The sequence below is a fragment of the Melanotaenia boesemani genome, chromosome 10, assembly GCF_017639745.1.
Source record: "Melanotaenia boesemani isolate fMelBoe1 chromosome 10, fMelBoe1.pri, whole genome shotgun sequence".
NCBI lineage: Eukaryota > Metazoa > Chordata > Actinopteri > Atheriniformes > Melanotaeniidae > Melanotaenia > Melanotaenia boesemani.
Window position 1 is genome coordinate 23,516,013 of NC_055691.1, and position 121,896 is coordinate 23,637,908.

Consider the following 121,896-nt stretch of genomic DNA (forward strand, 5'->3'; position numbering starts at 1 on the left):
AAAAACAAAGTGAGCTGCGCTGAGAAGTAGAAGTTGATCCCTCATTCCTTGATGCACTTCTTCTTTAAAATGGTTGCAGTGATAATGTGCATGCCCTTGCTGGGGCACAGTGCCTGGAGAATTTGAATATACTAGGAAATTGGAAATCCATGGCATGAAAGTGGACAGGTTGATTAAAAGCAATCCTAAATTTGAAAGAACTAGAGAAAAATAGTTCCTAAAAATACCAAAATATCCAAAACTGTATATATTGTTTACCACCACACCAAGACAAAGTCCTTTTATGTGCAAACTTTCTTGGCAATAAAGTCCTTTTCTGATATATATTTTCTTCTTCTTTTCATAGCTTTGGGTGACATTTAAAGGGATAATACATTATTTTGACACCACGGATAAGTGAGACACCATGACCCAAAAAAGAAGCCATGGGCCCTCTAAAATGTAAATGTAGATGTCAGTGACCGATCATTGTAAAATAAATTGTGATATACTCTACTCTACAGTTCTGTGTGGATGTGGCTTAATCAGATTTATTTGGTCTTTGGTGCTGAAAGCATGTGACATTTTTTTACACCTGGATCAAACGTCATCCATAAAAGAAAGAGGACTGCAAAGAAAAATTCTAGCTGTGACTGAAATAAGTCTGATCATGTAAAGTTCCATAGGTTGCAAACTGAGGAAGGACCATTAAAGACAAAAATGTCTGCGATCTTTCAGTCACTGGAAATCCATTTATTTCAATATTGACTCAAAACCACCATAGACAGAAACAACAAGTTAATTTTGTACAAAATATAGCACCGGAGGAGACCTCAGTGATGCTGTTTGTGGTACTTAAAATGGACGTGCTTAAAAAAACATTTCTTGAATGCTGTGACTAAAAGTGATGTACCCTCAGACTTCAGAAAAAACTCTCCAAGTACATATAAAAAAACACAAGTGCAATAACTTATTGCTTAATTTGGCACAATCAATAGCAGAAATACTTGATTAATAAACAAAATGCTGTTTAAAGCCATAAAAAAAAAGAAACATTTGAAAGCAATTTCCTTGGTAAAAGTCAAGGGCTATTTTTCAGAACAGCACACAGAGCTTTACAATTATTTATGTAATACTTAATTGGTTTATCACTGGAGGTCCAATATTTGACAGAAAAGCAAAACAAATGTACAAGCAGAAGAACAATATCCTTTGAATTGTTCACATTAATACAATATGACATCATAAACGTGGATTTATTGCTTTATTATTTGCTTTATTTCAGTAGTATCAACGTAAATGGAGCTGCAATGGAGAAGAGCACTGAGGAAGGACCAGAGAGACACAGTCGACATGACAGAGGAGATTTGAGTTGAACTCAGGCATATATTTAATTCACCTACATCCTGTTTATCTGTTTAATGGTAATGTTTTGGATCTTCACTCATTTTAACTGGCTTTTTTTTCTTTTCATTTTCTGACATTTGTTTGAGTTCTTTCAATAAATCCATTGTGTAGAACGTAAGGGTTAAATTAATCATGTCATTGCATACTGGTACTCAGTGAAAGATCTTCATTTAAACATTCAGTTGTCCCAACTGTGAGAACTTTCAAGCCTAGTAAACTGCAGAAACGGCTAGACAAATAATTAATATGCAACTAACCTTTAACTTGCTTTTTTTTTGTAAGAAACTGAATATCTTTTCTTTGCGTTTTTTTGCATTTCCTGCCTTTATCCACACATGAAAAGGAAAACAGATATCTAGTCCAGCAGATGTCATAGCAAGATCAGCTAAAAGACTAATGAAGTCTGTCTCAAGCTCCAGCCCGGAGCCCAGCTCTGGTGACAAACTTCTGCAGTGGGGTAACATGCACAAATACCCCTGCAATCACTGGGCACGCTCACTACATTCCTGCAATTGAGTTTAAATGTCCTCAAATCACTCAAATATTACAGGATGCTTTTCAGGGGGGGCCAATGACTTGGCCAGCAGTCATCGGCAGGTACTTTAAACAAATGATAAATCAAAAACTGATCCCTGCTGAACCAATTTCTAATGATGAATTGATTATTTAGGTATGTGTGCGGAATGTTCTCACCATGTACCTTGTGATTTACTGTGTTGTTCACAAGGAGAGGAGGCTCATGTTGATGCTAATTAAGTTTGTCTATTTCTGTTGGCTGCTGATTGAAGCTGGCATGGTTAGTTGCTGTTGAAGGTTGCTGCTGTGTAGCGCTGGACCATGTCTGCCAGTGGAGACACCGTTTCCTGTAACCTGAAGCCACAGCCTAGCAGGAGGAACCTGTGGAGGCTGCCCTGGGAGGGCACATGACAAGTTGGTTTGAAATTGCTGCCAATCAAGTACCTGCCGCTACCCAGACTAAATAGGCAAAGCAAATGTGTTCTTGCTTGATTAGGTTCACTTATTGCAATAAACTTTTGTCCATGTTTACAGAGACATAAACTACCTTCAACATGTTGAGATAAAATGGTTGTTTCTTGTCATGATTGTAGTTTGCAATAGAAACTGACAGAGAGTAAACTCGGAGCCCTTTGTTTGCATCTGGGATTGCTCACAGTGAGTGGACTTGTTTAAGACAAATTACAAAATGAGGATACTTTATGATATGACTGGTGTTGGGACAGAAGGTATAAATTGTTATGAAGATATTTTGCTACCAATGTTGGTGCTTTTTAGTTATTTTAAACCTTTCTAATCACAAATGTTACCCAATTTATTGGAGTCTAAACCCATTTTGCGGTGAGACTTGGAAGATCAAGGAATCAATGATGAACTCATCTAAGCCGGATCTCTGTATTTTTCTCACTTTTAGCATCTGTTGATTGTCATAGTCACGTCTATCTTGCTCACATTGGCCGCTGTTATGGCCTCTCTTATCTCCACACTCTCTCCCTGATCATTTGACCTGTGTTATCGTTAGTGCTCTCAGGAAAACCCCCTCCACCCCCTCAGTGCTTGCTGATGGCTGCTCCGGAGATGGGGCCATTTGGGGGCAGGGTGGAACTGTGTTGGGACATCATGTAGCCCAGGAGATGGCTGCACTGTGTTCCTTGGCTTTCATTCGCAGCGCAGCTATGCTGGAGGACTTGCGGTCTGGATCAACATTGAGATCATAGCCATTGATTCCCCCACTGATCCCAGCACCCCCAAACAGGCTGCCCATATGTGTCTGTCCCATGTGGCTGCTCCCTGGACTGGGCACACCTAGGAAATCAGAGACGCCTCCAGGACCATGAGGGTGAGGGGGCATGCAGGACGGAACGGAATCACAAGGTACAACGCAGCCTGGCACCGGAGATGCTCCGCTGCTGCTCCCAATCCACGATGGATTCTGGATCTGGAGGAGAAGAACAGGGATATGGTCTAAATTATTGCAATTTATGATGTGATAGTGTGTTTACATTTTGTGATTATTATTACCTATCCTTTCCTTGACTAAAGACACACACAAAAAAATTTTTTTCCCTCTTCTGTGTTACTGCAGACACTTATGTTCCTGTACCTGTGCATAGTTCTCAGGCCGAGTGAGTAGAGGCAATTCGTAAGCAGTCGAGAAGTGCGTGCGGACCTGTTGCATCTGGCCAAAACGTTCTCGCTTCCTCCACTTGGCTCTGCGATTCTGGAACCACACCTGCAACAAAAACAATCCATCAGGAAGATACTTCATAACACCAAGCAGCCTCTACGAAACAAAACTTTTACATCATTTTTAAACACAGCTATAAAAGCATATGTATTGCAACCCCAAGCGCTTTTGCAGAATGCTGTGCCATCTTTTTGCACAGCACGTGAAGGTCAGAAACTGGACCATATAAAATGAAGATAGTGAAGCAAATAAATTCTGCAGCACATGAAAGTCCAGGCCTGAGTTTTAAGACTTGACGTGTCTTTAAAGTGCCGTCCACACTGAGCTATTGATGTGAAAATGGTGAGTCTCCCCGGGTGCAGCTTGCTTCAGCTCCTCCCTTTGATACACAGGCATCTGCCTCCCCTCAGGCTGCCAGCGTCGACAGATCCACATCTGGGCCTGCAGCCGTTCATAAATCACTCTGAGAAAGGTGTGCTCTCTTCCACATGTCCGCACTGTGGGATACAATGGGGAATCCCTCTTTATAATCCGTGAAACAAATGTTGAACTTTTGGCCAAAACAACATGTGTGTGTATATATTTTCATTTTGGATTTTTTTCAGTTTTGTTAGTGCTGCTTCAAGCTTGTTTTTTCTGAATCAAGAGATGGACAGACAGACTATTTTACAGAGAGGGTGATTTCAGAAACCTGCTGACAGAGCAAGTGCAGGCTACTTAGCACAGTCCTCTTTAACTGCAGGAGAGCATGACTAAAGGGTGTAAAAGAGTTGGGGCTATGAACCTAAATTTATACAGCCTGTGGGAATTCCCTTAAGACTACTCTGAAATGCTGATGTTCATGGCAGTGATATGCACTCTAGAAATCTGTCATTTTCTTCATAATTTTATTTCTTCCTCACATCTGCTGTATCTTCTCTGACGTTCTTCTTGAAATTTCTCTGAATCTTTTTCCACATGACAACTGTATGAGGGTTAATTACAATGTGACTCATCCAAATAAATTGTAAATTTGAATGAGTGGTGAATGTTTTGGCTGTGACCCAGTGAGATTAAAGGCTGCCTACTGGTTATCAGTCCAAACGATCCCTGACATATTGTTTGTGGCTCCAAAACCTTAAAGTATCAAAGGCCAATCAATGTTGGTGTTTAAAATCAGAAGTCCACAAACCAATGGGTGATACGTGACAGGAAAGTATTGTGGCAGAAATGCAGGAATGCAGGACTAAAAAACATGGGAACATAGATTTTTTTTTTTTTTTTTTTTTTTTTAATAGAATTGCTTCTGTATTCTTTTAAATTTATTTTTATTTTTTTTATGTTACTTACACATTCAGTTACTGTTTGGGAAGTTTAAGTGTATACTACTTAAAAAGGCTTAAGCATTTAAGAAGTTTCAGTGTTTAGGCATCATCTGACAAACAAGGATAGATCTCCTGTAACTACGTAAGTAAAAGAAAAACAAAAAATTTTGTGTTGCTGGCACAATGTCATTTTAACATGCCTTTATCAATTAATATAATAATGTCATAGCTAGTTTATGTATTTCTGTATGGCCTTGCTGTGTAGGGGTGTGTCTTCTGAAAATTTATAGATAAAAATGGTTTAATTAATCAAGAATAAAAATGCCAGAGTGAATAATAGAAATAAATGTAGCTGCAGTACTGGGATGTTGTGCCTGTCCAGCAATCACTGAATGTGTGTTAAAGTTAAATTAAAATAAAATTTGTCAGTTAAAAAGAAACAGATTATTATATAACAATGAGATGTAATACAGCCTACTTTTAGAACAAGGCAGTAGTTTGAAATCTTTTCATTTCACTTTGTCCTGAGACATTTCTCACATCTCCAATCAAGAGAATAGAGAAGTAGATGGGGGGCTAGTGTGAGTCTCCACATGTTTATTTGTATCTATTTGTTGGTTGTCTGAATCTTATCCTCCCAAGAGAGAGGGGGGAAACTTCTTCAAAGAGACTAGAGAGAGCAATCCTGCTTCGACACAGGGATTTGAACTTGGATTGTGGGTTGATTCCCAGCTCAATCAGCCTGTGGTTTTTACAGTCCCTGACATGCAATTTCCCTTTTGTCATTCCCTCCAGATGCCCCCCCACCCCCATGTCTTACCCTCACCAATTCTCTCCATGAAGACAAACATAGCAAAGTTTAGTGACAGCAGTCAGCAGTGTCGCACAAATATATCAGTCTGTAAGATATGTACAAAAGAATAGCTCTGTGGTGTTTTCTTATCAGCTAGAACTGAATTTTGACCAAATGAGATTAGAGCAGCAATGATGATTATAATCTGTAAACAAATTAACTATTTCTATATATGTTTTAAATTACTAGCTGCTTCATTATCAAAGAGATGGCCATATATGGTTCATGAATAGTGGTTTTTCAAATGTTTATGACAAGCTCACGTTAAGAGACGTCATCTAAGTTGGACATGCTTCGGGTCAGCTGGTGAGATTAGAGGACAGTTTATCCTTGCAAAGTGGTAATCTGATATGTGAGGTTGTTGCTGGACCCCAATGTCAAGGTGAAGGGTTATTGCCCTTTGAATTATATCATATATTTGGAAGGGGACTATGTGTCTATGTTATGCTCCCTCTAAGGATTTGAGGGTCTATTATTGTTTAAGGTTTTCCATGTCTTTCCTTTGGTGGGTCTTTGGTTGCATGAGCTCATAACATCATAGGTTTCCAAATATAACCCCTAAAACAAAAAGGCCGTAATTGGATTAATACGGCCTGCTTATAGTTACATTTGGATTTATTAATTTATCAGTAACTTTTTTCCACAGAGACTAAGAAGTGAGGAACAGCACTCAAGCAGATATCCTGGTGTGATCTTTAGGTCCTGACTATTTCAAATATAAAGAATTAGTTTGTTATAGGTTGGAGCACATTTTAATTTGATAGAGCTCGTGCCTCGAATGTGAGCAGATAAGGATCTAACCACGAGTTTTAAAAAAAAAAAAAAGTTAACACCTGTACCACTCACATTACCCCAAGATTTAAAATTCATTAAGTCATTTTTAAAGACAAAAGTCTATATTTCTGACTAAATGACGTTGCATTTGTGATTACCTGGAGTAGAAAATGTCTCTCAAAACTTTATTTAAATGTTTATTAAAAAAAAAAAAAAGATGCTTTTAAAACTAGCAGTACGTGTTGTTGGATGATGTTTTAGTTTCAGGGCTCAGGTGTCAGAAATATTTCAAAGCTTTCGGCTTTCCTTTTAAGATATCAACTTTTATCAGTTACTGTGCAGTCACCATAATCGTGACGAATCAAGATAACTTTCCTCCTCTTCTCATCTTAATCTCATTGTCATACTCCCACTCCTCTGGTGGAGCTCAACTTTTTCTGTCCCTCAACACCCCCACCCACATACGCCGACCCCTCTCTCTGTCCCTCTCCTCCCACCTCTCTTTTATGTCGGTGAAGGGAAGTGGGGATATTGGAAAGTGAGATGGGAGAATGTTCAAACTGGAGCTTGTTTTCATTTCATGTTTAATTTCCTGACGCCTAAGCCCTCGGCTTTCCGCAGCTAACCCCTCTGACCTTTTGGAGGCGTGCAGACGAGAGCAGTGGACCAGGCGTCCACATACACACACAGAGGATACACACAGAAAACACACACACTTACCATATTATATACAGATTTTAAAATCACTCTAACAAATGCAGCATTTTAAACTGGTCCCTCAAAAACACTTACTGGAACCATTTTTTAAATAAGCACGCACTGCTTCAGCACATATATTCCCCTTGTCTTGCTTTCTGACTCTAGAGTGTGTGGTGTTTCATAGAGGGCTTGTTCTTCCTTTGAACAGCAGTAGGAACAAGACCCAAGCCAAATAGTTTGGCGGAGAGATAGTTTGGGGGACTTTATGAAGTCAGACGTGTCCTTTGCTGCTCCCCGCCTCATATTCCCTAATTTATAAACTTCAAGTATAAACTATAAGGATCACTGGTGGATGTAAAAGGCAGATCTCCTATTCACAAGAGTTACATTTATTATTTGTCATAATGAACAACAGTGGTTAATCTTCCACATGAAACCCTGGAGAATGAAATTTACAGACTGAAAACATTTTGTACTCTTTTTATTATTTAACAGGCATCTGTTCTTGCAGCTCAAAGTGTTTGGCGGTGATACAGTAATTGCTGAAGATGCTGACAGCAAAATGCAGCTTACAGAGCCATTATAGAGCTTTATTTATGCTTCAGAGCCAGCAGGCAGAGGGAAAGAAGGAGGGCAGAGTCCACTGCTCCAAAAGCAGCTTTGAAGTCCAGCCATCTCACCTCATCTCTGTCATCCAGGTCCACTGCGATTGATAGACTGCCTCACTTGCACACAACCCCCACCTCCATAAAAAGCAAGCAGCGTGGTGAAGTTCAAGTCTGAAGCTAAGAGCTGATTGTGCTAAATAAACTAGTGGCAGCAGAAGTCACAGACAAGATTATGGACAGCTGCAGCCAGATTTTATGAAGACATTCATCACCAAACTGAGGATGAAACTGTAGGACCCTAATGTTGGCATTTTAGCTGAAAACATCTGTAGTCTGGATTTCAATTGCTGTTGTTTGGAAGATGAAAAGGCTTCTACGATGGCTTGCCAAGCTTCAAGTGCCCCTCGGTATTCAACTATTGGATATCCCTGGACTTTGTCTTGATGGACCTTCAAATGAAATTGTGAGGTTTAGTCTTGATTGCGTGCATATTTTGGGTCTGATTTTTAGAAGTTTAGGTCAAACCTCACAGTGACTTTGCTGTGAGCTTGTCAGATGAAAAAGTTAATTATGTTCATCTGGGGAATAGATGGGCCTGTGTGAACTCTACATGAATGTACTTATTTTACTGTACCACCACAAGGACCAGGCCAGGTTCTCTGTCCCTGACTATGTCTCAGACTGTGCGTGGAAATTGAAACTGGCATCTCAGAGTGTCTTTTATATCCGTGCCAAATAGCTTTGATGGCTCTCCATGTGTTTTCCTTCCGTGCCTCCAGAGTTGTGCAATGAAGTAGTTTAAACATGGTAGTGCTGAGGAGAAACCCTTGGCCTCTGACCTTCTTGCAGAATCTACACCACACAAGCATTAAGAGCTGAGTATTCCCTTAGTCCCACCCATCCCACTCTGATCTGAAACTGGCAAGAAGAAAGAGAGATTTAGAACAATGGTTCTTGCTGTCTGCTGTTCAGAACAATCTTTGTCAATGTGCCATTGTTAACTCTCCCAGCACTTTCTGTCAAGTCCCTGAGTGATTATTAACATGCAAACATGAACAACTATGCTCATACAACAAAGAGCATGGACAGTGTCCTGAGAAGGAACAACAGCATCACTGGTTTCAGGAAATACGTCAAAACACATACTGAATGTTCATGTTCAAGTGACATCAGAATCTCTGTAAGCACAATCACAAAGCGCAGCATTCACTGGTATAAATACTGTAACACATTACTCATTTAACTCATAAAATAATATTTACTTAAAACTATTAGTGTGTCTTATCTGTTAGAAATTAAATGAATATGTTATCTGTGTGAATCTGAGTGTTTTAGTCTTTACCTAACCAACTCTTAAACTTTATGATCTGTCACAATGATTTATATTTTGGCAGACAGATCCAAACTAGAGGAAAAAGTCCCATCAGCATTTTAGAGGACCTACAAAAACTGTATTAAAATATTGTCTTATTATCTCATTAAACTCATTTGCTCAGATCAATTCAGCAACCCATTAACAGGAGTAATAATGTGCCACGAACATTGTTTAGTTAGAAACAACATATTTGTATGAACTAAATTATTCTTACATATTATGTTTGTAGCAAGCTAGCATATTGTCATAGCTAACCTGCACACTGAACTCTATTTACACATCAAAAACTTTAGCCCTGAAAACAGCCTGGTTGAGTTTAAGCAATACTACGTATTGCGTAGTAAAAGATCAAGCTCTGAATAACGAGGTTAGAGAGACAACAGGCTCTGAGATTTCTCATTTCCATGGCAACATTTTTTTTTTCTAGCCCTGGACTGAATAAAGAAATTGAGAATTCCAGGTGTAACTTAGTGTTATTTCATTATCCTCACCTGAACACGAGCCTCTGTCAGGTCTGTCCTCAGTGCCAGCTGTTCACGGGCGTAGACATCTGGGTAGTGTGTCTTCTGGAAAACTTTCTCAAGCTCCTCCAGCTGGTAGCTGGTGAATGTGGTACGATTGCGTCTCTTCTTGCCTTTGTTGCTCTCAGCTTCAGTTTTGTCCAGAGGAACGGAAAGGTCTGACCCTGGGCGCTCACTCGGCCCCTTCACACCAGGTTCTTTTAGGTTCAGGTAGCTTCCTTCCATCCCAGGAGGGTCAACACTTGGGGGCAACTCGGACTCAGTTAGGCCGTCTTTACCTGTGTGAATGGGATTCAGACAGAGAGATTTTACAGATATCAGTGGTGGTTCTTTTAAAAGTTTCCCCTTCACAGTTCACATATAAAGTTAAGTTTACTTTTTGTGAGATGTTATGACAAGCAGAATTCAGGGTTTTTGGAGCTTGGCATTACCGAAGGGCATATATCAGGACTGGACCATGGTTTTATATATATATATATATATATATATATATATATATATGAGGTTAAGTAAACTTAACTTTATATGTGAACTATGAAGGGAAAACAGGGATCACAAGTGTAATGCTGAATTTCCAGAATAACTCTTTGATTCTGTGACAGAATGGCACCCCTGGCCACCTCTGACCATTTCAGAGCTAAATAAAGTCTGGAATAGTCTTATAATTACAGTCATACTCCCAACAGAAAAATGCTTTTTTTATATGTAGCTGAATGAAACCATGGTCCCTCACATTTAATTTGGTAGTGGTTCTGCTCATCATCACATTACAACATCCCCACAAAGTGGCATTTCCTTTAAGATTACGTCATCTCTGTAATGTTGTTAAGGCTTAAAAGCAAAGTCTATGTGAAAAAAAATGTCTTTTTTCTTTGTTTGAAAGGTATGTCACTACACGTTGGCATGACCTGTGACACAACCCAAAAAGCCCTCTCCCTCACATCACTCAGCTACTCTACCTGAAATCTGAGCCAGATAAAAGCTTCTCCATCTTGAGCTGTGATTGGTGGGCCTTGTGTACGGGAGGGGCAAACCACTTTTACCCCACAGCAGTGACCCTCAGATGTAAACAACATTGTGTTTGTCACCTTCAATTTTGAAAACTTGCATTTTGTGACAGAACTTGCTTTGTTCCTGTCAGCACATGGTGGGATTTTTTTGGTTTCTTTTTAAGGAGATGAACAAAGCTGTCCCTTCTCCTTCAATAAACAAACAGCTGTGTGAATAAATAATCCAAGGGGCACTGGTTGCGGGCCAGTGAGAACAGTAAGCTCGGTCAGCCTCTGTTTGCCTTTCCTGCAAATGGGCACGAAGAGCGATCCATCCTAAATGTATTGGTCTTAAACTAGTGCATAGCTTTGTGAGTCTTGTGTCACAGTGGCATCTCTTTAGTCCAGCAAAATTTGTCTTGTAGTTTTGGAGTTTGGTAATGATTAACTTACCAGCTATGTGCATATGTGCACATAGCTGTCACTTTGCATTTTTTATTTTGTTAATGTTGTAATGCCCTCTTGTCATTCTCCAAAGACATCCAAAAAAAGAAAGTTAATACTTTCTGGCTCTCATAAGTCTTTGGGCCAAGTTTTTTAGTGGTTGATGACTGAATAGTTTAAGAGTGATGAATCTAGGCGGAGGCTGTCTGCAACATGCATGTTTGTTTTTATAGATTAGTTCGCCTTTGGCTAGAGTGTCTCTCAATGATATGTCAATAGTCATTCCCTCAAAGCTGTAGCAGCTCTCCCCTGCTCTCTGGATCGCACTAGCTCCGACTGAGACACTAATGGAACAACATAGCTTGCCCAGCTGGAGTTCATGACCTCATATTGCCGTGGCTTACCTGTCAAACTTTTTTACTGTCTCCATGCAGGCAGATGTTCTGACATCACCAACCCCACAGCTGGCCTCTTATCCTCATGCACTGTACAAAAAATTTCATTTCGCCTCTGGGCAGAAGCATGGCTGCAATGTTTGTAAAGTAAGACAGGGCAAGTCCAAGTTCCTGCCTGGCATTTGCATCAGTGAGAGAAAATACAGCCATGCCCCTGAGCAAGGCACATATCCTTTGAGACTGAGGGTGCAGATTGGTGCACAGATGAGGGGATGTGAGGAGAGCAGGATAGTGTATGGTAATGTTTAAGATTTTCATTCTTATTATTAACATTTTTCCTGTTGTCTGCAGAAGTTATAAAAGTTTAAAATGGTGAGAAGCACACACATTTGTTTTAATATGAGAAGTTATATTAGAAGATCCCATGTCTGTACAGAAAACGTGAAACTATGAGCTGGCTCGGTAGACTGGGAACAGTGAGAAATGTCCAAAGATGACAAACTCTTATCTTGTACACTTTGTGTACTATTGTTTTGTCAGGTAATTAATGGGCCATTTACCACTTCATGGTATATGTTGCATCATCCATCAGTCTGCATACTGATGTAACTCTTTAATATTGAACTCACCTTCCTGTTGTTATCTGTAAATCTTTACACCTTTAATGCATGTGTTTCATTTTAACTCTAAATAAACTGATAAATGAATTTGATAAACTTGCTGTTGTCATACTGTACATGATGATCTCTTGTCTTTTTATGTCTGAAATTCTACAGTTTAACTCTTGTCTCCATACCTACTGAAAGGTCCAGCCTGTTTTGATTGGTTGACTAATATGACAGAAATAACAAACTGCAAAGCAGCTGCTTATTCTTTGTTAAGGAATTCCAAGATGGCCTCCAAACAGGCATTGCTCAGATGGGTTTCATAGTGACGAAGAAACGTAATTGTAGGAAAAGCCTGTGCTACTAACAAAGCATTTCAGGCATTTCAAAACTAATGTCTCCAGTGAGAGAAACAAGTCTTACTCCCTTTAGCAGAGACGCTGCAATTTTAGCAAATACACATAAAGCTATACAAAATATTAAAGAATGGGGGAAATCCATAAGAGCGATATGTACTTCTTAAATGTGGCATGTGCTGATAGAAATGATTTTTGGCTTTTGACATGACAAGCCTTATTGTTTCTCCTGTTACCAGTCAGTTTTATTATGCTAAGTGGCTGCTGGCTGTAGCTTATGTATAAAAATGGGACATCAGCTTAGCAAGATATGTAATAGGCTAATTGTCCCTAAAGGTATTCAGTTTTATGCTAGCTGTCTAACCACATTTATCACTGGAATCTGCACTAATCAACATCTTTTCTCTGCCTAGTACTCAAAACTCATCTTTCTTCTCTCTGTCAGTCTAACCACACAGATTCGTTTGCCACAAACATCTTGAAATTTTCCCGCATGCTGAGCTGTCTCTTCTGCACGCTGCCCTGGAAAACACAGCCATTACACACTGCTTTCTTTTGGGAGCCAAGATTCCACCGCGCTGGCTCCGAATTTTTTTGGCATTCGGAGGAATGTGTTTTTGACAGTTGTTCTTGTTTCAGCATTCATCAACGTACAATACATACGAATGCAAACTTAACAGACTTTTCCTGTAATCTGCCAGCTTTTCTGTGACAAGCTGCAGGCCGCTTCAGTTAGCCGAGGTCAGATGTTTACTAGGGTCAGCAATTTAATCACTGCTGAAAACAGAGAGAAAACATCAAAGTGTAATTTAACTGGTTGTAAAGCAACAGGGCACCCTCTCGGTTTTTATGGAATGAGACAGGGAGGGTCAAGTGAAGCCAAATAAAAGAAACACTATAAATTAGTAACCTGGGGAAGGGTTAATGACCAAACACTAAATAGGGAAGGGAATGCTTTTAAACAGAGTGCTCTAAAATGTTCCCTCAAAACACTTAAAACTGACAGTCATATGCCACAATGACTCTCCATCACACTTTATATAGAGTATATTAAGGCAAATATCCCATCAGGTTTAGTTGTCAGCAGGTGACCATTTATTTATAAATATTTTAATTTCACAGACATGCTTTGACCTGGAGTAGCTTTACCACAGCTCAGTCTAGAACCTGATGATGACAGTTGTTTCTTTAGAAGAAGGGAGGCTCCCAGATGTTCCTTATGTGAGATCGATGCCAGCAGTTCATGCAAGAATGCAGATTCCCTGGGAAAAAGAAAAATCTTTCTGCTCAGCCTCAGCTCTTTATAATTGACATGATCATGACCTCACTACTGTCATAATACCTTGGGCTGCGGCTGTCTTATATGTGTGCACCAAAATAGTTCTGGTTGGGTTGTGGGTTATTTGGAGGGATATTTATAATGCAGGAAGCTTTTTTTCTTGAGGGAAAAAATGTAGAAACATCTTGATAAAATGGCATTCATGTCATCATATATCAATATTGAGAAATACTGCACATTCAAAGCATTATCTTCATGTGGTCAAGATGGAGAGAATTTGTTCAGCTAATCCTTAAATGCATGGATTGTATTTCATATTGTCAGTATGTTAAGTTCTATTCTCATGATGAAAATTAATTAATTAAATTCATTTTAAATTGTAGTTAATTAGAATAGTATAGGAGTAGGTTTAGGGTTATTAAGAATATATGTTATAAAACACAAGTAATCCTTCTGAGTTTTTCAGTAGCCCCAGATGAATTTACACTGTCTAGATCATACTGGACTCACATTTGTTCCTCTTTGCGGTCCCAGACAGGCAGGAAGAAATATAGCTCAGCAGCCAGTGTAACTAGGCGATTACCTCTGGCTTTCACTGCACATATAACATATATCAAGTAAATGAGTTATGTTCCTCTGCAGAAAGCAAACTGAAAAGAGAAAACGAACTACAGTTAATCATCATCCTCAAAATGATCATTGTTCCTTTTCTTTGCCAAGTAGTTTCCAAGCTTATCCCTTCATGATCAAAACATAGTACTCCATGGCCACATGTTTACACAGTTCAAGAGCTCACGTGGAAGTTAGATTTAGACGATAGTCTGCTGATAAGAAATAAGAAAAACAGAAAGGTAAAGCTCCATAGCAGGCCACCATGCCAAAGGCACCAATCACAATGTGCGCCAGCTGGATAAAAAATTCCAAGTTGGTGTTTAATTTCTGCTCTGCTTGCAAATGTCAGGTAGGCAGTGAGAAGTTATCTTCTCCTGTAAGCGAGGAGTCTGAAATTAAAGGCCAAGGCAAGCCCCATCTGCTGGAACACAGCTAGACAAAGTGCAGGGACAGAATGGGCCGGACAAAGCTCTTTTAAAATGCTGGTCATAGGAAACTACTTAAAAAGCAAGAAAAGAAAACAAGAATTTTACTGGCATATTTTCTTTGACTCTTTTGTCTATTAAAGCCAGGCAACTTGCTGCTAGTTCACCTTCTGAGCCACGTATTTATGTGCACCACTACTTTCTTATAAGTCAAGAGTTTTCTCTTTAAAGCATTGACTCATTACATATTTTAATTTATTCTGATTCACAGACACAAGCTGGAGTGATCACAGGTGTCACCACATTGCTTTTGTTAACATCTACACAATGTGTTAGTCATCAGCGCATGCATATCTCGTGACATCACTTCCCCAAGTTTTTTCACATGTACTTAGAGCACTATATTTTGACAGGATGCTTTTTAAAGCTCTGCCAGGACTTTCTGAGGTTTTGTTTTGGTTTTCATATGCTGAGAAAATGTTTTACATATCACAGGATGCTCAATATCCCACAGAGGGGGGAGGTGTTGTTTGAACATTCAAAGACTGACATATGATCGTTGTATTTTCTGGATGGAACAAGAAAAAAGAAAAAAAAAGAATATTGTGTGACCAGCATTTAGCCTGTACCATTATCCCCACAACAGTATGTCTTTTTTGCAGTTTCATTTACCCTAATTTCCATTTCTGTTCTATTGAATTCATAAAGTCTGAGAATGTACTACTCACATGTTTATGTGTACAAAACGTTACAGTCTCTATCCAAACTGCATCAAATAGTCAGGATCAAAGTTCACACTTGAAAACAAGCTGAGATTCAGCAGTGAATTCAGAAAGGTGCGTGCAGGTGAACAGTCATAGCTTTTCCCAGAAACCTTCTCATTCCTCCAGAGTCTCTCAAATCATTACCCAATCTCAATATCCATTTCTGACTCCCTGCTTATTTGTACAAGGTATTGTTGAGACAAGGTTATGTAAACCAGTCCCACTTTGTCATCTCAGGGACTCTGTAGCTTTGGATATCTAATGTTTGGGGAGTATGAATAATAACCAAAGGAACCAGTAATGGACATCTGCCTTACATTAATCCAGACCTCTCCTGCAGTGCTGACCTGCATTCCTTAGCTCTTGATCAGCTCCGGGGACATTCATTTCGTTCATTTCTGTGTGCAGGTAGACAGCCATGTCCCTGCACCATGGGACCATCAGATTCATTAGCAAGCGTTTGAGTGAACTTATCCACCAACCTGAACCATAACTGCAGATATTGTTTAAACTTTTTTAAGGCAATGGGGCATTTTTCTATAAACGTGGTTAAAGAATCCTCATGATACTAAACTATTAAAACAAAACAAGATATTTACTGTCCTAGACAAAACTTTTACGTATTAAACAATAAAAAAAATTCATCGTGAATCGTCCTCAGCTGCAAAAGAATAACAACTTTGTCTCATTTGTTTAGCTTCCATGCTTCAGAAGTGTGAAAACACATGTATTTGTCTCATGAAGCCTATACCAAGTATATTTTGTATTAGTATGTTATAAATATAAAAGTTATCATCGTAATTTCAGCAAGCATCTTAAAAAAGTGACGGTGAAGGCTTTGGTGTTATATATATATATATATTAATAATCATAATTTCTTGAAGTAAACTCTGACAGCAATAAAGATACAACATGCTGAGATGTCATGTGAACACCATTAAAACTGTAACTGAAGTTGCCACAGAAGAATTCCTTGCGGATACGAGATGACTTTGTCATCATGATGGAGATAAAGCATCAGCATTAAGCAATGTATCTCCCATTGAGGACCACACATAGCAGCACGACCCTGTTGACGCCTGAGGCTTTGGCAAGACCCCAAAGCATCCTCCCCAGAGCCACCATGCCTTCATCTGGCTGCAACATTTTCAATAATAACATTGCGCAGCTCTTCCTCAAGGGAGGCATGTTGCATTTAATGATGGTGTTTAAACGGCTCTGTCAATACACTTGCCAAATCGACTCACTTAAGTGCAAGAGGTGCTGAATGTGTTGGGAGAAAAAAAGAGTGTTCAGTTATTTCTCAGGAAATAATCTTATAATTTGGCAGAGTGTGGTTCTGGCTACTGCAGGCCCATTGTTGTGTCCCACCATGTTGATTATGGTAGTTAAGTCTTATTTGTAAATTTTAACACAATGAAGCTCCCATTTTGCTCATGATAAACTATTTTCAAAAGTATCTGTGAGATTTAAATATGTATGAATACAATTAACATGTATCCAAATTCAGCAACTATTGGATGATTTCCTCTGCAGCATCATGATAAACATCTGGAATTTAATTAAGGCGTAAGGGCGCCAACGGGTCTATAGCTTGATGCTCACTAAAACAGGCAAACTTTTGATGCAGTTTCTAATATAGCTACACAAATAAGTGCAGTGTATTATCTGTTATTGCACAATAGCCTTTTTAAGCCCTATTTGGCCTTTCGACCTTTTCTCATAATAAAAGTAACTTAGGTCCGTCTTGTCTGCTTAATAAGAGGGTTTTGTCATTTTATTTTAAAGCTCCGTTTGCTATAAAGTAAATGGCAGCAAAATATTTTAAAGCTGAATAAACAAGAGTCTGCGAAGCTTTATAGCTCTGCTTTAAAATGGAGGTTTGTCAGAATATCCAGAAATTTTACATGTAGTAGTCCTGTTTAATTGACCAGCGCAGACTTTTACGGCCTATTAACGTTCTATATATATATATATATATATATATATATATATATATATATATATATATATATATATACATATATAAATCATTCACTTGAATGATTAAACAGTTGCCTTTTTATGCTTCTCCTAACAGAATAGCGTGTACTAAAATAATGGAAAAAAAAAATTATAAAGATATTTGACGTGGTGCCTGAAAAAAGTTATATTAAAATCTTTTTTTTTCTTCTTCTTCTTCTTTTTTTTCTTTTTTTGCATATTATGTAACGACGCGCAGTGATTTGTGATACTATTTAAATAATTATTCGCTCTCTTTATTTATTATTATTTTTTTTCATTTTTTTCATCTCATTTTTTTAAATGACAGTTATCCAAATGAATGTTTTTGCGAACACGATGCTGCTTAAAAACGAAGCTTGCATTTACGAACTAAATACAAGACAGAAAACATCCGTTTAAGAAGCTTTAAACTACCTAAGTGCATCTCTTTGAAATAGAGTTTAAAGGGCGAACATCACCTAAAATGGGAATTAAAATAAGAGGAATTTGAGGAGCATCTGCACAATTTGCACTCATTTTGAATTCTGTATGTATTTAAGAGGGATGCATATTTTGGAGTCAGAACACTTTGTGAGAGTAAAAAATGTGAATCTTATCAGAACATATTTTGCCGTCCCACCTCTGAATTAAAAGGATAATGGGAATTAAAATTAAAAGTATTGATGTGATCATATCACGTTTTGCCTCGAGACAGGAAGACATAAGCGTTACATCACCAGTGAATTCAGTGTTTGCATGACTGCGGAGTTTACTGTGATGGGTTTCTGCTCTCTTCCCTGACTGAACACTAACTCACATCATATTACACAATGCATTAAAATTCAATGATCGCTTACAAATGTCTTACCGGTGTTTCCGTTAAACTTATGGCCAATCTGTTGCCTCTTGCGGTCTTGTGTGCACTCACCATAGCAGGGAATGAGCGACCCGTTGTGTCCGCTGTCCGGGTGCAACTTGCTGCCTTCGGGCGGAGTTTTGCAGGTCGGTCGCTGCATGAAGAGCTGGTATTTGTTAAAGGTGCTCTCCTCAGCGCCATCCAATGATTGGCACTCGGACTGGAAAGGACTCCGGCACTTCTCTCCGTAAGCCTGCCCTTTACCCGGAATGAACGTGGGGCTGTATTTCGTTTCTGTGCTCGGGAAAGTCCTGAAAGGGCTCGCTTGGTGATCTCTACCCTGCGCAGTAGATGCACTATAATAAGAATCCATTGATGTCATATCGCAGTATGAGACGCACGTATCTGCGTTCATACCTAAAAAGTTATTATAAAAAATCCACACGCTTCTTCTTTCCCTCCCCTACTCGAGACAGCAGATATTTTACCCTAATTCTCGTGCACTAACAGACTCACGCTGCCGCGCTCAGGCACACACACTCACACTGCCGCATCTGGGACTGGTTAAAAAAATGAATCAGATGTTTTCCAGAGACCTCAGACCGAACAAATGCTAAAAGCCCCCTGAAGGTTTGCCGGGGTAAAAAAAAAAAGAAGAGAGAAATATATTGCTGATACTGATACCTCCTCAGTAGCCTACAGTGTATCTGACACACGCACACGCTGCACTCCGACCTTAAAGCTCTGCGCACGTCTGAAGTAGGCCCACACCGAGCTCCAGCCTGCGCTATATGCAGGCAGTAGAAATGGGAGGTCAAGCTCAGAAGGGGGAAGCTTTTTTGGTAAACACGCGGGAGACACAACACATGACATTAATGTAATTAGAGGATGAATATAACTGCTTTGATTCCTGCTGTTACACAGCTTAAGACCCTAACCTCTGACTTTTAGTGAAAGAAAAAGAAAGGGGTTATGTACCATTTTAAGTTGTAAAGCATTTCCCCGTATCTGTCATGGGGGTCCACACTTGGCTATTACACGGTATTTGTGGAAAATCACATCTGTGTTATCTTTGATCCCAGATGGAATACTTCTAAATATGGGGATCAATCCAGGAATTCGCAACAATAACAGCGCCTAGAGTCGGCCGACATTAAGCCTATATTCTACAAATATTTTGTACGTGTATTTGTTTTAAAGGCCTGCATTAAAAAGAAAACAACATTGGCCGCTTGACCTGAGCCTGATGTCCGGACTCCTGTCATTGTGAATGTTTGGCATAAACTTCCAGTGACAGCGAATGGGCCGCTTTATCTCAGACAACTTTCACTTTTCAGTATTGAATCAATAATAAATCATTAAGGCCACAATGTTTGCTGGAATATTTGGCTTCTCGCTGTGGTGCAAATCAGCACACAATTTGCCCTCTTCTTGGCATTAATGCTCCGAATTTAAGCGATGAAAGGCATTTAAGGAAACAAGATAGGCCTTCATGCCGGTCAGTAGTTAAATTGGATAAGTTGTATCAAATCACTCCCATGTATAGGCTCATTTTTAGGATATCACTGAGAGACAGAAGTAATAGTTTAATATCAATAAACATTTTGAACTGCTAAATGAGAAAAACACATCTTTAAATTTTACTTAATCTGACGCCAAAGAAAGTTTCTGATTTGTGTATTTGGTAGAATATTAAAATTAAAGTGAGCGATTTAATAATAATAATTATTATTATTATAATTATAATAATAATAATTATTATTGTTATTATTATTATTATTGATAAATCGTTTCGTTTCTTTCTTTCTTTCTTTCTTTCTTTCTTTCTTTCTTTCTTTCTTTCTTTCTTTCTTTCTGGTATAATTTGCCCTTTAATCATGCCACGGAACATAACTCGTGCCTTGTTTACGCAGCGTGACGCCGGCTTCAACTCAGCCTCGAAGAAGATGTGTTTCTTGAAAAATGGCTGAAAAAAATGGTAGAATAGAAAGCGATGAGAATTAATAGTAGTGGTAGCAGCAGAACGAAAAAGAAAAGGAGAGGGGGGACTGTTTGGTGCGTACAGGACGCGCAGCCGTTTTGGTGCAATCTATTTGACCAGGGACACCTCTCTGGCTGTGCAGGTGTTCTTTAACGAGAGTCTTGACTCCCTTCTTCATCGGTTTGTTAGTAAACGTCTTCCCTTGTTTTTGTGGTCTCTTGTAGGAAAGAGTCAAATTAAACCTTTTAATGCGGTATGTTAGGTTTTTGAGCACAGCGTTGTGCTGCAATTTATTTTATATGATTTTATCGTCTTGTGAGCTAAATAAAAAAAATAAATAAATAAACAAATGTCCTAGCAGTGTTGAAACTGCCTAAGCTTCAGCAAGGAACATAAGCATACTGGAGATAGTATTATCAGAATTTATTTGCATAAATGTTGTTTTCAGTATGACACATAAGACAGTTTCCTCTTATTTTTCCAATAACACTTAATTTGTTGTTTCTACCTTTTTAAGTGAGTACAGTAAATAAAGTACAGACACTTAATGCTTGTTTCAGGTTAATATATTTAAGGTGCTTGGTTACTAATTTAGTTTTAAACTTTATTTTCTTGCATAATATAAGTCTGGAAATTTAGAAATTTAAACTTTAAAGTTGTCATGGCAGCTAACTAAATGCAAGTGCAAAGTATACACAGGCCTTCCTTAATATAAACCACTCCATGGCCACAGGCTAATCTCAGCTGTTACAGATATTCATCACCCATCCATGGTATACTCCACTAAATTGTGACTCCTCTGTTTAATTTACACCAGAAACCATGACCAGGTATTCATTCCTAAGAGGGTGGGGCGGGATGCAATGTTGCAGTGATGCAGAAGTTCAGAGCCTCTGGGGTTCACATTGGCATTGAAAGCTTGTCTGGCTATCAATGGCTGGTGTGAGAGGCATGGTAGGGCTGGAAAAAAAATCCTTAGGTTAGAATATGTCTCCTTGGCATATTGGCTGAGGGAAAGCTGTCAAAGAGGGATGGGGAAAAATGTGGCCTACGTAAAGTGTTATATACTTCTTTGTATTTTTATTTTGTCATATGGCTGTTTTGGCAGGTATTAATGTGAGAGCTGTGAGAACAACAATTTGGTTAGCTGAAAGCACAGTTAGATTTGAAATGTGTGCTTCCTCTGGTGCTAGATGGAAATGTTGTAATTAGATGAATGTTGGGAATTCATAAACCAACTAAGATAACTTAGTCAAGCCTCACGGCTGCAGATCTTTTATCCTATCATATAAACCGTGATCTGGGGAAGGTTCCTTTATGAGAGATGCTCACGCAGTTTTATGTCATTTTATTTTAATTTTATTGCAAATGGACATTATCAAAGCAAATAATGATCCAACAAGATGTTGAAATTTCCAGAGTTAAATTGGGCTAGAAGACTTCTTTATTAAGAAATTGTACTTTTGTATGTTGAGTTTTCTTTTTTTTTTCACTAAGTGAATATATTTTCTAAGATCTCTAAGATTTTAAAAGAAACAAAAAAGCATATCAGACATCATCTCAGTTTTTAAATGAGATTAAACATTAAATAAATCTATGTTGCTTGATGAAATTCTTCTGCTTAGTGCAGAAATACTTTTCAATCTTAACGAGATGCACTGCAGCACACTTACATCTGTGGTTGTAACTTGTGAGGGGGGCTTGTTTCTTTCATATAACTGTTGATTTGTTGCCATGGTGACAAGATGATCAGACATAGTGATGTGCCACAATATTTATTTGCATGTGGTATAAATGCACCCTCTGCTAAATCACAAACATTTTAAAAACATGAGTCACAAGTAGTGTCACATTATTCTGCGTGTGGTTCGGCTGAATCTGAGAGAACTGTCGCCCATAGACGAGCCTGCAGCTGCTAATCCCCGCTGAGCTTATACAGGCACATTATTACAAGAGGGGGGTCTCTCATATCTGACAAATGGTCCCTCATGCCCTTTGTATATGTGTTTGAGAGTAAAAAGGACAACAGATTTTTATGTGTAGTTTTAAATTGGTTTCACATGAGTTGGGTGCACACTGCATCAGCAGATTCTCTGATCAAATTAGGCAGAGATGAGGGGAGAGAAAAAAGAGGCAGCGGTTGTACTGATGTATAATTCAATAAACAGGACCAAGTAGGAGCAGACAGAGAGGATGCTGTGCTGCCTTCATCTTTCAGCTCTATATCTGGACAGTTAACCCAAGAGAGGAAACATGCTGGAGTAAAGCTTCATCCATCATTGCTGCAGCACTCAACATTCAACATATCTCTTTTGAAAGCAGTTTCCTTATAGACCCGAAGACTGAAATTTTCAAAAAGGAACCGTTGGAGACCATACCAATTGAAAACATATTCATCAATAAAGAAAATTTTTGTTCCTCCTTGAGATGTTACCTCAGGCATTTGGCAGTTTGGGTTTCTGTTAATTAAAACAATAATGTGATTTGAAAAGCACTTGTGCATGTGGTTGGTGGGTTAATTGAAGACTAGAATAATTTTGCAGTGCTGGACACTGTCGGTTAAAAGTTAACGCTCTTCATTACTCATTCATCATATACAGCTCAAATGAAGAGCTGATTAAGTGATTATCCAGCTGTCACCAAATCCATATTCTAGTCATTTTTTGTCCTTTTGGACAGTTAAAAACATTCAAACATATCTTAACAAGTTTTCAAATTTTTGCATTTTACTGGCAAAATGTTTGTTTAATGAACTGAGAAAATATCTAGATTGAAATAATCTTTTTCATCATCTACGATTTATTAACTGAAACAAAATATGTTGGAATGAAAATAAATTAAATAAAAATTATTTGGTCAATTCCAGAAGGAAATTATAAAATATCATTTTTGCATGACTAAAGCAAAGATACCGAATATTCATTAAAGGGACATTGTGTAAGAATTACTGCTATTTAATGTTAGAAATGAGTATCATAATCTAACCTATGGTGTATTCTAGCACCTCACGTTCTCAAACACGTACTGTAACAGTCTCAAAAATCCTCAATAGCACAGATGAAAGCATGTCATCTGATAGTTCATGGAGTGTTCACTCAGGGGAAGAAGCTTGTGATTTCATACATATTGCAAACTGCATCCTATCAAACTGTCAGAGTTCGTCCCTCTGTGATTAGAAGGAAGAATAGTTCTCACAGGTTGAACGGATCTTGGCAGGGAAATTGACCTCGACACAACACCAGCTTGTTGTCACAATAAAAGCCAGCTTATAAAGTCTTTCCACCGACTTTTAGTCCAGTTTAACCGCAACTGAAGGCCAGCATTTACCATGACTATGAAAGCAGCTGAAACCACGTAAATATACATTTCTGTACCAATGATGCTGGTGTATTTTAGCAGAATCTACTGTTGTGCTGCCCATGGTAAAGAGCAACACTGTCTAACAAAACCAAATGAAAAAAGTTAGCTTTAGGCTAATTTAGGCAGTACTGTTGACTTAAGGCTCATTTATGCTCGATGCAGAAGACAGATACATAGACGGATGGACAGCTTCATTAGTCTTTTGCATCAGTTATGCATGTAATTTGGTCTATTTTAAGGGAGTTTAACTATCCGTCACTTGATGCAGAAGACGGAACAATCCCACCGGATATTGCGCCGGCAGTGCTGAGAGGAATAGCTGATATGCAACCAGCAAAAGAAACAAACCAGAGAAGTAGAAGAGGATCAAGAAGGCAATAAAAACGAAGAAGAATGAAGACGAGGTCAACAACTGTAGAAATTGCGCAAGCTTTTGAGTAAAGACTGTATGCAAGTGTTTAGGGTGTGTTGGGTGGTTGGAAATAACTTTTTATCAGTGCATTACCGTCGTCAAACGGTGTCTGAAACTAACGTCGGCTCACGGGATTGAATTCTGAACTTAGCATTGCCCACTAGTGGAAATATTGACTCTACAACCATGCAGTATGAGGACGGCGATGTATGACAACATTTGAAACAGACGTCCTTATTTACACACGTAAGGGAGCATAAATGGGCCTTTACTTGTCGAGGAGAAAGCTGGCAACTTCAGCTTCCACTTTTAAAATCTTTCTCCTTCTTCCACCTGGGGAAAGCTAGTGCAATGTTGATTCTCCTTTTTTGCCACGCTGCTTTTTAAGTGCCCTTTTTCGATTTCTTGGCAATGTTAAAAGCGACTCCTACTGCTGCAGGGTCCTACAGTTTTGTGAATAGCAGTTCAACAGATTTCCCAGCTTGCTGGGGTAGTAAGCCTCTCTCGTTTATCTTCTCTTGAGTCTCATTCACTGTGCCAGTCAGTAAATAACAGAAAATGTTACACAATGTCCCTTTAAATTTAGGTAGCTTATGTTACTTAAATATTTACCTTTTTTGTCATGTATTATAATTGGATTGATTTTTGTGCAGATTTGGAAAGAAAACATCCTATTTCAACATGTCATCTTGTGGTCTTTTTCTCTATTTCCTGTTATATACAAAGATAATCAGACAGAAATAATATCCAGATTAGTAAATAAACTGTAGTTTCTGTGCTTTCTGTAATTCCTGTCAATAACAGATTAAAGGACTGCAAAACTAAGCTCTAATTAAATCTAAAGAAATAAGAGATTAAGCCAGATTCTTTGTCTACAGTGTAATATTATTTTCACTTATATGTATTTCAAATATTACAAAAAATAACATTTGGACACAGATGAGCTTGATTGCCCTCCACCAAAGTTGTGTGTGGAAGATAAAACTCTTTCAACATATAATGCCCACACTTTTGTGTTTTCAGGCCCTCAGCAAACAGCTCTTCCTTGTTGTGGGGTCTCTCTGTCTTTTGTCTGGTCTTCAACAGGTCAGCTGCAGCTCAGGCAGATTGAGATCAGGTGACTGATTCTCTCTGTTGAGGACATTTAGCATCTTCACACGCAAAAGCTTTTGAGTTGGTATGGCTGTGTGTTTGGAATTTTTTATCCGTAAGCTTTCTATGTATTTGTATGAATTGGAGAACGGCATGTTTATGTAACTTCACTAAACTCATGGCACTGCAATCTTTTTGTCTTTAGGGTGTCCCACTCCACTGGGCAACTTGTGGTGGATCCTCTGAGGTTTTGTTATGAAGTCCTTCTTTGATCGTTGACAAGAAACATACACGTCTGCATCCTGCGTAGCATTTCTGTCTGTCTGTGAAGGCACGAAATGTTTTTCTTAATCATCCAAATGATTTTCTGCTCAGATGTGCTCCACTATTTACCATCTAGTTTTCCATTCTTGGGCTACTTTCAGTACCTCCCATAGTCTTTTCTTCAGTCTTACTATCATCTTCTTTTGAATGGCCAGCTCTTAACCCCCCTCATTTGACAGACAACCTTGTTTCAGTACAAACACTTTATTTCAGATCCAAGTTATATAAGCTTCAGCTTCAGTTATATAAGCCCTTTTAAGCATGACAGAACTAACTGGTTAAATGTTACACGGCTACTAAAGAAATATAAAGTAGTCAAAAGATCATTTACTTTTCAACCAACATTTTATGTATGCATCGACCACAAGTACTTAATAGTAAAATAAATAAAAAAATAAACACAATTTTTCAATTCTATCATTTAAATATCATTGTAAAATCATAAACCCTCTGTTCATTACAAGTCCCTTACAGTTTCAGATTAAACTCTGTCAACATTTATCTAGAAAAGTTTGAGGCACAATGTAGAAGCAGTGGGTGAAAAACGAAGTACATCCTTACTGTGGTGCAGCCAGGTGCTACTAATTAAATGCACTTGGTTAATTGTTCATAACCAAGTTTGATCACCTTTATAAATGCAGAATTGTTTTAAACTTGGTCTAAAGGTGTGTTTTACCCCAATGTTAAGGAAGAACTCAGCAATGATGATGATGAGAGAAGCAACTGTTGCTGCTAATCAAGATCTTTTCAACTTCAATCAATTTGGAATCCAATGGTAAGAAAGATTATTCACAAGATCAAAGCATTCAAGGCATTTGCCAATCTTTACAAGAGTGGGTGTAATTACAAGGGAAAACAAATAAACAAGAGCTATATCTCTCAATCTACAGGTCTCAGTTCACATGTTAAGTTTTGAACTTTGTAACTAAACCATTAGAAAAAGCCTGAACAAGCATGGCTTGTTTGGAAGGTTTGTCAGGAGAAATGCATGTGCAAAGTTGCATCTATAGAATAAAATAAGTCCTGAATAATGTCTCTAGGATAGATGAAACCAAAGTGGAGGTATTTAGCATTAATGTTCGGCAATATGTTTGTCAAAAACCAAAATATCAGCAAAATCACATAATCATCATAATAAATGTATAGCGTGGAGGTGGAAGGGTGATGACTTGGACTTTCTTATTCACATGATTGCATCTCCATCACTGTTCTTTCAACAATGACACGGACCTACTTGAATTAAACTGCACACTTTCATATTCAGTCTAATTCACAGATGCTGATCTTAAGGAATAAAACAGCCCAAATTCATTGCAAAACAGAAGAACAAACAGTTGCTAATATTACAAGAGGACTGGAGAAGCCATACAGCTCACACTAGCTTGAATGTGGATTTTATTTATCGCCCTGCTGGGTTAATATATTCGAGGTGGTGTCTCACTCTAATAATGCAAAATTGAAGCACTTTACTGATTGCTCAAATGCAAGACATATGGAAGACTTCAGAGGATGAGAGTGAACAGTTGTGAACGTGCTGAAAATGGCAGCAAAAGTCTCACTCTCTCCCACATACACACACAAATCAGGGATAGTCCCTTTGAGAGAAAAGAATTAAACTTTTCTGTTCTCATGTTTAACGTCCTAATATTAAGCATCATTTCATGACAACCAGAGGGCATCTTCAACATTAGTTGCCATCAGATGAGTCACTGCAAGTGAATATTAGAGATGATGAAGACAATGCTTCACTCCTATAATACAGTAAAAATTAATTGAAGAAAGTTGCATGAAAAAGAATTTTGTAAACATTGCACTGCTATGTTATAATTTTGACATAAACTTTCACATCTGGACAAATCCATAGATGGTAGTAAAACATTTCATGCTTTCCCACCAAATCATTATGAAAGGCAACCACAATAACATGTTTTCCCTCAATTTCCAACTTTACTGCTGAAATGACTCTATTCTGTTGTTGCCCTCTTGTTGACATATGATTGCAAACTATTTCTGGACACATTTAGCAATGGTTAATAACTGCTGCATGCACCTCCTGAGCACCTTTCTTCCAGAGACTCAAATTCAAGGCCATCCTAATGAAAGTCAAATGTTTTGAGTCTGAAAATAGTACTTATTACATTTCCATGTGCTTGTGTTAATTGCTTCCTGTAGCTCAAGGATTCTTTATCGTGCTGACGTTTTTTCTTGAATGCTCATTAAACTTCCATTCTTTCAGATCAGTCTAAATAATAATTGAGTCAAACAAAAGAATCTGTTCTGACTACGTGTCAGCACAGTGTTTACACAGGGAAAGCAGTTAGTTTATTTAATTAGATGTAACATGACAAGCAATGTAGCCTATCTACACAATGTAATTGCATAATTATATATGGCATGGGTTTATAGAGGCAAGGAAAAAATAAATACACAGGGAATTAAACTCCACTAAGACTGTTTATTTTTTAGTCATCTCTGATAAAGAAATATCTTCATTTTGTGATTTTGTCATGTTTCTACATATATCAATTGTGGTCTTTTCAGTCCATCCAAGGCAACAGCTAAAAATACTTCAACATCCCTTTTTTTCCATCCAGATCTTATTTGCCTGTTTGATACAGTTTTAGTAAATGTTTGGATTGTAACACAATACCATGTGTGTGCTGACCCAGCCTGATCTTCCCACAGCAGTGTCTGGCCCAGGAAAAGCGATGTACACAGAGATGCAAGGTCAAAACAAAACAAACGGGTCTGAGAGAACAAGTCTGTCAATCCTGGGTTCAGTGCCGCCACACAGGGCTCAAGGAGGACTCCTATCTCGATGGAGAAAGAGCCACATTCCCCTGAAATGAGCTTCTATGGGATGAAAGCCTTGTGTGAGCTCCCCAGATGACCCACGACCCTGTCTGTATTTGTGCAGGGGGGAGCCCTGATCCTGGGCTCTCTGCCTCCCTGCCAGGATCCTGGGGAGTCAGCTTGGGGTGGCCAGACAAGCCCACCATTCTACCCTCGGGTGTTTTGCTTTTGGGGTAAAGGGAGACCCTCAGATGAGCCGGCACTGTCACAGCAGTAACCTTTCACCCAAGGAGTTTCAGAGGTGGACCATAGGAAGCACTTCCTGGAGCGCTATGCTATCCTGTGTCAGTCTGCTGCATATTGAAACTTCAATAAATCTGGAGATCTACTTTCAGTGTTTTACTTTAAAACACTGCTTGAGATTTTAATATTGGCTGAAAATTATATGTATCTGATTCCAGATCACAGTTATGGAATTTTAGCATATTGCACAGGCAGCATGATGTCCGTATTTTACTTGCAAGTTGCCAAGAAGAACCTGGCGTGTCCTAGCAAAATGAAGGATCAGCTCCAGCAAGTGAAATTTCTGTGAGGACTTAAAGAAAGAAGCTGTCATCAACAACCTGTTTGCTCATTTTATCTTCATAAGCCATGTTATGTTGACATCTTCACACCCAATAGACTTAGAATACTTTGCTCAACTGGTTGCAGGAGGAGAAAGCTAGAGAAATCAATTTATACCCTTAAAAGTCTAAGAATGTTTAATACTAGAACTGAAACAGGCAGTTTGTAGGCATGAGCATTGTGCACACTGGGGCTACAATGACTAACCTCTGCCCTACCCCTTAGGCTCTCCAGGATGTTAGACCAAGGCCCAAACATACCCAATTACAAACAAACACAGATGCCCGAAATTCCACTTTCACTTGAAACAGTTGGCTGACCCCCCTTTCCCCTCTGTTCAGGTTACCTTTGCCCACTTTCCCCTCAGGCCATCTTTAATCCAATAGAAAACTCACTTTAAAGGAGGACAATGTTGGTGACTGAGAGACTAATCCAGCTGCTTCTCCCACTGGCCTCTATATGTACAAGAAGAGACAGAAGAAGGACTGTACCTTGACCCAGTTGTTATCATTACCAATAACAATCTGGTCTACAGCCATGCTAGCAGCTCTGTGTAGCTGTTCATGACTGTTAACATGCTGATGTTAAGGATGTATAAGGTTTATTGTGTCCAACATAGACATGTTACTGACAATGCATCCATGTTACCTGAGATGATACTGAAAAGCAATCATATCCATAAGCACTCTGCACTGTATACAAAGAAAAACTATGCTTAATTAAACACTTTACCATTATCAGAACTATATAAATTACAACTTTTAAGAAAAAAACTGAAGTAGTGCAGTTATTGTGTTCTCTCTCACTCTTTTTCATGAGCTATTTGTTTTGAAAGAGGGCTGTATGTACAAGTTGCTGCATGTGTATCTGTCTTATGCATACCATACTTCAGTGGTTCCCAATCTGGGGTCCGGGACCCCCCAAGGGTGTTCCCCAAATAGCACAGTGGGTCCTGGAGGCTATGAACATTTAGAACCATTGTGATTAATGTCCACACATTGTCCCTTTTTTAAGGGGGGGGGTTGGTCTATATAGTTAATTTAACGTTGGCTTTATCAGAAGACAGGACTCAACCACAATACATTATATGTGGTGAGAATCTCACTTTTGAAAGATTTAAACCGAGGATGGTTTCAGCATGTGGTGTGGCAGGGGGTCCACTGCTTTTTGGTATTTTTATGAAGGGGGTCCCCAAGCAAAAGAGGTTGACCTCTACAAATGTTGGCACATGCTAAAATCACAGTGACTATAGCTGGCATGCCAGTCACTTTGTTGTCATTTTGGCTGGCCGTGCACCTCCTGATTTTTGTTACCTGTCTGCTGAGTTTGGCAAACAATGAAATAGTGTGAGTGGGTCTTTCTCTACAGTAATTAGAGTATTTTTCTTTATTTTGATTATTACTAAGTTATATGTTAATGCAGGACCTGACAAGGGGAAACTAGGGAAAGGGGAGAGTGACGTATAAAGATAAGGAGAGAGAGAAGAGACAAAAAAGGAGACAAACGTACAGCAGATAGAAAAGCAATGGTAACAACTGTACAACCAAAACAGAGAAACCATGAAACCATTTTGCTATACCAGTCATAAAACTTAACAGAAAGCATCTTACAGCCTGTGTAAGAAAACAAAGCAGACTATCATCGGGTGCACCTATAGGAAGACCAACTGAGAATGACAGGAGTAACAACAACACCAGCAACAAGAAAACAAAACCATAGCTTTAGATGTTGGTGGTTAAATCTACACAACAATACTGTACCTGTATGCATGTGCGTTAGAGAGTGTGAATAATAAATTGTGTTCAGTGATGAGTTTTGATTATGTGAATGCAAATGTGCCCCCTTCAAGGGCCCCCAAGACCCAGGCAACCAGCAGCCACCATGGAGCACAAAACCCAGCCTGCCCACCACAGTACAATCACATACTCACCAAGGAGATGACAGAGGAAGGCCCCAGCCACAGTCCCCATGGCCATGGAGCACAGGCCCCAGCAGCCAGGGGCAAGCAACTTATTTAAATGTTCCATAAAACATCAAATACCATTTACAAATAGTTTAGAAACAGTTAAAGTTGAGCTGGAAGCTGCAGTAGGTCCAAAAATACCTCAAGCATCAATATTGAAATTTAATTTACTGTAGTAACAACCAATGAGTATAATTAGATGATCAGTGAGCAACGTTCTGGGCTGTCACAATCAAAGGGAAAGTTGAAGTTCCACCATGATAATTATGATTCCTCCAGTAGGGATCACATTTGGACAAGCTAACACCATCTGTAGTTCAGATAGTTAAGCTGTTTCTAACTAGACAGTGTAACAGGCAAAATTTACAGGCATTGCCTAAAAGGTCATGACGTTTGCAGGTCTCAATAGGAGGTCCTGTTTGGTTGGTCGGATGATGTTGATTTTCCATTGTTTCCAAGACTCTAAATTGCCATTGGCCTCCAATTGTGCTTGCAAACCTTGTGGTTGACATTTCATGGCTTGTATTTTCTCTGAGTCTTTGATATGTAGTGCCAGTGTTTGGCGTTTCAGAATGCTTAGCATCCCAGGAGGCAATATCCGGATTTGGTTTTGTGGTTGTACCACAAAAGATGTTCCTGTTTATGTTCTTGGTTGACTCTCCAGTATGGCATAAAGCCCCCAACTCCAATCATATTAGAAGCTACAATGGCCCACTAAACATTTTTGTCATGAGGAAACAGAAGATAACAATTCAGAATATTTCTTCCAGTAAGAGATGCGCAACACAACAGTATTCATTGTAATTGTTGCACTCTTTCACCTTTTATGATTAGTAACCTGATTAAGCTATCTCAAAGGCTCCCCACCTGCTATTTGTTAATGTTAGCACTGCAGAGCTGCATCCAGATGCATCACATGGTTGTTGTGCATCACAGACTCCCAGGTAGGCTGTGACCCAGCAGACAAGGTCAACACCGAGATGCAAACAGAGCTATACTCATACTTCTAATTGTCAGGAATGTTCTTATTGAGACAAGAAAGAGGCCCTTTCACATGGCTTCTAATCAGAGTCATGCTCCTCATTTAATTTCGGAGGACACTTGTTGAACAGCTGCCTTGTCCTTTTTCTAACAGCTGCAGAGACTTGGAGTACCATTCACCCCTACAGAACCACCACAGGACAATATTAGTTCACAGCCTGGCCCATGTCACCATCTCCCTAATGATGCATCCGCTCACTGTCACCCTAAACAATGCCCTAGCTTTGATTATTTTACTTATGGTTTAAAGGTCTGTACAAAAATTCAAAGAGAGCTTATAGAGCTGTAAGAGTAACTTAATTAGGACTAGGCTGGTGTTGAAACCAAAAACATGCATTGACAGAAGCAGTCTTTGTCTAAGTTTTCTGCAGTTGTTATTGTTGTTATTCACTTTCCAGTGAAATTTTGTTATTTGCAGCTAAATTATTAATGTATTGTTTCCAAAGTATGTCACTGGAGATATAGGGATGATGTGCTTTATTCAATGTACGTATTATTTAAAACAATATCACTGAAATACTGGGCTTTTACAACAATTACACATACAACACAAACCATTAAATGTCCTTTTGACAGAGGATATCCATGTACAAGGACGTCACAATTGGCTTACCAATAATCTTAGACTTATTCATAAATAGAAACTTCCTTATTAAAATACATAATTCATTTACTGTATTAGTCTGTGAAAGTTATCATACTAAGGTCTGAGTCATACAAAAGCACTGCAGCTGACTTAACTGTGATTTGTGGCTTCAGATGTAAATCTGAGTAGGCTGCAGTAGTTATCAATGATTCCAGAAGTTGGTAGCAATAAGTAACAAAGTTTAAAGATAAAGCTCTATAAAATGCCCAGCAGGCCTCTGCTCTCCATGCAGGGTATTACTGTAAATCTATGGGCCTCCTTGGCAAAAGACGAGAGGAAGCTGTCTATCTTTAATGGTAGTTGGCATGTGGTTTGATCAAACACTGACGACACAAACAGAAAAGTACACTTGTCCATACAAATGTTTGCCAAAGTCACTTCCGCAATTCAGTTCCTCAAAAGGTGGTGACAATTTTGACATTTCTACAATCAGAGACTCAAAATTAGTCTTTCTTTTCAATTTTATAATCAGCCTTGATTTTCTTTTTTTTTTCTTTTTTAATCCAGTTGAGGTGTCTTGTCTCTTTAGTTTTTAATGCACTATATTTTACAGACTTCAGCTCCTCTGGAAACTTTGATTTACTCTGAGAACTAGTAGACTCGAGGAAATTTATGGAACTGATTCATTGCTTCATAGTAAAGCTTTGGAATGCAGCATTTTAATTTCTTTTTTATTATGCCAGCCATTTCCAGCCAAATTTGCATGAGCTGGTGCAGACTGACAGTAAACAGCTGTGCAAATGTGGAGATAATGAATCCAGATGCTGGGTAGTATTTAATGCTGGAATAAATTGTGTCACAGTTGAAAAATTATTTCACAATTATTTGTATATAAAGTTGTTTTTTTTTTTTTGTTTTGTTTTGTTTTGGGGTTTTTTTAATCGAAAACTTTCTTTTTCGTTTATAAAACACTTTACTTTAGTTGTGATTTTTAAGTGATGGTAGATGTTCCTGAAACTTGATGTAAAGGGATTTGAGGAACTTCTACGTACGGACAATAATAATTGGGATGTTTTTGTGCTGTTGATCTCTGTCTAAAGATAGTGACTCACATGGCAAGCCCAAGCTCTAAACCTGCAAACTGCGTGGTTCCTGAAATTGGTGGCCAAGAAAATTAGAGTGAAGTGGTCCATACGGAGGTTCTGGCCAAAGGCCGATCGGACCGCGTGATTCAGACTGAAAGGTAGCAGCGATGATGGAGGATCATGGACAAAGGGGCCACTCAGCAGTGCTCTTTTGCTTTACGCCTCAAACTCACGCGCACTGACCTTCGATTGCTTATTGAATTACATCTAATCATTCAATTAAAGTCACATGGAGGAGAGGCATACATTGTCCGGACCACTGGATGTGGATAACGACCGCTGTGTTGCTGCTCGTGGGAAGTTTGAAAACAAGATGTCTGAAATGTTAACACTATGACAGACGTCTCAGTCCACAACTTCAGCTTGGGAAAGCACCACCATGAATTTAGATCAAACAGCATGATTTCCCTCTGCCTATTCATACAAAAACGTGGGGATGAACACCTCAGGGATAAATCACAGTATCAGTACAGCATAATGTGAAAAATCCATTTATTTTACTTTGATGTGCATAGGCTAAAGAATCGTGGGAACGCGCACTGGAAATTTCTATAATTGTAAATAATTACCTGTGTAGAAAATTAACTAATTTCCAAAAGCTGTACAATTTTTGAAATGGGATTCTGTGTAAAACCTAATGAAAGATTTGTGTACTACTTTTTACCTCTGACGTTTTAAAGTGAAAAGAAGAAAAGAAACACCATGCAAAGGTTTTGGTTTTCTGTTACTAAAGCTCTTGAGCCATTTTACAGAAGTCAAAAAGCCTACATACACCTGCTAACATCTGTCTTTGAATGTTTCATCAGTGTGTGAAATAACTTTGCCTTAGTGACAGGTATAAATTGACTCCAACTCTGATCAGCATTAATGGGAACACAACACCTGCATGTACAAATTAATTTTCAATGCAGGTTCTCCACTCATGGCTGCAAGATTGGAATCCGCTCACTTTTTCTTTAGAGCAGAAACTCAAAAGACAGATATATGAGGTCGATCATATATACTGGTCTGCAAGACAGCTCATTCTCAGCTCTAATTTGTCGGGCTAACATCCACAGTCCACTTAAATATTAATAATGAGCTTGTCTAATTACCCCAGGAAGCCATTATCGGAAACTGTAACCAAATACAACTTTTGAGGGAATAAAATTACTTGACATAACTTTAGTTTTATGTATGTCATAGCCCTCAGAGCACTGAGGACAAACATGCTACTGCTAGTAATGGTGATGGAATTATTTGCCCTTTTGTACCCTATTTTAAAAGCAGTAAATTGTGTTATAAATTAAAGTATTTTAAAAGTAGTCTTTTTTTTGTTTTGTTTGCCAATATCTCACACTTTACCTAGCTTGTCAGGGCAAGGCGCTAGGAATATGGCATACACCCACTTATTTTTTAATCACAATCAAACATACTCACTTCTACTTCTACTTTCTTTTATGGAATGCTAAGTCTTGAGGCGTTTGGTTAATGGTACGTTAAGCTAAACATAGACTAATTCAAATATAATTCATTTGTTTTCTTTTTACTTTATTAATCCTGATAGGGAAATGTGGCTCTGCGTTTGACCCATCTCTAGATGTACTACAGAGCAGAGGGCTGCCATGTTTTGACTCCGGGGGAGCAGTTGGGAGGGGTTAAAGGCCTTGCTCAAAGGCCCAACTCTTTACTTTTAGGCTAAAACTTTCATAATTACAAATAACCTCATGATGCTATTGATGAGCTTCAGAGACTGTTTACAAAGGAAGTCACTTTCTCATGAACGTTGAAGAGTGAGAGAATATTTGTAAGTGTGTGAATGGATTGAGGAATAAGGAGTTTATTCAGAATGTACAGTTAGTATAGGTGCCTCACTCTTTGTTCGGTCTGTGGGCCAGTGTTCTTTACAAAAATAGCATCTTTTTAGTGGTTAATATTAATTTCATTATGGGGAACGTAAGGGTCATTTAACTTGTAGAGCAAATTATTCAGTTAAATACCTCAATTCTGGGAGCAAATACAGCACTATCTTGGAAGAGTTGAAGATTAAAAAAAAGGATTGTTTCTTTTCATGGGATGATAATACCAAGCACAATAATTGGAAATTCCCAATGATTTTGGTAAAAATAGCAAGATGAAGGTTGACCTAAACATCAATGTATCATACTTTTAAAGAACATGAAAGATGGATAAATCTTACAAAATTAGAAACCAGATCAACTAAAACTATCTCAACTACTTATAGCATTTAAGAAGCTTTGATACTCCTAAAATGATGCTGCTACTATAAGTACTGACCAAGTGGGGTGCCCAAACATTTGCTTCAGACCCTTTCCCCTTTACTAGAATACTAGAAAAAGTAAACAAAAAAGTGGTCTTACTCTTACAATTTTAAAGAAAAATGTTTATTTCTCCTTCTTCTTCTTCTTCTTCTTTATTAAGCGCTTTTTTTAAATGTATATATATATATATATATATATATATATATCTTTTATTGTAGTAGCATTGCGCAAAAATGGATATATGGACCACGAGTGAACATTAAAATTGTCAGATGGTCTGTTAAAGTTTATATTTTCAGAAGTAAATTGATATATTATATTTAATCTAATATTCCAATCAACAATTAAGTTTCCATTAAAGAAACTAGATGAAAATTTAAATGTTCACACAGGCTCTTGTACTTCTTTGTTAATTAATCAAACAAAAACCTTGTGATCATGTATTTTGTTTAGCATTTCCTATTAATTAAATTACAACTAACTTAATTTATATATATATTTATATTTGTTTGAAACAAGGCATTCATTGGCACAGTTCCCCATGTGTATCTAAGGCATTATGCAGGGTCACTCCCAGTGTTTTCTCAGTCTATACAAGTTCCATGTGGGGATCTACCATTGCTGGAGCTGCTAGGGTGTTGAGAAGCAGCTGTGAGTGAGGAGGAAATGGGGTCTGGCATGTTGACTCAGGAGTAAATCCCCTCGGACATCTCAAAAGGCTGCTATTAGAGTTTAATCACACAGCAATCCTGGACACACTCTGAAGCTGTGATGGATGACTGATGAGTAGGCAGTAAGCAAACTGTAAATATCAACTCACCCAGAAGCTGCAATTAAAGCTTTGGGCAGATGAGAGCAGTGTAGCAACAAAGAAACAGAGAAAGCCCCCAAAAAAAGCAATTTTACACTGTTGTTTCCACTTTTTATTGCATTTTATTTCAGATTTAAAGAAAAAAAAACTGCCCTCTTCTGCATTTAAACAATTGCGTTCATGACTACAAGATTACAATTGTAAATGATACCTCAATGGTTAGTACAAATTATTTTGCAGTCCAAGTTCAATTTTATCACCTCCAGTTTCCATAGATCTTGCCAAAAGTGTTCTCAATTTCTCAGCAAACGGTGATCTTGGTGTTTTCTTTTCATGCACAGCTTATTTTTAGACAAAGGGACCATTTTGTTGTCGGCAGAAGCAAAAAGCAGAGCACCAGTGAATTGTTTCAAGGAAATTTGCATAATCCTTAGTGACTGAGACTCTGTTTTAAGCAGAATTTTTTCCAGACATGGCTGTTAGCACAACCAGGGAGAGGAGAAAGGAATAAGTGTGGAGAGAAATGAACTATCAAAGGAAGGAACAGAGCTTTCATGTTAGGACACATTGATTGTGTTATAGATTGGTTCCAGGTGAGGCAAGCTCCCAAAGAGAAGGAATCCAAAAGAAGAGAGAAATTCTGAACTGAGGATGGCATTGCCAGAACTTTAGCATTAGAGCAAGATGTAGAACAGCAGGTGTAGACAATCGATGAGGCACAAATATTTGAGGTTATGGTGGGTGGCATTACCACAAGCAATTCCAGCTGTTAATGATAGATACTTTTTAACCTTTAATCAATATTCAAGGATTAATATCAATGGTAAAAACCTACAATGGGCATTTATTCAAGAAAATGTGCAATATAAATAAGTAAGATATCTGTTATCTGTATATCATTTGCTTCACAACATTTCACATATGATTATCTTGCTTAATACATGTTTTATAAGTAAAATCTTAAACTTAAAAGCTGCAACTAAAAGCAGTTTCAACTGCTAAATAGAAAGAGTAATTGTAGGGTGAATAAATGCCATAAATAGTAATACCACAAACCTTGGTCTCCAATATTAAACTTACTGTAATGTAATTGAATTATCTATCTATCATCTAAACAGGTGAATAAATTATTGATAATACAAACTGATTAAACAAAAGATGCTAGATTAAGCCACAAAACGTACAAAATCTACAGATTACATCTTGGGCAGCTACAGAAAAAGAATGCATAGCATACAATCACAGACATACACTGTACTGCTGTCAGTAGTTAAGTACTTATAATTCAGTAAACTTGTGAATGCAGGAATTTTACTTACAGTGATCAATACTTACAGTTAATCTTTTCACTAATGAAAAAACAGCCTGTAAATTAGTAATATAAAATTCCTTTTCTATCCTAAAGTCCTTCACAACCTGTCCAATTGCGGTCCACCATCCTGCCAGAGTGTCTGCCTGCAGTGATTGGAAGCAGGCATTGCGTGGGAAGTCCAATTAGAGACGGAAATTGCACCAAGGCAGGCGCTGTGTAGCCAAGGTTTGCCGCATGGTCACTTACCTGCACATCTGCACTGATGTTTTAAAAGCAGTAGCCACCTTTTTTCACCACCTTAATTGGAGTTTCCATCACTGATTGCTTGAAAGAGAAATATACTGCCACGGTCTGCTTCCTGGTAACGGTCTGGCTTTTCACTGATGTCTGATGAGAAGGAGCCACGTGTCAAATTTAGATTTATACCAGGAAGTTCTTTTTATGCTCATCTGAATGGCACACATCTAAAAAATTATGGGTTCCCTGTGATATGCAGTACAAGAGCTTACCTATTGTAACAGGAATAATGGGTCCAGAAGGAATATATCATGCATGCTAGTTTGTGTTTTAATGAGAAAATAGAGACAGTTGGCTGACTGAGAAAAAATCACAGCAATCAATCACCAGAAAACTAATAACTGCAAGATTACCAAAGATCCAAATGTTATAGAGAATAAATCACAAAGTTCTGAGTTATGAAAATCATTTCTTTACTTTGCATGACAGGTGTACTCTTTACAACAATCGACTCACACTTCACCTTTGACCTGTAACACCATACTCACTCACTCATGCTTGCACAGAACCCCCTAGATGGTTTTCATGTGTCATGCTGCTTCATTTTCTCAACCATTCATCCATGAAAACACAAGTCAGTGGTTTTGGAGTTATAAAGCTCATAATTTCTGTGACTGTTCTTTCTAATCCATTGTATGTGATCTCAACATGCAGTCACATGAATTATTTGACAATGTTCCCTTTTCTCCGTCCCATTTCAGAGCCTCTCATGCAGTGCGTTGTTGGTCAATCAGAAACCATGAATGCTGCTTAACATATGGGGACCGTTTTAAAGAGAAAAATGACTTAAAGCCAAAGAGACACATGTAAAATACACACAACAGGTTGCCTCAAAACAGACTTTCTGTCTTTTTTATCACAGATCTAAAGATTTTTAGCCTTACAAGCTTCAAATTGACTTGGTAGGATATCCTAATCAATCAATGCTAAGACAATACTTTAAAGCATTACATTTGAAAAAGGCAGAGGGAATATTTCAGCATTTGTGATACAAAATGTTTCCAAATCATAGGAAAGAATTATTACAGACTAAAAGCAAACCTTCAGAAACTGCCAAACTGTAAGAGCCAGTTTAAGCTGTGAAATATGCTGACATATATGCCATACCTAAATAGGGGTGTTTTGACATCTTTCAAATTTATTTATCAGTTTTTTTTAAGTTAGCTTTAAAGTTAAGGGAAATAGTTGATGTATTTTCATCATTTATGTGGGAGTATGTGGATAATGCCTCAGACAGTAGCTGGCTAGTTTGATCAAAACTCAGACACAAAGAAAATATTGATTTGCAAATCACTGAGTTTTGATTAAATCATTTTGTCAGAGTAAGCAAAACAATATCAACCAGTAATCTAAACTTAAGAGAAGTTTGATAGATTCAGACCACTTTACTGATTATATTTACTTCCCTTTACTTGTATGGCATCTTTGGTGCTTTCACTTGTAATGTCATGAGTTAACCTACTGCATCCACTGTGCTAGTCCCTCAGCGTTCCTGTTCCGCCTCCAGGCCAAAGCAGTAAACACCACCATAATTATAAAATTCATCACATTATACATTAAATACACATGATGTCAAAAGAAAAAGATGGGGTACAAGTCAAGACAGAGCTGCTTAGTAGTGGAGTTTTTCTGGACTCCAATAAATCTTCAGAACATGTTTAACCCAGTCAAGGGACATGCCCAACGAGAGTTTCAGGGTGCAAGCGTATTACTCACCTAGGTAGATCTAAATGTGCTGCCATGCAGACTCCCACAACCCCAACCCCCCAAAATCTACTCCTACAGCCTGTCCTCCATCCAGACTGCAGGCGCTATGGGCTATCAGAGAATCAGAGCAGGAATGTGACTCCTGACAGAAACATCTCTCAGGACCGCTGACTGAATATGTTCCTAATTAGCTCCATCTGATAAAATGTGAGTGTAAGTGAAACCCAAGGCGGGCATGATCAATAGCACTTGCTTCATTTTTTCGGATGGGTTTGACGCCAACAGGCCATGCTGTGATTAATCACTGTGGTGTTGCAGATAATTGTCTGACCACATCTTCCTTTGTAGGTGTTGCTGAATTCTCTGTCATGTCTGTAGTGCTTTGAATGTAACTCCCGACAGTTTCAGTTCAGTTTGAATCAATCTCCACAAGAACTGGCATCCATATGAAAACCAGCTTCCTCTTAATATGCATGTCAGTTATTTCACACATACACACTCGCACAAGTTTTCTTCTCACATGGGCAGGAACTGCCATCTGCTGCTCACTACGCACACTGCACCAGAGCAAGGTTAAGTTGAGTTAGTTCTTTCAGTGCATCAAGCTATTTGATAAAAACAAGCTGCAAGTTGCTGTGGTTTTATCCTGAGAAAGTCTCCATGGTTTCCATGCTCACACAGCTGGATGTTTTTAGGTTTACCCATAAAGCATGGCTGTGACCTGGGTACTGGAGATGAAACAGGCCTCCCTCAGCACACAAACGCAACACTACACTCCTGGTCTTGTGTACAGCTGGTAAGGATGACACAAGAGGCACAGGGCTTTATTGAGTTCTGTTTAGGATGCAGTGCAAGTCAGCACAGTGCTCTGGCAAAGCTCAGGCTGCAGGCCAGCAGAGTGGAGACTCAGCCAATGGAACACAGGCCACTTGGTCGATGCTGAGGGTCCCTGTAGGCCAGAAGTGTGTGTGAATATTGTGAGATGAGACCTGCCCTACTCTCAGCAGCAGTTATATTAAACTCAGTGAACTCCCCACAGAGCAGTGCATAAAGAGTATAACACCTTTTTTTAAGCCAAACATTCAGTTTGGAAGTCCTAGAGATTGGCTTTTTGATAGCTCAAAACACTTAATAAACATTGTTGGACCATCTTGTTACTTGCATTTGGCTGTCACTGGATTTTTGTAACAAAGTTTCATAACAGACTGAACTACACAGCCTGAAATAGATCCATGTTTTGGGGGAAATACACTTATATTTGGAAGAGAACTAAATCAGGATATCAACACTTTCCTCAGATCTGTCTATTAAATTTGAAGTCAACAAACAGAAAGCATAAATGCTGAAAAAAATGGAGAACAGTCAATCTGCATGCTCAGTCCAATGAAAATAAAACCATAGAGCAGAACTTCAATAGCTTATTTATAAACCTGATGTAGCATATATTGAAATTGTCCAAAAACCTAAATGTAAAAATTTGGATTCATCATTTAAGAGTATGCTTCTCTAAAATCAGGAGATTGGGGGAATGGCTGCTTGATCTATTCGCCACTGAGACTCTATCGGACTAATAGCATACTTTTGGAGTTTTGATGATGGTGAAAAATGGCACTTAATACATCAAATGCACTGGTCCAAATTCTCCTATAAATGCTCAGCTTGGTTGAGATGTAGTGACTGCCAAGCCTATTGCTTGTGCATATCATTTTCATGCTCATCAGAAAATTCAGTGGCTGGTCTTTGTGGATGGCTGTATCTAAGAAGCCAGCATGTGACGTCACATATTGTTTTTTTAATAGCCTTGGGTTCAGCATTTGGACTTCACTAAGTTTGTTCTTTAATTTGTCTCTCATCAAGATTTATGCTCGCATTTTGTCACCTCTAATTGCTTCTTTCCTGCTTTTCTCTTTATTGAGAATGCAATCATGGGGAAAGTTTTAAAAATATTTAAATCTTTGCAATTACTGTTAAAAAGCATAAAGAAAAGATATGTTAACAAACCTGAGAGTTAACTGTTCTGTATCATGATGATTGCTGTCAAATATTGTTTGCCCAGGCAGTTAACATGTCATGTTTCCACACACATCTTAAGTCTGGTGTTCAATATGGAGCTGATTTGTTGGTGAGACCACCACATAGTTGTTCTTTCTATGTCACCATTCCTCAAGCATTGCTTAATGCTGGAAATTCAACAGACCTCCAAATGAGAAAAGACCCAGTATCCCTCTGTGTGCCTTTTCCGTATATTCCCATCTCTATTGTGGGAAAACTCGTTAGTTTCCCAACAAGTATCTCTTTCAACATTAACGCAATCTCAGCCTGGGTGGGTTTTTGTTTTTTTGTTTTTTTCTTCTTCTTGTTTGTTTCTTCATTCCCCCAGTCATCTGTAAATAAACTACTGTCAGACTCAGCTAATCATCCTGAAGCTTCTGTGCACATCCCTCTCCCATTAAACCCACCTCTCCCCTTTCTCTTTCTTTTTTGGTGCAAACTGTTTCTCTGTCACATATTTCAACTTCTTTATAATGTTTGCTAAGGCTGCCTTTCTCAGAACAGTCTGACCAGGCGGCTTAATTCCCAGCCTAACATGCAAGACTAGTTCAGTTGTTAGCGCTATTGATGTAGAGCTTGTAAAGATAACTAGGGAAGACAGGAGGTTGTGGAATAGTGCAGGAAGAGCACGCCTTGTGGCCAGTTCACAGTGAGATGACAGCTGGGAGTCATGAAGAAGAGAACCAAAACATGTGGACCAGCTTTGAAGACAGACAGTGAGTAGAAAAAAAATAATGTAACAGCTTAAAGCATCATGATTTCATTTACAAATGCTTCTATCTTCCTACAATTTATTATTCATGTTGGAGGAGTTTGTTGTGTAAATCTTCATTCTGTAATAGATAAGCAACCATAGTCTTAAGGAGCCATCTTTACAAATCATTTAGTGCCCTCTTGTGGCTAAAACTGGTTTCCATATGTTCTCTAAGCGTGCTCTGTCCTGTCCTGTACCTGGACAGAAATGTGTTCATTTATCCATCCATCCATTGCTTATAGCTGCTTATTCCAATGCAAAGCTTTGGGGTGTCTGGAACCTATCCCAGCAGCTACTAGATGTGAGGCAGAGTACATCTGGAAAGGTTGCCAGTCCATTGCAGGGTCCAAATGTGCTCATCCAGTTGTTAAATCCTGTAATTTTACTTCTATTTACATGCTTGAGTATGAAAAAGAAAAGTTTTCAAATTTATTGCAACTACTACATTTGAAGAGGCAGACTGCTCCTGGCACATGGTCTAAAATAAACAACCAACTAAAGCAAAATCTAAAATTTAGAATATGGTGGTTTAATATGTTCACATTTGATTTGAACATTTGATGTGTGTAACTTTATAATGGCAACAAACAACACAGTTAAAACAGGTACAGATTGTTTTGCAGTCACTTTCTACTATAATCATAATTGCCCTTGAGAATATTTCTGGTTTCCATAAAGTTTTTCTCATTTACTTGTTTGTAATAAATAACTAAATATTTATTTATTTATAGTTTACATTGATCACTTGAGGCAGTTCTTCAATGTTTAATTTTCACCTGATTTCAAGAATGTGTTTCTGGAAAAATGTTAGACACTTTGGCTTTCCTGTGTATTACTTATCAAATATACAGCATAATTACTCTAGAAAACTGAGATCATGTAATTTTCTTTTGTTCACACCACATTATTTGTCTCATCACTTTTAAAATTGATTTAACTTTCTGGATCATGCCAACTCACCTAACCCTTCTAATTCATGTTTTGTGTATTTTTGTATGTATGTATGTATGTATGTATGTATGTATGTATGTATGTATGGATGGATGGATGGATGGATATATGTATGTATGTATGTATGTATGTATGTATGGATGGATGGATGGATGGATATATGTATGTATGTATGTATGTATGTATGTATGTATGTATGTATGGATGGATGGATGGATGGATGGATGGATGGATGGATGGATGGATGGATGGTTGGATGGATGGATGGATGGATGGATGGTTGGATGGATGGATGGTTGGATGGATGGATGGATGGATGGATGTTTTGGGGGGAATATTAGTGGCTTTTGACTGAAAGTGGCTGGACAGGAAGAAAGAAGGGGATGACATGGAAAAAATGGTCAAGTCAGGGCTTGAATCTATGCTAGTTACATTGAAATTCTCAAGACTCTTGTAAAAACTTCCACTAACTTTAACTTTTATTAAAACATTTTAAAATTTATTCATGTTTTTATTTGCAACTTTTCCTGTGCAATAACCGAAGTAATGACAATAAATTAGCATTTGTACTTGAAGTGATAATAGTTAGTTGCAAAAATGATTTACATACTTACAAGGGCACTGCCAGGGATTTTGGGCCCCATGAAAAGAAACTGAAGTGCCCCCCCCCCCCCCCCCCCCCCCCCCCTGAAAATTTTGATATTGTAATACATAAAATTTGCAATTTTAATGATATTTTGACCATCATACCTAAATATGTGAAAAGAAAAACATGACAGTTAGGCTACTTGGTAGGGGAAGCACTAACATACAATGAAGTTCATTTAGATTCAATAATTTGCTGCAAGACGGATACTTTATATTACAAAATCCATCTCCCTTTTTTTAAATACTTAAACAATTAATTATCTTAAAATCACTTACTTAAAATATACAACTTAAATACAAAATAACCTCTTCCATGAAAACAAAATGCATTTATAATCTGTGGAGAAACAAATCAAATCTCAGCTAATACACCATCAAAAACAAAAAGGCCAATCGTTTTTTATGATTATTATTATTGTATTGTGAGCATTATCATTGAACATCACTGAACAAGAGGCAACAAAAAATTATTAAATAAAAATAAATAAATAAAATAAGTGCTAATTGTTGGGGTAAGTGCTAATTGTTGGGGTAATGACTCTTGTTCGGTCCAACTCGGAGTGTGTTTTTGCGTCACAGCACATCTAGCTGAGTAGATATTACAATGAGTATACAATAGTTTTTACCATTTTGTCTTCTTTATCTACCGTTGCCTTTATTTAATTTTAAATTAGTCTAGTTATGCTTAAATACTAACCCCTAATGTCAAGTACGAACCTTTAATGTATGTATATGCTACTGGATGCTTGAATTTCCCTCTGGATCAATAAAGTATCTATCTATCTATCTAAAATCAGAAGCAAATGGTTAAATAAATTAGGTAGGCTCAGAAACAAAAAACACCAGGACCTCACATGGTATATTGTATTATATGAACTGAATGTAATACAGCCACAAGCAAACCACTGTGGACAGTTACAACCAAACAGTGGCTGGGAGCCGTCTTTAAAATTAAATAATCACATTTTAAAAGGTAGAACTTTGTGAAATAAGATATCAAGGAGTGGTAAAGGTACACTATTGCTAAGTAAAGCTCTTGCAATCTCATTCACAATCACTGGCCCTTGCTAAGCCTTTTTCACCAAGAGCCCAATGTGGAGCTTTCTCCCTGGAAAATCACTTATCAAGTCCTTGAAGTCCAGCTTTCTATTCTATCCAGCTTTTCTATTATATAGTATCTCCAAATGATGTAATGTCATTTGTAGCATCACAATCATTATTTCTGGTGGCCTCCCAATATTTTGTTTTATTTAAAGGTGCTTTCAGTGATTTCACCAAAAATGTCAAGGGAAAGTGATTTGACTAATAATACTCCACGTCATTGTTTCCCTCATGTAGCAACACATGCAAGTCTAATTAATCTCCAAATCTGTAGACGCACAAGTGAAGGCATTAGATTAGTGGGAGAAAAACACATATGATGCTATATGGTTGTTGCTGGTTAATCTTCTGATATCTAGAAAATTTAAATATTTCTCTGATTGGATTGAAAGCAGTCACCCAGTCTGCACACACTAGAAATGTGCTCTGTTCCTACTGCAAAGCAGGAGGATGAGTCCAAACTACTGACCTAATCTAACATTACAGAGATAGCCAAGGATTTTCTGAACCATTCAAATCATTCTAAAATACAAAAAAAATTTTATTTACTATTATTCAATTAGAACGATTTCCTCTATTATATAACGTTTTTTTTCTCCATAATCAGTTATTCAACACTCAGCTGCTCACCACCTACCTCAGGGGCCACCTGGACATTTTCAGGTAGGGCGGGGAGGGGGCATCTGGCAGGCATCTGATTCGGCTGCTCTTTTGTCAATCCCTCTGTTCTCTCACCAGCCTCAGCTTTTTTCTTTTCTCTGTAAACGTCCCGATTTTTGAGGCATCCTGCCGTCTTAGCATGCACTACCTGTCTGTAGTTCCATAGCTGATGGAGCAAGTGGACTGAACAATTTAAGGGAAATATAGATGGGGGTGGATGTTCATAAATGTTTCCAAAACAAAGAAACTTTGAGATACCAATGCATTGTAACTAAAATATTTGCATGATTGTAAGTGTATCAGAGTATTAGATAATTTTGTTAGTATTACAATTGCATTGAGGGCCCATCTGGGCCCCTGTCAATCATGGGCCCCTAGAATCCTTCTCCTTCACCCCCCCCCCCCCCCCCCCCCCCAACAGCTGCTAGCTTGAAATCTGCTCATTTTATCCAATATTTCCTGTTTGTTTTTATGTTAGATTAACTGAACAACCATAATCCACTAAATTCTGTGAAAAGGCACTACATGGAAAAAAAATCAATAGTAACCTTAAGTGTTCTCTGTCAAATGTGCATGAACAATTAGCAACTGCTAAACAGCTGCTAGCATAAAATATGCTTATTGTAATTATGCTTTTTTGTCTTACTAATATCAGGTGAACTGAATGAATTTAATAAGAACCTCTTTTCAGATTTAAGGGTTTTCTGTTAAATTTATGTTTAAGAGTTTGAGGGAAATTGCTACTTTAAGCTAGGTTAAGCAGAGTAGCTGGAGTCCTGGTCTGGGTGAGGAAACGTGGAAATCGGCCTCCTCTACCGAGTATTCTTCTGGCAAATGTTCAGTCATTGGACAACTAGCTGAATGAACTTTGGAGCAGGATGGCGTTTCAACGGGAGAATAACATCGGTAACGTTTTTGCTTAACGGAAACTTGGCTTGATCCCAGACTAGGCCTTTGTTCCTGAGGACTCTCTGTTTATCGGCTGGACCGGACTATACATTCAGGAAATAGCAAGGGCGGTGCTGTCTGTTTCATGCTGAACAACAAATTGTGCTCAGATGTGGGAATTATTTCTATAGCCTGTGCTCCGGACCTGGAGCACCTTATAATCAGATGCTGGCCTTATTATCTTCCGCTTGAGTTCACATCGGTTGTCATGACAGTAGTGTATGTGCCACGGACCAGTGACGTGGACCATTCAACAGTGGTCCATGCAATCGAGTTGCAGCATTCAAGCCCGCACCACCAGGCTCAGGGACAGCTTCATACCGCAGACTTCTAAATGCTGTCAGCAGCAACGCCACCTTTAAATAATAGCATCTTCTTATTGCTTATAATATATTTTACTGTATAACTTATTAGGGTCCGAGCCATACAAAGTATGGCAAGGCCCTATTGTTCCTGAAATGTTTATTATACTTCTAAGCATTTCGACGCCACATTTGACCCCCTAAACACCCATGAAAAGTTGTGAAACTTGGCACAGACGTCACGTCCGGCGTAACTCGGATATTATAAGGTCAGCATACACTTCAATGCAAAATTGGCTCAACAGCGCCACCTAGAGTCACCAAAAATCACCACATGAATGGGGCCCCGGAAGTCTACTTCAACGTAGGAAGACGAAACTCGGCACACACGTGCACCACCCCGAGTTGACCAAAAAACTCAAAGTAACACCTGTCGCCATGGCAACGGGGCGCCCGCCATCTTGGCGTGTGCGGCCATTTTTCTGCCATTTTTTGCACTTTACACACATCGTATTTGAACGAACTAGTCTGAGGGGATTCGTGCGACTGACTCCAAACTTGGTGGGAAGCTTCCTGACAAGTTGGGGACCAAACGCTCCTCAAATCTTTCTAATAGCAGAAAGCATGTTACCGTGGCAACCGACGGAAAAACGCCTTCTCGCCATGAAACACGGTTTGCTCATATCTCCATAGAAATACGTGCGATCTGCACCAAACTTGACAGTATTCATACGTGTGACACCCCAAGTCCAGCAAAGAAGTCAATCGAACATCTGTTGCCATGGCAACTGGGTGACCGCCATCTTGGTTTTCACTGCCATTTGAGCGAACTAGTCTGAGGGGATTCGTGCGACTGACTCCAAACTTGGTGGGAAGCTTCCTGACAAGTTGGGGACCAAACGCTCCTGAAATCTTTCTAATAGCAGAAAGCGTGTTACCGTGGCAACCGATGGAAAATGACCTCGCCATGAAACACGGTTTGCTCATATCTCCATAGAAATGCGTGCGATCTGCACCAAACTTGACAGTATTCATACGTGTGACACCCCAAGTCCAGCAAAGAAGTCAATCGAACACCTGTTGCCATGGCAACTGGGTGACCCCCATCTTGGTTTTCTCTGCCATTTGAACGAACTAGTCTGAGGGAATTCGTGCGACTGACTCCAAACTTGGTGGGAAGCTTCCTGACAAGTTGGGGACCAGACGCTCCTCAAATCTTTCTAATAGGAAAAAGCCTGTAACCGTGGCAACCGACGGAAAAAGCCTCCTCGCCATTAAACACGGTTTGCTCATATCTCCATAGGAATACATGGGAACTGCACCAAAATTGACATGATTCATACAGGTTGGGTCCTTAACGCATTACACCACCTGTTGTCAAGGCGACATCGGGTGGCGGGGTCCAGGCAGCTCGGACCCGATGGATGCCGCTTGCGGCTTTAATTTGTATTATTCTTGCTTTTTGTGTTTGACTATTTTTATTGTGGTTTACATTCTTTTTAGCATTGTTAGGAGAGCCTAGGACTTAAGAATTTCGCTGCCAATGATTGCTAATGTAATTGTTGTGCAATGACAATAAATTCATTCATTCATTCATTCATTCATTCATTCATTCAAATGTTATCTGTCAAATGTGCATGAACAATTAGCAACTTCTAAACAGCTGCTAGCATAAAACATGCATATTGTATTCTTACTTTTTTGCTTACTAATAGCAGGTTAAGTATACAAATTTAATAAGAACTTCTAAGAAAAAGACAAATATTTTTAAGATGTAAGCTTTATTTCTAAATCTGTGTTTAAGAGTTCAAGGAAAGTTGCTACTTTAAGCTAGTTTAGCAGGAGTATAAACATTTTTCTGTTAAACAGCTGCTACCATGAAACATGCTCATTTTATAATTTATTTTCTATGCTTGTTTTTATGTTAAATTAACTAAATAAGCATAATCCATTAACTCACATGAAATGGCACTACATGTAGGAAATCCACCTTAAGTGTTTTCTTTCAAATGAACAATTAGAAACTGCTAAACAGCTGCTTCTTGCTAGTAATCATGCTTTTTTTGTTTTTCTAATATCAGGTTAACTTAACAAATTTAATAATAACTTCTAAGAAAAAGCCAAGTGTTTTAAAGTTTAAGGGTCTTCTATTACATTTATGTTTAAGACTTAAAGGAACATTGCTACGTTAAGCTAGGTTAAGCGCTGTATAAAAGCTAGCAACTGCTAAATAGCTGCTAGCATGAAATATGCTTGCGTTATCCAATATTTCCAATATTTGTTTTTATGTCGGATTAACTAAACAACCATAATCCATTAACATCTGTGATATGGCACTACATTGAAAAAAATCATTCTTAATCTTAAGTGTTTTGTTGTTGTTTTTTTGTTTTTTTGTTTGTTTGTTTGTTCTCTTCAAATTAATGTTTTAGAATTCAGAGAAAAGATTTTGGAACTAGTTTGACCAGAACATTGACAATTAACAACTGCTCAACAGCTGCTATACATAGGCTTATATGTCTTACTTTTCGCTGGCTGAAACATCATCATTCTGTACATCTATAAAACTAACTACAGTCCAACAGAATATCTGTCATAAAATTTACCTCTAGAAAGTCTACATATTGTCAGAAAATGTAATAATGCTGCTTTAAATTTAACCCATAAGGGCCTGGCGTGACATATTGGTCATATACAGTTTCTGAGACATTTTGCTTCAATTTATGATATAAACTTTGCTTAAAATCCTGTTGAACACAATCTGATACTTGTCTTCTGTCCCCTAATAGATACCCAGAAGCAGAAAACCACATTATAATATTTTTAAACTATCACATGGTAATAAAATTTTTTTTTTTTTTTGTTACATTTTGTTAAAGGGCCAAATAAAGACCTCATATAAAAAAAATGGACTTTTCTTGCCATTTTTTCAAAGGGTCGGGCGTTTATGGGTTAAATGCTTTAAATCATTGAGGAGCCCCCTGTGAATATACAGGCTCATTTCAAAGACAATAAATGTTTCTCTATGCTGTCATTTATTAAATATATTGAGCAGTATTGCAAAAAGATAATCATGGATACATGTTCCAAGCTGAAAATACAAAAGGTTCACTAGGAACTTGCCCAGTCATTCAAATGAGTATTGCATGTGTTCGGTCTGCCACTAGAGGGCAATCATGATCAGAACTTCTTTATCTGGGTTCTTTATTCCACCTAATATATGAAATCCTTAAAATGTAATATATACACTACCGTTCAAAAGTTTGGGGTCACTTTGCCATGGGATTCAATAGGGAAGTGACCCCAAACTTTTGAACGGTAGTATATATATATATATATATGAATAAGAAGCTTAAATTTGACTAATTTCAATAGAATTCACATTTATCTCATAATGAATTCAACAAATTGATGAAGAAATAACAAATCCATAAAACAAAATTTCACATTATAAGAGAGAAGTGATGGAACATTTGAATAGCAAAAAACTTGACAGAAACCAGACTACAAAATGTTGTTTTTGGTGTAGTAAAATTTAAAAATTCCATTGTATAACAAATTACTCAAGTTGCATGTTTAAACATGTTCAGCATTTAAGCATTTTTGTTTTGTTTTGTTGTTTTTTTTTTGCTTTTCAGAATGGAGCTTCAGATGAAAAGCTCTATTATTGCTGGTTCTGTTGGCATCAGTCTGCAACAAGAAGGCATGCAGAGATTTAGCATCTCTTTTTTTATATTAAATGTTTCCATATTAACTGTATGAAAAATCCCACATGGGCTACAAAATCTCAGTTCATCAGTGGTTAATTCCCCTCAAAGCCCATAAGACAAGTCTGCTGCATCACAAGTGAGAAAATATCCTCCTAAACCATACTGTTATTATTGAGCTTGGTCCACTCAAAGATGTCCTGCTCACACACAATGTCTGAGTTGATGAGAAGGTAACGATCACCCACACAGAAGTGCTTCTGGCAGGCAGCACATTTGAAGCATTCGAGATGGTAAACTTTGTCCCGCACACGCATCGTCATCTCAAATGCTCTGATCCTCTTTTCACAGGAAGCACAGAGACCGTCCTGACCAAAAAGCCTGAGTGGATGAAATGATATAAACACGTTAGACAGAGAAGAAAAAGGATAACATCTTACCACTCATAAAGGCATGAGAGGATTAGACATTTAAATGTCATTTAAATGTGTTTGCATTGACCTGCTGGATGGACAGATGTATTCTACCTGACATTCTTCTTGATCTAAGATCTTCTCATAACTATTTGGAACAGTATTACATTGTGGTATACGACTGTTAACCATTGTCTTTAGATGAGACACACTAATGAAGAGCTTGATTAAGTCATGACATTAAATCACACCATCAGACCAACCTAAGATAATCTCGCCGGCATAACTTTCTTCCCAGCTTGTAGTAGAGACGCCGGCCAACCTCCCCTAGCCGACAGCCACACAGGTCACAGCTCAGGCAGTCCTCGTGCCAGTACTGCTCAATGGCCTTGAGGAAGAATCTGTCACCGATGCTCTGCTGACAACCACCACATGTCAGCAGGGATGGTGGCATTTGGAGGACCTCATCCACTGGTTCCCTGTGCAAAAAAGAAAGGTAACAGCTTAGACATCCTAATTTTCTGAAAGGTGCAACCATTTCTTTTTCCCCATAAAAGGTCATTTGTTAATCATCTCCTCGATTGTTTAGTGTGCTAACAGATGTTGCTCTGGGTCATTTTACTCATCTTAGCCATCATTTCAGTTAATTTCCTGTCGATCTACTAGAAAAAATAGAAGAAAAATTTTAGCTCTGAACCATTTTGGGTTGTCACACTATTTTTTAAAAAAAAAAAAAAGTTAACCTGAATGCAGAAATTGACTAGATTATGTACATGATGTTTTTTTCTTATATCACTATATACCTACATTTTAATTTTTTCTCAAGGATACTATTCATTTGTAATTAGCTTATTTGGTTCTTAAGTTACATTGAAATAGCCCCTGTCCACTCATGGGAGCCTTTATGTATGGGTAAATGCTGCTCTGGAGCCATAAACTGCAGGACTACTCAATAAAAATGATATTACATATAACATTATATCAAAACTTAAGGTTATCTTTTTTACATTTAAATATCAGTTTGCTCCTCTAGACTTCGGTATCTTTCTGGACAAAGAGCAGACACCTCTTAAGCTTCAAGAAAGTGGTTTTTACAGTATGAGGCAGGCCTCCCCAGGAGGGCTCCAATAGTTTCAGGGGAAGCTCAGGAAACAGGTTAGGAAATTAAGAAGAGATTAGTTAGCCTATAGATGTTTGTGTTGGGGCTGAAGAGCTAAGACACATTAGTTCTGGAAAAACATGAATGTTTTCCTGATTTCCCCCAAATTCACAAACCCATGAATACTCTAGGATCGATCATTTATGTAGCTACTAAGTGCAAGTTATGCATCAAAGTGGAAACTTGCTAAATATATGTGGCATTATAAAACATAATTGTGGTCCCAGATGAATCCTAGAGCTAAAAAGAAAAACTATGATATCAATGTAGTGTCTTCTTTTCAAACTTTATATAAGAGGAAGCATCGTGTTTCATACTTTCAGTTGCTGCACGTGGGATCATTTGGTTGTCTTATCTGTGATAGTGCTTCATTTAACATCTGCTATAAATCACACATACCATGATGAATTGTACTCACTCATTGGCCTCAAGTGTTTTCCTCTCTATAGTAGATGCCATTCTTAAGATACCAGCGTGATCAGATCCAGATGAGGTTTCCACAGCCAGAGGTTCAGCAGCCACCTGGGAAGCTGACTGCAGGCGCCTTGCACCTGCTACAACCCTTTAAAGACGGCGGTTACCGTACGTTTCAGGACGATTTTTCTGTTAAATCGAAAAAAGACAAAGTCCAGTGCGTCCGGTTGAAAAGGCCGTAAAATGCTAGAAATGTTCCCTATAACCAGCTCAGTGATGAAGGACACTCTCATCATCATTTCCCGAGGCAATAACCCAGTGGTGACCCCTCTATGCCTTTCAAGTCCTGCGGCGGTTGATAATTAAAGACACTAACAACCAGAGAGGGTCACGCGCATGAATCTCCTGCTGACTCGCGCCTCTACACGAAGCTGCGAGCACAGTTATTATGCGTCGGCTGCAGCATCGTGTTTAAATACGTTTGCCCCCCCTCTGTCTCTGCTTTCGTTTCCCTCTTCCTGTTCACGACTGCTTGACAATGGAGGGAAATCGGTCTTAAAGCGACAGCTAAAAACCTGCCCAGGCTGCTCTGTCAGGCGTGGAGTTGGGTCGTGACTGAGACTAATGAGTTCATTACATGCTTTGCTTCGCCGAAGTGCTGATAGAACAAAAGATAAAACTCTGGCTTGATATAATTTGTACGAGACTCGTTTGTTTTCTCTGATAATTACATAGCAGTCTCATTAGCTCCCATACTAGTTGTTTAGTGAGGTTTTGGAATCATTTAAAGCCTAAATTGTAAACAGTTTAAGTTAGATTGTTTTATTTACTAACCTGTGGTTTACATGGTCATTTTTGTAATTACTAATCCATCTGATTACAAGAAAACCGAAACTTGTCAGAATAGGCTTAATTTAAATTATCTCTACTAACATAATCAATAGTTTTCTCTTTTTTTAAACATAATGTATGCTTTTGTTTTAACATAAAAGCATTAAAGTTCTTTATTATTATTAATATTATTAGGAAAAAGCGTTTTAATATTCAACATAATCTAAATTTAACAAACTAATCCTATATGATGTTAGTGCAATTACTTCACTTTTCAAGGCTAATATAGATAATTATTTTGTATTCCCCATTAGATATAGGGAACTCACTATCCAACCATGCTTGCAACAGGTTATACTGATTAATAAAGAGTTAACACACCTTTTATTATATTGCTATGTTGATCAGTTAAGACGTTTGAAAAAGAAATGTCTGTTTTTAGCTGGGTAACTGGTTACATAATTTTAAAACAAAATAAAGATCTGTCTTTTCAGTAAGGTTTTTAACGCATCCTTCCAACAAAAAGCACTTAATCTTTCTGAGCTTTAGTTGTGTGCCATCATCCCTTCATGGTAAATTTAGATATTACTTCTTTTTTTCTACATTGAGCTCAAGATGAACTTACAAACTTGTCACAGAAGATTTCCAAGCTTTGGGATCAATAAAAGTATCTATCTATGTATGAAGAGAGGATTATGTAATTCTAAGGACTATCCCAAAAGTAAAATGATAAGAAAGTTGTCTCTGTGAGAAATGATTGCAAATATATCTCTAGCTGGTGAGCAGGCTTTCCTTTTCAGACCAGAGCTTCTGTGGGCCTGTCTCTTATCTATAGCCAGTGCTTCAGGACTGCCTGCAGGAGGGAGGGACGCACAGCAGTTGGACTGGGCAGAGAGATAAATAACCTCAGCTCCAGCAGCCAGACGCAGCGCAGGAAGATTGCAGGCAAACTCTAGTTGTAGGCTGAAAGCTTCCCTGGGCTACACAGTTTTTGGACTGTGAAGGCTCACTGGAGAGATACCAAGCTGAGAAGGCCCAGGAGCAAGGTGAGCATGGCATTGATGTGTGCCAGCTACACAGAAAGCAGAACAGCTTGAGAGGGATAAAACTCAAACTACAAATCCTTCAAATGAAAAGTAGTTTTAGCATTTTTATCTGTTGCCTTTGTACAACACATAAGCACAGTAGTGGGCCTGTAGTGGCTTTCATGGTTGTTGTCACAGAAATGATGTTAGACAGTTAAACCCTTTTAATAAACCACACAGTGATAACTGGACTAAAAAAAAAAGCTGCACAGTTGATTTGGGCCTTCGAATCAAATCCTATTAACAGTGTTTGCTTAATTGTCACAGAAACATGGAACCTGAAATTTGAAACGTTTGGCATTTGAAAGAATTTCTAATTCAGATTGTAATATTTATAATATTACACTTATATTGGTTTGCACAATGTTTTTGGTCAACAGCATAAACTGCTGGCTTCATGTTCTGCCAATGCAAAGCTTAAGAAGAAATTCATGAGACATGAGAAACAAGAGAAGAAAAAGTCAGTACTGACATGACACAAGTCATCCACTATTTCCTGTGGAGTTTTCTAAAAAAGCCCAGAGGATGTGCCAGTGGCATCCAGATCCATGATGCTTTCCTGGAGGGTGGGTGCATGTTGCATACACTTCCTACCCCCTGCATATATGATGGCAACATTTTCATGGCTTCCCAGATAGAAAAGCTGAGTCCAGATGGCCCAGTGTGATAGGAATAATAAGGCTCACAACGTAACATAAAAACTCAAGCTCATTGTCAGTTGGTGGTAAAACGCTTATCAATGAGTCAAAACTTCCTAAATGTCACCAGGAAGGATATGCACTTTACTGTTAACATTAATTTTTCACTGTTCCTTTACAATAGAAACACCTGCATGGAAGGGTTTCAACCTTAATAAACAAGGTTAATATTTATTTTTGATGTCACATTTGAATTTTTTGGAGTAGAAGTAGGAAAGCAAACAGTTAAAAATCCTCACAACCTTTACGGAAGTGGTATCACTTATGTCCAGTTTCCTGTTTTGTTTGGAACTGAGAGTATTATAGAGTTGGGAGCAGTTAGGGATTTGAGGGCAGCTGGACTAGTAGTAAAGTAAACATCAGAGCTATATAATAGTCTGTTATTCTGCAGATGAACATATGTGACTTTATTATTAAGTTGCAAGTCACCCCAACAAATAAATTAAATTTCATCTTTGAAATTTGTCAGAGAAATCAAAGTTGATCAGTGGTTACCTCGTGATCCAGATGCATGCTTGCAGGGATATTAATGGACTTTGGACATTGTGTTGACTGATAGCATGAACTCTGGAACAACAATGGCAAAATCAACAGCTTGCTGCCCCATCTAATGTGTAATCATAATAAGTTGTTGTTTAAGAGCCCAAACCCTAATCCTTTTCTCTGGTACTGGAAATGGTTTGCTATTCTCTTTATAAGTTAATAACTTTTATTACTTTGAAAAGTCTATTTATAAAGGTAGGTCAGATTAGGACCCACCCTGGAATACTTATACATAGACTGTTGCTTGATTGAAATACAGCAGACTGCGGAAATGAGTCAGTCATTGAGAGGGAGCTTCACTTGCCCCTGGGATCCTCCCATAATCAGTGTTATCCCTAAAGAAAAACACTTTCAGTGGAACAGTGCAATCAAATAGCTTTGCAGCCATGTTAACTGCTTCCTGTATTTGGCAAAACAAAAGAGAGCTGGTTCACATTCTTTCGCACATATCTCTGATCCATTTGTTCTTCTTTTGAAACTATTGTACACTGAGGTTCATGTTCTAGTTAAAAAGGTAGAAAGTACTTAAGAATTACTTGTGTATCTAGGCATTTTGCTAATGAAACAGGTCAGAATATTTAATCTGAGTTGATTGACTCTTAGTAAACTTAAGTAACTTTTAAAATCAATGAATTGCAATGTGGCAAAAAAAAGAAATAAAAGAAAGGACATTAGGTCTATATAATCCAAACCAGGTTAGAATCATAGTCTGAACTTTCTCTTAGTCTGTCATTAGGGCTCAGCAGTTGATCGGATTCATGAGCTTTACTGCCATCTACTGATAAAAGGAGCAAAAACTATTTTCTTTGAAGTTAGTTCAATTGTCATCATCTGCAGTGTTGTTTTGTTTTGTTTAAATTCACTCCCACCACCTATCAGCCAGACATTGACTCTCTTCCTCTGTTTAAATCTAAACTCATCTCTTCAAGATAGCATACTCTGTAACTACTTGGTTCCTTGTTTGTTCCTCTTGTATCTGTGTTTCTTTAACATTTTTGTCTTTATTTTATTGTTTCTGTTATTGTACAGTGTCCTGGAGTGACTTGAAAAGCGCTTTTAAATAAAATGTATTATTATTATTACACTGTGCATTTTATGCACTATACAAACATGTCTGATTACCTGCAAATATGATATCATTTCACATATAAAAATCAATATTGCACATAAATATATTAAACTATTATTACATATACAAATACAACTAATAATATTTGTAATACAATTATGAAAATATTTCAATCATAATAATATTACACAGTTCCAGTTTTGACATAATTTCTATATTATCATGTAATAATAAGTATATAATAATCACACCATCATTATTATTAATATTATTATTATTATTATTATCCATCCATTTTCTGACACTTATCACTTATTGGTTTGTGGGGGCAGCTGCCTAAGCAGGGAAACCCAGACTTCCTTCTCCCCGGCCATATTCACCAGCTCATTTGAGGGGATCCTGAGGCCTTCCCAGGCCAGCCGAGAGATGTAGTCGTTCCAGCGTGTCCTGGGTCTTCCCTGGGGCCTCCTCCCGGTGGGACACGCCTGGAGGAATCCAGGAGGAATCCCCCAGGCGGAGGAATCCTGACCAGATGCCTGAGCCACCTCATCTGGCTCCTCTTGATGCAGAGGAGCAGCAGCTCTACTCTGAGCACCTCACAGATCACAAAGCCTCTCAGGCTATCTCTAAGGGAGAGCCTGGCAAAACTAATTTCGGCCGCTATTATTATTATTATTTTTAACTTTATTATTATTATTATTATTGATAGGATTAGTACTAGTGTTACTACTTATTGTTGTTATTATTAAGGTATAAGAAGTTGGACTATGCACAGTGAAGTCAAAATTATAACCTTTTACTATATCCAACTTCTAATAGTCTTATGACAGTCATCTCAGACATAAATATCCCATTGAAATGTCCATCAAGAACTTGAATTTGAAACTAACTGTACTGTACAGTTATGTGCCACCATATGTGACGGTTTGTATGAAAAGACAGGTGTTCGCTAATCTAGGGCAGACTTCAAAGAAAGTGCAGTAGTTGCTGAATAACACCATATTATAAATCACAGACACATGAATAAGTCTAATCAAAGCTAATGATTGTGCAGATTTTTTATGAAGAAGCTGTAAACATTTATGCCTAACCAAAAATATAAAATTCAAAATAGTCACTTCGTCAATCTTACGCTGAATTTAAAACATTATGGTAGAACTTGTATATGATAGTTGTGTATATTAGTCTGAAATTATGATAGCTTTATTACGGTTGCTTTTTTTCCAGTTATTTATTCAGGCATAGCTTAGACGACTATACAAAGGAGCTTCGCCTTTATAAAGAGTTTCTTCATCTTTCGAACCGTCTCAGTTGTCGGTGAGGCCGGCGGGGCGGATCCCACACAAGAGTGAAAGAGAACATAAAGCAACACAACAATAATAACAACTTGGCCCTTTCTTACATTTCATTAACAAGCTCCCCTGTGGATATTTAACAACAAGGTGGGTGAATGTGGAGTGATGCTATCGAGGAAACGAGGCTCTCAAGTAGCTGTTGGCTAGCACGCGTCGGTGTTGCTATCAGACAAGCAAGCTAGCAATGCGCGAAGATGCTAAGGCAGTGGCTTGTGCTAACGATAGTGCGGCCAGGGCCATTTGACCGAAGCTCAGCGAAAACATGGACTGCACCGCAGGGGTAACACAGTGGTGGTAACTGAAGCCACACATTTAAAGCTATCGTAATCGAGCCAATTTAAATGACTGCTATCCTTCCAGACCACAGAGTTGATACAAAAGTTGACTAGTTGCTACGAAATTAATAGTTTAACGGCCTACGGATATTGTCTTGACTAGCACACTTGTGTTACGAAACTATAGCTACTTCAGGAATAAAAAATTCTTGACATCATGATGTGGTATATGTCAGCATTGTCCTCCTTGTATTATGAAATCACACCCCAGCCCACGTTTATACCTCTTAAAGTAATATGATCTTTCTCTTACCATGGTGTCCACTATTATAAATAGTGGGCAAATACAAAATTTTGTACCTTTAACTGACCGGTTTAGGCGAGAATAACTTTAAAACGAGTTTAATATCTGAAATATCTCGAGTTGGTATCCAGGAAGCAGTTGATATGGGATCATGCTGTCACAGTACTGACAGTAACCATTTCTAAAAATAACCAATTTATTTATATTTGTAGCAAAATGCTAAACTTGCATTTGTTCCCACTTATCCTAATTTTCCATGAAAACGAAACTGATGGCAAACCTTCAGATTTGTGGATAGTATGTTAATGTTTTGTTTGTAAGATGTTTGTTTCAGGTAGTGTATTCTCAAATTTATGATCAATTTGCTTTGCTGCTTGAAATGAATCGTTGTAGAGGGCAACACGAGGACAGACACTGCTGTAGTATTGAAAGCTGAGTCAGGGATCTACTACGACTGAATTAATGTGAAATACATTCGCTTGCAGTCGAAATATCATCTGCACTGATATTGACTTAACATATTTAACTTGTCTCTTTTCCATCTGGATAGATTCCAAATAATTTGTTGAATTTGGTACTTATGAGTTCATTGGTATATAAAATAAATGCATGAAAACAAAATAACATGTTACTATTACCAATGGGTCACCATGCAGTATTTTTTTGACTTTATAAATGGTTTGACAGACGTTAGAGCTAAATGGTTTTATGGTGTTTTTCGTGTTAATGGTTAATTATGAAATCTGTCTTTATGGTCACCAAAAATTTTACTTAAACTTTTTATTACTAGATGCCCTCAGCAATGAATGCAAACAGGACAGTGCAATCTGCCAGCCCAGAGGTGGGATCCGCTCCAGGGTCAATGGGCAATTTTGCACTCGGTGGTCAGTCCGAAGTCTTGAAGCAAGTGCTGTGTGTCATTGACAAAAAGGTCCGCAATATGGAGAAAAAAAAGGTAAGCTGCCAGACATGATGACGTACCTCATCAAATAACAGTCCTGACCACAAAATGTGTCTTAGTACTAAGAATTAATTGCTGTTTCCAAATTATGTATGTTTTTATTGCAGAGCAAACTGGATGATTATCAAGTCAGGAAAAATAAAGGGGAAGGTCTCAACCAGGACCAGCTGGTGTGTACACAGAAGCCTTCATCATTCTGCATAGATAATCCTGCCACTATTATGAAGATTTTGCATTAATGCATGTCCAATCATCTTCTCCTTCATCTGTTCAGGAGGCCCTGTCCAAATACCAGGAAGTCATGAACAACTTGGAATTTGCTCGAGAGCTTCAGAAGACATTTATTGCATTGGGACAAGATGTAAAGATGACAGTGGTTTTCTAAAGATGTTCAGTGAGTTAACTCCATTTTTGCTTTTAGTAAATCTGCTAAATGTTCCTCATTTACACTATCACCAGATTCAGAAAGTGGTGAAGAAGTCTGCACGGCGGGAGCAGCTGCAGCGAGAAGAGGCAGAGCAGAGGAGGCTTAAGACGGTTCTGGAGTTGCAGTTTATCCTGGATCGACTGGGTGATGAGACTGTGCGGCAGGACCTGAAGCAGGGAGTCAGCGGCTCACCACTGCTGACAGATGAAGACCTTGCAGCTTTCGATGAGTTCTACAAATTAGTGGGACCAGAACGTGATCTGAACATGAGGTTGGTTCAAGATGTTGAACATCAGCTCCATTCAGAGATGCGAAGAACTTAAAAAAAAAAAAAATTTATTTGTAAAAACTGGATCATGACAGCTAATCTTTACACTTGCAGGTTGATTGACCAGTATGAAGATGCATCTGTGCATCTTTGGGACCTACTGGAAGGGAGGGAAAAGGCTGTAGTAGGAACAACATGTAAGTCTGTTTCAAATTGTAGAAATCTACATCAATTTAATTTTTTAATTATGTCTGTTTTGCTTTGGCTATTAACTGTAGACAAGCAAACCAAATTTAGATGTATCTGCTACAACAAGAGTACTGGTCTTCAACCATCTAGAACTTATGATCAATTTTGTGTGTCTGCTTTTTTTCTGTCTTCACTCTAAACAGGAGTAAAATCAGCTGCTAAATGTGCCTCATGAGATATAATAATCAATTATTCACTCGTGGTTGCAGTTTTGCTACAGGTTATAGCAAAACAAAATTTAAATAAACTTGAACTATTATTCATGCTGGATGTATTTTTATGTCCAGCTGGTGATGCAAATTATTGGTGTTCCATTTCTTCAGATGGGTGCTGACATCGCAGTCACCTGCAAGTTTTTTATTATGTTGAAGCTGGCCATCGGTAATTTGTCAGACACTTTTGAATGGTCCCAAAACAAGGTAAAAGGAAATGGTAAAAGCTTTAAACAATACCTTTTGTCAGAAGGTACCGAGGCCATTAGCCAGTCTTAATATGTTAATGTAGCATTTGCTTTGTGTTTTGTTAATGCAGCATGTGTGCAGTGCTGTGATGTGAATAATCAGGGCTTGGGGATATTGGTGTATTGCATTCTCAGCGGTCTGGCCTCAGGCTTCACACTGCTGCATTCTGCTCAGGGGCTGAGAGCTGTGGGCTTATCCTGACTCAGCAACAGGGCAGAGTGCCAGTGGTTGCCTGTTGCCCATGCTTCCCCTGGTCAGATCTCTGGAGCCACATTAAAATACTGGTGACCCAGTTCACTGTTATGACACCAGCCAACCCTTTAACTGGAGTGACAAGGTCTCATTTTGAAATCGGGAGGCTTATTATGATGGCAGAAAGATCTTTGATCTGAAGCACCAGGCAGGAACAAAATAGCACTTGCCTGCTTTCCCAATCTGTAAGTGTATGAGTTTAGTGACTTTTCTAATAGATTGCATTTTATTATTAGCATGTTTCAAGTTAATGACCTCCTGATATTTACACTAAAGGCTGGGCCTGGATATTTGAGAATATTGCTGTGATTTTATGTTGCCGTAGTTTTTGTTAATATTTAGGACTATTCCACTGAAGCAACTCTCCCTTAAAGGTCATCTTTAACCATCATCTTTGACCAACAGCACCGAGAACTTTAAAGACCGGGGATTTGCAATTTAAAGAAATAAATTTTCATCTAAGATTTTTTTCTCCTTTAATCAAGCCAAAGCAGACTTCCTGGTTTCACTGTGGGCACGGCATTGCTGAGACTCCAGTAAGTGCAGCAGTGATGGAGCGATGCACTTAAGCAGTGTTAATGGGCCTAATCTATATAGAACCTTAGACCACTGTGGGGATGCAACAGAGCCAGTGCTGAAATAATCTTTTAGCTCTTGGAAAAATTAACCTGAGCCATTAAAGTTAAACAATGTCAAACATAGCTGGAGGATGAACCGTCTGTTATACATCCTTGTTCTGAGTGGGTTTCATTAAATGGGTTAAACAGCATAATGCAATATATTCTTTACAGGTGAATTTAATGTCATCTCTCTGAACTTTTGAATGCACATGTACACCTTTTTAGTGTTTAAGTGTCTTTACACATGCTGTTCTCAAACACGGTGGAAAAAAAAACAAAACAAAAAAAGAAGTATCTGAACAATGAATCAACTATTTAATGTTCGGGTTCAGTTACATATTGTGTCTAAACAGTCTTCATCTTGCTGTTTAAATTTTGACATTATCAGACCAGGATGAACCCGAACACATGACAAGTTATTGAGACAGACATTTTATGCTGTGGTGCACCCACCACTGTTGGTAGCTTTCATTCCAATAAATTCTTTGACATGAAGGAATTATCCTTATATGATTCTACTTAAATGCCCTAAAGTAATTATATAAGTGTAGTATCAACTTTTTTGTACATTTCAGCCAAAAGCTGAACACCCCTAACTTTTTGTTAGTGTATTATGTTTAAACTGCTTTGGTTTTAAGTTGGTATTTTTTTTTTTTCAATGTTAAATCTCATACAATCACATCCACAATATCATGGTATTTATTAGTATTTTTGTGGTTGAGAATGCTTTAAAATATATAGATTTGATTATTTGTTAATGATTTCTGCATTAGATGAACATAAATATTTGAAACAACAGTGGATATTTATGATCGTCATCTTTAGAGTTGTCTGCCTTACATTCAACACTGGTTGAATGTATATAAAAGAAACAAAAGACACCACTTGATAGTTTCTTTGAAGTAGTAATTTGGTAATAAAGCTTTTAAGCTTTTTAACTTTGAATTGTTGCATTCAGTTTAGAAGTAGGCCTAGGAAATATTGGTCCAGGTGTATCAGATGTCCTTCACACTTGTACTAATTTAAGAATGATAATGGTTTGATGATGGAGACCTTGTCAGAATTGTTGGATGTGTTCTTTTTAATGGTTTGACTTTCCAATTGAATAATGACCTTGTTATTCTTCTACTAGACAAGGCACTGAAAGAGACTTTGGACCAGGTTCTACTGAGTGGGTACTTTGACCGTGTGCCATCTCACCAAAATGGAGTATGTGAGGAGGAAGAGGAAGAAGAGCCTGCAGCAGCAGTAACTGAATCATTAGAAGCAGAAGAGCAGACTGTTGATCCAGGTTCTGACTTTTCTGCATGAAACTGGCTATTTTTAAAATGATAATGTGATCAAGCAATAATGAAATCAGCACAGCATTCTCTAAACAGTTTCTCTCTCCACAGAAAGTGAAGTAATTGAGGAGTTCACAGAGCCCATCACAGTAGAAACAACAGAGGTGAGTGTAACAAACATATCGGGGCCTGTGATGTATTTTATCACTTTACATTGATATATTGTTTTTTTCGCCTTTCAGTTCGTAAACAGACAGTTCATTCCAGACAGCACTTACAGTGAAAAGGAGCAGGGGGACGAGTGGACCAGGGAAACGGAGGTAAGAAATGTTCAAATGCACACTCTCGTTTGGGGATGTGCATTTTAGGTGATTTTTGAAGTCGACTGGTCAGGCCTTTTCGTAGATGTGATTTCATCATGACATCAATAATGAAACAAAAGACTGGAAATGGAGGCGTTTTACAATCTCCAAATGAAAATTGTAAAACATGTATGAGATATTATTTGTATAATGTGTATGTTCTATAAAGGATTGTTTTTTTTTTTTACATTTTGTTAACATTGTGTGGCCTCTAGTGGCCTTTATTGTCCAGCAGGTAGGTTAGAAGTGGGTCAGGGAGATGTCAGGATTGAACCTGGGTCAGCTGCATTTATGGGGCAGTTGCTGTGCTAGGTGAACTAAACACCATCTTCGCAGGATCGTTCAGCGTCAAGAAAAACAGTTATTTTCTTTGTCTTTCCGTCTGGTCTTTTTGCTCCTGAAAAAACATTTCTTTGCGGGTTTAGTAACGATGCTGTTCTGGTCTGTTGGCTCCACTATCGGGGGGAAAACTCAAACAGTTGTTAAATTTTCTGCCTCCACACCAAGGTTGGGAGGTGAAGGCAAGGTGATTACTCCAGGTTGAAGCTGCTGCTAACTTCAGGGTGAGCTCCCTTCACTTCATCTAGCAGTGGTGAAGCAGACACGGGACTCTGCTGTAACTACAAGAGCTTTGTGGTGTTTATTGTTAAAGCTTGTAATGAAAACAATCACAGCTAAACAGGCAGTTTCTCACAGCTAACTTTTCCTGCTCCAACCATCACCCCTCCACTTCCTACCGCCCACTCTGATTCAGACCTGTGTTGTGTGTCCTCCTCTCTAGCTTGACCATTATTAAAAAGGCCACGCTGTTCTTCTAACACAGGGCTATATTGCCACCATGTTGCTGCAAAATGACACGACTCCTCCAAATAAAAAGTTGACTTTAAAGAAAAAAAAACCTTGACTTGGTGCATTTTAACTAGTCGGCTAGTCGTGCACATCACCACTCTCTTTATCATCTAGTAGTATGTAGTAATCTTGGCTTGAGCAACTTTGGTTTCAAGATGGACGTTATGTTTCCATGTTTCCAAGGGGCCTGCAGTTACCTGGTGGAGACATTAAACCATGTTAAACCAATGTTGCCCATTTTCACTTAAAATCTGAAACACTTAAATTTCTAGAAGTTTATAAGAAAACTTTTTGATGGTTGTTTTCAAACACTGCTTGGGTTTTTTCATTTTTTTAAGGGGCACTGTAACTTTTATATGATTGAACCATTAGTAGAAGTTGTCGTTTCCAAGACAATATTTGCTCTGCTCGAATGTGAACTACATCATCTTCTGTAAGTTCTACTGCAGTGAAGGGCAAAAGATTTCATGGAGCAACTAGCAATGTTTAACTTAGAGGTTGTTGCCTTATTCTTAAGACACCTGCACCTTTGTGTCTATTTTGTGTAAAATAGATTCTACTGAGTTTTTACTGAGTAGGTACTTATTCAGATTAGACGTATCTGTACATTATTTTCTTCTTTTCCTTTTTTTAATTTGTATTTCCAGCGGACCATGCACAAAAAACATTCATCGCAGAGGAGAAAATATGAATTGTAACAGATTTAGCCACCAGCTATTGAATGTGCTTTTCTTTTAGAAATATACAAAAAAGACCTTTTTATATTTATATACTTTTTATCGTTCATCCATTGCCAGTGCCTGTAACTTAACTTCTTTCACCTCACTATTGTGACTGAGTATTATGTTCTTAAACGTACCATTAACACAGAAATATTTTTGAGGAACTGGTGAACCTTTTTTTTTTTACAGCCGAGTTACTATAAACAGGTTTTTCAGTGGGAGCTGTTGGCAGATGATAAGATCCAGTCACTGACTGCATGATCGCCTGTGATTTGATGTTTGATGTTTCAGTTGTCACTCCGGTCAGGGTGTGACTCATGAGTAAAATGTTTACTGCAGCTTCCTGTGTGATTTTAAATTGACATGTTGTAGTTTTCAAAAACACCGTTTGTTCCTCCCTCCTCTACTCCCAGACTGTTAGTGCCTTGCAGCAGCAACCTGTGCAGCCTACGGCTCCCCCCGTTGCCCTGGAGACCCACCCCATGAACTTAACGTCTCCTGTTCCGCCCACTGACCCCTTGGCCCGGAAGCAAGTAGTACAGGACTTAATGGCACAAATGCAGGGAACATACAACTTCATGCAGGTGAGGAAGGCTTGTTAGACAATGCTACTTGCAATGGAGGATGTGCCATGTTACTAATTGCTTGTTTTCTCAGGACTCCATGTTGGAGTTTGACGGACAGCCCATTGACCCAGCCATTGTATCAGCACAGCCTATGAAACCCACTCAGAACATGGACGTACCACAGATAGTTTGTCCTCCAGGTATGTTTAACAAGGAGAAACACTGTTCTAATGTTATTTGAAAGTATGACATCTAAAAGCAGCTGTTGAGGATTCTGTTTAACTAAATTGCACTTGTTTTTAGTTCACCCTGAGTCCCGGTTATCACAACCCAACTCTGTTCCTGTCCAACCTGAGCCCACGCAAGTAAGTATTTAGATAGGAATGTGATAACATAGCTAGCAAAGACATGTGTTTTGTTTTTAAATGGCATGGAGAATGGAGAAATTCAATATCTGCCTGCTCTCCATTCCCAGGTCCCCATCGTTTCTCCAACACCACCCCCTATGTATCAGACCTCACACACACCAGACCCTCGACCCCCAACAGAGCCCATCGACCCCATCCAGGTAAACTAGGCTGTGCACTGATTGTTGGTTTAGGATACAGTGTAGGACTTTTGTTGGACTATTGCTCAGGTAACATTCATTAATTACCAGCATTCATTATTTTTTCATGATGACTATCATATTTTTATCTAGCCACAACACCTATCCGATAGTGTTTCTGTAGTAAAGTTTGGTGTATCGGGGCTTCACACTAACCTTTTCCCACTAGTAGCTCTGCTACTCCGAACTAAAAATGTATAAACACCAACGCAAAACTTTTGAGTGGCATTGACTTTGTGACATCACTTTCATATTTTATGATGTTCTAGTACAAACAAACGGTTTAAGGAAATTTTAAACTACACTGTTATTGTAAATGAAAACTTTTGTAATAGAAATGAATTAGAAAAAAATCAAGTTTAACATTTTTTTGTTTTTCTCCAGGGAAAAAAAAAGACATATCTGTTAGTATTATCACAGCTATCATCCACCTAATTACCACTAGGATCGTTCCTACACCTTTTTATTCCACTTCTTTGTTTTAGTGCACTTTGACAGCTTTGTTTTACTTTAATTTGTTGATTTTGTAAAGTGTCCTTGGGTTTCCTGAAAGGTGATTTACCTAAAATATATTATTATTATTATTATTATTATTATTATTATTATTATTATTATTACATCTTACTTTGAAATAAAACAGTTTATTTCAGGAAAGTTTTCATTCATTACTTAACATCAACCTTAAAACCTGTGTCTGTATTTCATGTCAGAAGGAGAAGGTCTTTGCTTTTCAGTATGACGTTTCTCATCCTGTCCTCATCAGAAATGTGGGGCTGTATTTTCACAGGGGTAGTTCACTTATTTTTTGTATTGAATAATGTACTAAAGCTCTTTGAGGTGAGCAAGAGGGACAGGAGGACCAGACCCTGGAATGTGTCAAGAGTCCCAGATCAGCTCTGCACCTTCTGTCACCCACACATCACCACATACCTTTGGTTTGGTTCTTCCTGATGTTTCTGTGGATATATAACAGTGAAAAGATAAATTTATTAGACAAAAATAAATTGGGGGGAAAAATTTAAAAGTTTCACTGTTCTGCCTAGTTTAAAAAATTCAGTTCCACTGTCTCAAAAAGGCCACAGAACATAATTAAATGCTTCCTGTCTGCGGCTTGGGAGACTTTTTCCAACGTATTACTGTCATTCATATTCATGTGCGACGGGTACAAGACACAATGATTCCCCACTTTCTACCCATAATTTCAAGCGAACAGACACGAGCATGTTGCAAATATCACATATTTGAAATTATTTTTGTTTATACTAAAATAATAATTAGCAAGTTTAAGCTCCTGAAGCAGTTTTCACCTATGCAAACAGGTCTGGTGACACTCCTCTTTGCATTCCTCTGCCTGAGGGAATCTAGATTCAACCCACTTTGCAGCTTTGAAATGAGCTACATAGATGCTAGCTCAGACGTATGACATGCTATGAGTTTGTGTCAATTATCTGTGATAAATCTACAACAATGGGGCAAAAGGTTCAGTGCACAGACAAGGTGGAGCAGATTACTGTTGGCACATGCTTTACTTGTCAGTTATTAGGTTCCTGATGCAGCAAAATAAAATGAGTCTCCCATGAAAAATAAACCAGTTACAAATTTATCCAATCAGTGAAGGCCAATATATTCCTCCAAACTCTAAATGCAATGTGTATTGTCTCCCCTCTGCAACAGACTTCCATGTCGTTGTCATCAGAGCAGCCTCCCCCCTCCACAGCTCTCCCTCCTGCCTCTCAGACGCAGGTTTTCCAGCCTGTTTCCAAAGCTCCTCACAGCAGTGGCATCAATGTCAACGCAGCTCCATTCCAGTCAATGCAGACAGTAAGGCTGTGATGACACTCATTTCCTATTTCTCAGTTAAAATGTCAACAGTCTCTCATGCTAAAAGGAAAAAAAACCAAAAACAATCCCTTAATTGAAACCATATGAAAAGTAAATGTAAATTCGTGCTGCCTTATCTGATTGGCTGTATGGGCCTGCGCGACATGAATGTCATCACCTGCTGAAGCCCATGAGGGCCTGTCAGCGATGGTCCATTTGCAGCCCAAAATTTGTGACCTTGGGACTGTGCTCCAATAACATGCTAGGTAGGGAAGTACATTTTTCATGTTTACTTTATTGTTATTCAACCAAATCTAAACAGAGAGGAGCACTTCTTGGTTTCTGGGGGCCAATACAAAGGTTATATTGCTTTGTGGAGCATTTTTGCTTACACGCGATTGTACTTTAGTAGCATTTACAGTTTACATGCCATTCTGCAGCTGTTCCTGTCAACGTGGAGTGTGATCAACCTTAAATTAAGTCATTATCCCTGTCATGTGGATAAAACTGCTGCTTACAGTGTGTATGATCTCTGATGAAGTAAAAGCAGTATTACATTAATTGCTTTATTTCTAAGTGTCTTTTCATCACTTAAATTCTATGGATTTGTCGGGAAGCAGCAACATGCAGTAAATGACTAGTCAGAGCTTCACACCTGATGAGCTTGTGACCTTTTTCTGCTTTTACCTTCAACACAATGTGTCATGTGTTCATTCCTCAGGTGTTCAACCTAAATGCTCCGGTCCCGCCAGCTAATGAGACAGAGGCCTTGAACCAGGCCGGCCAGTACCAGAACAGCTACAACCAGGCCTTCAGTAGTCAGTCACAGCATCCTGTGGAGCAGGCAGAGATGCAGTCAGAGCAACTACCATCTGGTGGGCAGAGTTTTAGAATTGTTCCAGTTTTTCCAAATACATTTTCTTTGACTTTGACAGAAATATGACTTGTCTGGTTTGGGGCACCAAACCATATTTTTCTTCAGTAGTTGGTGCCTTCCATTCTCAAGACCAGTCTGGAGGCCATCAGCAACCTTCCCAGCAGGGCCCAGGCTTTGGCAGGCAGACTCAGTCTTTCTACAACAGCAGAGGCATGCCTCGTGGTGGACCCCGCAACACCAGGGGCATGATCAATGGCTATAGAGGCTCTTCGAACGGATTCAGAGGTTAGTTCACATCTGTAGCCACTAGTTATTTTTACTTCTGCTTCATCTAAACATCGAATTTGACATGAAAGTTGCATTTCTTAGAGTTCATGGTATGTTCAGAAAGGACGGAACCAGTTTTCAGAAAAAGCCGTGTTTGTATATTGTTTGGAGACATAGTGACATGTACATTCGTGGTTTTTAACTCTTGTGGGATTTGTATCCCAAGTGAGTGAAATTCTTCTCATCAGGTGTTTTTTTGCACAGAAATTGTAAAGCATGGGGATATTTTGGCAGTCCAGCAGTTGTCATCAGCTGTAGCTTGTTAGCAGAGCTAGCACTGAACGTATACCATGAGTAAAAGTTGAAATTGAAGAGAGGATATTGCATATTTTTATTTTTAAATATTAAAGATGCACAAGTTGCATTGTGTCAGAGGTGGGAAATAAAAAACTAAATATATAACTCATCAGCTAGTTATATTTCCATACCAGATGTTAACCCTGAACACGCTGGTTGTGTGAAACATAGAGGCAGTTAATAGGATTAGTTGGAAATGCCTACTAAGTTTTATTTAGCTGAAGAAGAACTGTGGCTTCTTGTGTGAAAGTTGTTAATGCACCTGACAGTAGTAAGAGCAGTTGTTAACCTGTATTTCCTGTTTTTATTACTGGCTCTCAGTTGACAGCTGTCTGTCTGTCTGTCTGTCTGTCTGTGTGTGTGTGTGTGTGTGTGTGCATGTCTCTTATCAGCTATTGACCCAGTACATAGTAGACTTCTCATTTATAGCACCAACATTTGGCACCTAACAATGGTAGAAGAAAAACATGGTTTAGACTTGAAAAAACTAGACTGTAGATTTTTCAAGTGATACCATCTTGCTGAATACCAATTGTCTAATCTGATTATATCCCTGTAACGCATGTCATTCTGTTAATATACACACACCTGACTTGTAACATGTTTAAAGTGATACTTAATGTCGTTGGGTCAAACTGTAAAGATTTAGTCAAATTTTGTTTGGTAAAATTCCTCCTTCATACACTAAGCAAAGGTTTTAGAGATATCAGTCATAGAGAAGTCTGGCTTCTGTTGGTGTTGTGCTCATTTGTTGTTTGTTTTTGCAGTTTTCGTCCTCCAATCATGACCCAGCTGCTCAGACACATCCCAATTCTTGGTGCCATACAATTTTTATTTTTGTGGAGCAATTTTCTGCCTGCTGAACTAAAGCTGTGTTCGTATAACGATATTAGTCTGGAGTTGAGTGTTTGAACAGAACTAGGGGTGTGAAACTGCAGCCAGTTTGAATTATGAGTCAAAAGATTTTCATGTTTTGTATATGCTGGAAGAGGTATTTAAAAATTCAGTGAGAGCTTTTTGACATAATGAACTGGCAAATGTCAGTTTCAGATACTGAGATTTTTACTTGTAAATGAGCTGTCTAAATTTAAGTCTTTTGTATTTCCAGGCGGCTATGACGGCTATCGTCCTCCTTTCACCAACACTCCAAACTCTGGATATGGACAGACTCAGTTCAACACACCACGGGACTACTCAAATGGGAATTATCAGAGGGTATGACAAAAGCATTCAGTGTTCACACAGACTTTGTTAAAGCACTTTTGCTGTCTTTTGGTTCAGATCCTAATATATTTCTTTCTTTGCTGCTGCTCAAGGACGGTTACCAACAAAACTATAAGCGTGGAGCTGGCCAGGGACCCAGAGGAGTGTCAAGAGGCAGCACACAAGCTATGCGATCTTGAAATGGCCTTCCATAATGACTGTGACTGAATAAGCTGGTCCACACTGAAATTTGAAATCTTAAGAAAGCATTTGCCCCTACTCACTTTCGCTGTTTTCCTCATTCTACATCAGTGGTATTTTCCTGTCTCTAATCAAAGTAATGTCTGCTTTGATATGGAAAACAAATCATTTAAAGTCTAAAACACAAGGTAAGCTGTAGATCCAATCTCTGATTTACACAAGCGATGTGTATCAATAGTCCTGTAAACTTGAAAGAGTTAATAAGTTATTTTTGTTTTATGAAAAAAAAAAAAATCACCTGCCACTGCTGGTCCAAATCACAGGAATTTATTTCCCTTCTTCAGTTCTTCTGTCATTTTGGTTCCAAACAAAGCATTTTTGTTTAATAAACGCCCCGTTATCTTGTTTGTAAATTGATGTTGCTTCAAGAGTTTCAATAAAGTTGTGTTGAATACTCGTGCTTCCTGCTTGAGCTTTTTATTTTTCTAATGAAACGGTTAAATAGGGTTACAGTCTAATTTTCACGTTACCATAGACATTTTTCTGTGGTAATTATAGCTTTTTTTATGTGTGTATCTATTGTGAAATTTGATTTACCTTCTAGAAATGTCAGAGTTTTAGTGGATTTGTTGAATACATTCAAGTTTACCTCATCAGTTATCTGCTACAGGCTAATCTGACAGGATTCCGTTTAATGACTTGTACCAGATAAGTGCTACTGATTTGGATTATGTGGAACATTGTGGTGTGGGTAGCCTTCACCGGTGAAAATTAGATTTTTTTTCTCTTCGTTTGAATAATTTCAATGTCAAAGTATTCATTGCATGTTCTCTGACAAGGTGATTAACAGGGCTGCCAACTCTCACGCATTTGAGTGACTTCTCACGCTAAACCTCCAATTTCTCACGCTGAAATATACATCAAGAGCAATACCGGCTAATCGGGAGGATTTCCGGTGAAACACATAAGTGGGAACGGGCCAACGATATCTGAGAAGAATCAATAGTGATGTACGGATGTATAGTGAAATATCTATTCATCCTATGCCAGCATTAATATACCTAAACTTTCAGGACATGTAGGAAGGCTTCTTCTGCCTCTAGGCATGTGTGAAAAAGGCGCAGCGTTGCAGCAGCGCGGTTCACTGCTCAGTGACCAGTCCGACATGCAGCGATGAGTGGAGATATTTTAGCCCCACACACAGCAACGATGCGCAGTTTGATGTGTGTGAAGCCAGCAAACATCAGATAATCTACCATAACACAGAAACAGAGGTGATGAGGTGAACTAAAGAGGAGGAGAAGAACAGGTGCTGCTAGGCAGTGGCTAAATTAATCAAAGTGAGCCTTGAGTCTTGCTACCGAGCATGCGACAAAATTTTGGTTGGTTCCACCAAATCTCACTCCAAGGATTATTGAAAAGTTGGCAACCCTACAAAAAAGTCTGTACCATAAAAAGACCTAATTAAAATATATACTACATCATAATTATGTTATATTATTTTATTATATATTACACAAGATATACAGAGATAAACGTATATAACTAAGAGATTCGGGAGAAATTATTTAAATCTGTAACGAGTCCTACAAAAAACTTTTGAAAAATGTCGCAGAGTTTTGACGTCACACATGGGTCCTTCATGAACTGTCTACACGTGAGTGTATCAACAGCGTGATGGCTGGCAAGTAAATTCAGTCATTAGTTGAATTCTTTTGATAATTTTTCAAAAGAAAAAAAATATAATCCCAGCCAATTTAACTCTAATACAAGGTAAGTTTTGCCAATTTTATTCTGCAGTTTTTCGTCCTCGTTTTGTGTTTCTCTGTTGACAGAATAATTAGCATCTTTTGAGGCTATAACTCAGCTCCTGTTTATCTTCATTGACAGTGCCTTGTAGGTAAAACGTAACTGTTGTAGTTCATACTGTGAAACAAATATTTGCTTGTGATATTTCAGATTTCTCTTTGTGGCAGGAAAACTATGGCGACAGTCCGCAAGAAGGTAGACAACCGGATTCGGGTCCAGATAGAGAATGGTGTCGTTTTGCAGCACCGGACCATGTTTGTGGTGGTGGGAGATCGCGGGAGAGATCAGGTAATGCATCATCTCATATCCTCTCGTACTATTAAATTGAAGGTTAATTTCTTAGCAAGTTCGTGTGGATTTCTTTGCTGGAAGCAGCATAACGGTCTGCCTCTGCTCCAGGTTGTGATCCTTCATCATATGCTGTCTAAAGCTGCAGTCAGAGCTCGACCTTCAGTGCTGTGGTGCTACAAAAAAGACCTGGGTTTCAGCAGGTGAGTGTAAACTCCTCTCAGATATTTAGCTGCTATCTGATTAGTTGGGAAATAGGCATAGGTTTCATTGGTTAAATATGTCTAAAACAGCAATCGAAAGAAGCGCATGAGACAGCTGCAGAAGAAGATTAAAACTGGCACACTGAATCTGAATCAGGACGACCCATTTGAGCTTTTCATCGCAGCCACCAACATACGCTACTGTTATTACAATGAGACGCACAAGATCCTGGGAAACACATATGGCATGTGTGTCTTACAGGTGAGGACATATTTGGAAAAAGAAGAAATTACAACTGTAGTTAGATGCCGAGCTTATTTCTAATATCTGAGGTGTTTTCAGTCTTTACTTGTGTTTTTTTAATTGCCCCAAAGGATTTTGAAGCCCTTACTCCAAACCTTTTGGCAAGAACTGTTGAGACAGTTGAAGGAGGGGGTATAGTCGTCATTCTGCTCCGAACAATGAACTCTCTCAAGCAGCTGTACACTATGACCATGGTAAGTCTTGTTCTTTTAAATCCACACTAATTTTAATGCTCAGAGGATCATAGCAACCAGTTTCCCTCCAGGACGTGCACACAAGATACAGGACTGAGGCTCATCAGGATGTAGTTGGCAGGTTCAATGAGAGGTTGGTGTTTTTATACTTTTTATTGGAGCACATTTGGCAAATGAAACAAAAAATAACAATAATTTTATGTGTATATATTTTTAGGTTTATCCTGTCACTTGCATCGTGTAAAAACTGTGTTGTTATTGATGACCAACTAAACATCCTGCCGATCTCCAGCCACATGGCAAACATCAAGCCAGTCCCTCCAAAGACTCAGGTGCCTGCGCTACAGTGGAAACCATTAATTGTTAAACTGATCAGCTACTCAGATATTAATTTACAATAAGTTTGACATACTTAAATTAATTTGAAAATGCTCAAATTCTCTGTGCTCTGTCATTATAGAGTTTATAGTTTGGTATAAGTAGGAGCATGCTAGTTGGCTTGTACTCTCTTCTCTGACGTGTCATCTTCTCCCCTTCAGGAGGATGGTTTGTCTCCCCGAGAGCAAGAGCTGAAGGATCTGAAGGACTCCCTTCAGGACACTCAGCCTGTCGGTGTGTTGGTGGATTCCTGCAGGACCATGGACCAGGTCACAGCTGCTCAAATGCTACAAACATTAGCTGTCCATTAACATTGTACCAGTCAAATTAATACATACTAAATCATATTCAACTTGAACTCTATTCTTCAACAGTGACTCTGACAGCTGATTCATTTTAAAGGTTTGTGTTGTTTTGTAGGCAAAAGCAGTGCTGAAGTTTATTGAAGCAATATCGGAGAAAACGCTGAGGAGCACCGTGGCTCTGACTGCTGCCCGAGGTCGAGGCAAGTCTGCTGCCATGGGGCTGGCTGTTGCTGGGGCTGTGGCTTTTGGGTAAAGACTAGTTTTTAATATCATAAAATACTTAAGGGTTTTGCCTCTTCAGTTGTATGTTAAAGTGATCACTTCTTTTTCCTTCTTTTATTTAGCTACTCCAACATCTTTGTAACCTCACCAAGCCCAGACAACCTTCACACCATGTTTGAATTCATCTTCAAAGGCTTTGATGCACTGCAGTATCAGGTAGACTGTGGTAGCATCGTTCCCTCTTTTTTGTATTTATTTATTCTGTGATAACATAAGTACTTCACTCTTTTGTGTTTTTTATTTTTAGGAGCATCTAGACTATGAAATTATCCAGTCTTTGAATCCAGAGTTCAACAAAGCTGTTGTACGGGTGAATATCTTCAAAGAACATCGTCAGACAATTCAGGTAACAGAGACCAGAACGCTCCTTTATTTTTCTGTTTTTTATTTAAAAAAGAAGTAATAAACTCACGTGACCACGTGTTACTATGGCTATCAGTACATCCACCCTGGTGATGCCGTGAAGCTGGGTCAGGCCGAGCTGCTGATCATCGATGAGGCTGCAGCCATCCCTCTTCCTCTTGTGAAGAACCTGCTGGGTTCTTATCTGGTTTTCATGGCCTCCACTATCAATGGGTCAGTAATAACTATTAAAAGTGACCCTCTTCTTAACCAGCAAGGCCTAAGACAACTAGAAACTAGATTTACTTTTAAGAAGTTGAAGCCAGTGGATTTTTGGTTTTTACTTGCAAAACGTCTCATAAAGGTTAGTTATTTAAAAAGCGCCTTCGCTGATTTTACTGTTTATTTGTTATCTCTGTTTTCTTGATCTCTGCAGGTATGAAGGCACCGGACGCTCTCTTTCCCTCAAACTGATTCAGCAGTTGAGGCAGCAGAGTGCAGAGAGTCAGCAGAACATGTCTGCAGAAAACAGAAGCACCAACACCGCCAGACTAACAGCAGGTAGGCTCCTCAGCCTTTTTTTTTCTTCTTTTAAATGCAGTCTTAGTTTGGATTTGTCTTCTTATTCTGTTCCTGTGTCCATCCACAGCTCGCACTCTTCACGAAGTCTCTTTGCACGAGTCTATTCGATACGCTCCGGGTGACCCGATGGAGAGGTGGCTGAATGAGCTGCTCTGTCTCGACTGTCTTAATATTCCCAGACTCATTTCTGGCTGCCCACTTCCACAGACCTGTGATCTGTATCCTTCATTTTCTTCTATTTTAATTTGGTGCTGTTTTCTTAAACATGAGTTTTTCTTCATCCTTCAGAAAGAGGGCATTTGTATGTAAAGGCTTAGTAACAACACAAAATTGCAGTTACTTAAAAAAAAATGTTTTTAAGTAACTGCATAATCTCATTCAGTACGGCACATTAAAATGCTTGGTTTCAAATAAATTCCGTCTAAGTTAAGCCTGCAAGATATGAGGAAACCTGGTGAAATTTGGCTTGATAAGATAAGTTACACTTACATAAACAAGTACTTCAACATTAATACAGATGTAATCCCAGGTCTCTGAATGAGAGCTAAGCATTTGACTTTTGCACCTCTGCATGCTGGTTTGTTGTAAACATGCTCCAATGCAGAAGTAAGTGGAATACAGCTCTCATTTAAATGTTTATGCAATATAGTGATAAAGATCTTGTGCATGTTGATATTGTGATAACTTTTCATAAATGACACAAAATACAGAACTTAGGTTGAAAAATTTTTATTACCTTTCAGGAAATGCAACATCTGGCTGTTTATCGTTTTCCCTTTTAGTAGTAAAAAATGTCTAAGTTCCCAGTTGTTTTCAAATTCAGCCCAAGTCTGGAAAGTGCAGCTATCCTTTCCTGACAGTTACATTCTCATAAGCACTTTACAGCACTAGGGTGCTGATACATGCTTTTACTTCTAGTAGAATAGATTACCATAAGGCCCTGACCTCCGGTCCTCCCAAAAAGTGTGTTGCAAAACTACAGCATCTTCAGAACTCAGCAGCACGTGTTCTGACGAGGACCAGAGGGCGGGAACACATCACACCAGTTTTAAAACCACTGCATTTGCTCCCCGTGCGTTTAATTCGGTTATTTATAAATATCTTAATGGTCCTGGGCCTTATTTATCTGAACTACTTTTAAATTATGAGCCCTTGAGAAAGAGTTGGTGTGGATTTTTTTTATTACTGTTTTATATTCTTTTTATTTGCAAACAGTTTTTTGTGTGCATTTAGTTATGTAAAGCACTTTTATGCAACTTATGTATGAAAAAGTGCTTTATACATAAACTTTTATTTGATTTGATTGTCATAAACGCAGCGATGCAAGTTGTGTTCTTAGCGCGCTCCGTCCAGATATTATGTGAACAGAGACACGCTGTTCTGTTACCACAAAGCATCTGAGGCTTTTCTGCAAAGGCTGATGGCTCTCTATGTGGCTTCGCATTACAAGGTGAGATTTATTTTCTTACCATTGCTGAGAATAATATCACATGAGATACAAGATTGATGTTGTGTGTTCTTTGTTTGCTGACTTGTTTTGTCTGGCTCTAGAATTCCCCAAATGACCTGCAGATGTTGTCCGATGCTCCAGCTCACCACCTCTTCTGCCTCCTGCCACCTGTTCCCCCCACACAGAACTCGCTACCAGAGGTCCTCGCTGTGGTGCAGGTAGTGTTTGCACACATGAAAATTTCATTTATTTTTGTGACAAACCAGAATTTTATTGTGATTTTTGCATGTGTTTTTTTTTTTTTCTTTTGGTCTTTTAGGTGTGTCTAGAAGGAGAAATATCAAGGCAGTCCATCCTCAACAGTCTGTCAAGAGGGAAGAAGGCCTCAGGCGACCTCATTCCCTGGACTGTGTCAGAGCAGGTACACACTGGTCACAAAGCTTTTTACAAAACCGTCATAGCTCCTGTTTCCACAGTGAAATGTTGAATCTTTGCTCTTCATCTCAGTTTCAAGATCCAGAGTTTGGCAGCCTGTCTGGAGGCAGAGTGGTGCGAATCGCTGTCAATCCAGATTACCAAGGGGTAAGAGCTTGCAAAGACTTTGTGGTGTTTGTTTTCATTCATCTGGCTGTAGAGTAGTTGTCTCCACTGAGGACTGTGTTCCCTAAGGAAATCACTAGGAAATCACTGTCCCTTCAGTTCTTAAAACAACTTCTGTGTGTGTGTTCTTGGTTCTTGGCTTGACCTTTTTATCTCAGATTAGTGCCAGAGAGGAGTTTATCCCTGGGGAAGATTCTAGACATTAGTTTTGAGAAATAAAAGTAGCTGAAACTGCTTGTGGAAGAGCACTGTTCATAACTTTATCAACCTGTCTAACAGATGGGCTACGGCTCCAGAGCTCTTCAGTTGTTGCAGATGTACTACGAGGGCAAGTTTCCCACCATGGATGAGAGCACACACTCAAATCACACCAAAATCACTTCTGTCAGCAGTGAAGTAAGACAAATTGTTTTCAGAACATCTGAGGTACATTATTTTCTGGCAGATTAAAGATGCATGTTTGACAGAACCTTTGTTTGTTCAGGCTGTGAGTCTGCTGGAGGAGGTCATCACGCCACGTAAAGAGCTTCCTCCTCTGCTGCTAAAGCTCAGTGAGAGGCGGGCGGAGCGACTGGACTATTTAGGAGTTTCCTATGGCCTCACTGCACAGCTGCTCAAGTCAGTTGAATATTGGGGGGAAAAAGGAGGGAAGTGCTTGTGAATCATTTCTGCATATTTAAAGGTTTTTAAAAAAAACTTTACAAATCTGCAGGTTCTGGAAGAAAGCAGGTTACACTCCAGTCTACTTAAGACAGACACCGGTAAGTTAAATGAATTTATCATTTTGTTTGTGTCTTTGTGTTGCATTGCCATAAAACTCTTATTATTGAAGTGTACGATTTTTTTTTTTTTTTTTTTAATTAATCCAGAATGACCTGACAGGAGAAAACTCTTGTGTGATGCTGAAAAAGCTTAACACAGACGACGCCCCAGAGCAGAGTCAGTGGCTGGCTGCCTTCTGGAAAGGTGAATTTGGCTGCACTTTCTGAGGAGCACTGGATTGTGTTATCCCACTGCTGTTCCTAAATAGATGTTTTTTTTCCCCTCTCAGATTTCCGTCGGCGCTTCCTTGCTCTGCTTTCTTACCAGTTCAGCAGTTTTCATCCAAGCCTGGCGCTCACTATTTTGCAGAATAAGAAGTCCAAGGAGGAGACCACCAGTAAGACTCTTCTAACTTTATATCTCAAATTTCTGCAGCATGTAAGCACACCTGATCTGACTCACCTTTTATCTCAACAGCTCTCAGCAGCTCTGAGCTGGCCATGTATTTTTCCCCATACGATCTCAAACGTCTGGAGTTGTATTCAAGGAGCATGGTGGACTACCACCTTGTCATGGACCTCATCCCAACGGTGGCACGCATGTTCTTCCTGAAACAGCTTGGTGACGTCTCCCTCTCAGCAGCTCAGTGTGTAGGTTTCCCCTGAAGTTTCTATCCCTTTTATCACTAATTATTATGTCCCAGATACTGATGGGCTGACTGTTGTTCTCCAGGCGTTACTGCTGGGAATTGGATTGCAGCACAAATCTGTCGACGAGCTAGAAAAGGAAATTGATCTCCCAAGTTCGCAGCTCATGGGCCTCTTCAATCGGCTCATCCGTAAATTTGTGCAAGTCAGTGGACACTATAAAAAAGTCCAATATAAACTTGTTATACCTTTGCCATGTAAAGAGCTATAATAACTGAAGTGCTTTGTCATTTTCATCCTGTTCTAGGTGTTCACCAACATCCAAGAAAAAGCTATTGAAGCACAGATGACAGCAACTAAAGATGTTACCATGGAGCCAGCTGTCAGGAGCCTTAATGAAGATCTGGTATGGAAACCCATTTACCTGATAAGAAGAAAAATTGTAAATGTCTGAGAGAGTCCACCTCCACACCAACAACATTACGGATCAATTTATTGAGTCTGTTGGTGTCAGCCTTCAGTCCGCTGCCTGAGCACACAACAGTATAAAGAAGGGCACTGGCCACCACAGACTCATAAAATATCCTGAGCATTCTCTGGCAGATGTTGAAGGACCTCAGCTGCCTCAGAAAGTAGAGACGGCTCTGGCCCTTCATGTAGATGGCATCAGTGTTTTTAGTGAAGTCCAGCTTATTGTCAGTGACCACTCCAAGATATTTGTAGTCCTCCACAGTGTCCACATTCACACCACCAATGGAAATGGGGGTCACTGGTGGTCTTGACCTCCGCATGTCTACGACTAGATTTGTTTTTGCCACACTGAGCTGCAGATGGTTCTGCTCGCTCCACGTGACAAAGTTGGCCACCACAGTTGTCTTTCTCATCATCCTGATGAAGTCGAGCATTGGGGATTGGGAATCGGTGCATGTTTTGTAACATTGACATCATATCCTCCAGCTGTGCTGCTACACTGTCCTCACATATCACAGACGGTAGAGGTTTCAAACCTATCCAACTTGGTACCTGGTTTCAGACATGATCAGTTTCATGGAGGCTAATCCCTGGTTTCGTGGAGATGAAAGGGTGGATTGCTAAAATACTTCAGTGGTTTTACTGCAGTTCGGCGTCGTGGGGGACAGCCCCTCAGTAGCTGGTTCCGGTGAAGGATGTGTTACTTGTGAGATATGTGGAGACTGAGGAGTAAGAGGGAGGGAAAGAGATGTGAGTGGCTGGTAAATGGAGTCTAACAGCAGCAGAGGGACCTTTGAGGAAAGATCAGTAGCCACGGATTCTGCTGATGAGTTACAACCAACAATGCTGTAGCGTTCAATCTGCCCTCACTTACATATTAGAGGAAGATGAAGTGAAGCTAGTCAGACATTTTTCTTTTATAGAAGTTGGTCCTCTTATCTCATCACACTCGATTCCTCCACTCGACTCCTCTTCATGTCTTAGTCTCCCACCAGACATGCTAGTAGAGCCAGTGAGGATTGTCACCTGGCAAATATTGTTAAAAGTAGCTCATTTAGCATTTAAAAAATGCTGACTCATCACCTCTAAAGAGAGGACAATTTTCTGTGATTGCATCTTCAATACAAGTCAGTCTTCTCCTTTTTCTTCAAGACACAAGCTGAAGCTCTAACTGTTTCAATATTTCTGACATTTTTTGGTCTAAGCATCTAAGAAAAATCTATGATTAAAGAGGAACATGTCTTTCAGACTCACATTTTAATGTATATGATAATCAAACTACATTTTGTCCTTTTACAGAATGAAGCTGCTAAAGAGTTTGAGGAGAGACACAAGCAGGATCTAGAGAAAGTAAAGGAAATGGATCTGGAAGAGTAAGTACGAGGCTGGAAAGGTGGACTAATTTTTTCTTTTTTAATCAGTGATGTTTACTTGTTATGATTTTCTTTTGTGTTTTCAGGTACAAGATTCGGGGAGATGATGAGGAGTGGGACCAGGTGCTGAAGAAGGCGGGGAACACGGCTGTTGTCAGCATCAAAAGGTGCAGTGGCATCCATGATGCACAAGAAAAATAACCATGTTTGTAATAGAAAGTGTTTCTTATTATTTTTACTTATTATCAACAGTGACAAGAAGAGGAAATGGGAAGGAGGAACTGCAATAGCGAGCAATGGGGCTCCTCAGCACGGAAAACAGAAAAAGAAGGACATGCAACACGGAAAATTCAAGAAGAACAAGGACAAGCATGGAAAATTTGGAAAGAAGGCGTGACAGTAAAGAGTGCTGTCGTACAGGACTGTATGATTTTTCTTGGACTTGCTTGCAGACACTGAAATATGTCAATAAGAAAAAATTTTTTTTTTGTTTTGCTTTTTTCCTGCTTCTCAGTATGTGATGCATCACAATAAGTTGATTCCTGTTATTTTATAATGTCAACAGAAAATAATACACTTTAGCTCAAGATATTAAATAAGTATCTTTTACTTCTGTCAGACAGTTCACTGTATTTTTACAGTTTCTTTGTAGATTGATCATTTCCATAAATGATTTGTAAAAGTTAAGTGGTTTTTTAAACCAAAACCCGAGGTATATGATCGGCTTTAAGCCTTGCTGCACAGATCAGTTAAACACCTGAAGATGTAAATCATTCCACCGCTGTCTGAGCCGCTGTTTCACAGCTTCTCCTGCAAAGATACAGTCTATGGCCTGCTGAGAAAGCTTCCACATGTCCTTATGGGTGAGACCAAAAGTGGATGCAGCCAGCTGATATTCCTGAGACAAGTCTGTACAAAAAACTCCTTTATCGTCAGTCTGCAACATGACAAAGAACAACAATCGTTAGTTTATTTTTGTTTCCGTTTTCCAAAAGATGAGCATTTTATAACACCTTTATCACAAAGACCTGTTTGATGGTGAAATCTGTCAGTTTGGTTCAGACTATTAACTGGATACAGGCTATAAACTGGGTTCAAGTTTAGTTTAATGCTGCTTTTAATGGACACCTAATGGCAGCAAATTAAACCTTCAAACCTGGAGGCAGCAATATATTGTGTTTCAAATGCACAGAAGATAACTCATTTGTTTAAGCACAATGAACCCAATGACAGATATCCTGGATTTGTAAAACCAAGTGATTTCCAAGCTTGACTGATGCTGTAGGTGCTTTTAATCACATTAACATGTGTCTTTGCTTCCCAGAGCTCAACTTGGAGAAAAAGGATAGAGGGTCTGAAATCAGGGGTCTGAATAGAGGGTCTCTGTGTAGTGATGAGTGCTACATGTTTAATTTATTCATTAATCCTCAGTGATGAAGACTCAAATAGCCTTCTAGCCAAGAAATTCTCCTGACTGCCTAAAATAATTGCAAATATCTGAGCAGCAGTCATGATTAGAGAAATGGCAAGGACAGGATTTGTGTGCCTCCTTTAATATCTCCTTTGCTATAGGAGAAGCTAGACTTCTGTTTAGGAATGGAAAGGAGAAAATTCAGTCCCACAATTCTTTGTGCTTACAACTTTAAAGAAAATTATTTTTATACAATCTGAAATTCAAAGTGTAATTCATGTAAATAAAAAAGAAATCAAGGAGAGTGAGCAGTTTGTGACTAAGGCTAAATTATATATTAAAAATAAAAAAGGCAATGAGGAACAACTTGATAAAACCTTTTTTTAGAGATGAATCTATTGTGCCAACAGCTGGCAGATTCTCATTGCAGTGTGGATGTTTTCTTAAGTCCTTACAAATGTTCTACCTTTATTCCCTAAACCTCATGATGCCTCGTAACAGGGTTAAAGAAAAGTTCGGAGAAAAAGACAATAGTAGTTTTTGAGGTTACATCTGGTGCATTTAATTTAATTTCTAGGTCTCAGTATGAGAGATTAGGAAGTATTAAGTTAATAAAAAAACACACCCTTTGTCAGGTTATTTAAACTTTTAGCAATTCCAACTGGAATCGACTAAATCCAACGTTTCCCATTTAACAATACAAACCAAAATCAAAAGTCACAACTGAGTATTAAACTTAAATATTTTTGGGAGCTACAGCCCGAATCATGACCAGCAAATAAGCTGACTTTAGCTGAGACATACACAGGATTACACAGTACGATGGAAATATGGCTAAAGTGGTAGTTGTAGTAATGAAAAGAAACTTACACAAAGGACACATGGATGTCCCAACTGGTACCAGTATTTGAAGTGATGTTTGGAGTAATGCGGCACAGTTTGCCCTTTAACATTTGATGTTAAGCAAAGCTCTACATGGAAATAAAGAACAAGAAATTGGATTTGTCAGCTTAGGACCATCCACATATAATTTTTTTTGGTTTTGTTCAGGCTTACCCAGTGGTATAATGTTTTTCACCACTTTATCCACAAGGCTTTGAGAGCCTCCCACTTCAGGGTGTAGGAAGGTTCCATGACCGATCCTGTCCGGAGGAAGATTCAACAGCAGGTCTGACTCCTCCTGCTGTGATGGAACCTGAAACCATGATTTCAGTAATAAGTTTGATCTTTCACATAATGGGCTTAAGTTTGAATAATAACATTAAAACTGGCTATACTTCGGAAAGATGCAGTGACAACTTCAGTCCACAGTTTCTGGCCCTCTCTAAGGCAGGAAGAAAGTATTTCCCATGGCCCACCTTCAAACAAAAGCTGGGTTAATATAAAAATATGGGATAACATTTTGTAAATTAACAACAAAAAAGTCAAATTTCCATCTTGATAGTTCACATGCCTGATATATTTTAAGTCTGGAGACAAAAATTAATATAATTCTTAAAAAACCCCCCCAAAAAAAAACATGTAAAAATCTTGAAAGCAACGGGATTCAAGCAGAACAACACACAAGTGTTTTGCATTCAAACTGAGCACTAAGTTTTGCACTTCAGTCTAAAAGGAATGTAGCTAAGCTACTAAAGCGAAGCGCTAGCAGCAAAATACTTAAATGGCCAGTTACATCTATTTTATATTTTCATATGAACCTCAAACTTATTTACAAACCGTTGGATCTCCACTGAGGTCAATTCCCACCACTAAACCATCAGAGGACAGCATAAACTCCTCTGCCAGTTTCACTGTCTCCATGGCAACCTCAGTCCCATTCCTGCGGTCGATGGCCACCAGAAACCTTTAAAGACAACGTTTCCTGTCATTCACTACTGCTGCCAATGATAACGTTGCTGCTTCATAGTAGTGATAAATTACACTTGGTTTTCAGTGACGTATATATACCTGACATCAATGTCCACTCCTTCATTTTTACACTGCTGAATGGCTTTGATGACAGTCTCAATATAGCTCTTTTTTGTTAACCCTACAGAAAAGATGAGAAATCTGTGAGCCTAATCAGGCGGTGGAACAATCTTGACTTTTAACCATCCAATTAAAATATCCAGCTCCATATTGCTGTTCTCACCTGTATCGTTCTCTTCTCTCGGCGTACTTCTGAGCTCTAAGTATCTAACACCATCAGCTGCAAACTCCTTGATAACATCTGTAGCCACCTAAGTAGAAAATGAAAATATCTGTTGTAGCTATTTTTGGAAACTTTTTTTAAAGAAAAAAAGCCATGTGTTTATCCTGAGTTGGTTCTCACCATCAGGATATCTTCCTCCGTGTCCACCAATTTATGGATTACCTTAAACACTTCAAAACATCTGCAGACATGCAAGCCAGTGACAGTGAATGGTTTTTAAAGCAGTTATATTTAAAAATCAAATACTGTAAACAAATGCAATGAAAACAAGTAATCGGTTAGATTTAATCAGGGTTGAGCCAGATTACTTTTATATGAAGTTATGTAGCTTTATGACGTTTTTGTTTTCAATTAATAATGAAAATGAATTAAAGCATTAAAATTTATACTAAAAATCAGTCAAAACCATAAAACAATTTGTTCTACATATAGTTTTTTTTCTCCTACTCTCCTCAAACATCTCAAACCATTTTCATGAAAAGTGTATTTTGTGGATTCAGGTCGATGTGCATAAATGTCCAGTTGACTTTATGTGTAATATGACACTGAATGAATAACAGACGCACTCATCCAGAGTCCTCCGCTGGCCCTTGCCTATGGCTGTCATGCTGTGCTCGATGTTGAGATGCGGTTTCCTACTGATGAGCTTCTCGATGGTTTGAAAGCTGACTGAGCCGTTGAGGTGCGCGTGAAGCTCCTGTTGACAGCAAAACGCTGACGTTAGCATAAAGTAACATATAGCTAAAAACAAACATGAACAGCAGTTACTCCTCATTAACTTCCTCAAATTAATTTTCTTCTAAATATTTATCACTAATGTCACAATGTTTACTTACCACCTTTGGCAGCTCCCGATAAAAGAAGGCATCATTATCCATCACAAAGTAAAACACAACCTCAGCTGGTCTGCGGGGGTCCTCAGTAATGTTCTGAATACAACCTGTTGTGTTCAGTCTACATTTTCCCAGAGCACCACCTCGTGCAACAAAGAAATATTCCCCTGCTTCTTTGGTGCATGAAGTTCCGCTACTAAAGCAGCGAGTCTTCATTAACTTTTTATTTATGGTAACATGTAAAACGAAAAATGCAAATTAACTAAGACAAGCAAAATATGCTATTAAAAGAAACAGAATTAATATTTTAATTAGCGGGCATAGACCATGTGTATGGGGGAACAAGTCTAGAGCATATAAGGAAAATGTAGCGCATGCCGACTACAAGAGAGCTTAAAAAAGCGGTGGGGATCTAAAGATTAGGAAATGATTATTACAGCTAAAATGGCTATCTGTCGTAAGAAGTCAAATAAAATTAATAAAAGTTAATAGCCAATGTTATTTTTAATCAACACTTGTTTACCTAAGATGTTCCTGCATTGTATGGCTTTTGTCACTGTTACAACACGAGATAACGAGGGAAAACTTGCTTTGAGCCAAACCAGGCCTTTAATCGGCATTTCTTCAGCATTATTGGCTATCAAGGTTTGCACAATCCTGGTGGTATTATGAATTTTACACCCTCTTCGTAAACTGTAAACACTTTGGACAGGAAAATATTTTCACCCACATAGGCAAATGGAAAGATTATGCCTTGTGAATGCTGCATTATGATCAATAACACAGTGATGTAGAACAAATTAGGGCTGGTTGATATGAACCTAATTCTATATTTCAATATTTTTACCTGAATCATGATATATGATATATATCTTGATAGAACTTTTATTTCAAGTAATCAAAGAGACAGTTTTAATTTATAGCCTTTTGTGCTTAATGCACTTTTTTTGAGGATCAGCAGCACATGTGCATTTAAACAGCTGATTGAAATTAAAGTAGCTGTATATTAAATAAAAATGCTCTTAAAATAAAATGAAAGAAAAATTCATTTAATGACTATAACAACAACAAAAAAAAAAGTTGTGCAAAATGTAAAAAGAAAATAAACTTTTAACTCAAAACAAGCTATCTCGATATAAGCGATATTCCCTCATTCTTTATGTAAAAAAGTCTCCATATGTTTGAAAATCAGAATATATTGCCCGGCCCTAAACAAGCATTCACTCACACTTGGGCATCTGAGGTTTGCCGTGAGACAACAAGTTTTTTTTAATTGAACTGAATTCAAAAGACCAGTTTACACTAAATATTTGCTAGCATTTGATTGTCTCTTCTTGGGGTGACATCTAGGAGGTCAGTCACATTTTATGGATGGTCTGTGCACTCTAGGCCATCCCTCTGGCCCCACCTTTGCAAAAAGATATGTCACACCCCTTTGGCAGCATTTTGCTATTCTCTTTCGTTTATTACTTGATACAAGTGCGGCCTTATACAAAACTAAAGAACAGAATCAACAAGAACTGTAGTTGATGGTAATTTAAATATAATAAACTAAACAAATCTGTTACCTTCATGGTAATTGCATGCTGCCTAATATAGCTAGTCTGTATATTATCATAAGAATGACTTAAATTCAAAAGAAGTAAATGGAAAATCCTAATACCACTTTCATTTAAAGAGACATGTTAATGAATTGAGCACTTATTAAAATAAACTATTTAATTGCAAATATAGAGATTTAGGACACATTCAATATTAGAACAGGATATATCCCACCCCATAAAAAAAAATAAAAACAAATAGATAAATAGACATTTTTATTGTTGACAACAGCACAATACATCTGACATCCAAAATCCAGACAGTTTGATTAAACACAAATATTCACACAGTAAAATAACTGATGTCAGAATGAACATTTTCAAAACAAAAATGCCATTTATAAAACTGCTTAGAATGCTGTCATATCAATACATGTCCTTTCTTTTATAATAATAAAGGGACAAGAGGTCTATTTTATCCAACAATAACAAATAAAGCTGCATAACAATAGTTATTTAGTCCATTTTGACAAAATAATTCAACATCCATGCAAAAATGTACCTTGAAACTGTAAAAAAAAAGAAGAAAAAAATAAAGCAGACACCATTGTTTCACCAGCTGAATGAAATTATCTTCTTTTGATATGTCCAGAAACTTGAAGGAGACCACCGATATGACCATAGAAAATATCATAAGGGACATGATAACATGGAAAGGCACTTTGGCAAGTAGAGACTTGAGGATTTGACAGTTAATCAGTAACTACTGATAACAAACCTCAACTACACAACTGAGCCATTAAGAGTTACTGCTGTTTGAACATTCTTACAAGGGGCACCATTTAAAAACAAATATTTTGACAGCTTTACTTTCCAGTCAAAGAAGCCACAATTTGCGGACTTAAAATAATATTTAACATACAAATTTTATTTTATCCTAGGTTATGTTCCACGTGATCAAAAGAAAAGAAGAGGAAAATCACTTTCTGTGACTGATGTGTTGTAGCCACTCCTTCAACATCTGAAAGCTTGGTCGAGCAGCAGGATCCAGGTTCCAGCACTGTTTCATGATGTTATACACGACCTCAGGACAGCCGTCTGGACAGTCCATTTTGTAACCCTTTTCCACGCGCGGCACTACGTCTTTCAATGCCTGCACAACAGAGTTAATTTGTTGGTGGAAAGCATTTCATAAAGTTGCAGCAGAAAATACAACTGAATCTAGTTAAGATCTGTAAAATATGCATTCTATGTCACAGAATTATTCCAAATATTATGGGATAGTTTTAAATCAGGCTTGTAATTAATACAAATCTGTGCAAACCAAATAATGATACTTACTATTCTTGGATAAGGGACACGGCCAAAAGAGTAAATCTCCCAAAGCAAAATACCATAGCTCCAAACATCTGACTTGGTGGAAAATTTCTATTGATTAAGAGAAAAACAGATGTAAAACAGATGTAACAGTGTTTAGTTTTGTACAGTGTGTGTGTGTGTGTGTACACATGGCACAGCACACTTGTCAGAAAGGTCATGTAGCAGTATACCTTTTCTCTGAGGGCTTCTGGTGCTGTCCACTTCACAGGCAGTTTAGCTGTATCCTCAGTGGAAGAAGCCTCTTTGGTCAAACCAAAGTCACTGACTTTGGCAATGTTGTCCTCTGACACAAGAACATTTCGGGCTGCTAAGTCTCGGTGCACAAAGTTGTTAACCTCCAGATATGCCATGGCTTCACAGACATCTCTGTTAAACACAAGTAAAAATAAATGAGATCAAGCTAATTTTAGGATAAGTGCTTGTAATCAAAACATTAAATGTGTTTAATTTAGTTTCTGAACACAATGATCTGAGCAGGAACCGTATCAGTGACAACTACATCAGTAGAAACCAACACCTTTACCCAACACCTTCTAAGAAAATAGCTGATATACTGATCACAAGATCAGTATGATATCATCATGTGAGTTGCAACAGTAGAAAAAGCTCTCATTTAACAAGAATGTATCCATGTGCTCATGTTACAATATCCTCAACCCTTTAGTAGGCAGTATGCAGCCTTCATGTTTTTACAGTGTGATGTTGCAATCTAAGCATTACATATGTTGACATTACAGAAAACATCTGGTCAACTGGTGTAATAAGACTTATGAGTCATATGACATGTGCTAAATATATTACAAAATATATTTGCGCATATTTGCATTTTTGTGTAGGTTGTCACTGCTTTTATTTATTTATCTATTCATTCACTTACTAACTCATTCATTGAAGGGCTGTCCCTGATTTACAATAACGCTGAGTAAGATAAATTAATTATAAAATTGAGATATGAAACCACATGGTAAAGGTAATAGCCAAATATAAATATGTACATAAAACAGGTGCAGAGGCCGGCAGTGATTTAAACTGATGGGTTATCAAGGAAATGATTTTGTAAGAAGTCTTTTTTTTAGTTGAGTGAAAAAAGGTCTTAGACATTCAACTCATTCTAGCTAATTTTTATCACAAGAAATGTAGGTTATTGCTGTTGGTGCTCCCTGAGCTTTATGAAGCATTAGCAAAAGTAGATAAATTTCTGCCCATTTATTGTAACAATATAGCTTTTTATCCTGAAATAAACCAATTACTAGGTTAATATCCCCTTTTGCCCTTTATAAATGTGTTTACCCACAGGTGTGACATACTCCATTTTGGTCAAAATCTAAATGTAAATGTACAAAAATTAAGCATTGACAATAGCTTGCAAGCTCTGCTTCAGCTGGTAACTACTGGATTCACTGCACAAACATTTAAAACAGGAATTTTAGGAGTAGCTAAAAGGATCAGCACCATGCTAATGAGCATGCTGAAAACAACACCAAACAGATGCTAAATGTTGGCTACCCCTACTACAGATTATAAACACATACATATATACCCACAAAGTAAAATGAAGGAGTGCATCTCCACCAAGTACTGTACGGCCTCTGGAACGTAAGTAGTCAACCAAACATCCCTAAAAACCACAAAGGAGCAAACTTGTAATACATCCATGAGAGTATTGTGGGTGTTACATTTCCAGAGTCTTCGGTCTATCAGACAGTAAACCACCTACCTTGGCCATATACTCAGTAACTATAAAAAGACTTCCATTCTCCTCTACAATCACTCCAAGCAGCTGCACCAGGTTATTGTGCCGTAGTTGCCTGGTTGATGGAGAGAAACGTGCACATGTTATTGTGGATTCATTTGTGTTTTTCAAAATCCAATAACCCATGTGTAATTTCCTTACGTCATAACAGAGGCCTCTGCGATGAAGGCTTGTGCTGTAGCATCATTTTTTATGCACTTCACAGCAACTTTAGTCCCTTTGTGTTCTCCCACCATGACATCTGGAATAGTCACAAAAAATAGCACACAAAGAACAATCAGTGAAACGAATTTATTAGATTTCAAGAGAAAATAAATAAATAAAAAGGGCAAAAACAGATGTTCTCAGCAGATCCTATTGGATGACAATGGTAATTTGACTTTACGTGCTGGTACAAAAGAAACGTTACGAGCTTTAATTCTAACGAATAAGTTGTAATATGTTATTTTTATGATATGCTGACAAAGTCTGCTTGTAAGAAATGCACTCTTTAAGTTTTACTGGCAAATTGCCGAAACTACTTCTGCCTTCTTTGGCATCATTTTAAGCTTAAGTCAACATATTTCCACACACAAAACAATAAAAACATCACAAAACTACCTCCAAATTCTCCTTTTCCAATAACCTGCTGCAGTTTCAGGTCCTGTCTGTTCATTGCCCAGCCGCCTGTTGGCCAATTAAAAAGAAAATACATGCAGTTGAGACATGACAACCAGGCACACTGATGCAGAAAGCATTTAAAAAGCATAAATAATAATAACTAACAAACTAAGACTTACTCCTGGAGAACTCATCCTGAGCCGCTACTGTTCCCTCCTCCAACTTTGGCTTTATTAGTTTGGTACAGAGGCCATCAGCATCTTTGGTGTAGTGCTGGAACGATGAATGAAACAAGTTAAGTGAAAATGTAAGCAGTCTGAAATTACAGGGGCAGCCAGAAAAGACACATAATAGTTCCCAATTAGAGACAAATAATAATTCAAAGCATGCATCTGTTTTTATTTAAATGAATTACAGCATATAGACACATGGAATTGTCTGCTGCTGATTTTAAGTTCTTTTAAAAAGATAAAAAAAAAACATACATGCACAGTCTTCAATCAGTGGCAGAAACATCTGGCTCTGTTCAAAGTTTAACCTGTTATAATTTTATTTTCTCCCCCACTGTCGTCAATGTGATGCCTGCCCGAATGAATACCAATGGGCTTCGTTATGTGAGGTACCGCACGTGTGAGCTGGTGCTTTACAGTTCAGAGTGAACTGACATGTTTCACATGGCTGTTGCACAACCTTTAAAAAAATGGAAGCCCTCCTCATTTCCCTCATACCAATATTCCTGTAGTCACACATCTCAAGTCTCTGTTGTTTTTCTGCTTTACAAGAGCAGAATGAGAGAGATGCAAAGTCATGCAGAAATATCTTATCAAAATGGTCATAATAATGTAGATCTTTTGGCTTCCTGCCAAACTGCTTATGACTATAAAAGTGCTGCAGACGGGAAGCTCAACCTCACTCCTTTTTTTTACTTTTAGCTATTTTTAATGCAACATCAGAATAGAAACATCGAAACAAATAAAACCAGAAATGGTTTCACCTGCAACTTAATCTTCACTTGTTAGATTTTTTTCTTCCTTAGTGAGTTTTTTTTTTAAAAGTTTAATTTAAGCCACTTTGAGATATATTACATAATTGTACTAACTTACATGCAAACTTAAAGTGGAAACATCAGCTTTACAGTAGACCAACTTGATTGAATCTAAAGGGCCAATTATAACTTCATGAAATCTAAAAAAAAAATTACTACAGCACTAGAAACCCCTTGAGCCTCATGTAGAGCTATGTGGCTTGAAGGCCTGCCCACATTTAAATAGAATGAAGCTTTTAAGATTTTAAATTTGGTATTCCTGCAATGATAATTAAGTAATTTTTCATCTTTTAGTGGATTAAAAAAAAATCAGTGGGTCAACTCTTTCAGGTTTTAATCTTCCAGTCACTGGTAAAAATCCCTTTTTTTTTTTTTTAAACCAGAAGTCATACATACGTTGATCTTCTTTATTTCTAAAAACGAAGCATTCAACTGCACCAACTCTGAAGACTAACAAAGTTGCAGGATAAGCAGTGTTCCAACAGAGGGCTGTCTGGTCAAATAATGGAAACAAAGAGTGAGTGAATATATGTAAAAAAGACTTGGTTATATTGAATTTATTTCCATATACTGCCGTTTTCTATTTAATACATAGTAAGCTGAAGTTCAAAATAAGCTTTTTACACAGGAGGAGATGTCATTTTGAGAGTAAAGCCCTCTTGTCTTTCTGAGGTTACAGCTCTGAACCTCAGCACACTCTTCACTTCCTCTTTGACACTTCCTGTTCATTATATGTTCCAGGAACTGCTCATCATCTCTGAAGTTGTACTGTTACACTGAGACTCAAAACTCTGCACTCAGTGCATTCATGCTCCTGACCAAACACCAAAAATATTTTGTTGCATTAAAAGCCTAAATTTAATGTAGTCTTACCTCAACCAGCTGCATCAGGTTCTCAAAAAAGACCTCGTCATCTATGGAGAGCTTGCCGTGTTTGTAGATGATGCGGTAATGCTCCACTTTCCCATCGCAGCTAACACAGAGAGTGTAGTCGCCAGGGAAGTTGGTGCTCTCTCTGACCAAAAACAGGCCTGTCTCAGGGGGGTAAAGTAGTCGCTCTGCCTGATCCCGAGTTATCTTCCCATGAAACCATCTGGAAGTAGAAGAACAAATAAAAATCCTTTACAGTATGAATATTTATTTGTCCTGTATCATTATTAAAATATTTTACTCCATTTTACTGAAGCATGACGGGAAATTTCACAGGTCAAAATTATTTCAAAGATTACATTTAATATTTTTATGTCCTAATTAACAACTTTGCAATCAGTACTCATGACTTTTCCACAGCCCTGTAAGCTTCTTATTGTTACACACAATATTAAAAATACTTTCTTTTTTCATCTTGACAAGTGTTTGCCTGTGTGCAGAATTAGTCATCTGCCAAAATGAGAGCAGAGGGTGGAGTATGAGACAGATTTATTTGTTGGGTTTTATGAAACCTGGGACAGAGGTGGAGGTGTCAGTCCAGGCCTTCTCTAAAATGGCAAAACAGGGCGAAAGCCTTGGCAGATGGTGAGCTGTCTTGTTTTTTTTTTTTTCTTCTTCTTTTTTAGAACAACACAAATCAATGGAATACATTGATTTAATGGATGCTGCAGAAAGTAGGTGATTTTTATTTCTATTCTCCAGTCGTCTTTAATGCACCATCTCAGGTTTTGGCTTCTATTTCATTCAATACAGAACACCATACCTCAATATTCAGAAATCATGACAATCATGAAGTTGTTTTCTGACATCCATAAAGCTTCCCTTAACATTTTTGGCTGTGTTTCTCATTCATTTCTATTAGTCTTTGGGAAGTGATACTATTTCCTTGTTTATTCCACTTTATGATGTTAAACTGCCCTTTCATATAAATAGTTCAAACAATACTTTCAGCATCCGCATGTATAAATGACTGTGATTTGCATATTCACTAAAACCAGTTTTAATGCCAAGGCAGTCACATATTCAAATGTAGCTTTCAGAATGTACAGTAACAGCATTTGCATGCGGCTCCATGAGAAATTTAAATATCACACAGAGAACCTTGTTGGAAAGCTGAGACAAAGACGTTTCGTCACAGAAATGCAGGCTGCTTCCTTCTGATATGGAGCTTTCCTTTCTGTTCGACATCATGGGAGGTAATTTTATGGATGAAATTCTGCCGACTTGCTGAAGTTTATAAATTCCCTTCACCACTTCATACTCACATTCATTGCTTGTGATATTTACGATACTGACAACTACATCTTAGGTTTGTTCCTCTAACTCAAATCTTTTCTTTAAACCCAGCTTGACAGTAAGGGATACGGCTATGTCTCTACTGATAGCTAAATTGGGTTAATGGAAGCTCCAGTGGGGCATCTTATATAAGAAATATGTTTTGTTAAATACATTTTCACATCACTTCACTTTGTGTGTGGGTACAGGTAGTTGGCTTATTTTATCCTCATGAAGTTATACAAGACATAATTTTGTGATCAAACACACTATAAATAGACCTACAGAAGTATTCATGTACATGGAAAACCCATCACGTGGGCAAATGGGTAGATATTTGAGATTACTTAGGTCTGAAATAGAAAAGAAACAACAGGAAACTCTGCTGAGTTCATGCAAAGCTGATGTGGAAGCAGACACAAGCGCATGCAATTACAACACCGCCTGACTGAGCTGTGGTCTCATTCGCACAGCAACAACGCCAGTGCCACGACAAAGAGGCCACGAGCTTTCTACAACCACGCAGTCCGAGAAAAGGGGAGAGGCTGAGCTGTTTTAGCCACTGCAACAAATAATATTTTTTGTGGTGGCAAGAGATACAGATCCATCAGACTAACCCTGTTTGCTTTGAAAGTAAAAGATTAAATTGGGTATCAGAACTTAAGAAACCAAGATTATCTGTTTACTCACGGCATGAGACTCAGCTTTCCGCCAGATTTCACACCCTCTCTTTTCTGCACATAATTGGCTGGAATTGTTCCCTCACGACCTGAAGCGTTTTTAGCTTTGTACCAGTTTGGATCCTGAAATGTGAAATGTCAGCAACGGTTAGGATAGTAGATAAATCAGTTCAAGATGAATTTATCCCATTCTCATATTTAAAGATAACAGGAAGTATAGTGAAATAAACATACTGTATATCAAAAAATGACCTCAGTCCTCAAAGGAGAAAGTTTAGATTTACCTTTGTGACAACAATGATCGTCAGCACGTCTCCTTTGCTAAATGGAAGGTCCTGCTCTGATGTGCCTTTGAAGTTGTACCGGGCCACACACTCTGTGCCCTGCGGCCATGGACTCTGTAACAATGTTAGTAGAACACATGTAAGGTATTAAAAATAAAAATAAAATCATGTATATGTACTAATATTTGTACTTCAGAGGCCTTTCCTACCTGAACCTCTGTCATGGTGAGGTGCTTCTATCCTCTTATAGGGGTTGTTTTCTAGCTGCTACCATTAGAGCTTGTAAACATATACACAGTACCTACAAAGACAAACAGAACAGTCAGTCGGATATGATTGCTTCAGCAACATTCACTTCACCATAAGCAAATTCTCAGGAAGACATCAAATTTGTTTGTTTTTCTCAACAGAAGCAGGTGTGAAGTAACTCAGAGCAAGTAGGTTAGCCATTAGCATCAGATCAGACAGTGCAAGTAAAAATAACTCACACATACAGAAAGCAGAACTAAGAAGCCTTCCTTTTATAATTGCACTTTCACAACTTCTGCCAAATGATTCCATGATGCAGGACACCAAAGTGTACAAGCAGCTTTCAGAGTGCTGCTAGACCCAAAACACACTAAGTTAGTTTTATTACAATGCCCATTTTGAGAACTATAAACTGAAGAAAACTGGATCCACTTTATACTTTGTTACTGGGCCCTATAGAAATCAAGATAGCTCTCCTCCAACGCTGGAATGCAAATTTGTGGTGAGATCTGACCAGACTCGAGGGACTTGTCCAGCCTTGTGTTTCTTTACGACAGCAAAGAAGCCACTACGACAATAACCTTAGGTCTCAATCACCCCAGGGCCAGTGTTTCCATGACACATACACAACAAATCAGAGCATGAGCGTCATAGTTAAATGATGACCTATGGATTAAGCCATGCTCAATTTCCCCCCACTGTCCTCCCTCAAAGAACCACTTCCTCTCTTCCAATTTCAGTTCCCACGGAGAGGTGAAAAAAAGGCTCAATGGCCAGAACTCAGGGAAAATCCTGGCTCATTTCATGGCTGTCATTTTACATGAGGTCACATCCTTTGATATGTCCACTGCAGCACAGTCAACTTCCTGTATGACATCCTAGATTTAGGATACTACAGTGATAATGTGAGGTAAAAGAAAACATGTTTCCTTGAAAATGGAAACATAATGTAGCATATTTTTTATATTATCCATCTTCATAAATAAAAGCCTTTTCACAGACTCCAAAAAACAGATTAAAACACTTATGTGTCTAAGAGAAGACTGTCCTTGCTCAGTATAGAGAGGATGTTTCCCCTACGGACTGCTGCAGCTGTCTTCTGCATAAGTAACACAAGTACAGTCTCTGCATCCACTTTCCACACCCATCAACCCCCTCTCTACTCATCCCAGCCCATACGTATTTTACTTTGACATGTCTCACAGTACAGAGGGTCAAGAAGGAAAATAAGAAAAAAGTGTTAGTAGACATGCTAGCAGCTCATCGTGGTTTTAACAAACACTGTGCATAAATGCTTGTGACTAGCATCACTTTAAATAAGTCATGATTAGCTCAAACAAACTATTTTGTCCAAAAAGAGCTGCATGTGTAAGATACACAGAGAAAGATAGACATTAATTTTGTGTAAGGATATGTATAGCCATGCTGGAAGCACGGCTCAGAAAGTTCATATCCAGACGGACGTAACTGAACTCACCATTATCTGTGTAAATGAAATAATGGTGTTGAGTAAACGGATTCAAAGTCATTTCTATGGTACTCTGACTTCCCGTTTATCACTACTAACAGGCGTGAGCTTTTTTTTAGTCCAAAACTATGATTAATAATTAAACATCCACAAAAAAATGCTGATATCTGCAGTTATCTCAAAAGCACTAACGCAGATTAATACACGTTAACAGAGTAGTGCATAGGGTTTAATGAGATCTAACAAATTAAACACCACTTCTCTCCACGAGTGAGAGGGAAACTATGGCGGTTACTAAAAATAAAAACTAAAAATATGCAAGACTCTGTCAATAGAGCCACTGATTGATTTATTTAATATGGGCTTTCACAAAAACATTATAAATCAAAAGATCTGTTTCATCTGTTCATTCTAGGGTAATGGGCACACAATTCTTATTAATATGTGATACTACACTAATTAAAATATAGTTGTTTTCCTAAAAAAAAAAAAAGACCCCTAAATTCTTAATATTTTATATGTAAACTATACTACAAGAAAAGCAGTTACTAAGATTTAAAACACCTGCACAATCCAACATCAGGCGTGGCGGCATTTCATCCTGACCAATATGTCAGCTGTTATGCTGAGCAACACATTTAAGCCACTGGTTTACCAAAATCTGCAAGATTCCTCTTTTAGGCACTGATGAGATACTAGCCACAGTATGGTTGTAGGATTGTTAGGGCCTCTCTGGTCTTTGTTATTCAACACATAACAGCTTAAATAGTTGGATAATGGCTTTTACAATCAAATGCCAAGTCTAAAGTATACTGTGAGTTGGTTTATGTCATCATAAAAATAACTGTGAAACACATGGAGCTCAAACTGCAAAGTTCACAATTAATTTCAGACGACTATCAGAGCTGCTCTAGAGGCAGCACAGAAGAAAGAAAAGATGGTTAGCTCTGATGAAATGGGTGATTGATTGAAAATGGTGTAACATAAGGAAAAAGAAAATTAAAAAACTACACAACACACCAAAGGTACGGGGAAAACCTAAAACGCATAACATAGTCCATCCTCTCTAAAGGCCAAGAAGATAACAAAACAGGTTTGTCTTTCAGCAAGCTTATAGGAAAAGTAAGTGTTGCTCATGAGCAAAGAAAGAACCCATTCAATTTCTTGTGCATCTGAAATGTTTTGGAAATATATCCATATAAATATGTTTGGATGTAGATTTGGATTTCACTGATAGTTACACTTTTGGTGCTGGCAGGGGTCTGTGCTGCCTGAGTGTGTTTTGTTTGTTTGTTTGTTTTTTCAAGTTAGTTAAGATTTAATAAAGCAGAGTAATACAACAGGTTCTGTAAGCGCAGACTCATCAAAATGCATAAAAGTTTACTGAGATGGAATAACGGATTCAGTAACATAATCTGGATCCTACTGGCTTGCACCTGAAAACTGTTTAAGTCTTATAGTTACAAAACATCTTTTAGGGTCAATGCCTTTCCACAAAATAATCTTCATGTACAACTGGTCTTAATTCAAAGATTTAAAGGTGTAGAGACTGTTTGCAGACCGCACAGTTAAAGGCAAAGTGTTCCACAGAGTCGGGGCTGCAACCGAGAAGGCTTGGACTCTTGTAGTTTTTAAGTTAGATCGAGGAACCTCTAAGGCCATTTGACTGGCTGAACGAAGCACTCTGGAGGGCTGATGCAGTACAATAAGATCGGACAGGTATTCTGGGGCCAGCCCTAGAGACAACATAGCCACACTGACATCCTTAAAGCCATGCTACAAGTGTGGGAAAAACTCAACTTTGATCCATTTCAGCACAATTTACACCCTCAGCCAGGAGGTCATTTTCACAATGCTGAAAATGAGTTGATATCAACTGAATTTGACTGAGCAAATGTCACAGTGAAGGATTTTGCCATGAGAGGAAGGGATAAGCGTGGCCAAGACTTCCACAAAACACTTTTGTAAATCATCTGTTGTGAGACACTGAATGCCTCTCAGCAGCAGGCTGCTCACTGCGCTGAGTGAATGGGACAGAAACAGTCTGCCATGGAGTCACTGCCATTTCCAGAGAGCTCTCCATGGAACACGGCTTTGCCGCTTTCAGGGAGCACACAAGGCTGTCATTGTGACTTGGGCAAATTCCTACTGACCCCTGTTTCACTAAGGAGTTCATCATCATCATCATCATCATCTATCTGGCCAGTGAGCAACTTTAAGGGCAGCAGCAGTTCAGTCCAGCATGTTTGGCAATTAATAAATTAATGTTCTCTTTCTTATTATATTCTGCAGGTGCTGTAAAACATCTTGTGTTTACTGCTCTGATATAAGCACATTTACTAAACATTTGTATTCTGATTGTAGTCAGTTGAGACCATATGTTAAAAGTGTGAGATTAACTCCTGAAAGCAACAGAAAACCAATGGGCTCGAGAGAGAGCACAAAGCAGCCTATCAGTCCAAAGTCCTACAACTTCAAAGCTCCTAAAGTGTTTATGAAATCATTTTTGCATTTCTAAGAATAATAAATCACATCATCAGCTAATTATTCTTTGCAATGTCACTATTTAAACCCAACCTGTTAATTAGCAGCTGGCCTCCTATTTAATGTGTGAGTGTGATCTACAAGATTCAGTGGGAGCCTGACTGCGCAAAGCAAGACAGAACAGGAATGTAGAAATGTCTTCTCTGGTCCTTTGTGAATCTGCCACTCCCTCATGTATCTGCAGAAAAAAAACGGAAGTAAAGATTCCTGATAGAGTCATGTGCTGCTAGATCAAATCAAGCAAGTTAGGTTGTGTGGATGGATTTGAGAAATTTTCACAGAAAAATTATCAGCATGTAAAAACTTTTTGCATTAAATAAGAGCAAAGAAGTCTTCATATTGATATCCACAGTGGTAAAAAGTGCATTTACTCAAGCACTGCACTGAGATTTGGGATTGGAAACTGTACATATAAAATGACCTTTGTTATGTGATACCTCTGTCACCATTTAGGAAATTGTTCCCTGTCAGACATAATGATTTCCCCTATTATTCTTATTATTTCTTAAAATAAATAAATAAATACTCTTTTTATTTGTTTGTTGGGTGTGAAGAGTCACAAGAATTATCATACTGCAGCTGGGGAAATTATGTATCTTGGTAATAATCTAACAACACATGATAAATTGGTCACAATTTTTATAGGTAACTCTTAATTTTGGTAACTGCAACTACATTTTTTCAAATTAGCATCTTGCTGAGCTTTTTCTTGTCTGAAAATATGTTCAAATGCATATAAAAGTATTATTCATTTAATGCATTGCCTTTTGGGGAAGAAAATGCCCAGTTAAGAGAAGATTTACAGGAGCGGCCTAGCTGCTAATTCACATTTGCAGGCCCTGAGCAGATAAACAAACAAACAAACAAACAAACAAACAAAAAAACTACAGACATACAAGGGAATTACTGAAACCCAGTCTCCTGCAAAACTTGTTCACATGTTTTGGGGAGTCCACAGTTACATACATTGTTATGTAGCTCTTTTAGTGACATGTGCAAGGCCTGGTTGTTGGGTCATGTGAGGCAAACAGCTTCACCAAGTGACAAACAAATGCTTAAAGGTACAAGCTGAGTGAAAAGCTTTGCTTTCACATGAGAGACCTGAGTTTGACTGCAGCAAGTAACTATTCTTTTTATTTCCTCCCTTCTTTTTTATTTTTGCTGTGTAAATGCAGCAAAGCTTCTTGGTTAGAATGAGAGAATGCAATGCATTTTTAGATTTTGAAAATGAAACTGGGTTAATAAAATTAGAAAGTACAATAACTTTGTTGGGTTATGTCAGGAAAAAATGGCTTGGTGTTAAATACAGCAGCAATGACAGAGCCTATATGTTTCACATAAACTGTCACATGGTGGAGACACATCAGGCTCCTTTGGCTGAGGAATGCACAAATTATACATAATTGAGGTGCCCAGAAATGTAAAATGGCAACATAATTCTTGGGAGAATGGGCTTTAAATGGCAGCACTTGTGTAAATTTCAGCTGCCCTTAAAATCTTCAGGAAAAACTCACAAAGTCTCTAATGTTTGTTGATAGGGATCCAATGAGAAGGCAGATTACCTGTTCACATCTCAGAGATGATCTAGGTAAAGTGGTGCAGCCAATATATGCCAGGCATCCTCTGAGAGGAGCTGGATTAACCTTATAATGCCATATGTATCATATTTGATACAGTTTCTGAGACCTTTTGCAACATTTTATGGTAAAAACTTTGCTCAAAACCTTTTGTACACAATCAGATACTTGTCTTCTGCCCCCAGGCTGATACAATAAAAAATAATGCAATATAATAAATTTAACATATCACACAGTAATAAATGGTAAATATACTAAAATTATTATTATTATTATTTTACATTTTGTTAAAGGGTCAAATAAAGACTTCAGATTACATATTCTTAGACTTTTCTCCCTATTTTTCTTCATCATACAAAGAAGCTACTTTTTTGTTGGGATATTTCTTTAAGCCAAGTAGAGGAACTGAATACTTCAACCAAAAACGAACATGTCTGTTTCTTTAAAGCTAAATCCCCGGATGTGCAGAAAGGGGGCCTGAGCTTATACAGTCCTTATCCTGACCCTTCAGGATGCTCTGCTATTTCAGCAGCAGAAAAGTCCTGGCAGATATAAGGAGGAGAATGCAATAATTTCTTGAGTTTTCACCTGCGGGACACACAGTAAGTGTGAAAATTGAGTGATGTACAGATATAGAGGGAACACGTGTCAACAGTTCACCCAGCTGGACAGATGTTTTTCTAAGAGAAAGAAGCGGTCTGCCTCTGGCTCAACAGCTGGACTCTGTTGCTGCAGCTTAGCTCACTGAAACAACTGTCTATAGGATCTGAGAGAGGAAGTATGAGTCCAGTACTTGATCCTAAAATACAAGCCGTCATTGTACTATTTTAATGACCCACAGTTTGTGTGGGTTTGTGTGAGATTCACCATTAGAGTCAGGAAAGTAAATTCTGGGATATACCCAAAATAGAGCCCTGTTTATCATAAATAAACACAAAAACTAACAGTGTGAAGCAAGATGGTTCTCTTAGTAACAGGAAGTGCAAAATCAATGATTGTTATTCAGGGGCAGTCCCCTTATTGGCGTTTAGCTATCAGAATGAACTTTGCATTTGACTGCTTTCTAAAGTTCATAATGCGTGTTTGGTCTTTTTTTTAAAGGGGTGGTGGGTGGGGGCAAGTAGACATCAGAAAACACCATATAAGACAAAGATGGCATGCCTTAGAAACAGGAGGACGCTTCCTTGCTGCAGTGCTATGCACAAGCCATGCAGTGCAAGCTGCTCTGTTGCTGCAGCTACGCTTTGCTGTGGTTTCATACACTCCCTTTTTGTTTCAACAGTTTAATCTGTCTTTAGAGTTTCACTCTTTTCTAAAGCAATAATCCTTAGTGGAAGAAGCCCTGCACTGTATCTGGAGAGACTTCAGACTTTATTGTGAAGAAGCGAAATCCAGTTTTAGCCAAGAGGTCATCACCTTAAGTTACCTTAGTTCCCCAAAGGTAATCTTAACTGATCTTGATTTCAACCGAGACACTTGCTTTTGGTTAAGCAGTTGCTCTTACAAATTTGTCTAAAGGGTGATAGGCTAAAGAAAAATCGTATTCTATCAAGCATTACTTTTTTTTTATTACGACTATTCTACAACTTAAACACATTTCTGAATGCTGCCCCCCAAAAAAAGTCTATTAAACATGTGTTGAATGCTTACAAAGCAAAATATTATTCATATAACAATATAGTAATAATAAAGTAACATGTAACAGAGAAAAGTGGGGAGCTACAGGAAGTCAGAGGAAGTGGCAGAAGTTTGAAGGGCGATGTTAACAGGGCTTCGAACTTAAAAAGAGAGAAAAAGGTATATATTTGTGCGACTGTGGAGCACTTACACATGCAGTTATTGTATAAAATCAAGACTTTATCAACTCTACATTATATGTACTTGCACTTTAATGCCATTAAAGTGTGATAGACTGTAAGAGACCATGAAATGAGATGCACATACGCATAAACCCAAAAGCTGCACTTTTAAAAAAAATATATTTAACTCACCTGTTTGTAGGTAAAGCGAAAAAGGTGACTGGAGCAGCAACAGGTGATTGAACTACTTTCAAACGTCCGGTTTCATTTGAGCAACAGCACATTAATTCACGCCATAAAAAGAAAAAAAAAATACTAATACGGCGATTAAGAAGTAAAAAACGCAAAATCCTGATAAGGCAGGAGTGAAATTTCTCTCAGGTAATCTTAAATTTTCAGCAGTCCAAAAGAAAATGAAACAGAGCGGTCACTGGTGCGTCTCCCGTCAACATTATTTACATAGCGAGTTGAATATGGAAACTTTTCAGCAGTTTTATCCCAACTGTCCCTGGAGGGTCCTACCTCTTCAAAAGCCCCGCTGTTATCGGTGTTAAATTACTCCACAGAGGCGCGTAAAAAGATAGCGAATAACTACAAGAGGTAGACTCATTTAGGATCGCTCCGGGCTACCCTACTAGTTATCCCCGTCAGAAGAGTTCAAGTTTTTTTGCCCCACCTTTTTGCAGCGCACATGCGCGTCATAGTAGTCCATCTAAAAATAAGCTTCCGTCTAGTTGGTGAAGGAACTTGATCATTAATGAGGCAATGTTTACAGGAAATCCAAACACACTTCCCCATGAGTTTAGTGTATTTATTTTTATTGGTTTAATCTGCAGACATGACACATGAAAACTGCTTTTTGTGCACAAGAGGCATGACGGTGAACTCCAGCCTCTAAATAAAAGTTCCTGTACAGACAAAACCTCCCATAGTCTACTGGGAGGTGATCTTACTCAACACCCACAGCTGATCAGGAATTTTTTTTAACTTTCAAACTTGTTAAAACTCAAAATGCATTGCCTGCTATTTTTTTTTATCAAACGTGTTTTACTGAAAAAAAAGAAGAAAAAAAAATACCCCACGTTCTCTCCAAAAATTCACATTTTGTGAGAAAAAATACTCATTTGTGGGGGGAAAAAATAGAATACAAAAAGCTGCCATCACAGCACAAAAATGTTTGTTTCATTGCCTCCTAGTGGCCAAAGACAAACAATTTGATTTCACATTCAGTAACACTGGCTGAGTTTCCAGGCCAGACTTGTCTCAACAGATGTGACGTTACACATCAGGCCAGAGGAATGTTGGAAAAAGGACAAAACTATTGTGCACAGCAATAACTTTCATTGAATATTCAAATAAATTCTGTACAGACAACAAGTTTCAATGACTTGATTCTTTGATGATCAAATGTGGACTTAATATAGTACACAATATAATTTCCCAAAGAGTACCTAATTTTTCTATCTTGACAAGTCAGACTGCTTTAACATAGCATCCAAAGTACACTGCCCTTAAACAGGGCACAGAAATCAACATTAAAGGACATGTTAATGAGTGCAATTATACAGGCTCAGGAACTCAGTTCTGCACTCGTTTCAAATCTCCATGGTATTAAAGGACCAGCAGTTTGGATTTCACTATCAGAAAGAAATTACAAGAGCTGCGCCAACAACCTGTCAATGCCTCAAAAGACAGCAGAATAAAAGCAGCTCTTTGTGAGTTGTTTTCACAGTCTATGCTTCAGTGTAATGTTAAATATCCATTAAACACCCTTAAATACGAAAAAAGTCTGAAGATACAAACAAGAAAAAGTTGTTTCAGTTATTTGTATATGACCCAACCAGTGATTCATAGAAACTGCTCAGTGTTTAAGTGCAGCTTAAACTCAGCACAGACCAATCAAAACGCAGTTGAATTTTACACAATGAAAACATTCAGCTTACTTTGTCAACTGACAGTTTTCATTAAAAAGAGAAGAAAACAGACCCACTATGGTTAGAATTCAACTTAAACACTTAAAGGATTGTGCCAGTGGTTTTTAAGGCCACACAATAATTATCTTACACCACTTTCAGCTGGACTTTGTCTAATGTTCCAGACATCCATCTTCCATTGGCTTCAGTACAACACAAGACATAAACTGTGAAACCTGCCGCATTGATGTAATCGACTTTACGGCAAGTCTGCAACATTTCTTGTTAATCTGATGTGATGAAGGACTCTGAAGTCGGCATTTGCTTACAAAAACAACAAAAATCCATCACAGCCAAAACAGACACTTGACATTTGCTGTGATGGACTACAATGTTTCAGAATCTGCTTCCATAATAATATGCATACAGAACTTCAGGAAAAAAAAGAAAGATCTAAATCATACAAGTGGCAGTCAAACATCTCAGTGAGTTGTAGTTGAACTGGAAGTTTCAAACACACTGGTGTATCTGATCATCTAACACCACTGTACCAAAATAAAACACATTCCCCCTCAAATCCTGTGCATAAGTATTAGGAGGGAAAACGATGCCAACTTGCGCCAAAAAGATCTCCTGTGTTGCCCCAAAAACAAGAAACGCCTGACCGTAAATGTTATTTGCATGCTTTTGCAAATCAACACTTTCAATCATGAATGATAAGTTAATGTGCAGATAAAGGCTTTTAACGCCGCCTCTGTTACATCAAGTAACTACACTTTGTTTTTCTGGATAATGAGCATTCTGTGTGTTCCTCCATCCATACAGTCCAAAAATGTAATTCTGCATTAGAAAGTCAAAGAAGGTTCCTGCAGACCCACGATGACTGGTGCAGATAACAAAAATTACATCATGAGGAACCGTGATTAAACCACAAACTGAACCTTAGAAGTAAAAAAAAAAAACAAGATCAGATCTTAATTTCTGCGATGGATCCATACATACATAAACAGATGGCTCAGGGACCAAAAATACAATGACATTCAGATTATTTGTTTTCTTCCAAGTCAGAGATTGTCCGATTCATTTTAAAACAAAACATGAAGTTCCACCATCTTTGACACTTTAGTAGCACTAACCCATCTTAAACTATACTACTACCTACAGTTTAAGATAGTGAAGATATATTTTTAAGTAAAGACTTGAAGGCTTTCTCTTCTTCCATCTACATAGTAATGTCTGCAGATCTACTGAACTGTAACAGTAGTCCTTCAGTATAAGGGAAAGCCCCAGTTCAAATGTCAAACTAGAAACTTCCCAGCTGAACTGAAAATCAGCTTAGACTCTGGAATGTAAGGCGCCAAAACCTCAATTGGTCAAGGAAGGTGAAAGCTTTAATCTAATACTATGCAGAGTGCAAGGGGATGACAAATTTGCAGCCAAAAGGAGAATGGTATTTGATTCCCACTTCCTGGAAAACCTGGCGAGGAATACCTATATCACACAGGTAAACCCTGCCGGCCCCCTCACCCAGAGGAAGTGGGAGGCAAAGCGAGAGGGACCACTTGGCTTCAACAGCATGCCCCTGCCCACTTACAGGGGGATCCAAGCTTAGCACTGGTGCTCTGTTCTGGTTCGCCCAGTCAGCAGCTGCTCGGTACCAAGGCTGATCCATAAGGAATGTGTTCTCGTGGCAGTCTAAACAGTTTATGATTAGATCCACTGGGGTGTCTGGAAGGTCTGTGGAGTCAAAAGGGAAGCATTGAATAGATATTTCAAGTTATTGTGTGATATTTTGAACAATTGCACAAATCATGACTAACATGAAGAAAAAAAAAAAATCAATGAGGTCATTAAAGAAGTTCACCTTTGATGCTGGACACCTGTTTCCCACCAGTCTTGTTGAAAAGCGTAAGCTCACTAGTTACAGAGTCGAGCATCTTGACGAAATTCGGCAGGAACAATACAACCTCCACTTCATGATTAGCTAGGTGACGCCCACAGCTGATGCCCTGAGCTCCCTGAACATGAGGACCACAAAGTACTGCCACCGTGGGATGCTGGTGTAAATTTTTGGGAGTGAATCTGAAAAAAATATTATTTACAAATAACTTAGATTTTGTGCAGGTCAGATATAAAATCCATTAGCTCCACTTAAAGATCCCAACTTGTTGCATAAATTGTTTATTTGAAAGTACAAATACAGAGGAAAAGTGATGTATAAATTATGAAAATGTGTAATCAATTTGGGTCCATATATTCGCAGACACAGTTTTGCTAGTTTCTTTTAATCAAAATGTATCCAGGTTATAGCTGCATAAAAATGCTATAAGAGAAACACAAGTGCAGACTTAATTTGAGGGTAATCATATTAAAATTAGGGGGAAAATTTAAGAATTACAACTCTTCAACATATAAAGGTGACTTTTGCAAGGAATCATAAGTACTGAGACAACTGGACTATTTTGTGGACAGGTGAGGGCTATACATTTGTTAATTCTCCATCATTAAAACATATAAATGATCATTTAAACATGCCTCCGTACATCATCAATACATGCTTACCTGTTGGGCCCTCCTAACAATGTAAGTGCCATCTGACTGGCACATACTCCAGTCATCTCAAGTCTTCGCTCCAGTGTGAGACCATGACGGTCAGCAACAGACAACAGACGCTTGTGCAGTTCATAGGATATACTCGGTACAACAAGTCCAGAGTCTGTATGGAGAAAGTAAATAAGTATAAACCAATCTACAGTACTCACAAATATGTTCATGATGTTCACTCACTACAATTTGAAACACTTACCAGTGCAGTACTCTTTGGCCCCAGGCTGTGGTACAATAATCTGTCTGTACACAATTGGTTTGGCCTCTAGAATGTTCTCATCATGACGGTACCGTGAGGGTGTCTGGTCTTGAGGCGTCCCACGTGACCTTGCACCATTACGGCGCTCTGATGTGTCTATCTCTGAGAAAACAGCTGCTTTGTCAAAAAGTGCCAAGTTTCCTTCAAAATCAAAGTCTGTATCCAGGTCATCATCCACACCGTCTCCAAAACACTCATCATCTCTTTGCTTCAATTGGCCATTCTTCAATCCATTCTTTTTTGGTGTCACTTGATTTGCCCCTCGACTACTAGATGACCCTGATGAGATAACAAGATAAGATCATTAGGTAAACATAAGTCTGCATTACTCACAAACACAACACACACACACATATATCTCTTCCTTTGGCCAGGGTTTCACAGACGTGAAAACACGAAAGCTCCTGACCATGCATGGAGGGTTCCACCCCAAATCCAGCACCCTGAGACTGTACACTAAGCGCAAGGAAGGAGGCAGAGGACTATGGCCTCAGTGGACGAAGTGCTCAGTGAATGTCTCAGGCAGTGGAAAACAGATCATGGGGTCATGGAGGAACCATCATGGGAGGAAAAGCCCCTCCATGGGATGTACCACCGACAGATAACTGAAGGCTGGCTGATATCAAGAAATCCTACCAATGGCTAGAAAGGGCTGGACTGAAAGACAGCACAGAGGCACTGATCATAGCTGCACAGGAGCAGGCCTTGAGCACCAGAGCAATAGAGGCCCAGATCTACAATACAAGACCCCAGGTGTAGAATGTGCAAAGAGGCCCCTGAGACAATCCAGCACATAACTGCAGGGTGTAAGATGCTGGCAGGGAAAGCTTACAAGGGGCGACATAACCAAGTAACACTGGTATAGTGTACAGGAACATCTGTGCGGAGTACAGACTGGAAGCCCAGAGGTCAAGGTGGGAAACACCTTTGAAGGTGGTAGAGGATAACTGAACTAAGATCCTGTGGGACTTCCAGATACAGGCCGACAAAATGGTAATGGCAAACCAGCCGGATATTGTGGTAATGGACAAACAGCAGAGGAAAGCCGTTGTGGTTAACATCGCAATACCAAGCGACTGCAACATCAGGAAAAAGGAACATGAGAAACTGGAGAAATACAAAGGCCTGAAAGAAGAACTTGAGAAGGCCTGGAAAGTGAAGGCAACAGTGGTGCCCATGGTCATCAGAGCACTCGGGGCAGTAACCCCCAAACTGGAAGAGTGGCTACAGCAGATCCCAGGACAAACCTCAGACATCTCGGTCCAGAAGAGTGCAGTCCTAGGAATAGCCAAGATACTGCGCAGAACCCTCAAGCTCCCAGGCCTCTGGTAGAGGACCCGAGCTTGGACGGATGAGAGACCACCCACAGAGGGCGAGGGGACAATTATATATATATATGCGTATAATATATATATATATATATATATATATATATATATATATTTACATGTGTGTATATTTATTAAATTTTATATCATAATACTATAATACTTACAGGAATTGTGTCTTCTACGGAATCCTTTAGGCTGACCCAGTGCATCTACATGACGCTCTCCATAGCTTTTGGAGCATTGCTGTGGAGAGTTTAGTTTCTCCACGGATCTGGGGTCATTCCTTGGAACTGCAACTGGCGCACTGCTTACCTTTGAAGATGCATTAGGGTTTGTCCTGGCATTGCCATTTCTGATATCTAAAATCTTTAGGTCTTTTATGTCAATGGCACTGCAGAGAAGGGTACAAAAAGATAATTAAAACAAAGAGCAAATGTCGACAAACCAAAGTTGGGGTGGTGAATCTATATAGTAGTTTTACCTGAATGTGACCTCGGGAACGGGGCATTTAATTCCGTTATGGAAAGGCTGTCTTAGGGAGATGGTTTGGCTGGTCTGGTCCACAGATGACACCTCTCCTTGATACACTCCCAGCGTTGGCCCACAGTTAATTGATACCAAACTACCTAACCAGTCTGCAGCCATATCTGGAAACGATTAAAATGTGTTTAAACATTACTGGTTAAAAATAAAAATACAAGTAACTCTTTGTGTAACTTTGTGTAACAACGACACTCCTACTTTTAAAAAACGAAACACAGATATGTTACCCGCTCGATATTGGCGTCACCAAACAAACATAACTTAGCGTTAGCTTCGGCCTGTTACCAGGCTAAGTAAGCATTTAAGAAGCTGAGCACAGCACCTTGCGCAAGTACCTTGAAGAGTTGTTTTCGGTATTAGCTTGACACAGACCTCTTTAAATAACACAAGTAAATAAACTGTTTGAATATTTGCTAAGAAAAGTGTTGTTCTGTGTTAGCTTCTTAGCTTTTCAACGGCAACTAATGGTACCTTCCTGTTTCCGGGGGACGACGACTTTCAAAATAAGACATCTATACATTTTTATGTCGCAAACTGCAACCGGAAGCTGTTATTTCTGCAAACATTTTTAAAAAGATTATTTTAGACGTTTTCTTTTATTTACAATATTTACATCTTTACATTTCATGTCTGAAAAGGAGTAGGCAGTAGTAGGCATCATTATTTTTTTTAAAAGCTCAAGCTTCTGTTCTTTCTGTTATACCTTTTAAAAATGCTCAGTGTTGGTTAACAGTAGATAGTAGATTAATACATTTAGCGAGAAAAAAAGGTGTGTTATTATATTAACATTGTCAAGTATCTAAATTTAGCACAAGAATTGGGGAAATTTGTGTTTGGTCAATTATTCCTCTGTTGTAACAATGCTTGTTAGCAATAAATCTTGTACCATTGTAAAGTCTGTTTATTTGCCTGTAAAATAGTGCCACATTTGTAAGGAAAATGCATTTGTGGGATGGTAAGTATGTAGGTTAAGCCCATGAAAAATTAGCCAAATCTTCTCTGTCAGTTTATTTTGCTTGTGACTCTTGTTTGGTGTCTTTTATTGGATTGGATGATTGAAGTCTGAAGAAACAAGACAAATTGGAAAAGCAGTGTATTCTTTTAACAAACAGGGGCCTCAGTATGTGAAAGAGCCATACACAGCTACAACAGCCTGGCACCTCTCCGTCATGCTACCAGCATGGTCACACTGCTGTGGGATGGTATCATATTCTTCAACCAGCATTTATTGGTTTAGCCAGCCAACGTGGTGGTGTTGGTCACTATTCTTGTGCTGTCATTTTCTTCGGATGCCACACTTTGCTGCCTGTCTCTGACATCCCCCATTGTATGGAACCTGGGTGTTTGGGAACCCTTAAACTTTGAGCACTTTCTATAGTCAAAACCAAAACTCTGTTTACATATTTATTTCTACATAATTTGTAATAGCTCCAATCACAGCTTTGATCATTTATTGTCAGTACTGCATAATAAAATTTAAATTTTACAAAGTATCTGTGGCAATTAAAAACACTCTGTTACGACATTCTTAAAGAATATTATAAAAGATATACACTTTAAAAATAGCTAATTGGTATTACAAACATATCTCACATAGAAAACAAAGGTTTTAAACATTACTTACATTACTATGTGGGGGGTCCCTTCTCACAAAGCAACTGTCTAGTTGTGGTAGAGAAGTACCTCTGCATATTGGCCAGACCTTATCCACGTAAATAACTCTGGATTTAGTCAGTAGCATGCAACATTTCACACTGACCTGAAGAATATTAAGAAGCATGCTTTGTCATACTACTTATTCTTAAAGCTGAAATAAAACTCTTCAAAGAATAAAAAGGCACAAACAACTTTTCTTTCTTCACATGTTTACGGCAATGATAGTCAATCATAACATTCTTACTGTGATAAATAATTAATCAGAAGAAAGCTATGTGTATTAGGTTCAATGTTTTGGAGATATTCTTAACAACTCTTGTCAACAAACAAGCCCGTCAGTGAGATCATGTGGAGACATTCCCAGGAGTGATGATCATTACACACTCACCCAACAACGTTTGTGTACTGAGGCTTCCATGGATACTCAGTTCCACTCAGCTCAGGGTTGCAGCAATGAGATACAATTAGAGAAAGTGTTAGAAAGGAATACAGAAATATGTTTTAATCTTTATATGTAATACCTCTTTATTAGTTATAAAAGTAATTAAAATTGTATAATAAACAAAAAAGAGAGCATAAACCACAAGATCTTTAGATGATCAACAAACACTAATAACCATGTAGTGCTAAAACTAGCTGTTGACTATTAGAAAAAACTGGAAATATCAAGACACATGATCCAAGAATAGCCACACATCATCAGCCACCACCTCTGTGTGAAAATCTGTCCTTGAAACTTGGGCAGATGGGTGCGCAGATGAAGAAGATCCTTTCCATTACAGAGGCAGCTTGAATCAAGGAGGACGCTCCAGGATGTTTAGTCCTTCATCCCGACGTTGGGGTCCCTTTCCTTTGACAGACCTTGACATGTGGGACAAATCTCACATCACAGCCCAGGTAGGATCCTGAGATGAATTATTTTCTCACCTTGGTAAATCAAAAGTTTTAGTTTTAGAAATAAGTGATTTTCTTTATAGACCTCAGCATGGTGTGATATGGCAGCTGTTTCTGGATCAGGATTTTTATCAAAAGCCAGGTGAGAGATACCGTTTCATTGAAGCAACAAAAGCTATTAGTAAGTTGTGTTTTTCAAGTCCAGGTGTTTCTGGCAGTGCTGGTGGCTTCAGACAGAGAGACCACGGTCTACGAAGGTGGCAGTCATGGTCCCACTTGGCACCTGAGAGAGCTGCACAATCCTTTTCCTCTTCAGCAGCTGAATTAAGGGCTGCTGGAAGTAACTTTAGAGAAACAGAAGTGGTGCAATGGCTACAGGATTCTCATGAGCAACTGGACCAGCTGAGGACCCGAGACATGCAGCTGGGCTACAACACAGCTGCGGCAAAAATACTGGATATAAAACAAAAGGTAAAGGATTTTTAGAGCAAGTAAAAAAATGTCTTGGTTGTAGGTTTTGTATGTCTTTCTCCTTGTTGCCTTTGGTTTGGTTAACTGCTCCAGCTACTTACTTAGTATGTGTTTTGTTTGAAATGAACACCTTCTCTATCTGTACTTGTGTCACACAGCAGCTATCAAAAGCAACAAGTGTTCTCAAGCAGGATGCAGCTGAATTTCTCCAATTTGAAAGAAGCCAACATTTCAAAAAGCTTCGTGAAAAGTGAGTGCAGCAAAATACATTTAAATCAACTTAAAGATCTTTTTTAAAGTATAGAAATTAATCACGCATACTTTGTTTGCAAGAGCCCTAAAGCTGGAGAATGACCTGTTGCAAATGAGGTCTACTTTGAACAAAGGAAGCAATGATCACCCATCCAGAGTTCAAAGTCCAAGCTTGCTTAGCAGAACAATCCTGGAGAATCAAGAGGATTTTAGCAACAAGGTGTGTTAGCTTTTTTATTTAAATATATCTGTGTTCCAAATGATGTAATCCTCTGTATTTAATTCGTGGCTTCAGGAGAAGCAAAAGGCTGACTCAGAGCTGTGCAAACTCAGAGAGGCTCTGAGAGAAGCTGAGGCGAGAGCTACAACCCACGAAGAAGAGCGAAACAAAGCACTCCAGTATCTTCAGACCTCTGCAGAGGTAGCCAAAATAAGTCATGAAATTTAAAAAGCCACTGTGATCTGTTATATCTTTTGTCCCATTTAAAGTCCATAACTTTAGGATGCATTGTGTTTTTGTATATGCAGACACAGAGGATGATGCTGAATCAAATAGAGGAGATAAGCAAGAGGCTTAAGCAGAGTGTACAGAGTTGTTCTGAAGTTCAGGAAAAGCTGAGTGAAGCTAACAACAAGATCAGCCATGCTTGTCTGGTCAGTTTGATATTTCACCATACAGCCCCTCCATCTGTAAAATGGCCTGAACAGGAGTTTGATGCACATGAGCCTATTATAGATATTCATATATATTAGGACATGTCAAGATTAATTAAATTGTTAAACACAGTTCTCAGTCATTACAAAATGTCATTGAATCTCCAAACCGATGCTAAGGTTTTTTCTTTTGGTAATAAAACTTAAACAGTGCACATTTGTGAGGCAACTTTTTTGGGCTTAATCATTAATCACCTGACAAAAGTTTTTTTCAGCACACCCGTTTATTCTCGTTTATCTTTTTCAAACTAATTGTATTAAATTAAATAATATTTTATCAGTCAGTAATTTAATCTGTTTATAAAATCTCATAGAAAATCCATCTTAATGTCTTTTTTGACCCAGTCTTGGTGCCAGATTTGTTAAATCATATGAAGATGTGTCTGCTTGTTTTTTGTTTTTTTTTGTTTTATTTTTTCCATCTTGGCCATGTCTCTGAACTTGACATTTTGTATGTCTGGAGACTTCATGTATATTATGGAATATGGTTATATTAGAGGATAATGGCCTCCTGGTGCCTTCATATGAAAGCAATCATGCCTTTTGCATTTTATGAAACAAAATGAAAAATACTTTATTAATCCCTAAAGGGGAAACGTAAAATGTAATGTTGTTTTCTGCTAGTGTTTCATCTGCCTGAAAGGCATTTTTACAAATCTGAATTTTTCAGGCCCATATTTGCTGAGGTAATAAAATTTCCTCAACCATTAACTTAAGAATTTTATGATTTGAGGCCACACCTTCATTCATCATGGAAATTCTTTTCATCCGGCAATGATTATATGGCACAGGCATTCAAGTTTACTTGAATGTGCATGTGTGTAGAGATAAAGAAAGACATAGAACCTATAATGCTCACTTTACAAACAACTACGTCTCTTATCTCTGTGATGTCAGCTATAGTTTATAAACCTGAAATAGAGACAACTATGATTAAATTTTCAACATTTATGTTTATATTGAATAAATAAAGTTAAATCTAGTTGATTTAGCAAACATTTTCAAACTTTAAAATATCAGTGATGTAGTAGTTGCAAAAAATCTAGCAGATAATATTTTATATTACATATTTTATGACGCAAATGACTAATCTTAACATTGGAAAACATTTTTCTGCTCAGGACAAAGCTGTCTTGTCGACACAAGTGCTGAAACTGGAGGACAATATAAAAGAACTGAAGGCCAAATTGATAGAAGTTCTGTCTAACAAAGATCACCTGATGCAGGTATCATAAACTACAATATGTCATGAGTTTAAATGGGTTATTTTAAATATTTTTTTCTTTTTTTCTTTTTGTTTGTGGTTTGGTTTGTTTATTCTTAGGAGAAAAAGGACCTTCTCCAAAGGGTCTTGGAAATGCAGCAGGAGAGAACCACACATGATCCCCATGACTGTCTCCATCAGTCTAACAATAACCAGGACAAAGAAACTGTCTTGATAAAGGAGGAATTGACATTTCTCAGACAGGTTTGAAGTTTTAAGTCAATATACATTTTTTTCTTTAATGAGTTATTTGTTTAAGAATCCTTGCTGTGTCTCCGACCAGGTAAATGAAAAGCTGAGAGGAGAACTGGAAAGCATTGAGCAGAGTCTTGAAATATCACAACATCAGCTACATGAGCGAAAAGAAGAGAGAATTACAAACGCCAAACACATCACAGATTTGGAGGCAAAATGTTCTCAGCTGGTCAGAGAAAATGACGAACTGCTGAATAAAATGAATGAAAATGGGCACAACAGCCCGACTGAGGCAAAAGAAAAATGCTGCCAGCACAGGTGAGATCGTCATTATACTTTAATATGTGAAGATTATCTTTTTCTTTCCAGGTATGCACATTTGTGCATTTCCTCTATCTTCACTGACATCTATTTCACAGGGAATCTGTGGAAGTTTTGGAGTTAGAAAAGCAAAAACTGCAGGATCAGTGTTTGTATTCGGAGGCTCAGGTCAGAGAGAAGGAGAATGTGCTGCATTTGCAGAAGGAAGAGTATCAGAAACAAGATGCAATGAGAGTCCAGCACATTGAGGAACTCAAAGCTGTGGTCTCACATTGGACTGACAAATGGCAAAGAGCGGCTTTGAGTCTGCAGTCCAAACAAGACGAACTTGAAGAATTCAAGAAAAACATAAACAAAGTAAGGTTTTCTTTACTGTTCTTTTAAAGATTGCCTCAAGAAATGTTTAAATGTACAATTTCAACACTACAAAACTGTCAGTGGCAGACACAAGATGCTTCATGGCAAACACTGGTTGCCTTGTGCTTCCTATTTACCCATGTGACTGAACAGTTATGTCACACAATCATGCATATACACACAGGCTGTAAACTCAAGATGAGCTCAGAGAAGCTTCCTCCGTTCAAACGAAGAATGTGACCTCAGACTTCATTTGTTAGATTCTACTCTTTTATCACTCTCAGTGAAGAAAAAAGTTAGTTTTTTACTTAATATATATTTTATAATTAACTTGAGATTAAAAAAGCCAGAAAGAAGAAGATAAACATGAATAGTAAAAGAAACAGCACTGTAACAAACATGTGGTATTTTGCACAGTGATCTGCTTCATTGTTTGTTTTGTTTAATGTTTCTGAGTTTTGTACCTTAGAGCCTCTGGGTAAAAGATTATAAAGTTTTATTTAAACTTGAAGAACAGTTTCTTCAAGTTGAACAAAAGCTTTCAATCCAGGGTAGTGAATTATCTATAAGATCCCTTTTGTTTTGATTTGTTTCCAGGTATGAAACAAGACATCAGCTACTAAAATACAGTTTAACTTATGAGGAGGAAGTTGGTCAGAGCCAAAGCAGTACACTCCTGAGGGACTTTTGGCTGAGTGTATGGAAGCTAAAATATGTTTCTTGTAACGATAGATTTTTGTCTTACAGAAGGTTTGCGACTCTTTGCTAAGGGCTGAGCTGGATGCATGCAAACAGGAGCTGGAGCAAGAAAGAAGCAAGAATCCGACTTTTCTTCAAAGATATGAAGACAAAGGTAAAGATGAACATGCCTTTCAAAATTCTGTGACAACTTTTAATCTTCACATTATGGTCCATGTTTTGGTATAATTAACCAACTTCAGGGAACAAGTGTTGTTGCATTCATTAAACACAAGGAGGCATCACAACGCAGTGAGCTTGTACTTGCAGGTGGTGAAATGGTGCTGAGTCAGACCGTTGACAGAGAGACGGAGACAGCGTGAGTGGATTTTAAGATTTTAATTTTCAGGTTGCAAAGTCAGAAAATGCTAAGTATGAGACTCAGTTATCTGACACTTCATTGTGGCCTCTGTTTATCAGCACATCAGAGTCCTCTTTGATATGTGAGTCTCCATCAGACTCCCAGAGCCACCAAAACAAATCCCCCCAGGTAACAAAATGATCCTGTTTTTACTGAAATAAATTTCAACACTGTAATACAAATGATATATAACATGTCGAAGTGTGATGGATAAAATTTGTGTTCTTTTGTTTTACATGAATGCCATCTAATGATCAGGTTTTGATACAAAGTCATGAGGTTGAAAGACTGAGGCAGAAACTTGCAGAAAGAGAAAAAGAACTTAGTGAAAAGTAAGTTTTCTGAAAAATGAGTGAGGGACTAATTATTCTACAGACTTGGACCTGAGAATTCCTCTTTCCTTGTTGTGTTAGAGAACATACTTTGAAGAGTCTAGAAGGACTGAGGCAGATGGAAAAAACTGAGGCTCAAATTAAGATTTCTGCTCTGGAGCTCAAGGTACACTAAAACAAATAACTTTTGGAACAAAAGACACAAATTAAAAGACACCTACAAGATCTGTTCTGTCTTCATTGTTTGTCCTTTTTGTAAAAGCTAATGAAAAAGGTGTCTGAAGATTGTCAAAACAATGGAAGCCTGCAGACGGACTTCTCCATTACTGACTCACTAAGATTTCAGCTGGATGGTATGAGGTTTCTTCTTCAGAAAATTAGTTTCAGTAGGAAAATGTAGAGTTTCCTCACTCAGCTTTGCATCCTCAATTTGCTTTCAGAGAGCACGAGGAGGGCAGAGCAGCTGCAGCAAGAGAAAATGCTGGCAGTCCAGAGGCTTCAAGCACTCAGACAACAGCTTTCCCCAGTAAAGTTCACAAAAGTAGCTCCTGAAAAGGCTCCAGTACACCAATGAACACAGTGAATGATGCACACTTTTTTTTTGTAGGTTAAAGATGAGACACCATCTGTTGAAGGCAGGAAGGATAAAACTTTATGTACAGTTAATCCAGAGACGGAGCAGCAAAGGAGAATGGTCAATGAGCAGGTAGTGTATGATGCCAACAGGATTTTAGTATCATTTATTATCCATGCTACAGCTGTATAGCTCTCACTGCTGGCTGGGCAGCCCACTGCTTTAATGTTCAAGTAACATCAGCCAGTTAGCCATAATATAAATAGAATTTTCTGGTAAATCAAAGACAAATGCTTCAGCAAAAGATTGGCATTTAAGGTTTCTAGTAAAATGTCTCAAACAACATTGAATGGGCCTCCAGGAATCAAATGAAAGCATTATTTTGACTTATAAGTAACCACACATGAGGTCAAATTATTATTTGTCCATTTGTTCATCACTAATTCTGACATTCCCATCAGCATTAGTCAGACAGTTCTGTGCTAAGTAAGCGAGTCTGACAACAAGTGTCATAAGATGAACATGTTACAGTATATCTCACTGTATGTAGTTAAAGTGCCTGTTTAAGGAGCGAGAAGGAAAGGAGACAGGAAAAGAAGCGAACGCGGCAGAAGCTGCTCAAAACCAGACTTCCACATCTCTGGATGTAAGGGTGAGAAAAAAAACCTCAAGATTATCGACCAAAATATAGAAATGAGTGCAAATAATTAACTAGATCAGAATAATTGAAATATGCATAATTCTGTTTTTCAGGGTACAGTGGACAGAAGAAACTGGCAGCAGGGCTCAGGTTTGACACCAGTGTTTGAGGAGGATGAGGAGAACAGTGACTGGACGGGAGAGGAGGAAGAAGATCCAGCAGAGGAGACTCAGGCTGGGGTAAAACCTTTGCAGTCAGAGACATGCATGCTTACCTTTCAGAAAGTCTTACCAAATCAAAAATCCATAAAATAATCACCCTAAACAGGCAACATGCAGGTGTCTGGGTGGTTGATCTGCATAAAAATATAAATCAATGACATTTTTCCTCATGATAAAATGTTTAATAAATTATGTATTAGCATCAGCAACTGATTCATCTTAATATTATTAGAAGCATAATCATGTTACTTAGATTATATAATTAAAAATAACAGAACTGACATTTACTTTCATTAGATATACGTCCACATATGCACAGATGGCACTAATCCCAGCTCCTGCTTTAATTAAACAGCATCCAGTATGTGGAGAGTGACGTCAGTCTGGCTGCTCAACCACTTAAACGCTATTTAAAACCACATTTCAGATATAATCTCAAATATGAATATTTCTACCTGGTAAAAAATTGGACATAAACTGCAACAGTTTGTGTCTAAATCTTTATTTTTCTGTTCTAAATGCATTTGTTTGTGGCTGCAGTGAAAACTAAAAAAGTGTTGTTAATGCATGAAATCTCAATAGTATCACATCTCATCTCTCCTTCCTCATCCAGATGCATTTCTTTGCCCATGAACTCATCTTCCCCTTGATAAGTTTCCTATTGTCGGTTAAGTAAGAAGACTAAAAATAAGACAAAGTTTCACCACTTCATTTACTCTGCTGTGCTTTTCCATTCATTTCAATGTGCTGAAAGTACAAATACCTGGAGGAAAATCATTTATAAAGAGATTTGAAAGATGTGCTGCAGATAGATTTATGTCTTACAGGTCAAACATTGAACTGAAAACATGGAAACATTTTGAAAACATGGTTGGAAAAATCTTGTTTTAGAGCATGGCAAACTGTTTGGTTCACATAAGACTGTTAATCTGAATGACTTGAGTTTCATTGATTGTGTGGACAGTCTTGAAAATGTAGCTTCTGTTTTTGGCTATGCATGTTAGGAAATACAATTCTGTGTAGCTTGTAAACCAGCATTTTATTACAACTAGGGATGCACAGTATTATTGACATGTCATGTCAGCTGATAAATGTAATAAAATCAAATACATCAGTTTATGATATATCGTAAGGTCAGAATTGGTCTGTTTTTGACTGATTCCATGGTTGTCACTGGCAGTGGATCATCAGTCATGCTAAAATACAATGTTGTTTACAATTTTACTTAAAAAATATTGCATAAAAAAGTAAAAAAAAAAAAAAAAAACTTTTCTTTTATTAACTGCAACTTTGGGTCATCACTAGCTACAGAAGCCACATATATCTGTATCTGCATCAGCATTAGCATTAGAAGTAGGTCAAAATTAAATGGAACAGAATAAAATCAACATATCAAATTTTAACTAAATGTTATATTATGCATCCCTAGTTATAGTTAAATCCACACCTTTATGTCTAAAGGAGACAGCGAATATGAGGTCAGAGATGTGAAACGTTCTCCTTTCCTCTGCCAGATGTCAGCTACGACTGCAGAAATCAGCTATCTCAAAGCAAAAGATGGCAGTCTGCTGCAAGGTGAATTTGTGCTTTGGTCCGTGGAATCAATAGAGTAGAAATGTTTGTGCAATGTGGTGTTTGGGGATTGAACCTTTTTGGGAAATTTCTACATTTACATATTTGTCTCAAACAGGGATATTTCTACAGATGACCAAGTTTACACTGACTAACAAAAGTAAGGAGCTTGTTTAATACTGATCTTGGTCATTGGTGGATATTTATCCCTGGCTGGAATTCATCCAGCATCTTCGTGTGTTTTGCCTCTACTTTGTGTATGTAAATTGCCTAATGCGTCTGACTTTTGTGAAACTGAACCTAGTTCTAATAATGACCCCTCTTTTCCTTTTTATCAAGTCTTAAGGTGCAAGCAGCCAATCCAGCATCCACAAACTGCATCAGAACAATCTTCTCACGTCTGTGATGAGGGTGACCTGCAGCGGAGCCGCACACCTCCCCTTTATCCTGATGGAATATTCCTGGCTGAGATTGTAGATATATGTAGTCCTGATGAAGGTGAAGATGAAAAGGAGGGAAAATTTTAGCAGTGTGTTTTGTGGTACAAAAGGCTTTAAACAAGTCTATACATAAACTGATTGTTACAGCCTAATTCATCAGCTTCATCTATGTTTAAAATAAATTTTAGACAAACTGCTTTTTAAGTTTAGTAAAACGATTGTTATGGTCTGTTTTTACATAGTACATATTTTACCACCTAAACCTTCAACTAATAATGATAAATGCCAGAACAAATAAATCTATTTTTAAAAAAACTCTTTCTAAACAGAGTTTTATTTATTTAAAATAATCTGGTCATCACATAATTTTTCCTAGCAGAAATGTTGTAAAAATCTTTACAGAACTTCAATATAACAAACATACATGAGAGTTTAATAATAGCATTCGTGTTTTATATGTTACTCTCTAATCCAATAAATGCCCAAGTTTATCTGGAACTTTAATTATTTGAGTGACTCTTTAGAATTTTTAGATAAAGACTGAACCGTTCTGTTCAGTAAGCTCGTTTTTCCTTTTTTTTCTTTCTTTCTTTCTTTTCTTTAAACAGGGATGGAGATATATTCATTCTCTGTACCTTTTTGTCTGTTATGGGTCGTGGGTAAGCTGGAGCCTATCCCAGCATTTTAGTAGGTGAGAGGAAGGGTACACCCTGGACACGTCACCAGTCCATCGCAGGGATGGAGATACAGTTACAAGAAATCACAGATAAATTCTTCAAAACTTTGGAAACTGCATTTACAAAGCTCTGTTCTGGGTGTAGCTTTATAAAAGTTTTCTATCACAAGAACACTAAATCACAATTTAAATGATGTAGCTCCAAAAGCCATCCTGTATTCTTTGAACAAAATCATTTATTAGCTGATGC

The 121,896-nt window shown here is 38.2% G+C and overlaps 8 protein-coding genes across 14 annotated transcripts; 3 read left to right on the forward strand and 5 right to left on the reverse strand.

The window, feature by feature from the left end:
- Window positions 1–764: 764 nt before the first annotated feature.
- Window positions 765–18,846, reverse strand: LOC121647730 (homeobox protein aristaless-like 4). The gene is made up of 4 exons (XM_041997400.1): window positions 18,504–18,846; window positions 9,694–10,001; window positions 3,506–3,634; window positions 765–3,340 (listed from the first exon to the last, which is right to left on the reverse strand). The coding sequence occupies exons 1-4, from the start codon at window positions 18,844–18,846 to the stop codon at window positions 3,020–3,022; spliced, it is 1,101 nt and encodes a 366-aa protein (XP_041853334.1). The 3' UTR covers window positions 765–3,019.
- Window positions 18,847–50,572: 31,726 nt separating this feature from the next.
- On the reverse strand, window positions 50,573–54,197 carry lmo2 (LIM domain only 2 (rhombotin-like 1)). Its single transcript, XM_041997184.1, has 3 exons — window positions 53,254–54,197; window positions 51,940–52,155; window positions 50,573–51,644 (listed from the first exon to the last, which is right to left on the reverse strand). The coding sequence occupies exons 1-3, from the start codon at window positions 53,292–53,294 to the stop codon at window positions 51,419–51,421; spliced, it is 483 nt and encodes a 160-aa protein (XP_041853118.1). The 5' UTR covers window positions 53,295–54,197; the 3' UTR covers window positions 50,573–51,418.
- A 4,565-nt stretch (window positions 54,198–58,762) lies between these two features.
- On the forward strand, window positions 58,763–72,216 carry caprin1b (cell cycle associated protein 1b). 3 transcript variants are annotated; one of them, XM_041997174.1, is made up of 18 exons: window positions 58,763–58,917; window positions 60,200–60,364; window positions 60,478–60,540; window positions 60,645–60,731; window positions 60,830–61,068; window positions 61,180–61,262; window positions 63,780–63,938; window positions 64,042–64,094; window positions 64,173–64,250; window positions 66,277–66,447; window positions 66,521–66,629; window positions 66,733–66,794; window positions 66,905–66,997; window positions 68,711–68,857; window positions 69,579–69,732; window positions 69,840–70,019; window positions 71,467–71,573; window positions 71,675–72,216. In XM_041997174.1, the coding sequence occupies exons 2-18, from the start codon at window positions 60,200–60,202 to the stop codon at window positions 71,759–71,761; spliced, it is 2,037 nt and encodes a 678-aa protein (XP_041853108.1). In that variant the 5' UTR covers window positions 58,763–58,917; the 3' UTR covers window positions 71,762–72,216. The 3 variants fall into 3 exon arrangements, with proteins under 3 accessions (XP_041853108.1, XP_041853109.1, XP_041853110.1); XM_041997175.1 differs by having other exon boundaries at window positions 69,843–70,019; XM_041997176.1 differs by lacking the exon at window positions 68,711–68,857.
- An 800-nt stretch (window positions 72,217–73,016) lies between these two features.
- Window positions 73,017–82,361, forward strand: nat10 (N-acetyltransferase 10). Of its 2 annotated transcripts, none has more exons than XM_041997173.1 (29): window positions 73,017–73,036; window positions 73,739–73,859; window positions 73,971–74,062; window positions 74,153–74,324; window positions 74,438–74,560; window positions 74,632–74,693; window positions 74,778–74,892; window positions 75,100–75,207; window positions 75,359–75,492; window positions 75,588–75,681; window positions 75,773–75,871; window positions 75,965–76,101; window positions 76,304–76,428; window positions 76,517–76,667; window positions 77,803–77,899; window positions 78,001–78,117; window positions 78,219–78,320; window positions 78,407–78,481; window positions 78,779–78,895; window positions 78,984–79,117; window positions 79,212–79,260; window positions 79,369–79,465; window positions 79,551–79,658; window positions 79,739–79,911; window positions 79,994–80,113; window positions 80,216–80,314; window positions 81,679–81,752; window positions 81,839–81,919; window positions 82,005–82,361. In XM_041997173.1, exons 2-29 carry the CDS (start codon window positions 73,746–73,748, stop codon window positions 82,147–82,149), a joined length of 3,114 nt encoding a protein of 1,037 aa, XP_041853107.1. In that variant the 5' UTR covers window positions 73,017–73,036; window positions 73,739–73,745; the 3' UTR covers window positions 82,150–82,361. The 2 variants fall into 2 exon arrangements, with proteins under 2 accessions (XP_041853107.1, XP_041853106.1); XM_041997172.1 differs by lacking the exon at window positions 73,017–73,036 and adding an exon at window positions 73,399–73,535.
- On the reverse strand, window positions 82,344–86,434 carry adal (adenosine deaminase-like). Its single transcript, XM_041997183.1, has 10 exons — window positions 86,194–86,434; window positions 85,924–86,054; window positions 85,478–85,538; window positions 85,298–85,385; window positions 85,114–85,195; window positions 84,883–85,009; window positions 84,441–84,521; window positions 84,220–84,358; window positions 84,034–84,134; window positions 82,344–82,689 (listed from the first exon to the last, which is right to left on the reverse strand). The coding sequence occupies exons 1-10, from the start codon at window positions 86,404–86,406 to the stop codon at window positions 82,498–82,500; spliced, it is 1,215 nt and encodes a 404-aa protein (XP_041853117.1). The 5' UTR covers window positions 86,407–86,434; the 3' UTR covers window positions 82,344–82,497.
- Window positions 86,435–87,994: 1,560 nt separating this feature from the next.
- LOC121647612 (tyrosine-protein kinase CSK-like) lies at window positions 87,995–103,987 on the reverse strand. Of its 2 annotated transcripts, XM_041997182.1 has the most exons (14): window positions 103,508–103,987; window positions 99,973–100,117; window positions 95,888–95,979; window positions 95,679–95,792; window positions 95,405–95,517; window positions 93,383–93,602; window positions 91,644–91,737; window positions 91,465–91,530; window positions 91,006–91,105; window positions 90,829–90,919; window positions 90,656–90,729; window positions 89,282–89,477; window positions 89,073–89,159; window positions 87,995–88,884 (listed from the first exon to the last, which is right to left on the reverse strand). In XM_041997182.1, the coding sequence occupies exons 3-14, from the start codon at window positions 95,900–95,902 to the stop codon at window positions 88,711–88,713; spliced, it is 1,344 nt and encodes a 447-aa protein (XP_041853116.1). In that variant the 5' UTR covers window positions 95,903–95,979; window positions 99,973–100,117; window positions 103,508–103,987; the 3' UTR covers window positions 87,995–88,710. The 2 variants fall into 2 exon arrangements, with proteins under 2 accessions (XP_041853116.1, XP_041853115.1); XM_041997181.1 differs by lacking the exon at window positions 99,973–100,117 and having other exon boundaries at window positions 103,508–103,986.
- Window positions 103,988–104,118: 131 nt separating this feature from the next.
- On the reverse strand, window positions 104,119–110,447 carry edc3 (enhancer of mRNA decapping 3 homolog (S. cerevisiae)). Of its 3 annotated transcripts, none has more exons than XM_041997178.1 (7): window positions 110,304–110,447; window positions 109,907–110,072; window positions 109,590–109,816; window positions 108,035–108,373; window positions 107,791–107,944; window positions 107,093–107,310; window positions 104,119–106,965 (listed from the first exon to the last, which is right to left on the reverse strand). In XM_041997178.1, exons 2-7 carry the CDS (start codon window positions 110,068–110,070, stop codon window positions 106,631–106,633), a joined length of 1,437 nt encoding a protein of 478 aa, XP_041853112.1. In that variant the 5' UTR covers window positions 110,071–110,072; window positions 110,304–110,447; the 3' UTR covers window positions 104,119–106,630. The 3 variants fall into 3 exon arrangements, with proteins under 3 accessions (XP_041853112.1, XP_041853113.1, XP_041853114.1); XM_041997179.1 differs by having other exon boundaries at window positions 110,291–110,447; XM_041997180.1 differs by having other exon boundaries at window positions 110,196–110,447.
- A 3,162-nt stretch (window positions 110,448–113,609) lies between these two features.
- LOC121648110 (girdin-like) lies at window positions 113,610–121,191 on the forward strand. The gene is made up of 17 exons (XM_041998058.1): window positions 113,610–113,662; window positions 113,770–113,895; window positions 115,077–115,181; window positions 115,280–115,423; window positions 115,503–115,732; window positions 115,834–116,092; window positions 116,840–116,945; window positions 117,101–117,149; window positions 117,251–117,320; window positions 117,450–117,523; window positions 117,605–117,689; window positions 117,786–117,876; window positions 117,964–118,049; window positions 118,131–118,229; window positions 118,648–118,749; window positions 118,851–118,976; window positions 120,870–121,191. Exons 2-17 carry the CDS (start codon window positions 113,779–113,781, stop codon window positions 120,873–120,875), a joined length of 1,749 nt encoding a protein of 582 aa, XP_041853992.1. The 5' UTR covers window positions 113,610–113,662; window positions 113,770–113,778; the 3' UTR covers window positions 120,876–121,191.
- The last annotated feature ends 705 nt before the right edge of the window (window positions 121,192–121,896 follow it).

Bases quoted from the DNA above. Each gene is read 5' to 3' on its own strand.
- LOC121648110 (XM_041998058.1), top strand. From the start codon at position 113,779: ATGATGCTGAATCAAATAGAGGAGATAAGCAAGAGGCTTAAGCAGAGT. The intron at 113,896-115,076 runs GTCAGTTTGATA...TTTTCTGCTCAG, and splicing joins AGATCAGCCATGCTTGTCTG to GACAAAGCTGTCTTGTCGAC. The intron at 117,524-117,604 runs GTAAGTTTTCTG...TTGTTGTGTTAG, and splicing joins GAAAAAGAACTTAGTGAAAA to AGAACATACTTTGAAGAGTC.
- LOC121647612 (XM_041997182.1), bottom strand. The intron at 91,738-93,382 runs GTAAGACTACAT...TCATCGTTCCAG, and splicing joins ACCTGATGCAGCTGGTTGAG to CACTACACCAAAGATGCTGA. The intron at 89,478-90,655 runs GTGGGTATATAT...TGTGTTTAACAG, and splicing joins GCACTCCTTCATTTTACTTT to AGATGTCTGTGAAGCCATGG.
- LOC121647730 (XM_041997400.1), bottom strand. From the start codon at position 18,846: ATGAACGCAGATACGTGCGTCTCATACTGCGATATGACATCAATGGAT. The intron at 10,002-18,503 runs GTGAGTGCACAC...CCATTCACACAG, and splicing joins GTCGCTCATTCCCTGCTATG to GTAAAGACGGCCTAACTGAG. The intron at 3,341-3,505 runs GTACAGGAACAT...CTTCTCCTCCAG, and splicing joins GGCCTGAGAACTATGCACAG to ATCCAGAATCCATCGTGGAT.
- adal (XM_041997183.1), bottom strand. From the start codon at position 86,406: ATGAAGACTCGCTGCTTTAGTAGCGGAACTTCATGCACCAAAGAAGCA. The intron at 86,055-86,193 runs GTAAGTAAACAT...TGCTGTCAACAG, and splicing joins ATCGGGAGCTGCCAAAGGTG to GAGCTTCACGCGCACCTCAA. The intron at 85,386-85,477 runs GTGAGAACCAAC...TTTTCTACTTAG, and splicing joins CGGAGGAAGATATCCTGATG to GTGGCTACAGATGTTATCAA.
- caprin1b (XM_041997174.1), top strand. From the start codon at position 60,200: ATGCCCTCAGCAATGAATGCAAACAGGACAGTGCAATCTGCCAGCCCA. The intron at 66,448-66,520 runs GTGAGGAAGGCT...TTGTTTTCTCAG, and splicing joins GAACATACAACTTCATGCAG to GACTCCATGTTGGAGTTTGA. The intron at 70,020-71,466 runs GTTAGTTCACAT...TTGTATTTCCAG, and splicing joins CTCTTCGAACGGATTCAGAG to GCGGCTATGACGGCTATCGT.
- edc3 (XM_041997178.1), bottom strand. From the start codon at position 110,070: ATGGCTGCAGACTGGTTAGGTAGTTTGGTATCAATTAACTGTGGGCCA. The intron at 108,374-109,589 runs GTAAGTATTATA...TTATCTCATCAG, and splicing joins CCGTAGAAGACACAATTCCT to GGTCATCTAGTAGTCGAGGG. The intron at 106,966-107,092 runs GTGAACTTCTTT...TTGACTCCACAG, and splicing joins ACAGGTGTCCAGCATCAAAG to ACCTTCCAGACACCCCAGTG.
- lmo2 (XM_041997184.1), bottom strand. From the start codon at position 53,294: ATGGCATCTACTATAGAGAGGAAAACACTTGAGGCCAATGA. The intron at 52,156-53,253 runs GTGAGTACAATT...TTTTTTGCACAG, and splicing joins AAAACACTTGAGGCCAATGA to GGAACCAGTGGATGAGGTCC. The intron at 51,645-51,939 runs GTTGGTCTGATG...TCATCCACTCAG, and splicing joins TGCCGGCGAGATTATCTTAG to GCTTTTTGGTCAGGACGGTC.
- nat10 (XM_041997173.1), top strand. From the start codon at position 73,746: ATGGCGACAGTCCGCAAGAAGGTAGACAACCGGATTCGGGTCCAGATA. The intron at 75,493-75,587 runs GTAAAGACTAGT...TCTTTTATTTAG, and splicing joins GCTGGGGCTGTGGCTTTTGG to CTACTCCAACATCTTTGTAA. The intron at 79,912-79,993 runs GTAGGTTTCCCC...GTTGTTCTCCAG, and splicing joins CCCTCTCAGCAGCTCAGTGT to GCGTTACTGCTGGGAATTGG.